The sequence below is a fragment of the Microcaecilia unicolor genome, chromosome 9, assembly GCF_901765095.1.
Source record: "Microcaecilia unicolor chromosome 9, aMicUni1.1, whole genome shotgun sequence".
NCBI classification, from domain to species: domain Eukaryota; kingdom Metazoa; phylum Chordata; class Amphibia; order Gymnophiona; family Siphonopidae; genus Microcaecilia; species Microcaecilia unicolor.
Genome location: NC_044039.1, coordinates 16,671,841 through 16,795,188, shown reverse-complemented (window position 1 = coordinate 16,795,188; position 123,348 = coordinate 16,671,841). Strand labels below are relative to the sequence as shown.

The 123,348-nt window shown below is 44.2% G+C and overlaps 1 protein-coding gene across 1 annotated transcript; it reads left to right on the top strand.

Moving 5' to 3' along the window:
- Positions 1 to 21,435: 21,435 nt before the first annotated feature.
- On the top strand, positions 21,436 to 87,124 carry SLC6A15 (solute carrier family 6 member 15). The gene is made up of 12 exons (XM_030214464.1): positions 21,436 to 21,546; positions 36,645 to 37,117; positions 46,099 to 46,256; positions 51,324 to 51,450; positions 58,920 to 59,101; positions 70,136 to 70,246; positions 74,302 to 74,543; positions 74,650 to 74,842; positions 76,617 to 76,809; positions 78,747 to 78,906; positions 81,689 to 81,851; positions 86,648 to 87,124. Exons 2-12 carry the CDS (start codon positions 36,829 to 36,831, stop codon positions 87,023 to 87,025), a joined length of 2,196 nt encoding a protein of 731 aa, XP_030070324.1. The 5' UTR covers positions 21,436 to 21,546; positions 36,645 to 36,828; the 3' UTR covers positions 87,026 to 87,124.
- Positions 87,125 to 123,348: the final 36,224 nt, after the last annotated feature.

Sequence of the window (123,348 nt, the reverse complement as noted above, 5' to 3'; positions counted from 1 at the left end):
TTCTTCCCAAAGGACAATATATTTATAAAGTATTTAAAGGGAACTAAATCAAGCATCACAAATGCAATGTTCAGTGGATGCATACGTTGTATTGGCTCATTGGCATAAAAATTGTGCTTTCCCTCTGTAGTAGCACCATCCATTATGCTATATCAAACTTTTCCACATTGATTTGCAAATGATGTGTCATTCCATGCATAAATATAATGCACATAAATTCTTAACAAACCTCAGTAAGAAAAATGTGTTGATAGCCTTTCCTGGGAGTTAAACAGAGTGGCCTAGTGGTTAGGGTGGTGGACTTTGGTCCTGGGGAACTGACTTCGATTCCCACTTCAGGCACAGGCAGCTCCTTGTGACTCTGGGCAAGTCACTTAACCCTCCATTGCCCCATGTAAGCCGCATTGAGTCTGCCATGAGTGGGAAAGCACGGGGTACAAATGTAACAAATAAATAAACTAAATGCACAGGGTTTCAAGAGAGCAGCACTGTTCAATCTGCTACTTTGATATTTTTCTGGATGGCAGTAAAATCTGCAATAAATTGCACACCCCTGAGGGGTATTCACAAAGAGAAATGAACAAAGAAAAGGCGTGGTTAAATGATTTGCAGTTAAGAGTCAATGTTAAAAAATTCAAGATCATGAATTTGGGGCAGGGGCAACCCAAGGCAGGGATGAAATGGTGCCCTGAGCACCCTGGCATCGTACACCCCCCCCCCCCCCGAGTCCAACATCTTTCCACACTCTGCCAACTTCCTCCCCCCCCCCCCCCCCCCCCCCCCCCCCCCGGCCAGGTCTGGCATCTCCCCTACTTCCTTATATTTATATTGATTTATCCCGCCTTTATCCAAGGCAGGTAACAACACAACATACATAATAGCAAAACAAAAACAGATTACTAATTGATACAATAACATCAATCCCACACAAATGCAACAACAAAGGACACCAGAGGGCATTATTGATCAACGAGATGGTCCAGCAGATAGTACTTCAACATCTGTTTAAATGATGCAGTTCCTTCCTTCCTCCCTCAACCCCCCCCCCCCCCCCGCCCAAGCCTACCTTTTCTTGTTATTTCCGAAAGACGGCAGTGTTAGTGACAGCGATCCCTATACGCTGCCATGCTGCTGGCACCAGCATTTCCTCTTTTCTATGGCCCACCTCTGAGGAGACAGAGAAAATGCCGGTGGTATGGGGATCTCTGCCGACAAGGACTTTTGAAAAGCAGAAAAAGAAGGGAGGCTGGGGAGGGGAGTTGAGGAAGGAAGGGGGGGGGGATGCAGCTCCATACACAGTGCTTCTGTTGGACATGCTTGCAAATAACCTTGCAATTCTGCACATCCCCCTAGATGTTTTACAAAAGGATCCATGTTCAGAGGTCTTTTTGTAAAATACAGGGGAAATTCAGCACATTTTAACCTAGATTTCTCATTTCCTCCTTCCACAGCCTAAAATGGGGCTTAAAATCTCTCAACGTATTTGTGAAAATATGTGTTTATTAGGACGTCATATGCCTCTTTGTCATATACCAGGCAAAGCAAAGCAGTTTACAAACCAAAGACAAAACAAGAAATATATATGTTACTAGTAAAAAAGCCCCGTTTCTGATGCAAATGAAACGGGGGCTAGCAATGTTTTCTTCTGTGTGCATGTGGGAGTGTGTGTGTCCCTGCCCTCTGGCCTCTCTCCCCTCCCCCCTCTGAGTCCTTCACTGTTACAGAGCCAGCGATTTGATTTCGTGCTCTGCTGTTTTCCTTCACTGACTGTGTTACAGAGAGGGCGGGGCAGACACTCATTGGGAAACCGGATATCTCGCCCCCTTCACACTTCCGGCTGGAGGCTTCATAGAACGTTGGTTTTGCCTTTTATATAGAGAGATAATATACATAGGAGAAGTGTGGACAACAAAAATCTCATCACAAAAATGAATTTAAAACAATTACAATTGCTAAAAATCATATGCATTTGAATGCATGTGATTCAATGATGTGTTTGCATTCCAGTGATGTTACTCATATCATCAGCAATAACAGTTTTTCAAAGTAACTGAGCTTAAAATTAAGCCACAAATTACTAAGGCTAAGGTAGCAGAAAAAGAGTGGCCAGCCAGGAATGAGAAGAATTATCAAAGAAGCTGACCAGAAAGCCTAGCGCGAGTATACTGATCCGTTTAGAAGGAATGGGATCTAATGAACAAGTGATAGTGTCCCTAATGGAGGAGATCCATTTCATGACTGAGAAAGCAGTGGCTAAGTTAAGAGAGGACCTAGTCTGTAAGTGCAGTTTAGACTGACTAGGATCAAAAATGGATAAATACCTAGAAATGTGTAGATCATTCCATTAACTTGTTACCCCTATTTAAAAAGATTCAAAATGTTATTAGGAGGAGTTGTTTTGCTACCTCCAGGACAGTTCCCCATGAATGTTTTGTGACTTGCAGATAGTCAACTGCTCAACAATGTTTGAAATGTCTTTACAGATTAGGAGAGAACATAGTCACTGATATTTTCTTGAGGCAATGTTTGGCCTGTTGTTGTGAGATTAGAATCAGTGGTATCCAGTAGGTGATCCCAGGTTAAAGACCAGGTTGGAGAATTTCAACAATTCCTATACCCTTGCTGTGTCTCCACACAACTTACCTCTCAACACACTCCTCAATCAGTGATCCCCAAAGGAGTGGCCTGTTGGTTAAGAGTGCTGGCCTTGACATCCAGAGGCGGCCAGTTCAAATCCCACTGCTGCTCCTTGTGATCTTGGGCAAGTCATTTAACCCTCCATTGCCTCAGGTACAAACTTAGATTGTGAGGAGGGACAGAAATTCCCAGTGTACCTGAATGTAACTCACCTTGAGCTACTACTGAAAAGGTGTGAGCAAAATACAAATAAATAAACACTCACCCTGGCACCAAAGCAGTGTATTGTGTACAGACCCCCTCAAATGTTTGTTTTTGTTCAGTGTTACATAGTTGCATACAGAAAACAGACTAGCTTACACCCCGCTACAGTTATGGGTACCCCTCACACACCTCCCTGCACTCAATCACATTTCACATCTCTGTGTACTTATAGCAACATTCCCTTAGGCTCACAGAAGGTCCCTCCCCAATGCATCCCTGAGGCAGCCCAAGGCAATCAGCCACATGAGGTGAGGACTGAGATGCCCCCCCCCCCCCCCGAGTCTGGCATCTCCGCCTTCCTTCTTCAACCTATTTCCATGACCTTACCTTTGTTTTCCCATAGATTGCCCTGCTGCCGGCACAAGCCTCTTCTCTCTACTGCGGCCTGCCTCTGAGGAAACAGGAAGTTACATCAGAGGCGGGCCGCAGTAGGGAGAAGAGGCCGATACTGGAAGCAGGGCAGCCTATGGGAATCGCTGCTGCTGCTACCTTTTATTAAACAAAGGTAGGCTCAGGGAAGGGGATTGAAGCCTCAGTTGGCCTAATGATAGGGCCACCACTGACACAAGCCACACTGCCAAACACTGCTGCCCTTTTCACTTATACATATCCTACATTCCTCTACACATTTACAGCGACACAGGGCATCAGTCTGCCTATCTGCAGTGGGAACGATGAATGTGAATAATTGACTATGATGTTTCATTAATTGCTCTTTGTGGAAAATTAAAACCAATACTCAGATATTTAATTTTAACTGCCATTCACACATTACAACCCATACAATCCCATAAAGCCATGAACTTTATTTGCACTTGACCCCTATTTACACTGAACAAGTTGAAACATGCAGAGAAAAATCCTTCATTATTGTATACACAATTCGTTGGCAGGCCACGGCTGATTTGTACATTCTTTCCAGCAGTGTTATAATAAAGCAAAATGTCCCTCTCTGTCTTTAAAATGTTTTATCAAAAGAGACTGGACAAATCAGATCCTTGTACTATGGTAATTGTTGCTTATAAAAATGCTGTGAGTGTGATGTAGTGGATTAATGACTTTTCATGAGTTGAAGTTGGTCACATGTTAGATGAAAGGCTAAACTGGGTGGTCTCAATTAGCTTTGTTCCTGAGTGTAAGTCTGGCAGTTAACCATGTCTTCTCGGGAAGGGGTTGCTGTAACAGCACCACTGATCTTCAGAGACCTGCTTTTACCTTGAAGGTTGATGGTTCTCCTTACACACAAGCAACATGCTATGAATGACTTATGGGGGCTACTATGGGTGTGATGGTAGGTGGATTGCTGGTGCTGTCTCTGCCCATCCTGGGGTGGGGTGGAGTAGGTTGGTGAGCTGGGGCCACGGGAAGCTGCTGTGAGATTTAAGCCTGGGCTTTATGGGTCCCAGCCTGCTGCTATGGCCATTGGGCTACCTCACTGTCCCCATTTACCTTGTACAAAGTTAAAACTAAGGCCCAGATGCACAAAACCTAATGAGCCCACAACTTGCATTTTAAACTGGTTCCAGCCAGTTTAAAACGCAAGTAGTTCACCCCGGGCATGCACTAAGGGCATTTTCCCTGCCACGGTAGCAGGCAACGAAAACAGAATGCAAATGATTGAAAAGCTATTATAATGAGCTGCAGTACCGTTGCAGCCCATTATAATCAGATGCACTACCGTTTTTCCGATTCCCTTACCGTAGGAACCCTAACGAGATGTCTGACCTCTTGTTAGGGCTCCTGTGAGGGAATCGGAAAGGAAAAGGGCCCCCAAAAAAGGTAAAAAAAAAAAAAAGCAGGGAGCGCATGTGAGGGGTGTCCTTTAAGGACGTACTCTCCCTGCACTTGTGAGAGACTATTTTTTCGCAGTTTTTTGCTCTGCCGGCGCTTGTTTTTTTTCCCCCTTCTATTTAGTCTTCGCCGCGCCACTTACCCCTCCACAGCGAAATTTTTCTATTTTCCTGGTTGCCGGAGAATCGGGACGTCCCTTTAGATTAGGCTCCTCTTCCTGGTCTCTTCAGCCAATCAGAGCATGTTTCGCTGACAACAGCCAGCTAAGCCCGCTTTGATTGGCTGAAGAGACCAGGAAGAGGAGCCTAATCTAAAGGGACGTCCCGATTCTCCGACTCAGGTACCGAAGGACTAGAGAATGCAAGTGAGCTACAACGAGTAGCTCATTTGCATTCCCTATCGTTGATGCATTCCCGTTCCCTACCGATTCGCTATGGAATTGGTAGGGAACGGGAATTACCAATGTCTTTAATGCATCTGGGCCTAAGACATTAAAAAGGTACAAGAACTCTTATCTGTCCTGTCAGACTTTTAGGAAGTCTTTAGGTGATAATACAGTTAATCAACTTTGATTTTATTGAGTCTAGCATTATGGAAAATATTTGTATGTATTACTTCATTGGACAAGTACTCTGGAGATATCCCCACTACTTAAAAAGGTGAAAATGTAGCCACAACACTATCAGAAAAATATAGCTGCAATATTAAAAATACACCTTGATTCTTAACAATGTTAAAAATTGTTTTAATCATTGCTTATGCATTAACTCTTGTATCACTAGGGGGAACTAGAGAGCCTTATTATAAAGTGAATGTGAAATGTATCTAGGGCATCCTTATTCTTAAAGGGAACCTACTTTTTAATATAGTTTGATACAGAAAGTGGGCTATGTGTTACCAGTAAAACATATATTTTACAAAGAGGGGCATAATTGAACGAAAACGTCTATCTCCATTGGCGTTTATCTCCGAGAACGGGTCCGTGAAGGGACAGACCGAACCGTATTTTCGAAAAAAATAGACGTCCATGTTTTATTCGACAATTTGTGAGCTGGGCGTTTTTGTTTTTCAGCGATAATGGAAAATGAAAGCGCCCAGCTCAAAAACGAATAAATCCAAGGCATTTGTTCGTGGGAGGGGCCAGGATTCGTAGTGCACTGGTCCCCCTCACATGCCAGGACACCAACCGGGCACCCTAGGGGGCACTTTTACAAAAACAAAAAAAAAGGTAAAAGAGCTCCCAGGTGCATAGCACCCTTCCCTTGTGTGTTGAGCCCCCCAAATCCCCCTCAAAACCCACTGCCCACAAGTCTACACCATTACTATAGCCCTAAGGGGTGAAGGGGGGGGCACCTACATGTGGGTACAGTGGGTTTGGGGGGGTTGGACGACTAAGCATTAAGCAGCACAATTGTAACAGGTAGGGGGGGATGGGCCTGGGTCCACCTGCCTGAAGTCCACTGCACCCCCTAACAACTGCTCCAGGGACCTGCATACTGCTGCCTGGGAGGAGGGTATGACATTTGAGGGTGAAAATAAAAAGTTGTAAAACATCATTTTTTTGTGGTGGGAGGGGGTTAGTGACCACTGGGGGAGTCAGGGGAGGTCATCCCCGATTCCCTCTGGGGTAATCTGGTCATTTAGGGCACTTTTTGGGGCCTTATTCGTGAAAAAACAGGGTCCAGGAAAAGTGCCCTAAATTCTAGCTACAAACGCATACTTTTTTCCATTATCGGCGAAAGGCGCCATCTCTCCTCGGCCGATAACCACGCCCCAGTTCCACCTTCGCCACGCCTCCGACACGCCCCCGTCAACTTTGTACGCTTCCGCGATGGAGTGCAGTTGAAAACGTTCAAAATCGGCTTTCCATTATACCGATTTATTCGTTTTTGTGAGATAAACGTCTATCTCCCGATTTGGGTCGAAATCTAGGCGTTTTTCTCTTTCAATTATAAGGTGGAAAGTCTCCCCCTCTGCCTCTACGCCTCTTCTGAGGCACACGTGATCCCAAAATGCTCATTTTAACCAAGTTTTTAGAAGAGTAATTAAAGGGCCAATTGTTCTGAGCACTCTGGTAATTTAGAATGATCTTTAAAATGTAAGAAAATTGGTTTCTTAACTGGTTGCTTTTATATAACTAATTTTTTTTTTTTTGAATGCAGCTCTTATTTGTAAGGGAAAGGGAGAGGAGATGAAATTGAACATTCTGTGGTCTTGTGGAGTGGAGGAGTAAGCCTAATGTGGATATCCTGAAAACTTGACTGGCTGGGGGGCCTCCAGGACCAGGTTCAGGAACCACTGCAATAAGCAATGAACCACATGGAAGTAGATTCAGAAGATCTAGCGCCTTCTGTCTCGCTGCACCCTACGCCTGGAATAAACTTCCTGAGCCCCTACGTGTTGCCCCATCCTTGGCCACCTTTAAATCTAGACTGAAAGCCCACCTCTTTAACCTCTCGGCTCCACCTACCCTCCTCTCTTCCTTCCCGTTCACATTAATTGATTTGATTTGCTTACTTTATTTATTTTTTGTCTATTAGATTGTAAGCTCTTTGAGCAGGGACTGTCTTTCTTCTATGTTTGTGCAGCGCTGCGTACGCCTTGTAGCGCTATAGAAATGGTAAATAGTAGTAGTAGTAGTAGTAATACTTGCGACCTGCATTGGCCACTGTTGGAAACAGGATGCTGGGCTTGATGGTCTGTCCCAGTATGGCAATACTTATGTACTTAGGATTCTGAATGGAATCTTGCTACTCTTTGGGGTTCTAAATGGAATGTTGCTACTCTTTGAGATTGTGCATGGAATCTTGTTAATGGGACTTGATATACTGCCTTTCTGTGGTTTTTGCAACTACATTCAAAGAGGTTTAGACAGTATGTACAGGTACTTATTTGTACCTGGGGCAATGGAGGGCAACTCCAGACTTTGCGCCTTCTGTCTCGCTGCACCCTACGCCTGGAATAAACTTCCTGAGCCCCTACGTCTTGCCCCATCCTTGGCCACCTTTAAACCTAGACTGAAAGCCCACCTCTTTAGCATTGCTTTTGACTCGTAACCACTTGTAACCACTCGCTTCCACCTACCCTCCTCTCTTCCTTCCCGTACACATTAATTGATTTGATTTGCTTACTTTTTTTTGTCTATTAGATTGTAAGCTCTTTGAGCAGGGACTGTCTTTCCTCTATGTTTGTGCAGCGCTGCGTACGCCTTGTAGCGCTATAGAAATGCTAAATAGTAGTAGTAGTAGTAAAACCATTTGGCTGGTTGGGTACAGCTCACTAGAAACACAGTACTCTTGCATTATGATACATGCAGGGTCAGGAATGCTGTTCCCTCTAAGCTGAGCAGGACCCTCCGACTGCACTGCTGCCAGTGGGGAGTGATGCTTCAATATTTTGTTTTCAATTGCTAGAGACAGGCACAATGCAAATGAAAACCTTAATAGTCAACATATTAGAATATTCATAAAATGTGGATATGACAAACATGATGCCAGCGTAATATAAATCATATACAAAATTAACCCTTTATTCTTTGCCATATGGATTTCTCGATATGTAATCCCACCATAAATAAAAACTGTTAATCAGAAGAACATACCTAGAGAAGTATAGCATGTGTATAATACAATAAAGCTCTAAGCAGAGGAATTTTCTCTTGACCTGTCTAATTTTGTTTTTATATTTTCTTAGTACTTCTCTCCATGCGCAGATGGTGGAATAATTTTTGTTTTTTTTCCAAATCCATTCATGTTTTCTGCATTGGGTTTTTAGTTCTTTCAGGTCCTCGTTTTTTGTTTTTATATGGTTTTGAATTTTGTAGGGGCTATTGTGTCTAGTAGAGTGGTACATCTGTTGTCCCATTCTGTTATGAAATATGTGGAATCTGTTGGTGGTGACCATTGGTTGTCGTATATGGAGGCCCAGAATTTGGTTGTGTTGACCTTTCTTTGTGATTTATGTAGGGTTTTTGTTGTGTTGGGCTGATTCTTTGTTCCTTCCAGTAGAAGGTCGTGTTCGGTTTGAAGTGATCAGACCAGGGAGTTTCTGTCCATTTCTGGTTCTGTATTTTGAAATCCTGGTTTGTCTCTGCACTATCAGGTTTAGTGAGTGGCCTTTGATATGTGTTGTGGATACTTCTGATGTTTGGAAGTCCCAGAGGTGTAGGAATTCTATGCAATCGTTGGTGCTTTCAGAATTCTGATTCTCCAAGGGTAGATTAATGTCTCCTATTATCCGGATGTTGGGTTAGTTAGGCTGGAGTTTGAGATGAAGCTCATGAAGTTTGTTTGGGGTGTTTTCCAGTTTCCTGGAGGTCTGTAGAATAGTATGCATGTTAGTTGGTTATGTAGGGTTTTGTTGCCTATTTTAATCGAGGCGATTTCTAGTTGTTGTGTGATGGTTTCTGCAATGGGTCCGACTGTGAAGAAGGATCTGTAGATCCTTTTTTCCATTTCTAGTCCAATGTAGTATTTTGTATCCTGGGGAACATAGGTCTAGTTTTATGGGGTCTTCTTTGTCGTGTATCCAGGTTTCGTTTAGGAAGACCTGTCTCGGGTCTTCTTCCAGTATCCAGTCTTTGATTGTTTTGATTTTGTTTACCACTGACCTGAAGTTAATATTTCCCACTGGTATTGGCAGATAGCTATCCTCTGTTATCGATACTTTGGGAATTTTCACCAATTGACGGTTGTTGGGATTTTGGGCTTGGTTGATTCCTTCGGTGTCGGTTTTTGTGGTTGGTTGGTTGGTTTTGGTATTTGTCTTGCTGCCTGCTTGTTTGGATGCATTTATTCATTTGTGAGTGTGGAGTCTGTCTTGTGGGAGTTCAGTGTTGATAATATGGTGATTTGTGGTGCGTAGTGTAGGGATTATGTTGTAGTCATCTAGCATAAGGGTTTCTGTGGTGGATAGTAGTGTTAGGGAGAGTATGTTTATTGAGGTCCTTGTGATATGCATTTTGTGTTTGTTAGTGTTGGGAGGGAGTTGGAAACAGTGCTTACCCTGTGGTAATCATAGAACATGAAATGGCACACGCAGGGCTACCACTGGGCTCCTGCAGTGGTTCCAGAATAGCGAGCAGTAAGCCCGCATTGGGCTTACCGATGCTTATTAAAAGGGCTCCTAGATACCATCAACCCTATACACCATCTCAAAGAATGTAAATATGGAAAATAGGTGTGAGGATGTCATAATGCCGTTATATCGCTCCATGGTGCGACCGCACCTTGAGTATTGTGTTCAATTCTGGTCGCCGCATCTCAAGAAAGATATAGCAGAATTGGAAAAGGTGCAGCGAAGGGCGACTAAAATGATAGAGGGGATGGGACGACTTCCCTATGAAGAAAGACTAAGGAGGCTAGGGCTTTTCAGCTTGGAGAAGAGATGGCTGAGGGGAGATATGATAGAGGTATATCAAATAATGAGTGGATTGGAACAGGTGGATGTGAAGCGTCTGTTCACGCTTTCCAAAAATACTAGGATTAGGGGGCATGCGATGAAACTTCAGTGTAGTAAATTTAAAACAAATCGGAGAAAAAGTTTCTTCACCCAACGCATAATTAAACTCTGGAATTCGTTACTGGAGAACGTGGTGAAGGGATTAGACAGTTTTCTAAAGGACAAGTCCATAAACCACTACTAAATGGACTTGGGAAAAATCCACAATTCCAGGAATAACATGTATAGAATGTTTGTACGTTTGGGAAGCTTGCCAGGTGCCCTTGGCCTGGATTGGCCGCTGTCGTGGACAGGATGCTGGGCTTGATGGACCCTTGGTCTTTTCCCAGTGTGGCATTACTTATGTACTTATGTAATATAGCTATTATAGTAAATTGTCTACAGTAGAATAATTCTTTCCAAATTAGTTTTTCTGTTTGTTCTATTCTCTAATACAAGATTGCTTGAAAATGCTAATTCCCCATGGCCTGTGTCCTCATGTTCTTCTGAGAAACCCACAAGTTTCATTGCCATAAAACCTAGAGTGACCACCTGTCAGTTACTTTATGGATTTGTTCCTGTTGTAGCCTTCTGTTGAACAATTAATTCCAAATGTTCTTTTACTTTATGGGTCCCTGCAGTAAGATAGAAGCTGAGCCCCAGCAGGCTTGGATTACTGCATACATTTAGAGCACTCTCGTTCGTAACTCCTGGGAGCTTCAAAAAAACGTATTAAAGACTGTTTTTCTACAATAAGTTTTGCTTTTGTCTCCTATTCTGCATTTGGAGCACCACATTTGTGCAGAAAATACCTACAAATGTCTGAGCCCATCAAGCCCACCATCCAATAGTGGCCAATCCAGGTTACAAGTACCTGGCAAGATCCCAAAACAGTACAATACATTTTATGCTGCTTATTCTAGAAATAAGCAATGGATTTTCCCAAGTTCATCTTAATAATGACTTATGGACTTTTCTTTTAGGAAGCTATCCAAACCTTATTTTTAAACACTGCTAAGCTAATTGCGTTTACTACATTTTCTGGCAACGCATTCCAGAGTTCAATTGCATGTTGAGTGAAGAAATATTTTCTCCAATTTGTTGTAAATTTACTACTTTGTAGCTTCATTATGTGCCCCCTAATCCTAGTATTTTTTGGAAAGAGTAAACAAGTGATTCATACCTACCCGTTCCTCTCCACTCATTATTTTATAAACCTCTATCACATCACCCCTCAGCCGTATTTTCTCCAAGCTGAAGAGCTCTAGCTGCTTTAGCCTTTCCTCATAGGGAAGTCGTCCCATCCTCTTTATCATTTTCGTTGCCCTTCTCTATACCTTTTCTAATTACACTTTATCTTTTTTGAGATGTGTTGAACAGAATTGCACACAGTATTAGAGGTGTGGTCGCACCATGGAGCGGTACAAAGGCATTATAAGGTCCTCATTTTTGTTTTCCATTCCTTTCCTAATAATACCTAACATTCTATTTGCTTTCTTAGCCGTCACCACACACTGAGCAGAGGGTTTCAACATATCATCAACGATGACACCTAGATCTCTTTCCTGGTCAGTGACTCCTAATGTAGAACCTTACATCACGTAACTATAGTTTGGGTTCCTCTTTCCCACATGTATCACTTTGCACTTGCTCACATTAAGCGTCATTTGCTATTTGGATACCCAGTCTCCCAGTCTCATAAGGTCCTCTTGTAACTGTTCAAAATCCTCTTGCAATTTAACAACTTTGAATAACTTTGTGTCATCAGCAAATTTAATTACCTCACTAGTTACTCCCATCTCTAGGTCATTTATAAATATGTTAAAAACAGCGGTCCCAGCACAGACCCCTGTGGAACCCCACTATCTACCCTTCTCCATTGAGAATACTGACCATTTAACCCTACTCTCTGTTTTCTATCTTTTGACCAGTTTTTAATCCACAATAGAGCACTACCTCCTATCCCATGACTCTCCAATTTCCTCAGGAGTCTTTCATGAGGTACTTTGTCAAATGCCTTTTGAAAATCCACATACACAATATTGACACAATATTGACTTTATCTACATGTTTGTTCATCCCTTCAAAGAAATATAGTAGATTGGTGAGGCAAATTTCCCTTCACTAAATCCATGTTGGCTTTGTTTCATTAATCAATGCTTTTGAATATGCTCTGTAATTTTGTTCTTTATGATAGTCTCTACCATTTTGCCTGGCACCGACATCAAGCTCTGTGCTACCTTTGGTTTCTAGGTCTCACCTCTCTGGTGGACTTCTATGTCCAGTGAGGGCAAACAACACCAACGGTGCACTTCAAGCCAAAATTTAACAAGTGGTTCAACCATACACAACCATAAGGAGTGAGGGGAAAGTCTCATAAAGCCACTTGGACTCAATATCTCTATAGTGTCCTTTGTGTGGCAGATATAATCATAGACAAAACCCCCATCCACCTCGTGTTATTTTTTGTTGCAATTTTTTAGAATTTTTCTGTTATATCATTTTATATAGATGGATCCAGACAATTTGCAGACTATTCAGATAAGTGACTTGTCTTGCCTGCCTTAACAAAATAACGTCTGTATAAAATTATATAACAGGGACTTTTCTGTCTCAATAGCAAACTATGGGCTTTTCCTCCAGGAATGATGTTACTTTTGCAGATAAGTGAACCTTTTTTATTTATTTAGATGTTGCTTACACCCTTTTCAGTAGTAGCTTAAGATGAATTACATTCAGGTACACTGAGTAGTTTTCTGTCGCTGGAGGGTTTACTACTATTAAACATTTCTATAGCGCTACTAGACTTACGCAGCGCTGTACAAATTAACATGAAAAGACAGTCCCTGCTCAACAGAGCTTACAATCTAAATTGGACAGACGAACAGACAGCTAGGGGTGGGGAAATTGCAGTGGTAGGGGTGATAAGTGAGGGTGTTGAGTAAGAGAGTCATGGTTAGGAGTCGAAAGCAGTAGCAAAGAGGGTGGGCTTTAAACCTAGACTTGAAGACAGCCAGAGACTAAGCCTGACGTACTGGCTCAGGGAGTCTATTCCAGGCATAGGGAGCAGCGAGATAGAAGGAACGGAGCCGGGAGTTAGCAGTGGGGGAGAAGGGGGGACGACAGGAGACATTTACCCAGCGAACGGAGTTCACGGGGAGGAGTGTAGGGAGAGATGTGAGCGGAAAGGTACTGAGGAACTGCGGTGATTTAACCAGAGCTGACATTGTGATGTCATAATGCCTCAATCCACCAATGCCTAAGAGCCAACCTCATCAGTGATGTCACAATGGCTTGACTGTCCTATACTTGGCTCATACTACTACTATTAAACATTTCTATAGCGCTACTAGACTTACGCAGCGCTGTACAAATTAATATGAAAAGACAGTCCCTGCTCAACAGAGCTTACAATCTAAATTGGACAGACGAACAGACAGCTAGGGGTGGGGAAATTGCAGTGGTAGGGGTGATAAGTGAGGTTTACAATCTAAGTTTGCACCTGAGGCAATGGACTTGCCCAAGGTCACAAAGAACAGCAGTGGGATTTGAACCAGCCACCTCTGGATGTCAAGACTGGTGCTCTAACTACTAGACCACTCCTCCACATGTATAAATGGTGGCAGAGCGACTAAGTGCTATTCTGCCACATGGGCAGCACGTGGGCGGAGCATAGCTGGTGCTGCCACTTACGCATGACACAGGTATTGTAAGTTACGTGCACCCTTGCTGCAGATGCCCCCAGTTATGTCAGGTCTATGGCTGGTGTAAATGCAGACACCTAGATTTTATACATCCCAGTACTGGGTTGTGCTAGTATTCTATAATGGAATCTGGCAGTCCAGATAGAATTATAGAAGAGACTCTCATTGCATAGCATTGGGGCACTTAAAAGAAGGCACCCACTTATATAATTTCCCCCTATTTGCATAGCGATTTAAAATATCCAGAGATTGGACTTATACATTCACTGACCACTGGTGAATGTATATGTCCATTTGAAAAATTGACCTCTAATACTTGTGCATCATTAACATATTTATATATGTAAAATAATCTACACTGAGAATGAAACTGATGAACTAATGCATGCATTGTTTTCCCGGGAAACCGTGCTATCTGCAATTCAATATTCTCCTCTCTGAAAAATTACCTGCAGGCTAAACTTAGAACAGGCACTGGTAAAGTGATACCATGGGCATCAATTATGCATGAGACTAGCAGGTTCTGGGATGCTTACCTCACGGAGCACATTAGCCGTTTGTGCTGATAAATGAGGAGGCTGTAGGTTCTGCTCACATCTCTTCAGGAAAGCAATGTATGCAATGGCAAAAGAAAATTAACAGAAAATATGGAGTGGCTGAATTTTGCTTCATAGGTCCCCTTGATGCAAGGGGTTTACCCAGTTCCACGTTAGAAGAAACCAGTTATGAAGAATCATGCCAATACAGTTGTATTGTAAAATAGTTTGTCAGAGATTCCTCTCATGAGTGCAAAATGAGAAGTTGACATTAGTAAACATAAATGTTTATCTCCACCGCCTCTCCCTGAATGGCAATTTCCTGCATCCACCACCTTTTCTGTGAAGAAATATTTTCTGGTGTTACTTCTCGGGCTTCCCCTTGGATATCAATTCAACTGGGCACATGGGACCTGTGCCCTAAATTGACTACAGAGTGCCTTGAATCTCAAACAGTGCCTGGAGAGCATAGCCTGAAGCCCCAGCAGGCCCTGCTGGTTGCATTCTTGGTGTGCATGGTGTGAAGCTTCCCTCTAGCTGTTGACCGAACTGTCTTCTGAGCAATCAGCTACAACTAGGATAAAGAAAGAGTATGAGGCTGAGTGACGGGTGAGACAGTACGAGGAGAGGATTGGCTAAGGAGAGAATATGAGGGTGGTATGTGAGTGAATGGGGTTGATAGCATGGGAGATGACTGAGGGACAATTCAAAGGGAGGTGAGAGTGTGGAGAAATAGCACAGGGTTGAGTGAGGAAGATGAATGGAGGAAGACAGCATGCAAGTGAGTGCAGGGGAAAGAGCAAGTCAAGGAATGAGGATGTGAAGGGAGAACACGTGAACGAGCATTGGAAAGGCAGAGCCATGCCAAGGGTTGTACAAGTGGCATAGCTGTACAAGGTGCAAATAGGGGGTACAGAAATTTGCTCCTCTCCCACCATTTCCTGTCATTGGCAGTGGTGAAGCAGGTGGGGAGGAGTGCACCAGTGGGCAATCAACCAACCAATCAATCAATCAATCAAATGAATAAATAAATGATCCTATGAATTAGATCCACCAGTCCCAAATATTGCAGAGTAATTAGCACATCTTAGCAACATGGTTACAAACAGAAACCGTAGTAGTATGAATTCTGAAAGAGGAAATACTCAACAGAGCCATACATTCTTTTGCTTGGTTGTGGCAAAGAGCTTTCTATAAAATATTGTGGATCATATTTTGAAAAGCACGAGAGAAACCCTTAAGAAAACATAAGTATTGCCATACTGGGAAAGACCAAAGGTCCATCAAGCCCAGCATCCTGTTTCCAACAGTGGCCAATCCAGGTCACAAATACCTGGCAAGATCCCAAAAAAGTACAAAACATTTTATACTGCTTATCCCAGAAATAGTGGATTTTCCCCAAGTCCATTTAATAATGGTCTATGGACTTTTCCTTTAGGAAGCCGTCCAAACTTTTTTAAAACTCCGCTAAGCTAGTACATAAGTACATAAGTAGTGCCATACTGGGAAAGACCAAAGGTCCATCTAGCCCAGCATCCTGTCACTGACAGTGGCCAATCCAGGTCAAGGGCACCTGGCACGCTCCCCAAACGTAAAAACATTCCAGACAAGTTATACCTAAAAATGCGGAATTTTTCCAAGTCCATTTAATAGCGGTCTATGGACTTGTCCTTTAGGAATCTATCTAACCCCTTTTTAAACTCCGTCAACCTAACCGCCCGTACCACGTTCTCCGGCAACGAATTCCAGAGTCTAATTACACGTTGGGTGAAGAAAAATTTTCTCCGATTCGTTTTAAATTTACCACACTGTAGCTTCAACTCATGCCCTCTAGTCCTAGTATTTTTGGATAGCGTGAACAGTCGCTTCACATCCACCCGATCCATTCCACTCATTATTTTATACACTTCTATCATATCTCCCCTCAGCCGTCTCTTATCCAAGCTGAAAAGCCCTAGCCTTCTCAGCCTCTCTTCGTAGGAAAGTCGTCCCATCCCCACTATCATTTTCGTCGCCCTTCGCTGTACCTTTTCCAATTCTACTATATCTTTTTTGAGATACGGAGACCAGTACTGAACACAATACTCCAGGTGCGGTCGCACCATGGAGCGATACAACGGCATTATAACATCCGCACATCTGGACTCCATACCCTTCCTAATAACACCCAACATTCTATTCGCTTTCCTAGCCGCAGCAGCACACTGAGCAGAAGGTTTCAGCGTATCATCGACGACGACACCCAGATCCCTTTCTTGATCCGTAACTCCTAACGCGGAACCTTGCAAGACGTAGCTATAATTCGGGTTCCTCTTACCCACATGCATCACTTTGCACTTGTCAACATTGAACTTCATCTGCCACTTGCACGCCCATTCTCCCAGTCTCGCAAAGTCCTCCTGTAATCGTTCACATTCCTCCTGTGACTTGACGACCCTGAATAATTTTGTGTCATCGGCGAATTTAATTACCTCACTAGTTATTCCCATCTCTAGGTCATTTATAAATACATTAAAAAGCAACGGACCCAGCATAGACCCCTGCGGGACCCCACTAACTACCCTCCTCCACTGAGAATACTGGCCACGCAATCCTACTCTCTGCTAACCGCCTTTACCACATTCTTTGGCAACAAATTCCAGAGTTTACATATTGAGTGATGAAACATTTTCTCTGATTTGTTTAAAATTTACTACTTTGTAGCTTCATTGCATGCCCCCTAGTCCTAGTATTTTTGGAAAGCGTAAACAGACACTTCACATCTACCTGTTCAACTCCACTCATTATTTTATAGACCTCTATCATATCTCCTCTCAGTTGCCTTTTCTCCAAGCTGAAGAGCCCTAGCCGCTTTAGCCTTTCCTCATAGGGAAGCCGTCCCATCCTGTTTATCATTTTTGTCGCCCTTCTCTGTACCTTTTCTAATTCCTCTATATCTTTTTTGAGATGCGGGAACCAGAATTGAACACAGTATTCAAGGTGCGGTCGAACCATGGAGCAATACAAAGGCATTAATAACACCTTCATTTTTAATTTTCCATTCCTTTCCTAATAATACCTAACATTCTATTTGCTTTCTTAGCCGCAGCATACTGAGCAGGTTTCAACGTATCATCAACAACGACACCTAGATCCCTTTCTTAGTCTGTGACTCCTAATGTGGAACCTTGCATGATGTAGCTATAATTCAGGTTCCTCTTTCCCACGTGCATCACTTTGCACTTGCTCACATTAAACGTCATCTGCCATTTAGACGCCCAGTCTCGTAAGGTCCTCTTGTAATTTTTCACAAGCCTCCTGCGATTTAACGACTTTGAATAACTTTGTGTCATCAGCAAATTTAATTACCTCACTAGTTACTCCCATCTCTAGGTCATTTATAAATATGTTAAAAAGAAGCGGTCCCAGCACAGACCCCTGGGGAACCCCACTAACTACCCTTCTCCATTGAGAATACTGACCATTTAACCCTACTCTCTGTTTTCTATCTTTTAACCAGTTTTTAATCCACAATAGAACACTACCTCCTATCCCATGACTCTCCAATTTCCTCTGGAGTCTTTCATGAGGTACTTTATCAAACGCCTTCTGAAAATCCAGATACACAATATCAACCGGCTCACCTTTATCCACATGTTTGTTCACCCCTTCAAAAAAATGTAGTAGATTGGTGAGGCAAGATTTCCCTTCACTAAACAGAGGTCTGTAGAATACTCCTCCCTGTAAAAGAAACACAAGAAGAGCAAGAAATAAGATTTCAACGGTCCAACAAACACTGTGGTTGTTTTAGATAAAATTCAGAATCAAAATGCTTAAAGAATCTAAACCCTACCATATGGCTTGTTGTTGAACGCTGAATGCTAGCCAAGAAGAAAGGGTGTGATGCCAAGAACAAGGAACATGTAATTTGGTACCCAAGTTGGTGTACAGTCAGTAAGCAAGAAAATATTTGAACGTTTCCATTTCATATACAATAAAAATAAACAAAATGGATTTTCAGCAACTTGAAGTCAGATTATTTTTTAAGTAGCACAAATTTCAGAGGCCTTAAGGCTGTTTTCTGTGTTTAGTTTTCAATTGTTTGTTCCCAGGATTTCTGGCGCCCACGTGCAGCCTATTAGTAGGTGCCCCTTACCCATCCAGCATCTCCCCTTTCTTTCTCCTCCCAACCCCTGCTCTCCCCCCATCTAGCACTAATTGGCAATAATTAGAATTTACGCACAACTTGTTAAGCGTATTCTGTAATGCACTTCACCTAAATTTTAAAATGCGCAAGCAAAAGGGACATCATTATGGGTGGAAAAATGGGCATTTTGTGGGCATTCCAAAATGTTTGCGTTCTGTTATAGATTATGGCCCTCGGTGCTTCAATCAAGTAGAGGAGTGGCCAGGTGGTTAGAGCATCGGTCTTGCAATCCAGGCAGGGGTGGCCGGTTCAAATCCCACTGCTGCTCCTTGTGATCTTGGGCAAGTCATTTAACCCTCCATTGCCTCAGGTACAAACTTAGATTGTGAGCCCTCCTGCGATAGAGAAACATCCAGAGTACCTGAATGTAACTCACCTTGAGCTACTACTGAAAATGGTGTGAGCAAAATCTAAATAAATCTATTTGCTGGGATTTATACCATGTTTTCATTGGTGTAAATGGAGGCATGTAGTTTTATGCACTGGGATATCAACTAAGCATATTCTATGCTTAATTCTAGGTGCTGCTTATAGAATATGCTTAGGCAGAAATGTTTTCAACATGTATTTTTTAAGTGCCATATATAGAATCTGGACTATAATAACTAGGTTTGGGCTGCCCTTTACCCCCAGTAAGGACCACATCAATGTCAGCTGGTAGAGAATTTAAAGGAACAGGAATTTTCCACTTTATCCCATGGTCCGGGATGTCCATTTAGCTGAACTGCATTATGTTGACTTTTAAGGGATGACAGAGATTTCATTTCCTTCCATTTATTTATTTCTAACTTGCCTATTCTACACAGTGTCACCGCTCAAGGAATCGTTACACTGGCTTCCTTGGGAAACTGAAAAATGCTCGATCATCATCTTATTTTCCTATAGTGAGAAAATGACCTTGGCTTTTTATTCGTCCAGCTTGTAAGCAGAGATTTGTTGACAATGCAGCACAACAGATAAGGTTTCTGGAAATTCTAATTACAAGGCTCGGTCATTTTCCATAGTCACTATGTTCATAATGATGCTCACATTTGAAAGATAAAATGCAAAGAATATCAACAGATGCTAAATCTAATTAGACTATGAGTCCTTTATTCAGGGGTGCTTGCTGGGCAAAGTGAATTGGTCACGTGCGGTTGACTTTGGACATTCGGGGTTAAATGTAGCTGAATATGGAGAGAAGACTGACAAGTCTACACTTCCCATTTTGGTTCTGGTAATTCTTGTCACAGCAATTTCATGTGGATAAAGTTGCCCAAACAAAGATTGTGTATTTCATCCCCTAGTCTCATCATGGCCTTGTTTGGGGAATAATGGGTGTGGTCTCTAGTAGTGGAGGGAAGGTGTTCAATGGCTGTTAAGGGAGGGGGATGGTAAGTGACTTGCCCAAAATCACAAGGAGCTGCAGTGGGAATTAAACCCAGTTCCCCAGGATCAAAGTCCGCTGCACTAACCACTAGGCTACTCCTCCGCTAGCAACATTCCATGTAGAATCTTCAAATAGTAGCAACATTCCAGAATCTCAAATAGTAGCAACAGCAACATTCCATGTAGAATCTCAAATAGGGAAATGGAAACAAGACTTGATATGCTGCCTATATACAGGGTAAGTGACTTGCTCAGAGTCAGAAGGAGCTACACTAGGAATTGAACCCAGTTCCCCAGGATCAAAGTCCGCTGCACTAACCACTAGGCTACTTCTCCACTCCAAATTGCTGGTACACATTTTTATTTCTGGTTTTATTTTCCCCGGTTTAATCACACATAAGTGTGTGCACTGTTTCTTTGGGGTGGAGGATGGCACTTGCAATTTGGGGTTCTGTTTTTCTATAGTAAGCATAGGCGCCAACTCTGTGGGTGCTCGAGCACCCCCAATATTTTCACTCGCCGGAAGTCGGAAGTTGCCAGCCCGACCTGCCCTGTGCCCGCCCTCTTCTCCCTCAACAGTCCTCCACCGGTCCGCCCTCGCCTTCCCGTGTGCCGCCCAGAATTTTAAAAGTCATCTTACCTCGGGGTCCCGGCGGCAGCAGTGAAAGGCGAGCAGGCTCGGCGCTTCAGCCTTCCCTTCTCTCTCAGCTGTGGTCCCGCCCATCATTTCCTGTTTCCGCAAGGGCGGGACCAGAGCTGAGAGAGAAGGGAAGGCTGAAGCGCCGAGCCTGCTCACCTTTCACTGCTGCCGCCAGGACCCCGAGGTAAAATGACTTTTAAAATTCTGGGCGGCACGCAGGAAGGCGAGGGCGGACCGGTGGAGGACTGTTGTGGGAGAAGAGGTCGGGCTGGGGTCGGACTGGAACTCGGAGGAGAGGGAGGAGGGGGGAATGCACCACCTGTAAAAAAAAAAAAAATTCAGCACCCCCCCAATCATTTTGAAAAGTTGGCTCATATGATAGTAAGTAGCCCTCAGCAGACACCTTCAGGTGCAATTTGAGGAGCAGCAGCCCGAGAGCCTTGTGACAGATCTCTGAAAGACTTTCTTTTTCATATATTTATCAGGACTTGCTGCTCCAGGACACAATTGCAGCAATGGGATGAGATCCAGTGACAAAGGATGAGGTAGGCAAAAATTAAAAGCTGATCTTGGCTTTGATTTTTAATTTAGTAGTAATAATAAAGAAAGAAAGAAGGAAGGAGACGAAGCTGGCAGCCTTAGATTTGGGGGTTCTAGCTGCAGTAAAAGGAGACCCTCGGAACCCTGATCTGCAGGCCCAAAGCTGACAGGGTAATTCTGCATCAGGGAGTGGAGTTAGAGGGGTGCGGCTGGAGAGGGGGGAGCTGCCAGCCCAGCCCCCGCCCAATCCTCCTCCTCCTTTCCCCACCCTCACTGCCTCCCTAAGCTGCAGCTGCAGAGGGAAACAGGACACATGTGCATAGCCTTCATCACACAGACCCACACGCTCTGTTCTTCATATGAATTCAAGGAAAAATACAATCACTGGATCTACTAATCCCCCTTCCCGATTCTTCACTTCCATGAATCAGGACTAGAGAGGTAAGCAGGAGTACTGGGGTTGTGATCATAGGGAACATGAAGGCTCTTCCATCCTGAGCTGGTGCTCTGCTTTAATTGCTAGACCGTTTTAGGAAAAACTGGAAGATGCCCACGTCTGGTGGATGCAGTTACTGGAATGCAGACCTTAGGTCGCGCTTTTTTTTGCCATGCCGGCTGATTATCTCTAGGAAAAACCTTAGAAGGTGGATGATGTGTGCTATAAGTATTGTTAGGCAAGCGGATAAATGTGTATTTATTTTCAGTGTGTGAGGGAGAGGGGTAGGGAATATTATGGCCAGTGGCGTTCAGTGTGCTAAAGGATTGGACACGCCTAAGCATTGCAGGCTAGAGCTTGGCTTAAAGCTGCCGTTAAATTTTGTACGGATGCAATGCCTACAACCGGGCTTTTGTCTCTCCCTCTCTCTCTTATTTTGTGTGCTCCGTGTCTCCTGGTTCATGTCGGCTTTTCGGTGTCATCATGTGTTTTCTACCACCCACGAGCTTCGAAAAGCCCAGATGCAGCGCGTCAGGGAAGGTGCGATGCAGCGTCTTTTCTTTGAACGGTCAAACGGATCGTGCGGATCTGTTCCAGGGGATGCGAGCAAGTGTCACATGTGCCGGAGGCGCATTTAATGTGATGCCCCCCCCCCCCCCCCTGCCATTTTGCTTAGGAGCTGCGCCCGTTGCTCCTTTCTTTATTGTCTGAAGCCCACACTGAGCTCTCTTTAATCACAGAATAGAAGACTGGCATTGGGCGGCGTGGGCAGCTGCCCAGGTTTAATCTGCCGATATATTTAGGCAGCCGTCTTATTTCCCAGCGCCTAAGCTGGAAGCTGCGCTTAATGATAATCGCTCTGTGGATCATGGAGGATGAATATGTGTGTGTATGTTGTGTTTTGGGGTTGATCGTTGTCTCCCCTCCCCCTCGTCTTTCTGTAAATCCTGCTGGAGTAACCAGCAGGTTACTGCGACCGGTGACGTCACTGTATTTGGGTAGATATGCAAATGAGAATGCTGAGCACCACCGCCCCCAAGCCTGCATCTCTTTTTCTGCTGCACTGAAGTGCAAGGAGAGCCACCCAGTCAGAGGTAGCCCCCACCCCCGAATGTAATCTTTAGCTCTGATCGGACTTGCAAAAAGAAATCCCTCCATCTGTCTCTTATTCTTGCCTTTGCTATTTTAAATTCCACAGGATGTGAAGAAGAAAGATGTGAACAGAGAGAGAGGGGGGGGGGGGGGGGGAATTTGACCTCTACAGGTTGTTTTACTGTTTGCAAAACCAAGGTCACACACAACGCCTGAATCGCACGTTTAGACGGAGTTTAATATTATGTGGTGATTTGGTGCATCAAATTATTAAACATTTCCTTGCATTCTTTGTATAGCCTGTCCCCTGATTCAGTGGGGCTGAGAGTGACCCCAGAGGCGAGTAAACAACTTTTGTAATGGGCATTTGTGGTTTATAACATAGGCAGCCGAGACCCCTCGGGCCTCCTGGTATTCATGATACTGAAATAATAACAGGACTCACAGCATTTCTTAATGTGGCACACCTTGGCCGCAGCTTTATTTTAAATACAAACATCATTACCCTGGGTATAAGCAAGCCAATCAAACCTTCCGGCTTACTAGCCAACCCAGTCCGCCGCCATTAGCAAGACTGACCAATCATATACAGAGCTTCCCGCCGCACAGCAAGGAGGCTCAACCGTAAGCTCAGCTGCCTAGCTTACTCCCTCAGGCTTGGGTACCCCGCCAAAGCTGCGACATAATACATACATATTCATATCCACATTAATTCGGGAGGGGGGGGGGGCTGGGTTCAGACTGGGTTCGGACGCCAGAAGAGGATGGCCGGTCTCCGCCCTGGGGTTATAAACCCCTTTTGCCCCCCACCCACCTCAGCAGGGTGCTGCGGTGCGGCGGGAAAATTCCCGCCGCCCCCAGCTCGCACCCCGCTGGCATCCTCGCGCATGCCCATCGGGGCACGGCGCCTTGCTTAATGTACAATCTCCTCAAAATCCTTCCCCAAGCACAGTGACCAGTTCCAGGTCCCCTGATGGTTGGCTATAAAACTGGAATATTGTCTCTGTGCAGGTACGCAAAGTTCGCTCCGACAGCTTGAAAGAGGGAGGCACATGTTATAATAAAAAAAATTCCCATGTATTTGATCTTCCCCATGTGCACAAACAGATAGAGTAACAGGGCTATGAAAAGAATGAGGCAGTCCAGAAAAGCCAAAGTAAAATAGTTAAAAAAGGTATCAAATGTGTATTTACAGTCCTCAGTCTCTTCTCTAGTCCCCTCCAGCTCATAGACCAGTGGCGTAGCCACAGGTGGGCCTGGGTGGGCCGGGGCCCATCCACTTAGGGCTCAGGCCCACCCAACAGCAGCACATATTTAGTGCTACCTAGTGGCGATCCCAAGCTCCACCAGCTGAAGACCCTTCCCCTGATGGTGCTGAAAACATTGCTTTCCACTTCAGCAGTCTAAGCTTCCTAAGCTGCTGATACTGGTCTCATTGCATTGTCGGGGGGGGGGGGGGGGGGGGGGGGGAGAAGAACACTCGGTACCCACCCACTTCTTGACTAGGCCCACCCAAAATCTGCTGTCTGGCTACGCCCCTGTCATAGACTCCTTGATTGGCTGCCAGGTTTTGAACCCTCTCTGCTCCTTTGTAAGTACTTTTTCCCCCTTAGGATCTCAGCAATCCCATTTACCTGCTTCTAACTGCTCATACATCTGAATCACGTTTACAGCATAGGGTCTATGTATCCTGGTCTCCGCTTTTTAGATCCTCTCTCTCCCTTTGCAGGCTGTACAGATTTTTGTTTGTTTTTTTAGTGCTTAGGAAAAAAAAATCCCTTCTCTGTTCTCTGGGTCTTAGCGTTCTTTTCTGCTTTTCACATGGTCTTCATGCTCAGCCTCTCTGGACCAGGCAAATAGGATGCACCCAGGGTTTGGGTCCCTCCTCTTATCACATAGACAGTCAGCAAGTGCTCAGTCTGCTTCTGGGTTCCAATCCTTTCTCCGATTCAGGCAGGGAAGTAAGGACTTGCATTTACTTGAAATAACATAGAAAATATTAATGATATTGCCTGTGTCTTTTCCTGTAGTTTTTCTTGAAAGGACAGGAAAAGAAAAAAAAAATGTGTGTGTGTGTCATTAATAATGCACACTTTTCCAAAACAGTGCACACTGTTTGCAAAAAGGGCACTCTGTTTCCTGAGAGTGCATGCATGTGTGAATCATTGTGCGCGTGCAAACAGTGCACGCATTTGTACGCTATCAGGAAAGAGTGCACCCTCTTTACAAATACTATGCAGTCTACAGGAAACGATATTGCTCCCCTACTGGACAAAAAGGTAACAGAACAAAACCAAAAATTCCCATCACACCAAGGAAATTGAAATTTGGGGATGCAAACCCCTATGAGGAACTCACTTCTTCTAGAGGTTAGGACAAAATCTCCCCGATGATCCTTCCCGTCTCCTCCTGTGGTTCAGCTGCTTTTCAGACATACAACTTCCTCTCTATTCTCTACTTAGGAGACAGGACTCATGTCAGGTCCCTCCCTTCACCTCACTTCTTCCCCTAAGCCTTTAGGGTAGAAGGCTAAGGCCCTGATGAGTCCCAGGGTTGGGGCCAGCTCAAGAAGGCCAAGGTCCTGATGAGTCCCAGGGTTGGGGCCAGCTCAAGAAGGCCAAGGTCCTGATGAGTCCCAGGGTTGGGGCCAGCTCAAGGGAGTGTGGCACTCTGAGCCAACATTTTCTTTAGCATCCCCCCCCCCCCAACACTGCACTGGCCCCACCTCCTCACAATCCAGTATCTCTCCCTCCATTCCTTCCCTCCACCCATGACTGGATATCTCTCTTTCCACTCCCTCCTCCCCATCACCCACAATCCAGTATCCCCTCTTCTTTCTCAACCCACCCCTCTACCTTCACTCTGTAGGGGGCGCTGGCAGCAGCAACGTCAATCCACACACCCTGTGTACAAACAGTGTGGAGCCTTCCCTCTTCTGTAATTTATTTATGGCATTTATATCCCACATTATTCCCACCCATGGACAGGCTCACTGTGGCGTACAATAGTCTATTAAACAACATTAATACAAAATACAGGAATTAGCGTCAGAGAAGGGAAAGAGGAACAACAGGAGGGAGAGAGGGGAAGGTGACAGTTTGTCGATGTGGCTGCCGTGGCTCAGAGGGATGTAACACCAGGAGGGCCCACGGCATATGCTCTACCGAAAAGGAAGGTCTTGAGCCGCTTCTTAAAGGTCGGGTGATCTGGGGTGAATTTGACCACTTGGGGCAAGTCCGTTCCAGGATTGAGTGCTAAGATAAGAAAAAGAGGAAGCACAGACAGTCTTATATTTGAGGCCACTGAGAGCTGGATAGTGGAGATTGAGATACGTGCGAGCTGACTTGCGGGAGTTCCTGGGCGGCAAGTTAATGAGAGTGTCCATGTAAGCAGGAGCAACTCCATAGATGATTTTGTGCACCAATGCGCAGATTTTGAAAATGATATGGTCCTTCACAGGAAGCCAATGCAACCTCTTACGTAATGGGCTTGAACTTTCAAATCTCGATTTTCCGAAGATGAGTCGAGCTGCTGCGTTCTGAGCAGTTTGCAATTTCTTTAGTAGCGTGGATGTGCATCCCCCATAGGTACTGTTGCAGTAATCGAGACGACTTATAACTAGCCCGACATAGGACGTTGTATTGGAGGGTGCGGGAAGAGTCAGAGGTAGGGTTCGTGGCTGGGCGCAGGCAGGGTATGTGGATCATTACTCCCACTGGCGCCTTTTAGAGTGTTAAGGTACATGTGTGGGAGGGGGGGGGGGGGGGGGGGAGTTGAGAGAGAAGAGGTGTTACTGAATTGTAGGTGTTAGAGAGGGAGTATTTTGGCAGCCTTGATCACTAGGCACCCTGATCCAGTGCTTACCTGGTTCAGAGGCTGAGCCGGTCCTGCCCAGGGAGAGAAACCCATCACACCGCACAATATATTCTTGCTTCTCTGGAACAGGAAGACCACTTCCTCCTTGCTACCAAATACCCTAGGAGAGGAAAACCTCAGCTCTTCCCCAAGACTGGGCTCTATTTTTATTTTCAAAGCACTTAGATGTACAAAGTTACGTGGAGGGGCATTTTTGAAATGACGCCTAAGTCCAACTTTGGATGTTTTGCAAAAAAACATCCAAAATCTAAATAGGAAAGAAGGTCATTTTGAAAAAGAAAAACACCTTTTTTTTTGTTTCAAAAATACTGTTTTGTGATTTGGATGGGGTTTTTTTTGGGTCCATTTTTGAAAACCCCCCAAAACATCCAACTGCAAAACGCACAAAATCAAGCCATTGGGATGTAGGAGGAGCCAGCATTTTTAGTACACTGGTCCCCCTGACCTCCCAGGACAGCAATAGGGCACCCTAGGGGGCATTGCAGTGGACTTCATAAACTGCTCCCAGGTACACATCTCACCATTGCTCCCTTACCTTGTCTGCTGAGCCCCCAAAAGCCACTACCCCCAACTGTGCACACTACCTTAGCCCTTACAGGTGAAGGGGGCACCTATATGTGGGTACAGTGGGGTTCTGGTGAGTTTTGGAGGGCTCACAGTTTCCTCCACAAGTGTATCAGGTAGGGGGAGGTAGGAGCCTGGGTCCACCTGTCTGCAGTGCACTAGACTACTCCAGGGACCTGCATGCTGTTCTAATGGACCTGAGTATAACATCTGAGGCTGGAACAGAGGCTGGCAAGTAATGTTTTTCATCACATTTTTAGGGGGTGGGAGGGGGTTGGTGACCACTGGGGGAATAAGGGGAGGTCACCCCTGATTCTCTCCAGTGGACATCTGGTTATTTAGGGCACCTTTTTGTGCCTTATTCGTTACAGGTCTAGTTCAAAACGTCTTATTTTACTCCTGGACGTTTTTGTTTTGTTCCATTATGGCTGAAAAACGTCTGTCTTAGGAACGTCCAAGTCCCGCCCTGAACACGCCCCTGAAATGCCCCCTTGAGATTTGGAAGGACTTCTGATGGAGTTCTTAGAAAAATGTCTAAAAATAGGTTTCAAAAATACTGATTTGGACATTTTTGTGAGAAAAGCATCCAAATGCTGCTTTATGCCACTTCCTATATAATAAAAAGCACCTCCAACATTCTGAAGCTGACTGCATGGCTGAGGCATTCCTGCTCTCTGTATCCATCTCCTGAATTGACATCACGTACTTCCGGGTTCGTCACAAGCAGAAGTGACCAACCACACAAGGCTTCTCGGCTTCAGAATGTTGGAGGTGCATTCTATTAAATAGGATTGGTCAGTTCCTTGAAGCACATCCAGAGCTCAGCGTCCTGCACAGTAACGCTCAGACACCAGAGAGAAGGGGGGGCTGAGGGGGGGGGGAGGTATCTCTGTCACACACACACTCTCTCTCTCTCTCTCACAGTCAATGTCTTTCTCTCTCTCTCACACACTCTATGTCTCACACTGTATCACATTCACTCTCTATGTGTCACACAGTCACTCACACACTCTCTTGGTCTCATACACTCAGTCTCATAGAGAGTCTATGTCTCACACACACTCTCTCTCTCGCACACACTGTATCTGTGTGAAACACACTCTTGCTCTCACACTGTGTCTCACATACACACTTGCACACACTCTCATTCTCACACACACACTCTCTCTCTCACACTGTGTCTCACATACGCACTTGCACACACTCTCATTCTCACACACACACACACACACACTCTCTCTCTCTCACAAACACACTCGCACCCAGACTCACTCTCTCTCTCTCACACACACACACACACACACACTCGCACATTCACTCTCTGTCTCTCACACACAGTCACTCTCACATACACTCTCTCAAACATACACACTCCGAGGAAAACCTTGCTAGCGCCTGTTTCATTTGTGTCAGAAACGGGCCTTTTTTTACTAGTTTTAGATGTTTTTCTCTTTCGAAAATGAGCCCGGTACTAACCCGTGGAACTTTGCAAGTCTGTGCTTTGAAAATGAGCCCCATCTGTCTTTGAGGATCCACTGCTATTGGGCTTCCTCCCCAAAACAGATCACCCCTTCATTAATTTGACTGACACTGTTTCGGAGCAGGGACCCAGAATATTTCTCCTGCCACTTCACAGGAAGCCACACTGTGAGGTCCTGGCTACATTTGTAATGAAAAAGAAAATGTTGAAATGATTTTTTTTTTCAATCTGTTGTCATGTACAATTTGTCACAAACAGAGGCAACATTATTATCCTGTGACTTTTCAAAGCGGTAGCATTACAGGGATGTTTACACTCAATTATTTGGTAGTCAGGGGGGAAAAAAACTAATTTCAGATGATTGTTTTGTTTTTCATGTTTGCTGCTGCTGCAGCAGTATTCTAATAATGAGTACAAATATTAAAGAAACAAGGAAACATTTTGCAAAAGGCAGAAGAAAACTTGCTTTAAGTTGATTTAAGGCTGTTTGAAGTATGGGAGCTGAAGCCCCTGTATCAGATTTGATAGAAACAACCGCCGTAAGTGGAGGCTGATTTAAATGGTCAGGAGAGGATCCTGGCTGTTTAGATCACCTGTCCGGGGTTAACTGGGCATATTCAGTGGCACTTGCTAAGGATGTGAAAAAGAATTGAAGTGGTGCAAAGAAAAGCTACGAGAATGGTATGGGGTTTGGGTTACAAGACGTATGAGGAGAGACTTGCTGACCTGAGCATGTATACCCTGGAGGAAAGGAGAAACAGGGGTGACATGATACAGACGTTCGAATATTTGAAAGGCATTAATCCGCAAACGAACCTTTTCCGGAGATGGGAAGGCGGTAGAACTAGAGGACATGAAATGAGGTTGAAGGGGGGCAGACTCAAAAAAAATGTGTCAAAGTATTTTTTCACGGAGAGAGCAGTGGATACTTGGAATGCCCTCCCACGGGAGGTGGTGGAGATGAAAACGGTAACGGAATTCAAAAATGCGTGGGATAAACATAAAGGAATCCTGTTCGGAAGGAAGGGATCCTCAGGAGCTTAGCGGAGATTGGGTGGCAGAGCCTGTGGTGGGAGGTGGGGCTAGTGGTTGGGAGGCGGGGCTAGTGCTGGGCAGACTTCTACGGTCTGTGCCCTGAAAATGGCAGATACAAATCAAGGTCGGGTATACACATAAAGTAGCACATATGAGTTTATCTTGTTGGACAGACTGGATGGACCGTACGGTCTTTCTCTGCCGTCATCTACTATGTTACACATTACTTAATTGGTTAATGCAGCTGAAAATGTCTGGTTCTTGCCCAACATAAAACTGGCTATTGTGGGGGCGTTCCCAGGGCCGAGTCAGCACTTAACTGGCCAGGGTAATCGCATAAATAGGACTGCATAAAAGTCAGTTCTATCTGTATTCGGTTCGCCATAGTCAGTTAAGTGCCACCCCCATAAACCAAAATTCAATGCCAGCAGGGCTGCTGGGAGGGGGGCAAGATTCCCTTGGCCCAGCCTCCAAGGAGGTCCTGGCATCTGCGATGAAAAGAGACTGCTATGCTGGCCACAGGTCCTGCCGCATCCTGCCAATGTGGAAACAGGAAATTACTTCACAGGAGGCGGGACATGGCAGGAAGAAGGACCTATATGTGGCAGAGCACTCTCTGTCATTCACCGCTGTGGGAGGAGGCAGCTGTGGCCTTGAATTCCAGAGCCCAAACATGGTCTGGCATTACATTTCTGGGGATAACGCCAATGGCAGTCAACAAAATGCTGACTGACCGCTTCCAGCTGAATGTCAGGTCCCTAGTGCCAGGGTTCTCAACCCAGTCCTTGGGACACGTCCAGCCAGTCAGGTTTTCACGATACCCACTATGATTATGCATGAGCTAGAGTTACATACAATGGAGGCATTGCATTCAAACATCTCATGCATATTCATTGTAGGTGTACTGAGCACGTGATTGGTTAGGAGTGTCCTGAGGAGAGCCCCTGGACTAGTGGTTAGATCAATGGCTTGAGAACCAGGAAAGTCTGGGTTGAAGGCCTGCTGATACTCTTTGTGATCTTGGGCAATTCATTTTCTGTTCTTTCAGGTACAGACTCAGTTGTCTCATTTACTGTCTTGAGTTAACCTGTGCTAATTTGAGTGAAGTGAATTTAGTAAATAGGCCTCATTTGTCATTGAGAATAACAGGTCTTTCATTATTTAATGTGTGTGTTAGGACATTAGTAAATCTAGCCCTTAGACTGTGAGCCCTCTGGGGACAGGGAAAGAGCTGCTGTACCTGAAATGTAATTTGTCCTGAGCTGGTAATGGAAAGCTTGTGAGCTAAATCCAAATAACAGTGATAATAAAATACAGAAAAGAATCAAAAGAAAGCATGAGGCAGATCGTCAGCAAAATAAAGTTAAGCATAGGCAAAGATAGAAAAAAAAAAGATATGAATCATTCAGGTGGAGCTCAAAGCTAGCATTATTTTTCTATGAATAAAGCAGCTCGCAAAGTTCAACGCAAGTTGCATCATCTGATTTGCATAATAATATGGTTCTTTGCATGCCACTATCATGATGCGTTATGATAAAGTAACACGCATTAAGGTAAATTAATGCAATAGTTTGCCATCCAGTACATGTTATTTGGCAACATATAGTAACATAGTAGATGACGGCAGAGAAAGACCTGCACGGTCCATCCAGTCTGCCCAACAAGATAAACTGACATGTGCTACTTTTTGTGCATACCTTACCTTGATTTGTACCTGTCCTTTTCAGGGCACAGACCGTATAGGTCTGCCCAGCACTATCCCCGCCTCCCAACCACCAGCCCCGCCTCCCACCACCGGTTCTGGCTCAGACCGTATAAGTCTGCCCAGCACTATCCCCGCCTCTGAACCACCAGTCCCACCTCCCACCACCGGCTCTGGCACAGACCGTATAAGTCTGCCCAGCACCATCCCCGCCTCCCGCCACCGGCTCTGCCACCCAATCTCGGCTAAGCTCCTTAGGATCCATTCCTTCTGAGCAGGATTCCTTTATGTTTATCCCACACATAAATTCCGTTACTGTTTTCGTTTCCACCACCACCCGCGGGAGGGCATCCACTACTCTCTCAGTGAAAAAATACTTCCTGACATTTTTCTTGAGTCTGCCCCCCTTCAATCTCATTTCATGTCCTCTCGTTCTACCGCCTTCGTATCTCCGGAAGAGGTTCGTTTGCAGATTAATACCTTTCAAATATTTGAACGTCTGTATCATATCACCCCTGTTTCTCCTTTCCTCCAGAGTATACATGTTCAGGTCAGCAAGTCTCTCCTCATACGTCTTGTAACACAAATCCCATACCATTCTCGTAGCTTTTCTTTGCACCGCTTCAATTCTTTTTATATTCTTAACAACATACGGCCTCCAAAACTGAACACAATACTCCAGGTGGGGCCTCACCAACGACTTATACAGGGGCATCAACACCTCCTTTCTTCTGCTGGTCACATCTCTCTCTATACAGCCTAACAACCTTCTAGCTACGGCCACCGCCTTGACACACTGTTTTGTCGCCTTCAAATCCTCAGATTTATCACCCCAAGATCCCTCTCCCCATCCGTACCTATCAGACTCTCCCCGCCTAGCACATACGTCTCCCGTGGATTTCTACTCCCTTTCATGCACTTTAGTAACTTTGAGGCATGTTTACTAGGATACAATGAGCAGGTTATTTACTAGAATGTATTTATCGCCTTTTTGAAGGAATTCATTCAATAACATGGGATTTAGCGTGTGCTAGTTGTAAGTGCTAGCCAGTATTAACACTTTGTGTACATTAAACCAGCCTGTATGGCAGCTATTCCCAACTCGGTCTTCTGGGCCCACGAGGTCTCATCGGGTTTTCAGGATATCCACAATGAATATTCATGATTAGATTTCCATGCAATTGAGACAGTGCATGCAAATCTATCTCATGCATATTCATTGTGCCTGTTGAATATACTATTACTACTATTTATCATTTCTAAAGCACTACTAGACGTACGCAGCACTGTACACTTCAACATGAAGAGACAGTCCCTGCTCGACAGAGCTTACAATCTAATTAGGACAGACAAACATGACAAACAAGAGATAAGGGAATATTAAAGTGAGGATGATAAAATAAGGGTTCTGAACAAGTGAATAAGGGTTAGGAGTTAAAAGCTGCATCAAAAAGGTGGGCTTTTAGCTTAGATTTGAAGACGGCCAGAGATGGAGCTTGACGTACCGGCTCAGGAAGTCTATTCCAGGTATATTATCTGAATTCAAGAGAGCTCGGGACAAGCACAAAGGATCTCTTAAGGCAGTGATAGGGAGAGTAGATGGCATGGATGGGCAGACTGGATAGGCCATATGGGCTTTATCTGCCTAAATATTTCTATGCTTCTATTACAGAAGTGTGAAGTTGACCAGAATCTGCTTGAAATCGGACAACTGCATGATAGTTCTTCTTGGAGCGTCAGTTTGGTGTTTACTGAGAAATTTTAGCTTGTAAGAAGTGGGGCCTTAATGGAGGATATTTGTAACATTTATGCTCTGAATTGGGACTGGGGGGGGGGGGGGGGGGGCAGGAGAATTAGAGCACTTCTGGACCACCAGAGACTTGAGGTTCCTCTGGAAGAGGGGTCCAGGAGGATCCCTTAAAAAAACATTTATGCCCCAAGTTGAAAAGGGGGGGAAGGAGGTTTATAGGACCTGCTGGGAGTCAGAGACCACTAGCAATGGACAAACTCTTAAAAGACAAAATGCACACATTGCCATGGCAAGAACTTGAGAAGTTCCCAGGCGTAGCAATGTGCAAAATAGTACTTGCAAGATTTAACTACAAATGCAGATGAACCTTGAGCTTATTAGTATTAGTAGGAAAAAGTACATGAGAACATTGAATTCCTTGGACCCTTCTAGGTGTTACACTTATTTTGGAAGTATCTGAAAATTCGCACTGACTTGTAATGCTTCAAACTGGCAGATATTCACACTAACAAATACATTTATGCCAGTAGTCCTTCTTTTTAGCTTTTAATCCCCCTGTGACTTTCGTCATGTGATCTAAGTGCCAGGGAGAGTTTTTTTCTTTTTTTACATTTGATATACTGCCTTTCTGTGGTACAGCCAAGTGGTTTACCGATTATATGTGTGACCCACTGAGCAAAAAGGTACGAAAAGTGGGGTGTGTGACTCATTTATACCACGAGATAGAGGGATATCAAGTGCATAATTAAATTTGCTGATGACACAAAGTTATTCAAAGTTCTTAAATCGCGACAGGATTGTGAAAAATTACAAGAGGACCTTACGAGACTGGGCGTCTAAATGGCAGATGACGTTTAATGTGAGCAAGTGCAAGGTGATGCATGTGGGGAAAAAGAACCCGAATTATAGCTACGTCATGCAAGGTTCCATGTTAGGAGTTACGGACCAAGAAAGGGATCTGGGTGTCGTCGTCGATAACACACTGAAACCTTCTGCTCAGTGTGCTGCTGCGGCTAGGAAAGCGAATAGAATGTTGGGTATTATTAGGAAAGGTATGGAAAACAGGTGTGAGGATTTTATAATGCCGTTGTATAGCTCCATGGTGCGACCGCACCTTGAGTATTGTGTTCAATTCTGGTCGCCGCATCTCAAGAAAGATATAGTAGAATTGGAAAAGGTGCAGCGAAGGGCAACTAAAATGATAGCGGGGATGGGACGACTTCCCTATGAAGAAAGATTAAGGAGGTTAGGGCTATTCAGCTTGGAGAAGAGACGGCTGAGGGGAGACATTATAGAGGTATATAAAATAATGAGTGGAGTGGAACAGGTGGATGTGAAGCGTCTGTTCACGCTTTCCAAAAATACTAGGACTAGGGGGCATGCGATGAAACTACAGTGTAGTAAATTTAAAACAAATCAGAGAAAATTTTTCTTCACCCAACGTATAATTAAACTCTGGAAATCGTTGCCGGAGAAAGTGGTGAAGGCGGTTAGCTTAGCAGAGTTTAAAAAGGGATTGGACGGTTTCCTAAAGTTCAAGTCCATAAACTGCTACTAAATGGACTTGGTTCCAGGAATAACATGTATAGAATGTTTGTACGTTTGGGAAGCTTACCAGGTGCCCTTGGCCTGGATTGGCCGCTGTCGTGGACAGGATGCTGGGCTCGATGGACCCTTGGTCTTTTCCCAGTATGGCATTACTTATGTAGAAATGTTTATTAATAAAAAAGCAATCAAACCCAGAAATCACATACCCCACTTTAGGTGCCTGCAGTTTTTAGGCTGCAGATCATGAAAATGTCAAAGTTGTGAATAAAATTGCATAGTCCCATTCTATTAATTCCGTGGAGAGGTATTTTCGATAATGCGTCTAAGTCGAACTTTGGATGTTTTGCGCTAAACGTCCCAAGTCCGAATAGCAAATATACCCATTTTCGAAAAAAGAAAAATGTCTATTTTTTTCAAAAATACTATTTCGAACAAGGTTTTGTGCTTTGTGCATTTATCTTTTTGGGACATTTTTGGAAAAAAAAAATCGCATGAGTTAAAAACGTAGAAAATCAAACCATTTGGATGTAGGAGGGGTTAGCAATTTTAGTAGACTGGTCCCCCAGACTACAGAATGACACGGGGTTGGGGACCCGCAGTAACTGTGCGGATGGGGATGGGGCAGAGCTTGTGGGGATGGGGCGGGGACAGATCCCACGGGAACGGGCGGGGACAGGGACAGAGCCCGCGGGGATGGGGACAGGGCCCACGAGGACAGGGACAAACTTTGTTCCTGTGTCATTTTCTACTTTGAAGCCTATTAATGAACTGCACTGTTATTTGTGTTTGAGTGATGCAAATATTTTGATTTTTTGGAAAAACAAGCAAACGTACTGGCCACAACTAGCAAAATTTGCATAAGGGATGCTGTACATTCCTGCTACCAGTACATCTTCTAAGAAGAAATCTTGATTGCAGAAAGGACTGTGGAAGACAGGAGAGCTAGCCTGAATCCTGAAATTATTGATTACGTCTTATTTATTCTGTGGAGAAGAGGGTGGGCAGTTGTGACATGGGAGCGGGAGGGTGAGGTAAGCATGGTGCAGCGGGGCGCCCCCCAGAGGATGGCGCCCTCCTGCCCTGCTTACCTCGCTTACCGTGTTGGCACGGCCCTGGTCACAGCACCTACCGTTAAGCCAGCTATATCATGCGATTTATCCAGTTAGGCATGGATATTCAGCGCCAGATTAGATAAGATTAGCAGTTAAATCAGACCACATAAATAGCAGTCCTATCTTTAACTGGTATAACGTAACTGGTCGGCCGCTGAATATCAGCATAACTGGTTAAGAGGCCCTATTACTAAGCCGTGGTAAAAAGTGGCCTGTGGCAGAGTAGGCGCGTGCATTAGGTGCGCGTTGGGCCAGTTTTTACCACATCTGCAAAAAAAGGGTTTCTTTTTAATGTGACGGGAAAGGGGCATGCGGTAAAACAGAAACCGGCACGCGTCTAAAACTTGCCTGAGCCCTTAACTCCATTGATCTACTGGTAAGGGCTCATGCGCTAGACGCGCGATGACCGGTGGGCGCATACCAACTGCTCGGGCTGGAACTCGAGTCGGAGGGAGGGGAGTCTGGAACTCGGAGGGAGGGAGGGTGGGGGGGGGGGAAGGAGGGGGAGAAATGCACCCCCAATCAAGTTGGCTCCTATGCATGCATGTAGAGCCTACCGTGGCTTAGTAAAAGGGCCCCTAAGATTTTAGCATTCCAGATTGCTATGGCCTAAAATAAATGTTATACGTGGTACTTGCTATATAGACGGCGATGGTTCCGGCTCCTTAAGAAGCATTCCGCGAAACAGGAGCTCGCTGTTGAACGTACCCATTGATATCCAAGCCAAACAGCAGCTAAGTACAAGTCTATCTGTGTGATAATAGATGCTATGTAATAACTGTTTGTTCTTCTGATTCCGTTAATGGTGATCACCGTTGCGGCATAATGTAAGCCACATTGAGCCTGCAAAGAGGTGGGAAAATGTGGGATCCAAATGCAGCAAATAAATAAATAGAAAAAAATGTTATTTAAATATCATTAAACCATTTTTAAACATTTTGCAGGTGAACCTGTTGCAATGACCATTTAAGGAACCAGATGACTTCAGCCATTCCACCCGAGCTATTTTTGTTTCACTGGAGTTCTATGGTGATAAATATTTCACAAATTACACAGAAAAATTGATTTAAGGAGAATCGTTCTATCTGGGACTGAAATTTACCAACATCCTCTTTTTAATTACTTCAAATGCCTAAGAACAGCAAGGCAGTAAAAAGAGAGCTGGATAATGATGTCATTGACTCCGTCAAAGACCTCCTTTCCAACGAGGACTCCGGTGACGAAGCATTTAAGAAGAGTGAACTGATTGTTGATGATCAGTCGGACAAGGATGGAGATATTGAAGAGGGCTCCGATATAGAGGATGAAAGACCAGCTTGGAACAGCAAACTGCAGTATATCCTGGCTCAGGTTGGATTTTCTGTTGGACTAGGGAACGTGTGGCGATTCCCATATATGTGCCAGAAAAATGGCGGAGGTAGGAAAAACGTGGGGTTTTTTTTGCTTATTTTTCTGAAAATGAATTGTTTTATTCACTCCAATTCTTTTCAACCTCTGGGGAGTACGTAGAAATGTTCACATTCTACTGAATAGCAACGGTCATGAAGAAAGCCTGGCAAAGTCCCTTGATTTCAGATGAGTTTATATAGGAGTGATGTCGACATATTTAAAAAAAAAATTGAGGGATTCTTTTACTAAAGTGCGCTGAAAAATGGCCTGCGGTAGTGTAGACGCCTGTTTTGGGTGCGCGCAGAATTGTTTTTTTTTTAGCGCACCTACAAAAAATGCCCTTTTTGTTTTTGCTGAAAATGGACGTGCGGCAAAATGAAAATTGCCTTGCGTCCGTTTTGGGTCTGAGACCTTACCGCAAACCATTGACCTAGCGGTAAGGTCTCACACGGTAATGGTCTACACACGTCAAATGCCACTTGACGCGTGTAGCTGCCGTGCACCAAAAAATAAAAAATATTTTTTCAGGCGCGATTAGCGGACACGCACGAAAATTGAAATTACCGCGAGGGCCACGCAGTAACCGGGCGGTAACTCCAATTTGGCATGCCCTGGACGCGCGTAGGCGCCTACGCGGCTAAGTAAAAGGGCCCCTTAATTGTCTTAAAAATAGAGATGATAACTTGAATGAACCCTCGTTATTTACATTTCGATGAAACCATTTTGTTTTAATAGTCTTCTGTTTTTAAATATTATTTAAAGTTCTCTATGGAAAAGTAACTTTTAAAGGTACAGTTATTCTCTCACAAAGGGATAGCATACTCACATTTAAAAAATTGTTTTGGGACACCTGTACACTTTGAATAGTCTAAGATCCCCCCCTACCCATTTACCCCTCCCTCCCTGTGTCCGGTAATGGGTTTTGTTATTGCTCTACTTGTTACCAATAAAAAGATTAAAAAAAAAAAGAATAGTCTATACAACTTTCTTATTCTTTATCTCGTTTCGTCTGTCTTCTTCCTTTCCTTCTCTGCATTTGTCTGGTGTTGATCTTTCCTTTCATGTTTTAAAAATGTTTTCTCCTTCCTCTCTGCTCTTAGAGGCTGATGTAATAAAGTACGTGAAACTTAGTACAGAGCTTAGCGTGGATTCGACACTCTATTTTCTGTTAAATTATGGTCACTTTGAGGGTCTTTTACTAAAGCTTAGCTCGAGCTATCTGCAGCAGGGCCCATTGTATTCCTATGGGCCCTGGCGGTGGGAGGTGGGGCTGGTGGTTGGGAGGAGGGGATAGTGCTGGCCAGCAGTGGCGTTCCTAGGGGTGCTGACACCCGGGGCGGATCGCCGATGCGCCCTGCCCCCCGGGTGCAGTGCCAGTGCCCCCCCCCCCCCCCCGGAACAGCGTGACCCCCCCCTTGCGAAATAACCCCCCCGGGTGCAGCGAGACCCCCCCCCCCCCCGGCGAAAGGACTCCCCGGGTGCACGCCGCTGGGGAGGGGGGTGCTGTGCGCCTGTCGGCTCTTCGTTTCCATGCTCCCTCTGCCCCGGAACAGGTTACTTCCTGTTCCGGGGCAGAGGGAGCATGAAAACAATGAGCTGACAGGCGCGCGGCACCCCCCCCCAGCGGCGTGCACCCGGGGCGGACCGCCCCCACCTTGGTACGCCACAACTGCTGGCCAGACTTATACGGTCTGTGCCCTGAAAAAGACAGGTACAAATCAAGGTAAGGTATACACATGAGTTTATCTTGTTGGGCAGACTGGATGGACCGTGCGGGTCTTTTTCTGCCGTCATCTACTATGTTACTATGTTACAGATAACTTGAGCTAAGCTTTACTAAAATACCCCCTTATGCAGTAGGGAGTTTAGCACAGAAGTGCACTGCTTATTTAAATCCAGTGGTTTTAACCGCTAAGCTACTCCACTCCATGTCTTACTGCTATCCCCTCTCTTCCTTCCTGTACTGAGTGAAACCACAGGGTTTCCTACCCTCAATTCTTCTCCCCAGGAGAAGCATTTACTCCGATGTTCTCTTCTGTTGCCTGCAAGACCAATGTCAATTGTACATGTCGAATCTCATAGATTTTATCATTACCAATACCACTGACTAACATAATGTTCATACCAAATACAAAATATATAACCATTCAGAACTCATTCATACACGGTTTAAAACGACAATCTTTATTACAAAATCATCATATTACAATTTTTAAATCAGCATGTTACCATTAGACCCATCCCCCATGGCTTTGAAGCATATACAGAATAGTTCACATATCGAAAAGTTTATCTTCATGTCGTCATTGACTCAATTCAGAAGAGGCTGCTATACGATCATTCGATAGTTCTAAATCATAAGTACATAAGTATTGCCACACTGGGAAAGACCAAAGGTCCATCGAGCCCAGCATCCTGTTTCCAACAGTGGCCAATCCAGGTCACAAATACCTGGCAAGATCCCAAAAATGTACAAAACATTTTATACTGCTTATCCCAGAAATAGTGGATTTTCCCCAAGTCCATTTAATAATGGTCTATGGACTTTTCCTTTAGGAAGCCGTCCAAACCTTTTTAAAACTCCGCTAATCTAACCGCCTTTACCACATTCTCTGGCAACGAATTCCAGAGTTTAATTACACGTTGAGTGAAGAAAGCGTTTCTCTGATTCGTTTTAAATTTACTACATTGTAGCTTCATCGCATGCCCCCTAGACCTAGTATTTTTGGAAAGCGTGAACAGACGCTTCACATCTACCTGTTCAACTCCACTCATTATTTTATAGACCTCTATCATATCTCCCCTCAGCCGCCTTTTCTCCAAGCTGAAGAGCCCTAGCCGCTTTAGCCTTTCCTAATAGGGAAGTCATTCCATCCCCTTTATCCTTTTCGTCGCCCTTCTCTGCACCTTTTCTAATTCCACTATATCTTTTTTGAGATGCGGTGACCAGAATTGAACACAATATTCAAGGTAGGGTCGCACCATGGAGCGATACAAAGGCATTATAACATCCTCATTTTTGTTTTCCATTCCTAATAATACCTAACATTCTATTTGCTTTCTTAGCCGCAGCAGCACACTGAGCAGAAGGTTTCAAAGTATAATCAACGACGACACCTAGATCCCTTTCTTGGTCCGTGACTCCTAACGTGGAACCTTGCATGACGTAGCTATAATTCGGGTTCCTCTTTCCAGCATGCATCACTTTGCCCTTGCTCACATTAAACATCATCTGCCATTTAGACGCCCAGTCTCCCAGTCTCCTTTATGTCTTCTGAATCTTCTAAGGTTCAGCAGACCCCGCACATAGAGATTGCCAAGCTCCTAAGAACAAAATCAATCTTGCATCCCAATAAACAATTGAGAAGAACCACACGCCGTCAGGGGATCATGGAGTATCAAACATCATCTTCATCCACTCAGCATTTAATGTCAAAGTTCTTCTGGTCCCACAAATCTTTTGGCCCCAAAACTGGCCGTGTTTCATTATAACTTCATCAGGAGACCGTATTCGTATTCAGCCTCTAGTCTCAATCAGGCATACTGCTTGGTGCTTAGCAACATCCGGTATCTCTATCTCACTTGAGTTTATCATGAGACTCGAGGGGAGGGGGTAGAAGGCAGGAAGTGGATTGGAACAGTAATGGTTCTTAGGGTAAAAAATGGCCTGATTTTGCTTGACCCACCGGGGCAGTCTCTTCCGAGTTCCAGATCTGTGAAGTGGTAGTGTATTTTGGGATCTTCAGTAGCAGAAAGCCTAAAATCTTGATTCCTCTCTCTCTTTTTTCCACAGGTCTCGCACTTAACCAAAGTTAGCTTTCTACAGTGCGTCTTTTCTAGCAAAAAAGGTGCTGGTACTCAAATGCTAGGCCACCTTTCAAGGGTGGGGTGATCACTGAGGGACCCACCCCACAATAGCCAGGCCCCCTGCAACCAGTCACAGAATCTATGACAAGGCAGAATTGGTGTGTAGAGCCTGAACTCTTTCATTAAAACCTGGGGTCCATGATTCATTTTTAGCAGACAATGGAAAAGGTGCCGGTACTCAGTACCCCCAAGTACCCCCTCAAAAAAAGCCCTGGCTTTCTAGTGTTCTGTCAACTTAGAGCAGTCCGACACCTGTTTGATACCCCCACTTTCCATACACTCATTCTTTCCTTTTTCACTTCCCGCAATATTATTTATGCAGGATTACCACATTCTGCATTACGGAAATTACAAACACTCCAGAATACAGCCATCAGGCTGCTATGCTGTTCTCATCGTAACACATTTCACCCTTGTTGCAAAAATATTATTGGCTTCCCGTTAAAAAATGGATAATCTATAAAGTTGCTTTGCTTACCTTTAAGGCTTTTCGAACTGATGTTCTGATGACCTTACCTGTTTGACCATTAACTACTGTCCTTCTAGGTCTCTTCAGTCTGTAAATGATCATTGTCTGGTTTTACCTAGCCCAAGATTAGCCTATCTGGAATCCACACCACGCTGTGCTTTTTTTTTCTTTCTCGCTCCACACACTTGGAATAATCTCCTCCTTTCTCTCCATAGCAACACTTCTTTTATGAATTTTAAGACTGAATTATCAATAGAAATGAAACAAAATAAAACATGGAAAAGAAAATAAGATGATACCTTTTTTATTGGACATAACTTAATACATTTCTTGATTAGCTTTCGAAGGTTGCCCTTCTTCCTCAGATCGGAAATAAGCAAATGTGCTAGCTGACAGTGTATATAAGTGAAAACATTCAAACATTACTATGACAGTCTGACAGGGTGGGAGGATGGGGGTGGGTCGGAGGTATGCATGGGGACATCAAAGCATATCATTGATATTCTAACAGGATGGGTGTGGATAGGTGAGGGGTGGGGTGATCAACAGAGAAATACAGCTTTATGGTTTATAATGGGCTAGGAACCCCAGATCCTTGTTAGCACATTTGCTTATTTCCGATCTGAGGAAGAAGGGCAACCTTCGAAAGCTAATCAAGAAATGTATTAAGTTATGTCCAATAAAAAAGGTATCATCTTATTTTCTTTTCCATGTTTTATTTTGTTTGATTTCTATAGATTCTACATGGAATGTTGCTATTCCACTAGCAACATTCCATGTAGAAGTCGGCCCTTGCAGATCACCAATGTGGCCGCGCAGGCTTCTGCTTCTGTGAGTCTGACGTCCTGCACGTCAGACTCACAGAAACAGAAGCCTGCGCAGCCTTCTACATGGAATGTTGCTAGTGGAATAGCAACATTCCATGTAGAATCTCCAATAGTAGCAACATTCCATGTAGAATCTCCAATAGTATCTATTTTACTGTCATAGTAATGCTTGAATGTTTTCACTTATATACACTGTCAGCTAGCACATTTGCTTATTTCCGATCTGACGAAGAAGGGCAACCTTCGAAAGCTAATCAAGAAATGTATTAAGTTATGTCCAATAAAAAAGGTATCATCTTATTTTCTTTTCCATGTTTTATTTTGTTTGATTCTATAGATTCTACATGGAATGTTGCTATTCCACTAGCAACATTCCATGTAGAAGTCGGCCCTTGTAGATCACCAATGTGGCCGCGCAGGCTTCTACATGGAATGTTGCTAGTGGAATAGCAACATTCCATGTAGAATCTCCAATAGTAGCAACATTCCATGTAGAATCTCCAATAGTATCTATTTTACTGTCATAGTAATGCTTGAATGTTTTCACTTATATACACTGTCAGCTAGCACATTTGCTTATTTCCGATCTGACGAAGAAGGGCAACCTTCGAAAGCTAATCAAGAAATGATTTAAGTTATATCCAATAAAAAAAGGTATCATCTTATTTTCTTTTCCATGTTTTATTTTGTTTGATTTCTATTTATAACCTTAAGAGTGGACTAACACGGCTACCACACCTCTCTACTTAAGACTGAATTAAAAACCTGGCTTTTTAAGCAGGCATTCGGAGAGTCTATCTGACTGTAAACATCAGCTAAAGAACCCTGACCATCCCTGCCTTCTTTACACTTTTGCTTAACTTATCTTCCCACCCTCACCTCTCATATCCTTGTCTTTCCCCTCCCGTCATTTATGGCTCTTGGTGTGACTGTTATGCTTTTTTTTATCTTTTAATGGAGTTCCTTTCTTATCTATTTTTTTTGTTTTAGCCTGTACACTGCTCTACTCTGCTAGCCAGTTAGGGCTCCTTTTACTAAGCGGCGGTAAGCCCAATGCGGCTTACTGCTCGCTATAATGAACGTACCACCAGACTATCAGAGCAGCCCGGCGGTACTTCGCACCCGTACCACGCCGTCATTTCTGATGCTACAAAATGTATTTTTTTTTTGTAGCGCCAGACTGTACCTGGCGGTAATCGGGCAGTGCCGCTCGCTGCACGGTTACCACCGGGTTAGCGCGGGAGCCCTTACCGCCACCTCAATGGGTGGCGGTAAGGGCTCCCCCCCCCCCCCCGAAATGGCCGTGCGGCAAGTGCTTTATTTGCCACCCATCCATTTCCTGCAGGAAATCGAGACCTTCCCTTTTACCAGCTGCGGCGAAAGGGGGTCTCGGCGCACGTGTACAACATACGCCGACGCCAGCGCTGGCCCCCTTCTGCCGCAGGTTGGTAAAAGGGGCCCTTAGAGTGGTATAGAAAGTTCTGGAAATAATATAGATAAATAGATATTTGCTTTCCCCAAGGTATACAAGGTTTGATACACTTTAATTGAATATAGGATAAGGATAGAAGAGTCCAGGGAGCTAGAATCCGTCAGCCCGGGCCGGAATTTTCTAATATATTTCTGGACTAAAGGTTTCTGCTGCCACTGAGGGCAAGACAAGTCTTTGCTACATTATGTCCAAATAAGTACTGCCTTTACCTGGAGAGAGAGCTGGAGGAAAGGCAGAAGGGAAAGGGAACGAAGCAAGCTGGAGACAAGTAGATGAAGAAGCTGGAGCGGGAGAAGGAAAGTGAAAAAGAGTCTAACGGGAAAGGAAAGGAAAAGAGGTAGAAAGATAGGGATGAAGGGGGCTGGAAGTAGGGGAGAACTAAGAAAATTTATATTCCGCTGTTAGCCTTCCTGTTTTACACAGATTACAGCAAAAAGAAGCCGGACGTTGTCCAGGAAGTTGCAAAGGAGAGAATTATAATCAGAAATCAAACATTATCACTAAATAATGCTGGCAACTTCCTGACCCTGGCCTCAGAAAGTCCCTCTCCAGACCAATATTCAACAGCATTGATGGATAAGAGCAGATGGATATTGGAAGCTGGCTCGCATAGTTCTCCTTCCCATTTAAATCATTTTGAATATTGACTGGTGTGTTTTTGATTTTATTTGCTGAATTGTTGTGTAGTGTGATGCTTTTGTTTATGTAATGGATGTTTTTGTTATCTTATGTGACGAGGGGCATAATCGAACGGGGACGACCATCTCAAAGGGCGCTCATCCGGCGAAGGGGCGGGGAAACCCGTATTATCGAAACAAGATGGGCACCCATCTTCTGTTCGATAATACAGTCGGAGACGCCCAAATCTCAGCATTTAGGTCGACCTAAATGTTGAGATGGTCGACCTTAGGGATGGTCGTCTCCGGTTTTCGGCCATAATGGAAACCGAGGACGCCCATCTCAAAAACGACCAAATCCAAGCCCTTTGGTCATGGGAGGAGCCAGAATTCGTAGTGCACTGGTCCCCCTGACATACCAGGACACCAACCGAGCACCCTAGGGGGCACTGCAGTGGACTTCAGAAATTGTTCCCAGGTGCATAGTTCCCTTACCTTGGGTGCAGAGCCCCACAAAACCCACTCCCCACAACTGTATACCACTACCATAGCCCTAAGGGGTGAAGGGGGGCACCTACATGTGGGTACAGTGGGTTTTGGTTGGGTTTTGGAGGGCTCACATTTACCACCACAAGTATAAAAGATGGGGGAGGATGGACCTGGGTCCGCCTGGCTGAAGTGCACTGCACCCACTAAAACTGCTCCAGGGATCTGCATACTGCTGCCATGGAGCTGGGTATGACATTTCAGCTGGCTTAGAGGCTGGCAAAAAAAACATTTTAAGTTGTTTTTTTAGGGTGGGAGGGGAGGCTCTGGTTGTCATCTGGTCAGTTTGGGCACCTTTTTGAGGATTGGTCACAAGAGAAAATGGGCCAAGTAAAGTCGGCCAAGTGCTCGTCAGGGACGCCCTTCTTTTTCCATTATTGGCCGAGGACGCCCATCTCCTAATCACGGCCCAGTCCCGCCTTCACTATGGTGCCGACCCCCCCCCCCCCCCCCCCCCCCCCCCCCCCCCCCCCGTGAACTTTGGTCGTCCCCGTGACGGGAAGCAGTTGAGGATGCCCAAAATCGGCTTTCAATTATGTCGATTTGGGTGACCCTGAGAGAAGGACGCCCATCGCCTGATTTGTGTCAGACGTTGGGTGCCCTTCTTTTTCGAAAATAAGCCATAACTCTCCTTAAATTTTGTTCTAAAGACATGTAATATAAGCCAAAAACTAAAAATAAATACAGTCTTGCACAGCTTTTCACGTTGAATTCTTGGTTTAAGATAAACAAAAAATGAAGCTGGGGCAAAAACTGTGTTGTTTCAGAATTGTGCAAACCAGCCGTCTTAGAGGCTTTTTGTGTTTTTGTCTTATATTTTATCCCTACCCTGTCTATCATGATAGGAGAAAAGTAACACAAGTTGCACTCCATTAAAACAGAACGGTATCCCATATTGTATTCTTTCAGTTTATTGCCTTTGGGATAAAGAGAGAGGCATCTTTAGAATGTGTATGCAATTAAAGATTAAATTATTCATCCTTACGGACCATTAAAGAGTTGTAAAATCCTAATCTCCCTTTTTTTATGAACCATTTGGCATTTTCCTTTAATTGGAGGATTTTGTGAAAGAGCTTAGCATATATTGTTTTATAAACACTAAAACATCTTTAAGTATCAAATATTAAACTGCTTACAGATTGGAGGCACCACAACATTGTGTAACGTTGGTTTTCTCTTGCTGTTTTCCAGGTGCATATCTGGTGCCATATTTGATCCTGCTGCTGGTAATAGGAATCCCACTCTTTTTCCTGGAGCTCTGTGTGGGTCAGAGAATCCGAAGAGGGAGTATTGGAGTATGGAATTTCATCAGTCCTAAGATGGGAGGGATTGGCTTTGCAAGTTGCATAGTAAGTTGATAACGAAGACGTCAACAAGGAAAGATGAGCTTGTTTCACGTAGCGTAGACTTAAAAATATGGACTAAAGATGTATTAGGGTAGTACTGTCTATTGATGTATGCATATTTCCATAAATCAGGACCAGAACATGAACATAAGAGTTGGCATACTGTGTCAGACCAAAGGTTCATCGAGCCTAATGTCCTGTTTCCAGCGGTGGCAAATTGGGTGACAAATACGTGTTAGGATCCCAGAAAGCGAAATTCCGTGCTACTTACCCTCAGAGATAAGCAGGGGCTTTCCACCATATGGACATTTCCTCCAGGAATTTTTTCTAAACCGTTTTTCTTAAATTCCAGCTATGCTAGTTGGTCTTATCACCTTCTCCGGCCAAGAGCTTCAGAGCTTAACGGTCTGTTGAATGAAAAAAACTCTGTTCTACATATCCATCCTCAGGATCTCTTTAACAGATAGAGTACATGTTAACAAAATCCTGCCAAGAGTGGAGAGGTCACACTGGCTGATAATATGGCAATCAATCTTTAGATAGATGGGAATATTGGTAAACAGCACCTGAAAGACCTTAAACTTAACTTGAAGCAATACTGACCGCCAGTGAAGGCTACTTAGTCTGGGTAATATAACACAATATCATGCAAAGGAATTCATTAATATATAATTCAATGAAAACAGACGTGAGATATTTTTATGGACCAGATTTTACAAAACATAAATCCCCTGATATTCAGCCGACGATGGTTAGTGTTCTTTTAAACGCTTACTGTCACTAGCTAAATTAGCCCCCAGTATTCATTGCAGGGCCGCATTCGGGCACTGGCACTGACTATTGGGGGTTAAATGCGGGTGGGCTGGGCATCGGAGCTTACACGGGTCTGGCTGATATTTAGCTGAATATCAGGCTGGGACCCATGTAATTATGTTTTTTTTTAAATGTGAGCCCCTCTGAGCTCTTTCCAGGTCCTCGCCTCCTCCCCCAAGCCCACAGACAGTAAGAAGGCCCAATTACCCCCAAGCCATTCAATAAGACCCCCCTGGGCCAACCTGTATCCCTGGTGGTTCAGCAGTGATCGTTGGGGGAGGAGCATAACCCCCTTGCTCCTGCCCCTTGTGGCACCCTTTGTAAATGGCTGCCGCGACCTCTTGCAAAAACTCACAAGACTTCGTGTAGTACCACGAGCTGCTGTGAGGAGTCACAGAAGCCAGTTTGGAAGGGTGCTACAAGGGGCGGGAGTGAGGAGGCTTTGCCCCTGTCCCAAGCTGGACCACCAGGGATACAAGTAGGCTTGGAGCAGAGCCTACCTGAATAGTTAGGGGACTGGGGGTGGGAGGACATCTGGAGGTGGCAGGGGGCATTAGGCCTTCTTGCTGTACACGGGCTAGAAGAGGGGGCTTGAGGGACTAGATTTTTTTTTTAATGTTATATAGGTAATGGCCCAAAATTCATTGCCACCAGCCACGTAGCTAAGCGGCCCTAAATTCTAGCAGCAGTATTAGCTGAAACGATAGTCTTAAGGGATTTTTGGTCTTTTATTGCTAATTAACATAAAAATTAATCAATATTATCTTATTGTGAAGTGAGGGGGTAAATCTATACAGAGCTGCCTAATTTTAGGCCTCAAGAAGACATTTAAATGGCAGCATGGACACTTACGCAGCGGGGCCGATATTAAGACCGCAGGAGGCAGGCTGACTAATTCCTGTGGTCAGTGGTGAGCCCAGATAATCAACAGCGGGCCATTTCTGATGACTGCCATTGAATATCCAGTTTATTTTTGGCTGCTATAAACTTAGCTGCCTAAAGTCAATATTCAGCTCTAGCCGGCTAAGTTCATAGGCCCTGCTATTTGGGTGATCCAGTTTGGCCGTCAAACTTAGCCAGTGATGCGCTGATTATTCACGGCTAGCCGGTTATATCGCATGATATAACTAGTTAGCCATTGTGCGATGAATATTGGCTGGCTGTTATAGATTTAATAACATGCACTTTGATGATGGACATGAGCATGAGTGGGATTTGGGCTGAGTATAGACAGAGTGCACAGGAATGCGTGAAAATGATAGGATTCTATCATATATGGATATATTTGCTAACATCTAGGCACACGTATGTGCTAGCTGTAGGGTTAGTGTGGTCACGTCTCAAGGGTCCTTTTACAAAGGCGCACTAGCATTTTCAGTGCACTCTAATGATTAACATGCGCTAAACGCTAGAATCGCCCATTGAAATATATGGGCATCTCTAACTGTTAGCGCCAGGGGCGTAGCCAGACTTCGGCGGGAGGGGGGTCCAGAGCCCGAGGTGAGGGGGCACATTTTAGCCCCCCCCCCCCCCGGCGCCGCCAACTCCTCCCGCTGCCGCCACCACCACCACTACCAACAACTTTGACCCCCCCCCCCCCCCCCCCCCGCCGATGACCCTCTGAATCCCCCTCCCACCGCCAACCCTCCCCCACCATCGCCTACCTTTGCTGGCGGGGGACCCCAACACCCGCCAGCCGAGGTCCTCTTCTTCCTTCGTTCTGTTTCTGAGTGTGACGTTCTGCACGTACAACTTTGGGGTCCTCCGCCAGCAAAGGTAGCAGACGGCGATGGCGGGAGGGGGGTCGAGAGGGTCATCAGCAGGAGGGTCCAGGCCCCCGTGGCCCCATGTAGCTACGCCCCTGGTTAGCGTGCGCTTATTTTTACAGCACACTAAAAACACAGAGCGCCTTTGTAAAAGGACCCCTGAATGCATGTGAGTTTTTGGCCATTTGTTCTGGTGTTCTTTAAAGTGGCCTAGTGGTTAGTGTGGTGGACTTTGGTCCTGGGGAACTGGGTTCAATTCCCACTTCAGGCACAGGCAGCTCCTTGTGACTCTGGGCAAGTCACTTAACCCTCCATTGCCCCATGTAAGCCGCATTGAGCCTGCCATGAGTGGGAAAGCGCAGAGTACAAATGTAACAAAAATAAAATAGATACTATTGGAGATTCTACATGGAATGTTGCTACTATTGGAGATTCTACATGGAATGTTGCTATACTATTGGAAATTCTACATGGAATGTTGCTACTATTGGAGAGTCTACGTGGAATGTTGCTATTCCACTAGCAACATTCCATGTAGAAGGCTGCGCAGGCTTCTGTTTCTGTGAGTCTGACGTCCTGCACGTACGTGCAGACTCGCAGAAGCCTGCGCGGCCACATTGGTGATCTGCAAGGGCCGACTTCTACATGGAATGTTGCTAGTGGTTAGGGTGGTGGACTTTGGTCCTGGGGAACTGGGTTCCATTCCCACTGCAGCTCTTTGTGACTCTGGACAAGTCACTTAACCCTCCATTGCCCCAGGTACAAATAAGTACCCGTATATAATATGTAAGCTGCATTGAACCTGCTATGAGTGGGAAAGCGCGGGGTACAAATGTGACAAAAGAAAAAGTAGGTGCCTACTTTTCTTTATAGAATAAGCTTAAACTAGTGCCTATAGGGCATTATTTTATAAAGTTTATGCTCCTAAAATTTATGCTTCTAAATTACGAGCACAATCTATTTTGGAGCATAGATTATGCACGTAATTTAGGAGCATAAATTTAGGAGCATAAACTTTATGGGAACTTTGTTATATATATAGAATTACCCTCTATCCCTTTTACCACAGTGGATATAAAGGTCAAAGAAATGGTGGTGCAGTAAGTTCGCACTTGCCATGCAGCCATTTCAGGGGGAGCATTTACTGTCACCCATTGAGGTGACGGTAAGGGCTGTCATGCTAACCTGGCAGTAACCGGGCAGTGCACAATGCTGCTTGATTACCACCGGGTAACCCCCTATAGAAATATATTTTTAAAAATTTCTCCTAGCGCTGGAAGTGGCACGCGCTGGGGAAGGAACTACCACTGGCACCCGAGTTGGGCCAGCAGTAGTTCTGGGTTGCCACGTGGCAACCCTTTAGTAAAAAAGCCCATAAGGTAGTATTCTGTAAAGGGTGCTTTGTGCCAGTGGCATAGCTACGTGGGGCCACGGGGGCCTGAGCCCCCTGTAGATTTGGCCCTGGACCCCTCTGCCGACAATCCTCTCGACCCCCCCTCCCGCCGACAACCGTCGGCAGAGGAGGGTTGGCGACGGCAAGGGGGGGGTCAAAGTTGGTGGTGGTGGTGGTGGCGGCGGGGGCCGGGGGGGGGGTCAGCAATGGCGGGGGGGGGGGGGGGCTAAAATGTGCCCCTCACCTCTGGCTCTGGACCCCCCTCCCGCCGAAGTCTGGCTACGCCCCTGCTTTGCGCAGAGTGCCCTTTACAGAATACTAGTTTAGCGCGGATCTTCCCGGCGCCTACCTTTGGGCGCTGTTTATTGAATTTCCCCATCTAAAAGACTCAGGGGCCCTTTTACTAAGCTGTGTAGGCGCCTATGTGCACTCAACACATGTCAATTTGTGATTACTGCCCGGCTACCGTGTAGCCCAGGAGGTAATTTCATTTTTGACGTGCGTCCCCTATGCACGCCAGAAAAGACTTTTTATTTTCTGGTATACGGTGCTACCAGGCGATAAAAGACATTGTACGCGGGTAGACCTTTACCGCCCGGTTAACGTGAGAAGACCTTACTGCTAAGTGGTAAGGTCTCAGAGCCCAAATGGACGTGCGCCAATTTTCATTTTGCCATACGTCTATTTTTGGTCAAAATTTTTAAAAAGGCATTTTTACAGGTGCACTGAAAAATGATTCTGTGTGCGTCCAAAACACGTGCCTACACTACCACAGGCCATTTATCAGTACACCTTAGTAAAATGACCCCTTAGTTTGGAGAAGTATTCTATTTATTTAGATTTTTGCTCACACCTTTTTCAGTAGTAGCTCAAGGTGAGTTACGTTCAGGTACACTGAATATTTCTCTGTCCCAGGAGGGCTCACAATCTAAATTTGTACCTGAGGCAATGGAGCGTTAAGTGACTTGCCCAAGATTACAAGGAGCAGCAGTGGGATGTGAACCGTCCACCTCTGGATTTCAAGACCGGTGCTCTAATCACTAGGCCACTCCTCCACTTTTTGAGAAGTATTCTACTTTCTTCTCTTTTCTCTTCTAGGTGTGCTTCTTTGTGGCTCTCTACTACAATGTCATCATTGGATGGAGTTTATTCTATTTCTCCCAGTCTTTCCAGCACCCTCTTCCATGGGATCAGTGTCCTCTGGCAAAAAATGCTTCTCATACCTGTAAGACATGTTTATTGAAATTTAACTTCTGGAAGGAAAAGATAAAACTAACATTTCTGATGAACGTCAAACTGAAAGACTGGTTTTAATCCCAACATTAATACATCCCAGTTGGAAATATACAACAGTACATATATTGCAAAAGATGTATATGTAATAAGGCAGCTTTAATCAACTGTTTTATATAAAGATGTTTATGTGATAAAGCAGCTTTAATCAAATATTTTTAATACCATAAACCGCTTTGATCAGGTTCTGCCTAGCGGTATATCATCAATGAATAAACATAAACGTCAACATAGAATCACCCCCATAATGTAATACTCTTTCATATTTACATATTTGTGGATGAAAGTAGAGAACGTGGATAATGTGAACATTAACCAGCTGGAGAGTAATCTTATAACAAGATTTAGATGTCAAAGTTCTCAAAAGGCAACTATTTTATTCCTACTTCATAAAGGCAAGATAGACACCTATAGTATTGGCCTTATTCTATAAAGGTTACGCTCCTAAATTTATGCTCCTAAATTAGGAGCATAATCTATTTTGAAGCTAGAGTATGCTCCTAATTTAGGAGCCTAACTTTAGGAGCATAACCGTTATAAAATAAGGCCCTATGTGTCTTTATAAAACAGGCTCCCAGAGCTAGACCCAGTAATGTGCCAGTCCCAATGGACAAATTTACACTTAATCCCTCGGATCTATATATGGTGATGAAATTTTGGCACGGATCCAAGAAGCATGCATAACTAAATTAGCTAACGAGCCATTAACTATGAAATAATTGGCCTTACCAATCAATTATTGAAGTTAATTGGCACTAGTTTGAATTTGCTCGTGTGTCTGCTTGCATGCTGTTCTATAACACCAGGCGCTTCAATCCCATAGCGTGTAACTCAAAAGGGGGCTTGGTCATGGGAGTAGCATGGGCAGGTCAGTAGCGTTCTAAATATTTGTGAGCCGTGTTACAGAATACTGCTTTTTAGGCAATGAGATGCCATGAGTTACTACTTATCATTTCTAAAGCGCTAATAGACGTACGCAGCGCTGTACACTTGAACATGAAGAGACAGTCCCTGCTCGACAGAGCTTACAATTTAATCAGGACAGACAAACAGGACAATTAAGGGATAAGGACAAAGAGAAGCAAGATTCCGGAATCCCAAAGAGTAGTAAGATTCCGTGCAGAATCCCAAACAGTAGCAAGATTCCGGAATCCCAAAAACTACTACTACTTATCATTTCTATAACGCAGCACTGTACACTTGAACATGAAGAGACAGTCCCTGTTCGACAGAGCTTACAATCTAATTAGGGCAGACAAACAGGACAAACAAGAGATAAGGGAATATTAAAGTGAGGATGATAAAATAAGGGTTCTGAACAAAGTGAATAAGGGTTAGGAGTTAAAAGCTGCATCAAAAAGGTGGGCTTTTAGCTTAGATTTAAAGACGGCCAGAGATGGAGCTTGACGTACCGGCTCAGGAAGTCTATTCCAAGCATATGGTGCAGCAAGATAAAATGAACGGAGTCTGGAGTTAGCAGTGGAAGAGAAGGGTGCAGATAAGAAGTTGGGTGCCAGTCTGTACATTAAGTTTCAGTTGGCTTAAATAGCGCTCAGTTTTAGGCGCAGGAATTGGCTCTAAGCACTATTCAGTGAAGCGCTCTCATCCCGTAGCACCCTTTCTAGTGCTTAGCGCCGATTTTTTTCCAGCGCTGATCTTTGAGTACCAGATATAGAATCTCCCCCAATCTCTCCCAAATTCTATACATCGCGTGTTAATTTCCGTGTGCAAATTGAAATGTATTCTATAACAACGTACTTAACTTAATTGGTTAACTAGCTAATCAGCACTGTTAATTGGACGTTATCAGCACTAAGTGACATTAATTAGGATTTACGCGCGCAGCTCGCTAAGTGTATTCTGCAATGTGGTGCACATAGGGGCCCTTTCACAAAGCTACGGGAGGCCTAACGCGTGGATAGCACAGGCCAAATCGCTACTACCACCTGGGTAGAGCGTGCACCTGGTGGTAATTCCGAGTTTTGGCATTGCCGAATCCAGCGGTAGAAAATATTTTTCTATTTTCTACCTTGGAGGCGTTCTCGGTGGTAATTTGGCAGCACAGCCGTGTTTGTTTATTTATTTGTAACATTTGTATCCCGCATTTTCCCACACATTAGCAGGCTCAATGTGGCTCAGTGGCGTAGCCAAGGGTGGGCCCAGGCCCACCCAGTAGCAGCACACCTATGATGTAGCTGGCAGGGATCCCCAAGCCCCACCAGCCCAAAACTCCCAACAACTGTCCCTCCTGCGTACCTTGTAAATAGCAGATCTTCGCCTGCATTGAGCAGTGACTGATACATACTGCTCACACCAACCCCACTGCCTTCCCTCTGATGTATCCCGCCTAGGTGGAAACAGGAAGTTGCATCAGAGAGAAAGCTGTGGGTCCAACATGAACAGTGTGTATTAGTTGCTTCCAGTGGCGTAGGAAGGGGGGGGGGGGCGGGAGGGGCGGTCCGCCCCGGGTGCACGCGCTCAGGGGGTGCCGGGCCCGCCGGTTCCTGCTCCCTCTGCCCCGGAACAGGTTACTTCCTGTTCCGGGGCAGAGAGAGCAGGGAACCAGCGGGGCCGACGCAGCTCCGAGTGACGTGCACTCGGGGCGGATCGGCCCTCCCGCAGGTAAGAATGCGGTCCGGGGGGGGGGTGCGCTGCAGAGAGGGGGGGGGGTCGTACCGTGCTGCACCCGGGGGGGGGGTGTGCGCAGCAGCGACCCGCCCCAGGTGTCATTAGCCCTCGCTACGGCACTGGTTGCTTCTCGCTGCTGGTGAAAATCTGCTATTTCAAAGGTATGTAGGGGGGGGGGGTGTTTGAGAGACCATATGGCATGCAGACGAGAGAGGGAGAGACCAAATCACCTGTGTGAAAAATGGAGTTCTTCTGCCCACCCATCTTGGACCCAGGCCCACCCAAAATTGGGTGTCTGGCTACACCCCTGATGTGGCTTACAAAATACCATAATGGTGGACGCCAAGTACAGTGGGTTATAAACAAATATAATTAGAAAGAAGGATCAGATAGGGTAGGGGTCAATGAGGGACAAGGAAATAAGAAATAAAATATACGGCATTTAAGTAGAATCAATAAAGTAGGCCCTGCAAAACAGATAGGTCTTTAAAGTTCACTGGAAGGTTTGATGGTCGTGTGTCGCTTTCACACTCATTGGTAATGCATTCCACCTGCGTTCCTATGTAAGAAAAATTCAGTGCACTGCATGGTTGACGCATGGGTAGCATGTGAGCCCTTACAACTAAGTCAGTGGCTGGCGGAAAGGGCTTAGGCCGTAAAGAGGCACACAGTAGTTTTAATTTTTACGCATGCCCATTTCCCAGCCCATTAAAAATGGTCTTTTTCCCCGCCGCGGTAAAAAGTGGCCCAGCGCATACCAAAAAGATGTGTGCACGCTACCGCAGGCAACTTTTCACCATGGCTTTGTGAAAGGATCCCTTAAATTCTAAGTTGCATAGTTGAAAAGAGGGGCATGGCCATGGGCAGGCTGTGGGTGTTTCTACGATCGCTTGGGGTCTTTTACTAAAGATTAGCTCGAGTTATCTGCAGCAGGGCCCATTTTATTCCTACGGGTCCTGCCGCAGATAACTCAAGCTAACCTTTAGTAAAATACCCCCTCTGTGCATTATTATAGAACACACCCACACCATGCCTAATTTAGGCGTTGGGATTTATGCCATGTAAAACATGGCCTAAATGGATGCGACCAAATTTGGTTGCGTGGAGGGGTGCTTGACTTGATTCTATATACTGTGTGGAAATTTAAGCCTATTCTATAAAATGCAGGCGTACTTTTTTACCGCATGGATTTTTCAGGCACCATTTATAGAATCTAGTCCTACGTGCATCCATCGCAACTCTTCTCCCACTCCATCCACGCGACACCAGAGGCATAGCCAGACCTTAGCGGAAGGGAGGGGGCCAGAGCCCGAGGTGGGGGGGCATTGTTTAGCCGCCGACCCCCCTGCTGCCGCAACCGCAAACCCAACCCCCCCTGTTGCCACCACTTTGGACCACAACTGCAAACCCAACCCCCCCTCCCCGCTGCTGCCCGCCCGCCCCGATGCCGCATCAGGTACCTTGTTTGCTGGCGGGGGTCCCCAATCCCCGCCAGTCGAAGAGTCTTCTTCAGCGCCGGTCGACTCCGACGCCTTCGTTGTGGGATCATCTGTTTCTGATGCCTTACGTCCTGCACGGGGCTACATGCACGGTGCAGGACGTAAGGCGTCAGAAATAGATGATCCCATAACGAAAGCGCCGGAGTCAACCGGCGCTGAAGAAAACTCTTTGGTTGGCGGGGTTTGGGGGACCCTCGCCAGCAAACAAGGTACCTGATGCGGCGGGGGGGGGGAGGGGTCAGACGTAGAGGGGGCCAGGGCGTAATCTGTGGGGGCCCGTGGCCCCACGTAGCTACGCCCCTGCACGATACTTCCAAGAATGTCTTCATGTGGAACACTTATACATATCAGTGACTTTAGCACAGGCACTTGTATGCATGTTTTCAACTGCATCATTTTGGAAATCGTTTTCTGCTTGTAAAACTTACTTTACACATGGAAAATGATTTACGAAATTGCCTCCATAATGTGTCTACAGTCGGTAGATGATAATTTCTGAAAATTGAGTGAACATAATGGAGAGAAAGGCTTATTCCGAGACTGCTGTTCTTGTTGATGAGTTTCATATTTGTGCTAATGCTAATTTTCCTGTGATTGCCAGTCTGTGTCTGGAAATTACGTAGACGCTCTCAGACATTCCTGATGTACAGTTCCAGGAGATTAAACGTGCTAAAAAACTGAAACATCTCATGTGTTACTATTGATATTGCCGCACTGCTGCAGTAACCTCTAAGTGTGTGCAGGTCAGACATTTTCATTTTGTTTAGTTTCCCCTGATGTTTATGGGATTTTTCATTATGTTAATTTTTTGTGTTTTTGTTTTGGGGCAATGTCATCTCAAAACCCCCAAATTGCAGAATTTTTCCTTTCAATGTGGGTTAAAACGACAAATGCACATACTTACAGTACATCTTGTGAGCAATAAATATTACCAAAAGCAGAAAAAAAACCCGTCAAAAGCTTCCAATAAACAGGACAAAGAGCATAGAGCACTCACATAATGACCTGAGACAGGCTGTGTTTCGGTACAAAGCGTCTGCCTCAAGGGTCGTATATCTTCAAAAGTTCTTAAATTAAGGTTGTCCGCCAAAGGTACTATGCCATGCTTGTTGTCCATCATACTGTTGGGATTTATTTCATGTGTACTCAAGGACAAGGATTCCTTTTTGTGCCTTTGGCGGGCAATCTTAATTTAAGAATTTTTGAAGATATACAACCACCGAGCCAGGTGCTTTACGCCAAAACACAGCCCGTGTTGGGTCATTGTGGGGCCCTTTTACTAAGCCGCGTAGGCGCCTACACGCACCCAATGTGCACCAAGTTGTGGTAATTTCAGTTTTGGCGCACATCCGCTACGTGCGTCTGCAAAATATTTTTTATTTTCTGACGCGCAACAGCTATACGCGTCAAGTGGCATTTAACATACGAAGACCATTACTGCCCGGTTACCTCATGAGACCTTACCGCTAGGTCAATGGCTTGCGTTAAGTTCTCAGACCCAAAATGCACGCGCAGCAAATTTCATTTTGCCGCACGTCCATTTTCGGCAAAAATTTTAAAAAGGCATTTTTTGTAGGTGTGCTAAAAAATAATTCTGCACGCACCAAAGACACGCGCCTACACTACCGCAGGCCATTTTTCAGCACACCTTAGTAAAAGGACCCCTGCATGAGTAATATATGCTGTGCAAATAAAGATATTTGTCCCGTTTATTGGAGGCTCTTGGCATTTTTTTGTGCTTTTGGACGTGTTCTGTGCTCTGGACCCTCTGTGTTGCTTTCAGTAAATATTACCAGCACTGTTGAGCTCTGAAGAATTGGTTTATATTACAACCCTGGAGCAGTGTTGCCAGGTGGGAAATTTTTTTCCCACCCAATCCAGCACAAAAACCGCCCAAAACCCGCCCAAACTCAAACCCCGCCCCTGACACCCCCACCACCGCATCATCACCCCCGCCCCCGCCGTCATCAACCCCACCCCCGCCGTCACCGGCCACGCCTCCCCCGTCATCGGCCCCGCCTCCCCCGTCATCGGCCCCGCCTCCCACGTCACTAACCCCGCCCAAAAACGTCACTAACCCCGCCCCCCGCGGCCAAAAAAGCCGCACAAAAAACCGCCCTGAAGCCCAAAAAACAGCCCAAAAAACCGCAACCCACCGCGGGCAAAAATTTCCCGCGGCGGGTTGCGGAAAACCACCCAATTGGGCGGTAAAACCGCCCACCTGGCAACACTGCCCTGGAGCAAAAAAGGCAGTGTTAATGGTCAAAGAGTTATACTGTATACAAATCGACAAGAGAAAATGCATGTACAAACTCCGTTTTTAGCTGCTAATTTGCATACAGGAACAGTTATGAAGAACACAGCTAAGCAACTGAAAAATACAAGAAACAAATAATGCTCAGGAAAGTGAGTAGCCATTTTTCTTAGATGAAAAAAATAACTCAAGAATGTACTGAAAAAAAATGTAAATTGATATCCATGTAGTAAATAACCTAGCATATAGTAACATAGTAGATGACGGCAGAAAAACACCTGCATGGTCCATTCAGTCTGCCCAAGACAAACTCATATGTGTATACCTTACCTTGAATTGAATTTGTACCTGTCCTTTTCAGGGCACAGACCATATAAGTCTGCCCAGCAGTATTTCCCACCTCCCAACCACCAGTCCTGCCTCCCATCACCGGCTCTGGTACAGACTGTATAAGTCTGCCCTCCCCTATCCTCGCCTCCCAACCACCACCCCCCTCTCCCATCACCGGCTCTGGTACAGACCGTATAAGTCTGCCCTCCCCTATCCTCACCTCCCAACCACCACCCCCTCTCCCATCACCGGCTCTGGTACAGACCGTATAAGTCTGCCCTCCCCTATCCTCGCCTCCCAACCACCACCCCCTCTCCCATCACCGGCTCTGGTACAGACCGTATAAGTCTGCCCTCCCCTATCCTCGCCTCCCAACCACCACCCCCTCTCCCATCACCGGCTCTGGTACAGACCGTATAAGTCTGCCCTCCCCTATCCTTGCTTCCCAACCACCACCCCCTCTTCCCCCACCTAATTACAAGAAAGTCCTGAACTGACTATAATTTGCCCCATAATTCTAGCCCAACCCTTTTTCTAGAACTTCAGCAGGTGTCTTAAAATTTGGTTTTCTGGTGACACTGCATTGGTCTCCAGTGAAAGAGCTTAGACATGGGCCAGTTCCTATGCCCAATTATTCACACTGTCACACAAGGCGCACTGTCCATCTTTCATTTCTTAATTTTGTTTCAGTTGTGGAGCCTGAATGTGAGAAGAGTTCAGCCACTACTTATTACTGGTACAGGGAAGCACTGGATATCTCCAGCTCCATCTCAGACAGCGGAGGTCTCAACTGGAAAATGACTGTTTGTTTACTCGCTGCCTGGATTATTGTCTGTCTGGCTATGATTAAAGGCATTCAGTCTTCAGGAAAGGTAAATATTACTGTATTGTATTTTATGTACTAAACTGCAAAATTCTATAATATTATTGTTATTATTAACATTTGTATATCACTACCAGATGCACGCAGCGCTGAACACCTGACACAGAGAGACAGTCCCTGCTCAATAGAGCTTACAATCTAAAAATACAGACAGACAAGACAATTAAGGGCGAGGAAAGTACTGGGTGAGAAGGAACAAGGATAGTGAGACTACAGTTGTGCATGCAAATCTAGGCATATTCTGATTTGCACATCAACTCAATTGGTTAACAAGCTAATCAGCACTGATAATTGGATGTTAACAAGCAGTTATCGGCACTAATTGGCACTAATTAGAATTAATCGCACTACTCACTAAGGAGTCCTTTTACTAAGCCATGTAGGTGCCTACGCGCGTCCAACATGTGCCAATTTGGAGCTACCATCTGGCTACCGTGTGGCCCGGGTAGTAATTCCATTTTTACGCGCATCTGATACTCGCGTCGGAAAATATTTTTTTATTTTCCAGCATGTGGCGCTAATCAGGAGGTAATCAGCATCATACGCGTGCTGATGATTACCGCTAAGTCAGTGGGGGGCGGTAAGGTCAGACCCAAAATGTACACGCGCCAATTTTTATTTTGCCGTATGTCCATTTTCCGATAAAAAGGCATTTTTTACAGGCACGCTGAAAAATGGATCTGCGCACATCCAAAACACATACCTACACTAGCGCAGGCCATGTTTGGCGTGCCTTGGAGGCATATTTTCAAAGCACTTTGGGAGGCTAAGTTCCATAGGTTTCTATGGAACTTTGGGAGGCTAAGTGCTTTGAAAATAAGCCTCTTAGTAGAAGAAACCCTAAATATATTCTATAAAATAGTCTATGTAAATTTTACCACATGGATCTCAAAAGTGGGTGTGGCCATGGGAGGAGCATGAGAAAGTTGTGTGTGTTCCTAAAATTTACACACAGAGGGGCATTTTCGAACGGGGACGCCCATCTCTGAAGATGTCCCCGCGAAGGGGCGGGGCATCCAGTATTATCGAAACAAGATGGGCGTCCATCTTTCGTTTCAATAATACGGTCGGGGATGCCCAAATCACAACATTTAGGTCGACCTAAGAGATGGTCGACCTAAATGTTGAGATGGTCGACCTTAGAGATGGACGACCTCGGTTTTCGCCGATAATGGAAACCGAGGACGCCCATCTCAAAAACGACCAAATCCAAGCTCTTTGGTCGTGGCAGGAGCCAGCATTCGTAGTGCACTGGTCCCCCTCACATGTCAGGATACCAACAGGGCACCCTAGGGGGCACTGCAGTGGACTTCAGAAATTGCTCCCAGGTGCATAGCTTCCTTACCTTTGGTGCTGAGGCCCCCAAACTCCCCCCCCCAAACCCCACTCCCCACAACTGTACACCACTACCATAGCCCTAAGGGATGAAGGGGGGGCACTTTTTGAGGCTTGGTCGTGAAAAAAATTGGCCAAATGCTCGTCAGGGACGCCCTTCTTTTTCCTATTATCGGCCGAGGACGCCCATCTCTTAACCATGCCCCTGTCCTGCCTTCGGTACACTTCCGAGGCACCCCCATGAACTTTGGTCGTCCCCACGACGGAAAGCAGTTGAGGATGCCCAAAATCGGCTTTCGATTATGCCGATTTGGGCGACCCTGAGAAAAGGACGCCCATCTCCCGATTTGTATCAGAAGATGGGCGTCCTCTTTCGATTATGCCACTGACAGTGTTATAGAATAACCCGTTCTGCACCTAAAGTTAGGTGTGGGCATTTAAAGCAGCTTTTCATTAGTGTAAATGGCTGTGTCTAAATTTTAGTCACATGGACAGTGCTACACGTATTCTATAAACCGCACCTAACTTTAGGCACGGTTTATAGAATAGATGTAGGCGCATTTTCCATTCGTGCTGATTTTTTTCAGTATGGCTCTATATGTGTTTGCAGTGATATATATTTCGTTCTGTTCTTGTGGACCCCATCCTATTAAAAGCATGTCATAAAACCGGCACTTGCAGATTCAAAATCACGACTCTTCTGTAAATTCACTGGAGGATGTTCTTTTCCTAAACTTTATAAAAGTGATTCTTTATGAGCAGAAGGAATTTCTAATTGAGGAATCCTTTTACTAACCTGCGCTGAAAAATGGACTGTACTGGTGTAGGCGCGTGTTTTTGGCGCTCGCAGATCCATTTTTCAGTGTGCTTGTAAAAAAAGTCCTTTTATTTTTGCTGAAAATGGACGTGCGGCAAAATTAAAAATGGGCGCGCATCCATTTTGGGTCTGAGACCTTACCACCACCCATTAACTTAGCGGTAAGGTCTCATGCATTAACCGGGCAGAAATCACCTATGCGCAAATAATGACGATTACCGCCCGGTTTCCGCCACACGCCGGAAAAGAAAAGTTATTTTCCGGTGCGCTTAGCGGACGTGCATAAAAAATTAAATTACCACCCAGGCCACGTGATAACTGGGTGGTAACTCCGAATTCACATGCGTAGGCGCCCACGCGGGCCCCTGAAAGACGAGAGCATTGTTCCCTCTAAGCTAAGCAGGAGTCCTCTGCCTACCGTCCTGCCAGTGGGGGGTGCTGTTTCACTGTCACATATTCAATAGTGAGGGAGAGGCAAGCTCTGCAGGACCAGGAAAACTGAATGTCTGTAGCTATTGAAGACACAATTTTGAAGCACCAACCCCCCCCCCCCCCCCCCCTCATTGGCGGCAATGCAGTTGGAGGACTCCTGCTAAGCTTAGAGGGACAGCGGTTGATCGTAATACAACCGTATTAAGGGTGTTTTAGACCATACTTTGCCTTGTGAATTTTCCATAAGCAGAAGGATTTGCAGCTCAGTGTCATGCTGATGGCATACATCAGCAAGGAAACCAACAGGTGAATTTAAAACACAGGGGTAAAGCTTTGAAGGCTTCCAGAACAGAAGTGCCAAACCCTTACGAGAAAAACTACATTGGCTCCCAATCAAAGAATGCATTGCGTTCAAAATCTGCACCCTGGTTCATAAAATTATTCACGGCGAGGCCCCAGTCTACATGGCAGACCTCACAGACTTACCATCCAGGAACACAAAAAGGTCAACACGCACGTACCTAAACCTTCACTACCCTAGCTGCAAATGACTAAAATATAAATGAACATATGCATCCAGCTTCTCCTATATAAGCACGCAACTATGGAATGCACTTCTAAACTTCATAAAAACAATGCATGACCTAACAAACTTCCGGAAATCTACTACTACTACTACTATTTAGCATTTCTATAGCGCTACAAGGCGTACGCAGCGCTGCACAAACATAGAAGAAAGACAGTCCCTGCTCAAAGAGCTTACAATCTAATAGACAAAAAATAAATAAAGTAAGCAAATCAAATCAATTAATGTGAACGGGAAGGAAGAGAGGAGGGTAGGTGAAGGTGAGTGGTTACAAGTGGTTATGAGTCAAAAGCAATGTTAAAGAGGTGGGCTTTCAGTCTAGATTTAAAGGTGGCCAAGGATGGGGCAAGACGTAGGGGCTCAGGAAGTTTATTCCAGGCGTAGGGTGCATTGAGACAGAAGGCGCGAAGTCTGGAGTTGGCAGTAGTGGAGAAGGGAACAGATTAAAGACCACCCTTTTCAAAAAGGCATACCATAATGATCCAGCCTAAACGCCTGAATCCTGCTACACAATGAAACTCATACCAGAACTGGACAAATGAACTGGACAAAACTTAATTCTTTCTCCTTGACTACTTAATTAAATTCTAACGCGTGTAGCTGAAAAAGGGGCGTGGCCATGGGAGGAGTGTGGGCGTGTCGGGGACACTACTCAAATTTACGCACAGTGTTATAGAATTTGTGGGACCACACCTACATTTAGGCGCGGGTTTTCAGTGGCGTAAATGGCCGCACCTAAATGTAGGCACGTTCCCTGTCCTAGGCGCTATTCTATACATAATTCCTAACTTTAGGTGTACTATCTAGAATAGCGCGCTAGGTACGTTAATTGGATGCTTCTAGATTTTACATAATCTGGCCTAAATAGTGTTCATGGATTTGAAAATACAGTCTATTTGGGCAATTTTCTGATCCCATTCAAAATATGCAGACAAGGTGGAGACTAGGATTGTGTCTGCATTAATGAAAGCATAGGACAAGCATAGAGGAAGGGACTGTAGCTATCAGTAAATGCTATGAAAGGGCAGGCTACCTGGACCACAGGGGCATAGCCAGACTTCGTAGGGAGGGGGGTCCAGAGCCCGAGGTGAGGGGGCACATTTTAGCCCCCCCCCTGCCATTGCTGACCCCCCCTGCCGGCAACCCTCTCGACCCCCCCTCCCGCCAACCCTCCCCCGCCGCCACCGTCGCCTACCTTTGCCCCCCCTGGTGCCGCCGATCCCCCCGGTGCCATTGCCGACACCCCCCCCGCCACCATTGCCAACACCTCCCGCCGCTCCCGCCGCCGCTGCCAGAACCACCAACAACAACTTTGACCCCCCCCCCCCCCCCCGCCGCCGACCCTCTCGACCCCCCCCCCCGTTCGCCCGCCATCGCCTACCTTTGCTGGCGGGGGACCCCAACCCCCGCCAGCTGAAGTCTTCTTCCTTCGTTTTGTTTCTGAGTCTCACAGAAACAGAACGAAGCCTTGCGATCTGAGGGCTTCGTTCTGTTTCTGTGAGTCTGACGTCCTGCATGTCAGACTCAGAAACAAAACGAAGGAAGAAGACTTCGGCTGGTGGGGGTTGGGGTCCCCCGCCAGCAAAGGTAGGCGACGGCGGGTTGACGGCGGGAGGGGGGGTTGAGAGGGTCATTGGCAGGGGGGTCCAGGCCCCCTTGTCCCTATAGTAGCTACGCCACTGGGGCCACATGGTCTTTATCTGTTATCATTTTCTAAGGGGTCTTTTACTGCACTAAGAAATGGGTTTAGCAGGGTGGGGCAAGATGGCAACAGGAAGCACGCAACATAGTGTAGTGAGCTCCACATCTCAGTGACTGAGTATGAGGAAGCTTAAGGGAGCTGTCACTCTTACCCATCAAAGAACATTCAGACACCGTCAACCCAGCAGTCAATTGTGAGATTTGCGGTTCCTGTGACTTCAGAAGTTGAAACTGAAACCGATGGGCACTGGTAGTGGAATGCCGGCCCCCAGCATTTCTGAGACCTCGATAAGTCTGGAGGTAGTCAAGACTTCCTCCAGGCCTGGCATAGATGCAGCCTCGGCATATTTACAGCACAAGTTGGATGTGTGGAAGCTGCTGCTGCCCTGGGCAGTGGAGATGGGACCTTTTGCTGTAATACACACTGGAACCCTTGTGGATTCTCAAGCTGAAGGAGATGATTTGGCTTCCATGTGGGTGAGTCATCTTTGGTGAAGGCAGGGCCTGCAAAAATATATATCTGGGATAATAGAGCAAACCAGGCTGATACGGGGATGAATTAAGAAGGAAAACTTTATGGGAATCCTTTGGTGATTTGGAATATTCACTGATTGTTAAAGTGGACAAGTTTATGAAGGTATCGGCTTCTGGTCATGCTCTGGCTTAATGGAATGAGGAGGCTTTGAATGTTTATGGTGGGAGATTTAATGTAATTGAAAAAGTGTTGAAAATATGAAGGAATGTCAGATTTTATTAATAAAGGATAAGAATTTAGTGCATCAGAATTTGGAAGTGATTGGGAACTATAATAGATGCTTGAATTTAAGATCTATTAATTTTCCAAGAACCCCTCTGACGTCTGCCGTGGCTGTGGTTCAAAAATACATTTGAGAGTGTCATCAAGTCAGCCAAGAAATATTACCAACTATGTTGATGTAAAGTTTTCTGGTGATTTAGGACATGACCAAGGGTGGAATGCTAGAACTGTAGACTTGATGGACTTTCTGGGAGCAGCATTGGAGGAAGAGAGCAAGTCTGCGGGGACCAGAGGAGAGGAGCAGGGCTGCTTGGGGGCAGTGCTGGTGTGCAGAGGAAACTGACAGTAACGCTTCCATCTGCCTGCCCCAAACCCAGAAGTGATTCACACATATACGCATTTGTGTGCAATGCCAGGTCATGGCAGTTAGAGAGAGGAGGCTGGTTTGGAGCTGTGTAGGCTCCAGGGCAGTGGTAGATGAGAAAGGCAAAGTGGGGAGAGCCCAGGAAGGCTTTCTGGATGACTGCAAGACCTCATTTGAAGAGCCCCGAACCCAGAAGTACACACGAGCACATGCACATGACCAGACCAGTGGCATAGCTATGGGGGGTCACAGGGGCCTGGGCCCCCGGCTTGTCTGGCAGGGAGTTTCAACCCCCGCCAGCTAAAGCGTTTGTCCCGTGCTGGTCTCACATCGCCTGGCGCCCTGTCCTGCTTCACCACCAGGGGCTTTACATTATAGAATTATAGCTCAGTAAGAGGATGGAGGGAGTAGGCGTATGACAGAGATGCATCCATCCTATTACTGAGATGTCCATGGCATATTCAGGCAACCTCATGACTCTGTTCTAGGGCTAATGGTTTATGATTTATTCTTTTTAATATACTGCCTCTCTTGTAGGCATAACATGATCAGTGTACAGTCAAAGAGAAATAATTAGAAATGAAAGCCATTATAAGATAGGAAGGAAAGCCACCAGCTTTCATAATTTAAGGTCCAAATTCTATCATCCACAAAGGCAGACAACAAACACTAATAAACATCCAGTCAAACCTTCAGCCCTGGTAAGCTCACTGTTCTGATTTAACCAGGATGGCACTCAAAAATTCATCTCAGCTCTGTTGAATTAGTCCAATGAAAAAGTATCACCTACAGCGTCTTTAATGGCTGTTATTTCTACATATTGAAGCGGACCGCCAAGGCACTTACAATACTTCCTTTTTTAAAGAAATATCTAAAACATTTTTTTTAAATTAAAGAGACAGCTGATGGAAATGCTTAATAATGGCTGCATTGAGGAAACAAAATTAGTTGATTGAAGGGTTGGGTCTGTTAATTCTGATGCCGTCTTTCTGAGTGTTGCAGAAAGCACAGTTGGAAATAATTATGGCCATATTATTCGGTTTCTCCGTTACTGCAAAGGACTCACTTTCCAGACAAATCAAAAGATTAGTTTTTCCAAAGAGATTAGAATTCCTCAGCTTTGATTCTTACTGTGAGCATTTAGTTTCTGTATACACCATTTAATCAGTACACATTTTTTCATTATTTCACAGGCAAATTCATAAGGTAAGGATGCTTACATTATTAAGATGGTACAAAGCACATTACTAAAATTCCACAATAAATAATTAAATAAATAAATCTACTATAATAAAACTCACCCTCAACGTTCTGAAGACAACGTTCTGAAGTCACTCAGTCACTCCCTGAAGGGTTCATGGATTCATGGTGGTGAAGCCACAACACTGACCATGTCTCTCTGCCCCGCCCTCGCATGACGGACCAATCAGAAAAAACACCCTCAACATTCTGAAACACAAAGGACCATCACAACACCGTTCCCAGGCAACACTAGGCAACGTAAGACGGATCAATCAGAGGAAACTACGTGACAATAAGGGAGGAGCATTCCCCAGCAGAATGGCTCATTATCTGTGCAGCACGGAGAGCACAGAACCACCGCTGGAACGAGAGAAGAATATTCCTGCTGTGGGTATGTGGAAAAATAGACTGGGGGGAGGGGGAGAAATTTTTAAATGCCTAATGCCAGTACTGAAGAGTGCCAGAAGGCCTATAGCACAGACTATATTTAGGATCGCTTGACATGGAGTCAGAGGAGCTGGAAAACAACGTGCCCGTCACCATCTGAGATGTGGGTGAACAGGACAAGCTGCGGCCCAGCTGGAAGGATTACCCGCGACCCAGCCAGCAGCAAACAGCAACCAAGGACAGCACAGCACATCCCCCAACCCCCAAGCAAAAAAACAAAACAAAAAAAGACACACATCAACAACCTGCACACACACCGCACCCTCACACACTCACACACACACACACACAAAATAACTCTGTGACACATACACACACACACACACACACACACACACACACAAAAAAAGCCACATGCTAGCGCCCGTTTCATTGGTTTCGGAAACGGGCCTTTTTTACTAGTATCTATATAAATCTAAATATATATATATAGCTTTTCACCTGGTATTATCTTCCAGAGGAGGAGTAGCCTAGTGGTTAGTGCAGCAGACTTTGATCCTATTGTAGCTCCTTGTGACTCTGGGCAAGTCACTTAACCCTCCATTGCCCCTGGTACAAAATAAGTACCTGAATATACATAAACCACTTTGAATGTAGTTGCAAAATACCACAGAAAGGCAGTATATCAAGTCCCATTTCCCTTTACCTCTTTCTTTGCTCTTCCAGCTAGCTCAGAACTTGCCCCAGCTAGGACCACAACAACAAACCTTCACTAATAGCTATCTAGAGTTTTCTTTATTTCTATAATTTCCTCCCTCCTCTTCAGTCTAAGCATCACCATATTATCATAGTAACATAGGACCCCTTTTACAAAATGGTGGTAAGCCCAATGCGGGCTTACCGCTCGCTAGATAGGCTACTGAGGTAGCCCAGCTCTACTTCCCACCCCCAGCGCACCATCATATCCAGCGCTACAAAAATATATGTAATTGTGTAGCGGCGGTAATCGGGCAGTGCCACGCGCTGCCCAGTTATTGCCGGGTGAGCATGGGAGCCCTTACTGCCACTTCAATGGGTTCAATGCGTTTAGCGCATGCTTATTTTTAGCGCACACTAAAAAGGCTAGCACACCTTTGCAAAAGGACCCCTGAATGTGAAGAAGCCCATTCAATTCCCATGGGCTTCTTGCTATTCAGCACACGCTAATCAGTAGCGCCGCTTTGTAAAGGGAGCCCCAAATGTTTCATGCCCAACATGTTTTGGCATGTCACCTGCTTCAGGGGCTTCCTAACAGTTTAGGGCCCCTTTTTCAAAGCGGCAGTAAGCCCAATGTGGGCTTACCGCTCGCTAAAAAGGAAGTATCGCCAGGCTACCACAGTGGCCTGGAAGTAGTTCCCACCTCCAGTGCACCATTCGGAGGTAATCGGGCAGTGCCCCCTGAAATGGCCACACCGCAAGTGCTTCACTTGCTGCACAGCCATTTCCTGAAAAAAAAAAAAAGAAAGACCTGCCTTTTACCCGATGCAGTAAAAGGGGGCCTCGGCGAACGTCAAAACCACACGCTGACACCAGCTCAGGCACCCTTTTGTTGCAGCTTGGTAAAAGGGGCCCTTAGTACAATAAAAGATCACTAGAAGATCAGCACGCACATTCCTAAATCTCCACTACCCTAACTGCAAATGTCTAAAATATAAATTAACATATGCATCCAGCTTCTCCTACATAAGCACACGACTATGGAATGCATTACTACTCTCCGTGAGAAATATCCGCGACCTAACGAAATTCCGGAAATCACTGAAGACCAGCCTGTTCAAAAATGCATACCACAATGATACATCCTAACTACTAGACAAAAAAACTCAAGCCTGAACCAGATTAAACCTAACACCCTATACTCGAATACCAAAGACTACTTTACCACGAATGAACTTTAACGCAATTACCACTCTATATTTAACTCCAAATATGAACTCTTTATATCTGACTGTTTAACCTAAAATGTCTTTTATTCCGACTATGAACTCCTTACATTTGATTGCTTAACCTAGAATGTCAATCATAATCTCTAATGTAATACCGCTTGTATCTCTCACTCCGGAAATGGCGATCGCCATGACGGAACAATGTAAGCCACATTGAGCCTGCAAATAGGTGGGAAAATGTGGGATACAAATGCAATAAATAAATAATGACTCAGGGCAGTGTGTCAGCTAATAATAAAATGGAAATAGCCCTAAAAAAAAGAAATTAAATTAGACATAAACACAACAACAGTAAAACTAAGATAATCTGAAAGAAAAGATAATCAGATATACTTTACTACCCAGTTCAATTATACAAGGTTTGTCTGTCCACTGGAAATCACAATGACAAAAATAAAATAAACAAAAAGGTAAAAACACATACATAAAAAAATCCATAAGGGAAAAATATGTATCTAAAAATAGATAAAAGAAAATTTCTTAAACTGAGAATTTTAATTTTTTAATTTTTGCTTTTATTTTTCTGTTTGACCTCTTTCAGCTGTCAATCACCTTCCACTCCAGTTGCAATAGAGAAAATAAGTTTTAGGTCTCTGGCAAAAGTATCTCGATCAGTGATCACCACTGCATAAACTGCCCTCAGCTTATATCTATTAAATAGCATAATGTTTCATACAACATTTAAGATTTAAAAAAAAGAAAGGAAATCTCCACTCCTTAGGTAGTTAAAAAAAAAAAACTAGATTCAGGGCTCCTTTTACAAAGGCGCGATGAAAAATGGCTTGCGGTAGTGTAGGCGCGGGTTTTGGGCATGCAACGATCCATTTTTTAGCGCGCCTGTGAAAAAAGCCTTTAAACCTTTTTGCCGAAAATGGACGTATGGCAAAATGAAAATTGCCGCGCATCCATTTTGGGTCTGAGACCTTACCGCCAGCCGTTGACCTAGCGGTAAAGATTCATGCGGTAACTGGGCGGTAATGACCTATGCACACCAATTGCTACTTGGCGTGCATCCGTTATGCGCATCCGAAAATAAAAAATATTTTTCAGACGCGCATATCGGGCGCGTGCCAAAAATGAAATTACTGCAAGAGGCATGCGGTAGTCGGGCAGTAACTCCATTTTGGCGCACGTTGGGCGCGCATAGACGCTTACGCGGCTAAGTAAAAGGACCCTTCAATCTGTCTAAATTTTTCAAAAAGAAACATAATAAGAGGCTGCCACATAATTTTTTTTTAAGTTTCCTGCATTGGCTCAATCATAATTTATTTTACAACATGAATTTGTGACATTTTTTTTATGTACAGAACTTGAATGCAGAATTGATTATACAAACAAGGATTCAGAATAATTTATGGTAAACACATTTTAAAAAAAATGTAGTCCAACTTTGGTCTCGTTTCCTGTTCTATTGCAGATCATGTATTTTAGTTCTCTCTTCCCGTATGTGGTACTTATCTGCTTTCTTGTTAGAGGACTTCTGTTAAACGGGGCCGTGGATGGGATTCGTCACATGTTCACCCCTAAGGTATGTGCTTGGTTCTTTTTGAAACCAGAATGATGAGGTACAAGTAATGACTGATGCAACTGTCCGTCGTAGAGTTAGATTATTTGGTTAAGCTCGAGCAGGTTTGTTTTACCAAAATTATTATGAAATTTTGGAAAAAGTGAGACCACTTTGGATGTAAACTAAAACAGAGGGGCACTTTTTACGAAGCCACAGTAAAAAGTGGCCTGTGGTAGTATGGGTGCATTTTTTTTGGGTGCGCTAGACCACTTTTTTTTTTTACCGTGGCTGGGAAAAAGGCCAGTTTTTAATGGGCTGAGACATGGGCAAGCGCAAAAATTAAAATTGGCGTGCACTTGTTTACGGCCGGCAGCCATTGACTTAGCGGTGAGGGCTCACACGCTACCTGCACGGTAACCACGCAGCATGTGCCAACGTGGCTGCATTCTGATTACCGATGGGAACAACCCCTCTCCCCCCCCCCCCCCCCCCCGCAGTAGAAAATAGAAAAATATTTTCTTTTCTTTTTTTTTTCCCCAGAAATTTTATTGAAGTTTTCAGGTAACAAACAAAAGAGGAAGAACAATAAAATATAACAGTGATTTAAAAACAAAATAGATTAGAGAAGTGGTTCATTAATGCTGAGATCAGTGACGTAGGAAGGGCGGGGCGGTCCGCCCTGGGTGCACGCTGCTGGAGGGTGCAGAGAGCAGCCGTGCTCCTGTCGGCTCCGCTGGTTCCCTGCTCCCTCTGCCCCAGAACAGGTTACTTCCTGTTCCGGGGCAGAGGGAGCAGGGAGCCAGTGGAGCCGACAGGCGCGCGGCTGCTCTCTGCACACTCCAGCAGCCAAGAATGCGCCGGGGGGGGGGGGGCTTGATGAGCCGGGGAGGGGGGTGTCATTGTGCCGGGGGGGGGGGGGGTCGTGCTGCACCCTGGGGGGGGGACGCTGCTGCACCCGGGGGGGGAGGGGATGCGCAGTGGCGATCCGCCCCGGGTGGCAGCCGACCTAGGATCGCCACTGGCTGAGATTAATTGAAGGTGCTTTCGTAATGAGTGAATATAGTCGGATAGTGGAGACCATATCAATGTCTTTTTGCTGAGAGATCCAATGAGGACTTGCAGAGGCTGTTTCCGTTTTGTGATATAACAAAACTGACTGCCACCGGAAGTGTTCATTAAGCACTGAGGCATTTTTCCAATTCGCTAAGATCATATTTTCTACAGTGGGATTCGGTGTACACCAGACTTGGAATTACCACCGGGCACGTGCGCTACCCCGGCCGGTGGTGCCGATTTGACACACGCTATCTGCGCATTAGCCCTTCCTCGGCTTAGTAAAAGGGCCCCTGACTGACTTGTGGTGCTTTTCATAAACTACAGGCAGGAGTGCTGTGCATTTACCCGCACGTATGGCAGGGGTAGAGCCATTTTACCAAAATATGCATTGAAAACACAGCATTTTATATGTGTAAATTCCAGCATTTGTATGTGTAAGCTGGTATTCCACAATCTATTTATTGATTGATTATTGATTAGGATTTATTTACCGCCTGCTTGAAGAAATTCACTCAAGGCGGTGTACAGTAAGAATAAATCAAACATAAGCAATAGACAATTACAGCAGTAAAAATATTCAAATAACAATACAAAGTATGGTATAGTATAGTACTTACAATGTCAACACAATAAGTAATAGAACATTTTCATAGACAACGTGGAGGGGCATAATTGAAAGGGGCGCCCACGTTTTCCTGAGGACGTCCTCGCAGGATGTCCTGGCGAAGGGGCGGGGAAACCTGTATTATCGAAACAAGATGGGCGGCCATCTTTCGTTTCAATAATACGGTCGGGGACGCCCAAATCGTGAAATTTAGGTCGACCTTAGATATGGTTGTCCCCGATTTTCGGCCATAATGGAAAGCAAGGATGCCCATCTCAGAAATGACCAAATCCAAGCCCTTTGGTCGTGGGAGAAGCCAGCATTTCTAGTGCACTGGTCCCCCTCACATGACAGGACACCAACCTAAGTGCCAGCACTATTTTTATTAAGGTGCGCTGAAAAATGGCCTGCGCTGGTGTAGATGGGTGTATTGGACGCGCTCAGGTCCATTTTTCAGCATGCCTGCAAAAAAGGCCTTTTTTTTGTCAAACATGGATGTGTGGAAAAATTAAAAGCAGTGCGCTTCCATTTTGGGCCTGAGACCTTACCACCACCCATTGACTTAGCGGTAAGGTCTCACACGTTAACCGGTCAGTAATCGTCAACGCGCATACACTGCCGATTACCGGTAGAAAATAGAAATGATTTTTCTGCCATGCGTTTTGGACGCACATAGAAATTAGAATTACCGCCCGGGGCACGCGGCAGCCGGGCGGTAGTTCTAATTTGAAATGAATTGTACGCACATAGGCGCCTTCGCGTCTTAGTAAAAAGGACCCTAAGGGTCCCTTTTACTAAAGCTTAGCATGCTCTAAATGCTAAGAAACCCATTTCATACCAAAGAGCTTCTTAGCATTTTGCACGTGCTAAGCTTTAGTAAAAAGGCCACTAAGTTTGGACCAGAGGCAATAGAGGGTTAAGGGCCGTGGCAAAAGGCGGCCTGCGCTGGCGTGGGTTTTTGACGTGCACCGAGGCCCCCTTTTACCGCAGCAGGTAAAAGGTAGGTCTTGCTTTTCTACAGGAAATGGCCGAGCGGCAAGTGGAGCACTTGCCGCGTGGCCGTTTCGGGAGGGGGCCCTTACCCGTGTTGGGCTTATTGCCGCTTTGTAAAAGGGGTCCCAAGTGACTTGCTGCTAAACAGAAGGAGGGAGCCACAGCAGTTGTGCGCTTGCTATTTCGCAAGCCTACACATATACCCGCAGGTCATTAGTAACAGAGGCCTCAATCTTTATTTTCAGATAGGAAAAGGAAATAAGCACCAGGGAATAAGGGGAACTCCGCTAACCCTACCTGTTAAGGGTTGACCCAGACTAGCACATTTTGCAAACCTATATGTGCAAAGGTCAGCTGTAAATCTCGACATTGATATATGGGGACATACATGTGCATTTCCTTTCTGAAATGGAGAACGCATGTGTAGATTTTAGTTCTGCTCAAGCCATGCCTAGACCCAGCCCAAATCATGCCCCCTTGCAACATATATATAGTGCAGGAATACATGTATAAATGCTGGCTTTCTAAAAATGAGTTTTGCATGTGCATGCAGTATGCATGTCTGAATCAGGGGCAGACTGAGGGTGGTCTGGGCCCCCTCCCTGGCTACTGCCCAACACACCCCCCTGCCGCCGCAGCTGCCGTCTCCGCTGCCCTGGTCCTGTCTGAAGGGTCCTGGTAGTCTGGTGGCCTCTGCGCAGGGGAATGTTCTTTCCTGCCTGCTGCGCTGCCACTATCGCCCGCCTGCCAGCGCCACTGTGTTTTCAAAATGGCAGCCGAGACTTCCCGGGCAGTTTCATGGGTCTCGACTGTCTCGCAAGACTTCTGCAGGGAGTCTCGGCTGCCATTTTTAAAATACATTGGTGCCAGGCAGGGGGAATAGCGGCAGCCCAGCGGGACGGGCAGGAAAGAAGATATCCACCCCCCACCCCCGCTGAGGCCACTAGTTCACCAGCAGTGCGCCGGGCATCCAGGCAGAGCCTCTGGGCCCTCGGGCCCTGCCTGGTTGCCCCAATGGTCAGTCCGCCCCTGGTCTGAATGCAGGTATTCAAATATGTAAATTACGAATAGGGCTTCTAAAACAAGAGTGATACTGCTATAGAATTTCTTCCGTAAAATAGAAGAAATAACCTTGAAGATGGGAGTCTTGAAATAGTCTACAGTGGAAGGTAGTAGAGACCATTATTGGGACAGATGTAGAAGGCAATAATGAGGAAAAGGTTCAAGGCAAGCAGGAAAAAGACACGGGGGAGAGTGAAGTTGGTTGGAAAGGAAAAACTTAAATGTGCGTCCACCATAATTGGATGGATCTCAACTGAGAAGACTGGGTGATCTTTACCTGCTTTCATTTACAATATTGCTATGTTGATATCGATTTACAGCTATTTGTGCTCCACAATGTGTTGTTTTTAACCGTTAACAGCTGGAAATAATGCTGGAGCCCAAAGTATGGAGAGAAGCTGCTACTCAGGTGTTCTTTGCCCTTGGTCTTGGCTTTGGAGGAGTCATTGCTTTTTCCAGCTACAACAAACGAGACAACAACTGCCATTTCGATGCTGTCCTGGTGTCCTTCATCAATTTCTTCACCTCCATACTTGCAACATTGGTGGTTTTTGCTGTTTTGGGCTTCAAGGCAAATGTTATAAATCAGAACTGCATTATCCAGTATGAATCATTTCTTTCCTTCTTTCATTTTAACATTTATATTCCAGCAGAAATTCCCTACGAAAGAATCTAAAACTGTGCGTTTGGATTATTATTTTTTTTGCAGAAATTCCGCAAAGATCGTACATCTTTTAAAAGCTGGCAATCTCAGTCATGATATGATTCCTCATCATGTCAATTTTTCAGCCATTACAGCCAAGGACTATCATCTGGTTTATGATATCATTAAGAAAGTGGAAGAAGAAGATTTTCCCGCTCTTGGTCTTGCACCTTGCCAAACTGAAGATGAACTCAACAAGGTTAAGCTGGTGTTTGCTGGCTTTAATTTAGTGTGATGTTTACGTTAAGGTTGAGGTTAGAATGCTATGATTTTGCTCTTTTGGCTCAGTTATTAGTTTTATCACATTTAGACTACTGTGACGCCTTATATTTAGTCCTAGATTGCTTAAGAAATTACAATTTGTGCGAAATACTGCCATTACATTGATTTTTCATCTCAAAAAATTTGATAATGTTTCATCATATAGGCATAAAGCTAATAATGAGATTTGTGCTAATTATTAATTTAGAAGACCTCAGTCCAACGGAGTTGTGGGACACTAGCCACCACTCTCCTATCACCACCGGTCTTCCAAAAAGTTTCCTTTTTGTTATGTTTTTGTTGTATTTTTTTATTTATACTTTTGTTAATTTTTCATTTTTGTTGAACATTTCCAAACTTTTTATCACTAAATAACTATTCTTTATCTATAGATAAACTAATAGCACACTTAGCTTAACTATATTTTTTTCCAAGGGGAATTTGATGTCCGACATGACATCATGTTTCGCTACTCGACTGTTTCAAGGATATTTCTCCATATCGGCAGTGTATGATTCTTGTTCCGATAAAAGCATAGCTTTATTCATAGCTTTATGCAAATTATTTGAGTCTGGTGAACGTTTGTTTTGACATATATGATGGCTCATCATTTAGGCAGGCTTCCAGTGCAACAAAGAATCTGGTTTAAGGCAGCTTGTATGTTTTTCAAGCAATTTACATGGCAACATTAGCTTTAATAACTGACTTGCTATGTGTTCCACTGAATAGATATACTGAAAAATTCAGCTCCAGCTGAATGATGGATAATGGTGGCCACTACCAACATTATCCAGATAACGGCAATATTTAGCTACTCTGCTGTCCCATGTTCTCCAGATAGTCATCCAGGTGCAACACTGAATAATGTCACTATCAGTATATGTTTAAACGATGCTATCAACGTTTAAGCTTAATGATTACTCTGTGCATTTATTTGCTTTCCTGGATTACTGACTGTCAGTGACTCATTCATTTAGACAAGCACTGTCTCTTGGCACAGTTTGGGTTGTAACTTGAGGTTTGGTTTGCATGCAGTTCCAAAATGTTCTGGTTCATTTACATATTGTACATACCATGCAAGCTGGACCTACATCTATTAATGAGGACTTGAGTTTGGATTTTAGATTTAATAAAAGATCCCTAAGAAAATTGAAAGGTCTTGAGTTTCCTATGAAAGGATAAGTAGTGAGGTTCGGTTCTAATATCCGCAGGCAAAGAATTTCAACGAGATATAACAGCAACAGAAAAATAGAATCAATAATTCTCAGAAATCTAACTGCTTTAGACCTGAAGGACACACAGTAAGATTAATAGTTTGTACAATTATGATGAATATCTATTTAGTGGAATACATAGCAAGTCAGTTATTAAAGCTAATGTTGCCATGTAAATTGCTATACAGATAGCATTGGCATTGACCGCCCCTCAGCAGGGGCCACTATTGTGATGCTGATGCTGAATATTCAGGGGGGGTTTTCAGCCACAACCGTGGCTGAATGCCAACCCACACGAGTACGTAGCATTAACAAAAATAGAAAGATACTATTTCAAACATGTGAAAACATGTATTCCCAGAATCCTCTTGTAATACCGTTTTCTTATTTTTAAACAGTTTCCTTTCTCCTTGGTATTAATCTGCGACAATTTGCATTAAACCCTAAAAATTTTGAATTGTTCATAAGCTGTTGTTTTCACTCTCTTTTAATTGGCAGTCAGTGCAAGGAACTGGTTTGGCTTTTATTGCCTTTACAGAAGCGATGACGCACTTTCCAGCTTCGCCCTTCTGGTCTGTAATGTTCTTCCTTATGCTGGTAAACTTGGGGCTTGGCAGTATGTTTGGGACCATTGAAGGAATCATCACGCCTGTCGTTGACACTTTCAAAGTTCGTAAAGAATTGCTGACAAGTGAGTAAAAGCTCTGTTATTTTCTATGCTCTATAAGTAACCAGAAGTTCTCTCAGAAATGCTACACAGAGAACCTAGGAAACGAGACTACACTAGCATCACTGGCTATTTAGTTTAATACAGAGCCCTGTGGTAGCGGTGTCAAGATTATTCTTATCGCGTGGCTATGTGGGGGAGAGCACTTGCAGTAAGGGCTCCTGCAGTACAGCAATGCTAGAAATTACGTAATTATTTTCCGTAGTGCCAGAAATTGCATGCGCTCGAGGCAGAAATACCACCGATGGCTGCGTTGAGCCAGCGGTAGTTCCGGGTTGCCACGTAGCAACCCTTTAGTAAAATGGTCCCTAAATAAATAAGTATATAAGTATTGCCATACTAGGACAGACTGAAGGTCCATCAAACCCAGCATCCTGTTTCCAACAGTGGCCAATTCAGGTCACAAGTACCTGGCAAGATCCCAAAAATGTACAATACATTTTATGCTGCTTATCCTAGAAATAAGCACTGCGTTTTCCCCAAGTCCATTTTAATAATGCTGTATGGACTTTTCCTTTAGGAAACCATCCAAACCGTTTTAAACCCCGCTAAGCTAACTGCTTTTACTACATTCTCTGGCAAAGCTTGGAGAAAATATGTGATTGGTGCTGTTAAGTGTGGGCTAAAATTTAATAGTGTGAAAACAGAGGTGTTGCAGGTAGGTCCAAGTATGGATCCTGAGCTCAAGGTGTTGTTGAATATCGAAAGGGTGGGTTTCACCCTTAGGGGGTCTTTTACTATTCTATTTTATTCTATGTATGTATTAATTGCCAAGAAAGCACCTATTCAGAGCCTATTCTATTGAGAAAAGTAAATGGCTACTGTCCATTCTATCCATTCTATTCTATTCACTTCTACTCTTGAAAAGTTTCCAAAGTGGTTTACTATTAACTTCAGGTATTATAGCTATTTCTGAACAAAGCAGCAAGCAGGTCAGAGGAGTAACCTAGTGGTTAGTATTGTCAGGGCCAGTGCTAGGGTTTTTCGCACTCCCCTGCAAACTATAAATCGGCACACCCCCATGCAGCAGCTCCCATTTTTATCTTCTCTCCCTTCTTCCCGATCAGCATCCCCCTTTTCTATTCCCTCATATGAGGAAAGGCTAAAGAGGTCAGGGCTCTTTAGCCCTTGGAAAAGAGATGGATGAGGGGAGATTTGATTCAGGTCTACAAAATCCTGAGTGGTGTAGAACGAGTAGAAGTAAATCGATTTTTTTACTCGTTCCAAAAGTACAAAGACTAGGGGACACTCAAGGAATTTTCATGGAAATACTTTTAAAACAAATAGGAGGAAATATTTTTTCACTCAACGAACAGTTAAGCTCTGGAACTCTTTGCTGGAGGATGTGGTAACAGCGGTTAGCGTATCTGGGTTTAAAAAGGTTCGGACAGATTCCTGGAAGAAAGGTTCATAGTCTGCTATTGTCAGGTTTCTCGGGGGAAATGTGAGCCCTTGGGCCGCTGTCACGGAGGTGGCAGCAGTGGGCAAAACCACCCAACAGGAGACAGGCAACCCTAAGACGGGCGGAAGTAGACAGGACTGGAGTGGCTGGGCTGGAGCTGAAGAGGAAAGCAACAAGGAATCCAGGAACAACGTCCTACAGCAGGGTTCAGGAGGAAAATTGTTAAAATCTATTTGGAAATAAATTAAAAGTTAAAATAATTCTTTCCAAGCAAGGTTTTTATGACCAGTGATGAACACCACGCCCCCAGTTAAAGCCGCTGAAAACTGAAAGTAAGCGGTCGGGCGTTTTGAGGTCTTTTCCTTGCTTTTTAGAAATATTTTGTTAAAATCAAACATTATATTTCCATATAAATTTTATTGGATTCCTCTTTATATGTTCGAGGAATTAAGACACAATTTTTGCATTGATTGCTGTTTCTCGATCTTTTTTTTTACAGTTGGATGCTGTCTTCTTGCATTCTGTATTGGTTTGATTTTTGTACAACGTTCCGGAAACTACTTTGTCACAATGTTTGATGACTACTCTGCAACGCTCCCTCTGCTTATTGTGGTGATTCTAGAGAATATTACGGTTGCTTGGATCTACGGTTTGGACAAGTAAGCAATAATGAAGATATTGACCTTTGAAGCATGAATTGGTAGGGGAGAATCACCTTCAGTCAGACATGAGAGAAAAGCAGGCCCAGAAATTGTATTTCCGCAGTTGGTACACTTAGATTTCATCTGCGCTCACTCCAAGATAAGCTAGTAAATTTGAGCTGACTCTAAATACATACATACACATGCATATATATTTTATTTTATTATTTATTTATGTAAAAAATTCTATTCCGCCTACAGTGGAGGAGTGGCCTAGTGGTTAGGGTGGTGGACTTTGGTCCTGAGGAACTGAGTTCGATTCCTGGCACAGGCAGCTCCTTGTGACTCTGGGCAAGTCACTTAACCCTCCATTGCCCCATGTAAGCCTGCAGGGTAAGCGCAGGGTACAAATGTAACAAAAATAAAATAGATACTATTGGAGATTCTACATGGAATGTTGCTACTATTGGAGATTCTACATGGAATGTTGCTATTCCACTAGCAACATTCCATGTAGAAGGCTGCACAGGCTTCTGTTTCTGTGAGTCTGACGTCCTGCACGTACGTGCAGGACGTCAGACTCACAGAAGCAGAAGCCTGCGCGGCCACATTGGTGATCTGCAAGGGCTGACTTCTACATGGAATGTTGCTAGTGGAATAGCAACATTCCATGTAGAATCTCAAATAGTAGCAACAGTGGAGGAGTGGCCTAGTGGTTAGGGTGGTGGACTACTTTGGTCCAGAGGAACTGAGTTCGATTCCCACTTCAGGCAGCTCCTTGTGACTCTGGGCAAGTCACTTAACCCTCCATTGCCCCATTGCCCCATGTAAGCTGCATTGAGCCTGCCATGAGTGGGAAAGCGCGGGGTACAAATGTAACAAAAATAAAATAGATACTATTGGAGATTCTACATGGAATGTTGCTACTATTGGAGATTCTACATGGAATGTTGCTATTCCACTAGCAACATTCCATGTAGAAGGCTGTGCAGGCTTCTGTTTCTTTGAGTCTGACGTCCTGCACGTATGTGCAGGACGTCAGACTCACAGAAGCAGAAGCCTGCACGGCCACATTGGTGATCTGCAAGGACCGATTTCTAGTGGAATAGCAACATTCCATGTAGAATCTCAAATAGTAGCAACAGTGGAGGAGTGGCCTAGTGGTTAGGGTGGTGGACTTTGGTCCTGAGGAACTGAGTTCGATTCCTGGCACAGGCAGCTCCTTGTGACTCTGGGCAAGTCACTTAACCCTCCATCGCCTGCCGCATTGAGCCTGCCATGAGTGGGAAAGCGCGGGGTACAAATGTAAATAAATAAAATAATAATAAATAACTAGATGGATCTCAAAGCAAAATACACAATAAAAATTGATAAAAACAAGCACATTATCAGAACAAAGCAATATATTACTCAAAGTAAAAACACAAGCATCAGCTCCATGCATGTTCAAACAAGAGTGCCTTCAGTAATCCTATGTAATAAATCTCACCCTCAACGTTCTGAAGACACTGACATCAGTGTCACTTCCTTCCTTCGGGTTCGAAGGGTTCATGGTGGTGAAGCCACCGAAATCACTGTCTCTGGGCCCCGCCCTCGCGTCAAACGTGATGACGTCGAGGGTGGAGCAATGGCGTCACAGATCGAGGGCGGAGCAATGGCGTCTGTGGCTTCACAACAACGAAGGGGTGGGTAGGGAGGCGAAGGGGTGGGTAGGGAGGGGGGTTGGGGAGGAAAACCTTGCTCCAGAAACGGGCCTTTTTCACTAGTCTCAAAATAAAAATAACCTCTCAACCAGGGGCGTAGCCAGACTTCGACGGGAGGGGGGGGTCCAGAGCCCGAGGTGAGGGGGCACATTTTAGCCCCCTCAGCGCCACTGACCCCCCCCCCCCGTGCCGCAACCCTCTTGACCCGCCCCCTTCCCGCTGCCAACCCTCTCCTGCAGTGTACCTTTGCTGGCGGGGGACCCCAACCCCCGCCAGCTGAGGTCCTCTTCTCGGCCACACGGCATTGCTGACCCCCCCAGCACCGCTGCCACAACCCTCTCAACCCCCTCACTTCCCGCCGCCAACCCTCTCCCACCACGTACCTTTGCTGGCGGGGCACTCCAGCCCCCGCCAGCCGAGGTCCTCTTCTCGGCCGTGCAGTATTGCTGACCCCTGCTGCCGCAACCCTCTCGACCCCCCCCCCTTCCCGCCGCCAACCCACTCCCGCTGCATACCTTTGCTGGCGGGGGAACCCAACCTCCGCCAGCCAGTTCTCTTCTCGGTCGCGCGGTGTTGCCGAATGATCTGATCAAGTTTGAATCTGTTTCTGTGCAGGACGTCAGACGCACGCACAGAAACTTGATCAGATCATTTAGCAAGCAACGCTGCTAGGCCGAGGAGAGAACTTTGGCTGGCGGGGGTTGGGGTCCCCCGCCAGCAAAGGTACGCGGCGGGGGAGGGTTGGCGGCGGGAAGGGGGGGTCGAGAGGTTCGCGGCAGGGGGATCCAGGGCCAAATCTAGGGGGGCCCAGGCCCCCGTGGCTCCATAGTAGCTACGCCCCTGTCCTCAACTACTAAAACATGCCCAGCCTCAACTGATGTGGGGAATGGGGAGCGTGACATGGAGATCGATCCTGGGAGCCTCCCCAGGGCAGTGCCAGAAGAACACTGGGCAACCAGGCTGGGCCCCTAGCTTTGTTACATTATTCAGTCTCTGTAATATGTTTGTTGCATGAAGGATAAATGACATTTTTCTGCAGTGCGGCAGTAGGAATCTGTAACTGAAACATGTTCCTTATTCTCTCTCTCTCTTTTCAGATTTATGGAGGAATTAAAGGATATGCTTGGTTTTACACCTTACAGATACTATTTCTATATGTGGAAGTACATTTCTCCTTTAGTTTTGCTGTTGCTTCTCATTTCAAGCATTATCCAAATGGGAATCAGTCCACCGGTTTACAGTGTATGGATTGAGGAAAGGGTGAGACATTTATTTATTTATTTATTTGCTGCATTTGTATCCCACATTTTCCCACCTATTTGCAGGCTCAATGTGGCTTACATTGCTCCGTCATGGCGATCGCCATTCCAGAGTGAGAGATACAAGTGGTATTACATTAAAGGTCATGAGTGACATGGTAGATTAAGCCATCAAGTATAAAGAGATCATATTCGGAATACGAGATAAAGTGGTATTACGTTAAAGTTCAAATGATGGATCGTTGCGGTATGCCTTGTTGAACAGGCAGGTCTTCAGTGATTTCCGAAAGTTGGATAGGTCGCGCATTTTTTTCACGCCAAGTGGTAGTGCATTCCATAGCTGCGTGCTTATGTTGGAAAAGCTAGATTCATGTGTTAATTTGTATTTTAGTCCTTTGCAGCTGGGGTAGTGGAGATTCAGGAATGCGCGTGCTGATCTTTTAGTGTTCCTGGGTGGTAAGTCACCTCTCCCCTCTCCAGTCAGTTCAAAACTCTGCTGCCCGTCTCATCTTCCGCCAGGGTCGCTTTACTCATACTACCCCTCTCCTCAAGACCCTTCACTGGCTCCCTATCCGTTTTCGCATCCTGTTCAAACTTCTTCTACTAACCTATAAATGTACTCACTCTGCTGCTCCCCAGTATCTCTCCACACTCGTCCTTCCCTACACCCCTTCCCGTGCACTCCGCTCCATGGATAAATCCTTCTTATCTGTTCCCTTCTCCACTACTGCCAACTCCAGACTTTGCACCTTCTGTCTCGCTGCACCCTACGCCTGGAATAAACTTCCTGAGCCCCTACGTCTTGCCCCATCCTTGGCCACCTTTAAATCTAGACTGAAAACCCACCTCTTTAACATTGCTTTTGACTCGTAACCACTTGTAACCACTCGCCTCCACCTACCCTCCTCTCTTCCTTCCCGTTCACATTAATTGATTTGATTTGCTTACTTTATTTATTTTTTGTCTATTAGATTGTAAGCTCTTTGAGCAGGGACTGTCTTTCTTCTATGTTTGTGCAGCGCTGCGTATGCCTTGTAGCGCTATAGAAATGCTAAATAGTAGTAGTAGTAGTAGTAAGTCTATGAGGTCTAACATGTAGACCGGGGCCTCTCCACAAATGATTTTATGAACCAGGGTGCAGACTTTGAACGTTAATACGTTCTTTAAGTGGGAGCCAGTGTAGTTTTTCTCTTAGGGGTTTGGCATTTTTGTATTTTGTTTTACCAAATATGAGTCTGGCTGCAGTGTTTTGGGCTGTTTGGAGTTTCTTGATGATTTATTGAAGAAAGTTGCATCCTCAGATAAGGAGTGCGGTAGCCGTGTTAGTCCACTCTTAAGGTTATCAATAGAAATCAAACCAAATAAAACCTGGAAAAGAAAATAAGATGATACCTTTTTTATTGGACATAACTTAATACATTTCTCGATTAGCTTTCGAAGGTTGCCCTTCTTCCTCAGATCGGAAATAAGCAAATGTGCTGGCTGACAGTGTATATAAGTGAAAACATTCAAGCATTACTATGACAGTAAAATAGATACTATTGGAGATTCTACATGGAATGTTGCTACTATTGGAGATTCTACATGGAATGTTGCTATTCCACTAGCAACATTCCATGTAGAAGCCTGCGCGGCCACATTGGTGATCTGCAAGGGCCGACTTCTACATGGAATGTTGCTAGTGGAATAGCAACATTCCATGTAGAATCTATAGAAATCAAACCAAATAAAACATGGAAAAGAAAATAAGATGATACCTTTTTTATTGGACATAACTTAATACCTTTCTTGATTAGCTTTCGAAGGTTGCCCTTCTTCGTCAGATCGGAAATAAGCAAATGTGCTAGCTGACAGTGTATATAAGTGAAAACATTCAAGCATTACTATGACAGTAAAATAGATACTATTGGAGATTCTACATGGAATGTTGCTACTATTGGAGATTCTACATGGAATGTTGCTATTCCACTAGCAACATTCCATGTAGAAGGCTGCGCAGGCTTCTGCTTCTGTGAGTCTAACGTCCTGCACGTACGTGCAGGACGTCAGACTCACAGAAGCCTGCGCGGCCACATTGGTGATCTACAAGGGCCGACTTCTACATGGAATGTTGCTAGTGGAATAGCAACATTCCATGTAGAATCTATAGAAATCAAACAAAATAAAACATGGAAAAGAAAATAAGATGATACCTTTTTTATTGGACATAACTTAATACCTTTCTTGATTAGCTTTCGAAGGTTGCCCTTCTTCGTCAGATCGGAAATAAGCAAATGTGCTAGCTGACAGTGTATATAAGTGAAAACATTCAAGCATTACTATGACAGTAAAATAGATACTATTGGAGATTCTACATGGAATGTTGCTACTATTGGAGATTCTACATGGAATGTTGCTATTCCACTAGCAACATTCCATGTAGAAGGCTGCGCAGCCACATTGGTGATCTACAAGGGCCGACTTCTACATGGAATGTTGCTAGTGGAATAGCAACATTCCATGTAGAATCTATAGAAATCAAACAAAATAAAACATGGAAAAGAAAATAAGATGATACCTTTTTTATTGGACATAACTTAATACCTTTCTTGATTAGCTTTCGAAGGTTGCCCTTCTTCGTCAGATCGGAAATAAGCAAATGTGCTAGCTGACAGTGTATATAAGTGAAAACATTCAAGCATTACTATGACAGTAAAATAGATACTATTGGAGATTCTACATGGAATGTTGCTACTATTGGAGATTCTACATGGAATGTTGCTATTCCACTAGCAACATTCCATGTAGAAGGCTGCGCAGGCTTCTGCTTCTGTGAGTCTGACGTCCTGCACGTACGTGCAGGACGTCAGACTCACAGAAGCAGAAGCCTGCGCGGCCACATTGGTGATCTGCAAGGGCCGACTTCTACATGGAATGTTGCTAGTGGAATAGCAACATTCCATGTAGAATCTATAGAAATCAAACCAAATAAAACATGGAAAAGAAAATAAGATGATACCTTTTTTATTGGACATAACTTGATACATTTCTTGATTAGCTTTCGAAGGTTGCCCTTCTTCCTCAGATCGGAAATAAGCAAATGTGCTGGCTGACAGTGTATATAAGTGAAAACATTCAAGCATTACTATGACAGTAAAATAGATACTATTGGAGATTCTACATGGAATGTTGCTACTGTTGGAGATTCTACATGGAATGTTGCTATTCCACTAGCAACATTCCATGTAGAAGGCTGCGCAGGCTTCTGCTTCTGTGAGTCTGACGTCCTGCACGTAGGTGCAGGACGTCAGACTCACAGAAGCCTGCGCGGCCACATTGGTGATCTACAAGGGCCGACTTCTACATGGAATGTTGCTAGTGGAATAGCAACATTCCATGTAGAATCTATAGAAATCAAACAAAATAAAACATGGAAAAGAAAATAAGATGATACCTTTTTTATTGGACATAACTTAATACCTTTCTTGATTAGCTTTCGAAGGTTGCCCTTCTTCGTCAGATCGGAAATAAGCAAATGTGCTAGCTGACAGTGTATATAAGTGAAAACATTCAAGCATTACTATGACAGTAAAATAGATACTATTGGAGATTCTACATGGAATGTTGCTATTCCACTAGCAACATTCCATGTAGAAGGCTGCGCAGGCTTCTGCTTCTGTGAGTCTGACGTCCTGCACGTACGTGCAGGACGTCAGACTCACAGAAGCAGAAGCCTGCGCGGCCACATTGGTGATCTGCAAGGGCCGACTTCTACATGGAATGTTGCTAGTGGAATAGCAACATTCCATGTAGAATCTATAGAAATCAAACCAAATAAAACATGGAAAAGAAAATAAGATGATACCTTTTTTATTGGACATAACTTGATACATTTCTTGATTAGCTTTCGAAGGTTGCCCTTCTTCCTCAGATCGGAAATAAGCAAATGTGCTGGCTGACAGTGTATATAAGTGAAAACATTCAAGCATTACTATGACAGTAAAATAGATACTATTTTAAGATTCTACATGGAATGTTGCTACTATTGGACATTCTACATGGAATGTTGCTATTCCACTAGCAACATTCCATGTAGAAGGCTGCGCAGGCTTCTGTTTCTGTGAGTCTGACGTCCTGCACGTACGTGCAGGACGTCAGACTCACAGAAGCAGAAGCCTGCGCGGCCACATTGGTGATCCGCAAGGGCCGACTTCTACATGGAATGTTGCTAGTGGAATAGCAACATTCCATGTAGAATCTATAGAAATCAAACAAAATAAAACATGGAAAAGAAAATAAGATGATACCTTTTTTATTGGACATAGCTTTCGAAGGTTGCCCTTCTTCGTCAGATCGGAAATAAGCACATTTCCCACCACAGATCCTTCTTCCTGCCGCATCCCGCCTCCTGTGTAAAGTACTTCCTGTTTGGATGCGGCAGAAAGAAGGAACTGTTCAGCAGAGCGGAGCTAGCAGGAGAGAAGACAAGCAATAAGCAGGCCTGGGGGGGGGGGGGGGGGGGTGTTTGCCCCGGGCCCGGCTTTGTCTCTCGGCATCCCCGAGTATAGCTATTCTTATATTCTAATGTACTGCAGGTTAGTCACTTCCATGGTAAACCAAGGTGTTGTAAAAGCCAGACTTTTACTACACCTTAATAACAATCCCCTTTAGTTTGAGAGCCAGGTTACTATACATTGCTTGATTACCTGGAAACAAAGAATTGTTTGTGGCCCTCAAGGTCTAAGTTGGTTCACCTCTTGACTACAGGTGTTTCTAAGCTACCCATGAAATTGACAGTGCTTTTCTTGCATTCCACAGGCAACAGAAGAGTTCCAGAGCTATCCTGTGTGGGGAATTATTGTCTGTATAGCTTTAATCATCCTAGCAATACTGCCTGTCCCCATCGTCCTTGTGGTTCGCGTCTGTAACCTTATGGAAGATAGCTCTGGAAGTTTGGCATCCGTGTCCTACAAGAGAGGACGTATCATCAAGGAAACCTCCAATCTCGAGGGAGACGATGCTAGTCTGATTCACGGGAAGATTTCCAGCGAGCTGCCTTCTCCTAATCTTGGACCCAGCATTTACAGAAAGCATACTGAATCCCCAACACTGAGAGTGGATACTGCTCCCAATGGCCGCTATGGCATCGGATATCTCATGGCAGATATGCCGGACATGCCTGAATCGGACTTATAGCTACAAAGCGAAACTAACTTCCAATGTTCACAGTACTGCATACTGACTATGGCAATGGCAGCGATTAACAACGTTGTCTGAAGTAAGATCACAGTTATTCCCGAGCCAGAGACTCATAATAACAATAAAAATAACAATAGAATTCTTTATTAGAAAGTGCCGGCAAAAGCACTTTGAACAATACAATTTAATGGCATGCCCTTTTCTCTGGTTTTCTTTCAGTCTCATTATCAAATAAGTTATTGCTTTCCAACTCTAGTTGGGCTCATTTACACATTGAGAGAGAGAGTTAAGGTCCAGGTTGTAGGGAGAACGGTGGCTCTATCGAGGAACAGAGCAGTGGCATTCCTAGGGCGGCTAACACCTGGGGCGGATCGCCGATGAACCCCCCCCCCCCCCCGGTGCATCTTTACCTGCTGGGTGGGGGGGGTGCCGCGCGCCTGTTGGCTTCGCTCGTTCCATGCTCTCTCTGCCCCCCCCCCCCCAGGAACGCCACTGGAACAGAGCTTTATGGATTCCGACTGGCCGTCAGAATCCCATTTGCACAATAACTCCAGCTTTAGATATATAAAGAGAATTGCAGTAATCTAGTGAAGCTAGAATTGAAAGTTGCACAATAATTCTAAAGTGATCCCTCAAAAAATAGGAACATGAAAGGCGAAGCTGCTTCATCTTAAAACAGGCCTTCCTAACCAAGGTATTCATCTGAGGTTCCATAGTCAAAGAGGAATTCAACAGTATCCCCAAAACATATCCTATATTATAAAAAGCACCTCCAACGTTCTGAAGCTGACTCCGTGGCAGTGAAAGGTTGAAGGGTTCGTGCTGCCTCTAACGCTGTATCCATCTCCTGAACTGACGTCACGTACTTCCGGGTTCGTCACGAACAGCACTGTCCAACCGCAGGATAGCAGCACGAGGCACAACCTCAACGTCTATAGCCTTCCCTTCGAGTTCGTTCCCTCAGAGTCCTGCCCTCGCGGAAAGAGGAAATGACGTCAGCAGGCGGGACTCAGAGGGAACGAAGTCGAAGGGAAGGCTACAGACGGGCAGGGCTTTCAAAGACGCGGCCGCTTTGATGGAGGTAAACAGGGGAACAATGAGAATTGATGGGTGGCTGGAGGGGGGGGCAGGAGAGCGAGGTCGAAGGGAAGGCTACAGGCGGGCAGGGCTTTCAAAGACGCGGCTGCTTCGACGGAGGTAAACAGGGGAACAAGGAGAATCGATGGGTGGCTGGAGGGGGGGCAGGAGAGCGAGGAGAGTCGATGGGTGGCTGGAGGGGGAGCAGGGGAGAGAGGACAATCGCTGGGTGCCTGGAGGGGGGGGGCAAGGGAGACAGGAGAATCGCTGGGTGGCTGGAGGGGGGCCGGGGAGAGAGGAGAATCACTGGGTGGCTGGAGGGGGGGCAGGGGAGAGAAGAGCATCGCTGGGTGGCTGGAGGGGGGGCAGGGGAGAGAGGAGAATCACTGGGTGGCTGGAGGAGCAGGGGACAGAGGAGACACACTCTCACCCAGCGGTCTCACTCTCTTTGTCACACACACACTCGCACATTCACTCTCTCTCTCTCTCTCACACACACTCTCTCAAACATACACACTCCGAGAAAAACCTTGCTAGCGTCTGTTTCATTTGTGTCAGAAACGGGCCTGTTTTACTAGTATATATATAAAACAATGCAAGACTTGAAGATTGCCATGGTCTCATGTTGAAATGTTCCATTATAAATTCCTCCTGGTTTCATGTTAGGAGTCTACATAAATATGTCAGCCAAATTTATTCAAGCGTCTTTAGTGCATTCTACACCTGTATTGGAAGACCCTTGAGAAATCAAGCCCTCTCAGGCATCCTAATTAAGCAGAATTTCCTTTTGGTGCCTGATTCATTAAGGCTTTCTCCCATTCTGTGTCTATAGCAGTAGCGTTGTCAGCGGTGAATTTCTGGCTGTATTTCATCCCCACCCTCCACCACTAGCATTAAAAATAACTTGGCTTGTGCAGATCCCCAAGCCCTGCCAGCTGAAGATATTCTCCACCCCCCCCCCCCCCCCCCCCAGGGAATGCGAACACAGGGGAAGTCAGTGGTGCATTTCCACCCGCTTACACCTGCACCCCCTACTCATGTTCAGTTCATATATATGGGGATACAGCGTTGGCAGATGGAAGTGCACCTCTGACTTCCCTCATGTTGACAAGACCCAGAGCTTCTGGCAAAGGATGTCACCAGCTGATGGGACTTGGAGATGCCCACCATCTTCATTGAAGATGTATGCCATTGCTGGGTAGGCCTAAGCCCAAAGTGGGTAGGTGCCTGCATCCCAGGCCCACCCATGGCTTCACCACTGGGGGGAAGTGCATAGGGAATCTGGTCCTTACAGGGATACTCTTTCATTAGGAAGCGATATAGAAATAATAATGTTTGTTGTTTCATTTTGTGTCATTTTCAAAATGAAACAAAAGGAAACCCTCTTATTTTATTTTCCATTTTAGTATATGTTAAATACATTTAATGTGCACTAAAATGATAAAAATGAAATGAAACAGAAGAGGGTGGGGTGAAATCCTTGCACACCAATGGGATTGGTCCAAGAATTTTTTGAGCTCAATACAAACTTTCACTCTTGGTAGTCAGCACCCAAGAAAAAGATCTAGGTGTCATTGTAGACAATATGCTGAAATCTTCTGCCCAGTGTGAGTGGCCAAAAAAGCAAACAGGATGCTAGGAATTATTAGAAATGGCTGGTAAATAAGACCAAGAATATTATAATGCCTCTATATCGCTCCATGGCGTGACCTCACCTTGAGTATTGAATTCAATTCTGGTCGCCGCATCTTAAAAAAGAGATATAGCAGAATTAGAAAAGGTTTGAAAAAGAATGACCAAAATGATAAAGAGGATGAAACTCCTGTCATATGAGGAAAGGCTAAAGAGGTTATGGCTCTTCAGCTTGGAAAAGAGACAGATGAGGGGAGATATGACTGAGGTCTACAAAATTCTGAGTGGTGTAGAACGAGTAGAAATGAATCAATATTTTACTCCTTCAGAAAGTACAAAGACTAGGGGACACTCAATGAAGATACATGGAAATACTTTTAAAACAAATAGGAGGAAATATTTTTCACCCAACAAATAGTTAAGCTCTGGAACTCTTTGCAGGAGGATGTAGTAACAGCAGTTAGTGTACCTGGGTTTAAAAAAAGGAGGAAAAGTCCATAGTCTGCCATTCAGATGGACATGAGGAAGCCACTGGGATTGACAGCATAGAATGTTGCTACTCTTTGAGATTCTACATGGAAGGTTGCTACTCTTTGGGTTTCTGCCAGGTACCTGTGACCTGGATTGGCCACTGTTGGAAACAGGATATTGGGCTAGATGGACCATTGGTCTGACACAGTATGGCTATTCTTATGTTATGTTCTTAGTCCCTTTGACAACATTTAAGAGGAACATGCCTAACAGCTGTGCTTATTTTGTAAAACAAGATACAAGCCCCAGTGTTACGAGCTCTTTGTCCGAAGCAGCTCAACTGAACTTCAGGCCACATTTGTACATTTTGTGAATAAGGCTGTACTTTCGTTAGTACTGAAAACGACTTAGGAGTTTAGCTGAGATAGAGAAATTCTTGCAAAATATTTTCTTATGTACTAGCTGTATAGAGAATATGAGAAACCACGGATGGCACAACTGAATAGAAATAGAAATCCAAGCTCACTCTGGATTGTGAAAACCACGGCTATGTATTTTGTGGAACAAAAGGGTCCTTTTGCTAAACTGTGGTAAAAAGTGACCATCTTAGCACGCCCTTGTGCAGGTTTTTCCTGCATGATATGAAAAAAAGGAAAGCGCAGCTCTGCAGTATAATAGATTTGCGTACACCACAGCTGTAAAATGGCCTTTTTATATTTTTGTATTAATAGCCATGCGCTAATGTTTCCACTTACTGCCAGAACCACTTAGCGGCTGAACGCAACAATCCCACGGAGAATACAGCACAAAACCAAAAATAACGGGAAACGAAAGAAGGTTCAGCAACGAGACTTAAAAAATGTACAAAAAAGTACTTTATTTCATTTAACCTATAAAACAATTCCTTTATTTCTACTATATGAAACACTCTTCTTTGATTGCTGTTGCATAAAAAGACTCGACGCGGCACCGTGTTTCGGCTTAGAGTGCTGCCTCGGGAGTCTTGCAATCGTTTGTCAAATGAATGGAACAAAACAGCCACATTATATTGTCAGAAGGTCTTTAAAAAGACCGTGATCAGAAAATGAGTTGCTTTCCAGCAAATCTCTTGGAAGACTCCCACGGAAAAAGAGAGCGCACCTCTGCGCAAAACCTATGTGAAGCGGTTTGCATACACTGCAGAGGTTCGCTCTCCTTTTTTCCGTGGGACTCTTCCGAGAGATTTGCCGGAAAGTTAACTCATTTTCTGATCACGGTCTTTTTAAAGACCGTAGCCGTTTTGTTCCATTAGTTTGACAAACTATTGCAGGCCACTGTAAGCTGAAACACGGTGCAGTGTCGAGTCTTTTTATGTGGAGGCAGAGAAGCAGCGTGATGAACAGGACTCTTCCAAAAATCAAGGCAATGAAATTAGGAAGTAGTGTCTTTATTCAGAACTAAAAATGGACTCGACGCGGCACTGTGTTTCGGCAAAGGTGCCTGCCTCAGGAGTCTGTATGTTGTGTTGGAAGACAGTGAAAATATTTAAATAAAAACTGAACAGGATCGAGTCCTTAAAAAGACCAACGATACCGGTAAAAAATATTATAAGCACCATCGGCAACAGAGCAGAAACTTCAGCGTTTTCGCTCAGCATCTTTGGATAACTCTATTCTCCGAGAGTTTCTGCTCTGTTGCTGTTAGTTTTTGGAAGAGTCCTGTTGATCATGTTCGTTCTCTGCCTCCACACTGTCCTTTTCATAGTGGATCTCGTTTCCCCACCTTGGTGGGTGGTCTGGGTCTTATTATGCAACAGCAATTAAAGAAGAGTGTTTCATATAGTAGAAATAAAGGAATTGTTTTATAGGTTAAATGAATTTATTTATTTGTTGCATTTGTTTCCCACATTTTCCCACCTATTTGCAGGCTCAATGTGGCTTACAGTGATCTGCCCTGGTTATTACCATGGCTGAATAGAGATACAATTAATAATAACATAAGAATATGAATAACATAGTGGAATAAAACATTAGGCATAACAAGATCGATAATGAAATAGCAATTGAAACAGTAATGTATTAAAAGTTCAGGTGATGGGTCATTATGATGTGTTCTATTGAAGAGATAGGTCTTCAGTGATTTCCGAAAATTGATATGGTCGCTTATTTTTTCACATCAAGTGGTAATGCATTCCAAAGCTGCGTTCCCATGTAAGAAAAACTGGATGAATGTATCAATTTATAGTTTAGTCATTTGCAGCTAGGGAAGTGAAGATTTAGGAATGTGCGTGAAGATCTTTTAATATTCCTGGGTGGTAGGTCAATTAGATCTGACATGTAGACCGGGGCATCTTCATAGATAATTTTATGAATCAGGCTGCAAACCTTGAACGCAATACGTTCCTTGAGTGGAAGCCAGTGTAATATTTCTGTTAAGGGTGTGGCAAAGTACTCCTGTACATTTTTCAAGTCTTGTTGTCTGCTGAGCCGCCGTCTGTTTCCTGCTATTTTGGGTTCTATGTCCATTTACTGCCACCCATTTTGTAGGCGGTAAGGACTCAATGTCCTATTCCTATGCTAACCAGTTAGTGGACGGTAATGTAACTGCGTTAGCTGATTAGTGCAGAAACATCCATTTTCTACCCCAAATACGTCCCTCTGAGAAAAATGAAAAATATTTTGTGGCGTGCAGCTTGCGTTTCCATATTTGGCATTTACTGTACACCATTTTAAGCTGCATTAGGCACTCATTAGTACCCAACACAGTTTAGTTAAAAAGCCCCAAAGTCAACAATTGGGATTTCAGGATGAAAATGCAGATGTGGTATTTTTTTCTATGCTGTGTTACCTAAGACTCTCTTTGATCTATATTGTAATTACAGTTATATGGTTACACGCAGAATATTTATATAAAACGTTTGCACTGTAAATATGTGCATTTTTAGTACGCACTGGTTTCAAAACGTGAAACGAGGTGGCATTTCCAAAACTAGACTTTTTTTCTGCTTCTGTTTTAGGCAATAAGAATATTTCTTTTTTTAAATAAATGGTTAAGACCTATATGGCTTTAATCTGAATGTATAAATAAAAAAGTGAATATGTATTTTACTCGATGTGCCCTGATTTCCTTCACTTTACAAAAGAATGCTACATTACTGCAGAGAGGTTACGGCATGGTTCAAAAGAGTGTACAATTACAACTAGATTTACTAACATGCGCTACTGCATTGGCACGCACTGACACCACCAGCCTTTAGGGGTATATGTTTATTAAGGCACGTTAGCGTTTTTAATGTGTCTTTAAAGTTAAGGCGCATTAAACGCTAACATACCAATATATTCCTTTAGGCGCATTAGTGTTTAACGCACGTCAACCATTAATGTACGTTAAAAATACTAAAGTACTACTACTTGACATTACTAAAGCGCTACTAGGGTTACGCAGCGCTGTACAATTTCAACATATAGCGCACCTTAGTAAACATACCCCTTAGTATTTTACTGCAATGGAACCTATTTTCTTCTTTTTTTTTTTTTTTTTCAAATGTGTATCTTTATTGAAGGTTTTTCAAACATAATGCAACCATTGACACTGCAAATAATACTTCCTCCTATCATGATCCTTCAAGAAGTGGATTTATGGTCCAAGCTAGATGGGCACCAAGTGTTCTCCCCCCCCCCCCCCCCCCCCCCCCCACCACCACCACCAAAAAATATCTCAGCTGGTGGGAAAACACTTCTTTCCACCTTGGCAGTCCACAGCAAGCATGTGCTGAAAAATGAGCATGCTCAGGTGCCAGTATCATGGAGAGTAGTGTTTTCGTTACCATCAGGGGGAAGTCTTCAGCTGGCCGAGCTTGGGATCCCCACCAGCTACTGCTAAACGTGTGCTACTGTTGGGTGGGCCCGAGCCCTAAATTGGTGGGCCCTGGCCCACCCAGGCCCACCTGTGGCTACGCCACTGCCTCACTGTGTGGTCCAAACACTCCTTCCATTTAGACAGTATGGAAGCTTTGACTTGTTATCATACTTGGTGCAGCCATAGTGCTCCATTTCACCAGACTTTTTTCTCGCCCGCTAAGAGTAGGGGGCAGCAATCCCAGGAGACACACTTACTACTACTACTAGTAATTATTTCTATAGCAGTACTAGACCTATGCAGTGTCTCATAATCTCAAGTGTTGTTTTATTTTATTTTTGCACCTGAGGCAATGGAAGGTTAAGTGACTTGCCCAAGGTCACAAAAATCTGCAGTAGGAATTGAACTCGGGTTGCCAGGATGAAAGCCTATTACACTGACCATTAGGCTACTCCTCCACTCCATACTCTTGGTACAAGTCCCAGGGTTTGCCCTATTAATTTGTGGATCTCTAACACTCCCCACCTCCAAACTCCTTCCAGAGGTTCTCCACCTTCCCGCAGCTCTACCACACATGCCAGAAGGCTTTCTGTCCACATTGCCTCCAGCACTGATTGGAGGCCTCTGGTTTAGCAAATCTGTCCTTCTAGGTATTAGCACTAGATTTACTAAAAACTGCTACCACACATGCCCATTAAAGTCTAGTTAGTTTTATTTGTTTATTAGATTTTGCTCACATCTTTTTCAGTAGTAGCTCAAGGTGAGTTACATTCAGGTACTTTGGATATTTCTCTGTCCCAGGAGGGTTCACAATCTAAGTTTTATACCTGAGGCAATAGAGGGTTAAGTGACTTGCCCAAGATCACAAGGAGGAGCAGTGGGATTTGAAACGGCCACCTCTGGATTGCAAGACCGGTGCTCTAACCACTAGGCCACTCCTCCACTTGTTATTCTTTAGGGTTCTACGTGGAAGGTTGCTACTGTTTGAGATTCTGTATGGAATCTTGCAACTCTTTAGGATTCCAGAATCTTATTTATTTAGATTTTGCTCACACCTTTTTCAGTAGGAGCTCAAGGTGAGTTACATTCAGGTACTCTGGATATTTCTCTGTCCCAGGAGGGCTCACAGTCTAAGTTTGTACCTGAGGCAATGGAGTGGTAAGTGACTTGCCCAAGATCAGAAGGAGCAGGATTTGAACTGGGCACCTCTGGATGTCAAGGCTGGTGCACTAAGGAGACTTCATTTACTAATTCTACAATACATGCATGAACAGAGCTAGGGGTGTGCAAATTCTCACTGCCACCTTCTCTGATTTTTTATTTCTTGTTCAAATTCAAGTTGCATATTACATTACAAGGGGGCTTATAGACCATCACCTCTCCAATTAGGATTCGAGTTGGAATACAAAAGAGTAAAAAAAACCTGATACAATCATTAGAAATTACAAATAACAATCGAAAACATTTAAAAACGTTTATTACATTGATGTAAATAGATAAGTCCTCAAATCCTTACAGAAAATTAAGAAATGCTGCAAAAGTCGAAGACCAACGGTAAGGCGATTCCAAAGCTTAACTGCAAGATAACGAAATGAGTGAGACAAAAATAGCTTTAAATCTAATTTGTGTAACAGAAGAAAAAGCTAAAATTAGCGAATTACAAGTCCGAAGCCAATGAATGCATTATTCCTAAAAGTGTCAATTATACCTGGTTTAGGAATGGGAAAAGTATATCAAGTCTTACATTGGAAATGCATAATCTTTATATTTTATTTGGTGACGGAAAGGAAAATGCCAAGTATACTTGCTTTGGATGTAATACAGCTTTGTTCTCACTAGATGGTGCCAGTGTGTTGGAAGACTGCTGTAAATGGACTAAATACATTTTTAAAAGACAGACAATTGACTGAAAATAAAGTTCTTAGGGAACTTTCTAGGAAAAGAATTGCCTCCTTTAATTTTCACCAAAAAGATTGTTTTTGTATATAGTCAGATGAAAAGGAGATAAATACAAATTTCAGGGGTCGTTTTACTAAGGTGCACTGAAAATGGCTTGCGGTAATGTAGGCGCGGGTTTTGGGCACGCACCAATCCATTTTTCAGTGCGCCTGTGAAAAAGGCCTCTTTTTTTGCCGAAAATGGACGCGCGTCAAAATCAAAATTGCCACGCATCCATTTTGGGTCTGAGAACTTATCGCCAGCCATTGACCTAGCGGTAAACAATCTGGGCGGTAATGACTTACTCGCGTCAAATGCCACTCGGCGCATGTCAATTACATGAGTCTGAAAATAAAAAAATGTTTTTCAGACGCGCTTATCAGACACTTGCCAAAAATGAAATTACTGCAAGAGCCAGGCGGTAGTCGTGCGGTAACTCCATTTTGGCGTACGTAGGGCATGCATAGACGCTTATGCGGCTTAGTAAAAAGGCCCCTCAGTTGGGTATGAAAAGTAATATTTAATATATATTTTTATACCAACATAGGATCAGTTTTCAACAGAGGCAGCAAGCATATGAAATGATGCAATTTCCTTCATGCATGCCCGTTTCTTTCCGGATCGGGAAGGGAAGGGCTTTTTCCATTCAGTTAGTGGGACCAGTGCACTACGAATGCTGGCTCCTCCCACGACCAAATGGCTTGGATTTGGTTGTTTTTGAGATGGGCGTCCTCGGTTTCCATTATCGCCAAAAACCGGGGACGACCCATCTCTAAGGTCGACCTAAATTTCATGATTTGGGCGTCCCCGACTGTATTATCGAAACGAAAGATGGACGTCCATCTTGTTTCGATAATACAGGTTGCTCCGCCCCTTTACGGGGCCGTCCTTAGAGATGGGCGCCCCCGTTCGATTATCCCCCTCTCTGTCACCTACAAATCTTAATGCAATATAACTCTATTTCTCATTCCGGAAATGGTGATCGCCATTACGGAACAATGTAAGCCACACTGTTAACATATATAATCAGGACTGCTATATGGAAATAATCCAAAATTGTATTGTTTATTCTGTGTTGTCATTAGTACTCACCATTGTTTACTGCATCATATAAGATGAAATTTTTCATTGAAAGTCCTTAGATCAATTGCGCAAGCAATTGTGCTGTTGCATATTGATTATTATAACATTATTTACCTAGGTTGTAAGAATGTAGTGTTAAAAAAAGCTTCAAACTTTATTAAATACCACTGCGCGATTAATATTTAGGATTTCTAGATTTAACAGTTTCCCTATTATTGGTACAGTTGCCTTGGTTGCCAATGCAAGCGTGAGTTGTTTTTAAAGCTTTGTTACATTGCTTTTCAAATTGTTCACGGTGAAGTACCGGAGTATATGGTAAGTCTGACACGATTATCGCACAGAAATATTACGCCTGGATCTAGATGCTTTCTACTTTTACAATATCTAGATCCAAAACAGGTGATTTATAAACAGGTTTTCTCTCGCACATTTGCTCATTTGGCAACAAACCACTGGAATGAATTACTTATTGATCTAAGAAGGCAATCTCCAGGCTCCGCCCTTTCTGCCTAGCCTCACCCTATGCCTAGAATAAACTCCCTGAGCCCATACGCCAAGCCCCCTCTCTGCCCATCTTCAAATCCCTACTCAAAGCCCACCTCTTCAATGTCGCCTTTGGCACTTAACCATTGTACCTCTATTCAGGAAATCTAGACTGCCCCAACTTGACATTTTGTCCATTAGACTGTAACCTCCTTTGAGCAGGGACTGTCCTCCTTGTTAAATTGTACAGCGCTGCGTAACCCTAGTTGCGCTCTAGAAATGTTAAGTAGTAGTAATCTGATTACATGGTTTTTTCGAAAACTGTTGAAAACCGTCTTGTTTAAGAAATTTTTTAATGTGACTCTGCTATTTTTCTTGACGGTTAGTTGACCATCATGTTTAATATTCTTGGAGTTGGTCTTCATTCAGTGCTGCTTTTGATAATTTCCCCTATGTTCTTACCAGACTATCTGTGGACAGAGAAATTTTACACTAAACTTAAAAAAGGACTTAAGATCCTGCATGTCATTCGGCATACATAAGGACTTTGGAGGGGGGGTCCTTTTACTAAGGTGCACTGAAATATGGCCTGCGGTAGTATTTTGGGCGCGTGCAGAATCATTTTTCAGCGCACCTGCAAAAAAAAATGCCTTTTTTAAACTTTTTGCCGAAAAAGGACGTGCGGCAAAATGAAAATTTCCACACGTTCATTTTGTGTCTAAGACCTTATCACCAGCCATTGACCTAGTGGTAGAGTCTCACGCGGTAACTGGGCGGTAATGACCTACGTGCGTCAAATGCCACTTGGTACGCGCCTAATACGCACGTTCAAAAATAATTTTTTGGACATGCGTATCGGACGTGCGCCAAAAACGAAATTACTGCAGGAGCCACGTATAGCCGGGTGGTAACTCCATTTTCATGCACGTTGGGTGTGAGTAGATGCTTACGTGGCTTAGTAAAAGGGCCCCTGGATTTCTTGGGCACGGTTGAATGAACATCTGCCTTCTAAGTCTTTCCCATCACTTTATTTTATACTGTTTTCTATCCACTTGTTCTTAGTCTTTTTCTTCATTGTCCTATTTTGTTTGAACTATGTAATATTGTTGTCTATTATTGGATGGTATTATATTGGTTTGTTAACTGCTGTGTTGTACTTGATATGAAAGGTGGCCTAGTGGTTAGGGTGGTGGACTTTGGTCCTGAGGAACTGAGTTCAATTCCCACTTCAGGCACAGGCAGCTCCTTGTGACTCTGGGCAAATCACTTAACCCTCCATTGCCCCATGTAAGCCGCATTGAGCCTGCCATGAGTGGGAAAGCGCAGGGTACAAATGTAACAAAAATAAAATAGATACTATTGGAGATTCTAGATGGAATGTTGCTACTATTGGAGATTCTACATGGAATGTTGCTATTCTATGAGCAACATTCCATGTAGAAGGCTGCGCAGGCTTCTGGTTCTGTGAGTCTGATGTCCTGCACGTACGTGCAGGACATCAGACTCACAGAAGCAGAAGCCTGCGCGGCCACATTGGTGATCTGCAAGGGCCGACTTCTACATGGAATGTTGCTAGTGGAATAGCAACATTCCATGTAGAATCTCAAATAGTAGCAACAGTGGAGGAGTGGCCTAGTGGTTAGGGTGGTGGACTTTGGTCCTGAGGAACTGAGTTTGATTCCCACTTCAGGCACAGGCAGCTCCTTGTGACTCTGGGCAAGTCAAATGTAACAAAAATAAAATATTGCAAGATTGTGAATTAAGTAAACAAGGGAAGGAGGTCTTTTTCTTTTTGCCTGACAGTTCAGAGGCAGAAGGAGGAGAGTGAGGGAGGGTTAATCTCCCTGTTTGCTAGTGAGGGGAGATATGATAGAGGTCTATAAGACAGTGAGTGGAATGGAACGGGTCGATGTGGAACGTCTGTTTACGCTTTCGAAAAATACTAGGACAAGGGGGGCGTGCAATGAAGCTGCAGTGTGGTAAATTTAAAACGAATCGGAGGAAATATTTCTTCATTCAACACGTAGTTAAACTCAGGAATTCGCTGTCGGAAAAGGTGGTTAAGGCGGTTAACTTAGCGGACTTCAAAAAAAGGGTTGGACGGCTTCCTGGAGGAAAAAGCCATAGAATGTTATTGAATGGACGAGGGAATAATACAGTATTTCTAGGATGGGCGGGACAAATTGCTTGTTCTTTTGGCCGCTGTCGGTGACAGGGTGCTGGGCTCGATGGACCCTTGGTCTGTCCCAGCATGGCAATGCTTATGTACTAGTGTGGCAGGCAAACAAGCCTGGGCCCGTAATAACTACAGCCACACCGAGGGTTAAAAGTAAAACAAAGCAGTTTATTGATGTTCAGCAAAAGGGGTAACCTATTTCTTTTACAGGTGAAGAGAAATAAACATGCCAAAAGTCAGTGTTTCTTCTCAAGAGTAGCCTGCAGGGCCATAGCATGAACTAGTCTGTCTCTCAAAAAGTCAATATAAACGGCTTGTCTCTGCCCCTGACACACACCCTCAAAAAATAAACACACAAAAAATAATTACCATGCAGTTAGCACATGCCAAAAACTAAAGCAGAATGATTTGACGCATCCTACATCAGGCTATTTTTGCTGCATTAAGCGCATCTGAGCCTTTAACACAACTTTAGTAAAAGGACCCCTTAAATTGGTCATTTTTCTGCATTGACAGAACATGTTTTGGGGGGTTTTGCAAGCTCTTTAATTACGCAGGTAGAAACATTGGGTACAGTTATCGAATTTGGGATTTCAGGCTTCACAGTGGTTTTGTGTAATGGACAATGAAGAACTCTCAAGGACTTCTACAGTCTGTGCTTTTGAAGATCCTTGGAAGAACGTTAATTTAAACCAATCTGACAGCACTCCTCTGTTAGCACAAATTAATTGGCATTAAGCTCCTGCTGAAGTTACAGCGGGTGCTTTTGCTGGTGCAGTTAATTAAATCAGTTCAAACAGTAGCAACCATTAGTCAACAGGGTGACATGTTCCTGGCACTGTCTCCTCTCTTTTATTCCTGACCTAGGCTGTACTTTGATCCCTGAAGGGAATGATATGGTAGTATGGGAATTTGATGGGGCTATGTGGAGGGGGATTTTAATACTGGCGTAGCCTGCAGCCATTTTAATGCTACAATCCAGGCTGATTCCAGGCTGATTTTTCATGCCATATCCATACCAAGAATAGCAGGAGATAAATTGCAATTGAAACAGCCTATTCGTACCATTCTGTTTCGGTATGAATTTTCACAGTTGTGGGTGTGGTTTAGAAATGAAAAGCTTAGAGTTCTTATCTTTATTTTATTTATTTATTTATTTAATTGCATTTATATCCCACATTTTCCCACCTATTTGCGGGCTCAGTGTGGCTTACAATACATTGTAAATAATAAATAATGAAAATACAGTTACGATTATGGTTACATTGTGAATAGTTAAGGAAGACAGAGTTGTATCGGTCACCTTTGGGGCGTAGAAACTATAGGATATGACGTTGGGGAATTACTACGGTGATCGAATAATAGCGAGAGTGATGGGTAGACAGTTTTTATCTGTGGGTAGATTGTTGAGTGGGAGAGAGTACGGGGAAGTGGAGTACGTGAGGTAATGTCTTGAGGCATTATTATGATGTATATGGGATCTATATGTTTTGATCCTTGCGGTATGTTTTTTTCAAAGAGATAGGTCTTCAAAAAAGAGATATCTTCAAAACCCAGGTCCCTATATGACGTAAGAGAATAATCCCTTGGCTCACTGAGAAACATATTTTCAACCAGGGAGGTGGATGCAGCATTTCAAGTACTTACGGCAATCTAACTTGGAAATAAATGTTTCTGCAAGTCTGGGACAGGAGCATTGTTTGATTCTGTGGCCGATCTGTTGGGACAAGGTGGGGATGCAAGACATGACACTCTAAATAAGGCGGAGAAAAGGTCACAGGAAGTTTAAGGTCCTACATATCAAAAATAGTGACCCTGGTAATACAGCTGTGTAACTCAAGGAGGAACTGTCAGGGTGGGAGACCAAGAAGATAGAAGGAAAGGGAAAGGGACTTGATCTACTGGCTTTCTGTGTTTTTTGCAACTAAATTCAAAGTGGTTTACATAGTATATACAGGTATTTATTTGTACCTGGGGCAAGGGAGGGTTACGTGACTTACCCAGAGTCACAATGAGCAGTAATGGGAATTAAATCCAGTTCTCCAGGATCAAAGTCCACTGCATTAACCACTAGGCTACTCCTCCACTAGCAACTTACCATGTAGAATCTCAACTGGGGAAAGGGAAATGGGACTTGATCTACTGGCTTTCTGTGGTTTTTTGCAACTACATTCAAAGTCGTTTACATAGTACATACAGGTACTTATTTGTACCTGGGGCAATGGAGGGTTAAGTGACTTGTCCAGAGTCACAAAGAGCTGCAGTGGGAATGGAACCCAGTTCCCCAGGATTAAAGTCCACTGCAGTAACCAGTGGGCTAAACTAAAGGAAACTGTAATAAAATCTAGGAATCTTAAAGAAAGGAAAGGAAATAAATTCAACAGAAAAAAAGCAATCAATATGATTCTCCAAATAAGTGGATGAAAAAAATCAAGGCAAAATGGTGATCAAAAAGTACAAGTGATCTAAAAAAAAAAAAAAAAAACGAGCACAGAGAAAATTTGCTGAAGTTGAAAGAGGAGAAAAGAAAATTGCTGAACAGGTAAAACCAAGATGACAAGATGCTTTACAGGTATGTCAAAGGAAGGAAGAACACAAGAACCGGAAGACTAAAATGTAATGGGGAACAATGGGGAACAATGTGCAGAAAATAATTTAAAAATTAGGATGAGGACAAGATCGGTGTAGAGTCAGTTGGCTAAACTCAAGGCAAGGATTTGAACCATGTTGCTCAATTAGGCAGGGGTAGGGGGGGGGGGGTTCTTGATTGAGGGAGACCTTGAACAGGGGATGTTGATCTAGGGGGAACTTGATTGTGGGTGTCTTGATCAGAGGGTGTTGATCGGGTTGGGGAGTTGATCAGGAATGTTGATTTGAGGGGTCTCGATTGGAGAAGTGTTGATTGAGGGGGGCCCTTGATCAAGGAGGAGTGTTGACCAGGGCAGTATTGATCACCTCTTTAAGATGCAGCCTGGGAACATCAAGCCACACTTTGCTTTTTGCTAAGGGTCATTCTTCCAGCTAAAATGCGACTTTCGGTGTTCATTGCAAGCTGCATTTTAGAATTTACATAAGTACATAAGTAATGCCATACTGGGAAAAGACCAAGGGTCCATCGAGCCCAGCATCCTGTCCACGACAGCGGCCAATCCAGGCCAAGGGCACCTGGCAAGCTTCCCAAACGTACAAACATTCTATACATGTTATTCCTGGAATGTTGGAGTTTTCCAAGTCCGTTTAGTAGCGGTTTATGGACTTGTCCTTTAGGAAACCGTCCAACCCCTTTTTAAACTCTGCTAAGCTAACCGCCTTCACCACTTTCTCCGGCAACGAATTCCAGAGTTTAATTACACGTTGGATGAAGAAAAAGTTTCTCCGATTTGTTTTAAATTTACTATACTGTAGTTTCATCGCATGCCCCCTAGTCCTAGTATTTTTGGAAAGCGTGAACAGACGCTTCACATCCACCTGTTCCACTCCACTCATTATTTTATATACCTCTATCATGTCTCCCCTCAGCCGTCTCTTCTCCAAGCTGTATAGCCTTAGCCTCCTTAGTCTTTCTTCATAGGGAAGTCGTCCCATCCCCGCTATCATTTTAGTCGCCCTTCGCTGCACCTTTTCCAATTCTACTATATCTTTCTTGAGATGCGGCGACCAGAATTGAACACAATACTCAAGGTGCGGTCGCACCATGGAGCGATACAACGGCATTATAACATCCTCACACCTGTTTTCCATACCTTTCCTGATAATACCCAACATTCTATTCGCTTTCTTAGCCGCAGCAGCACACTAAGCAGAAGGTTTCAGTGTGTTATCGACGACGACACCCAGATCCCTTTCTTGGTCCGTAACTCCTAACGTGGAACCTTGCATGACGTAGCTATAATTCGGGTTCTTTTTTCCCATATGCATCACCTTGCACTTGCTCACATTAAACATCATCTGCCATTTAGCCGCCCAGTCTCCCAGTCTCGTAAGGTCCTCTTGTAATTTTTCACAAGCCTCCTGCGATTTAACGACTTTGAATAACTTTGTGTCATCAGCAAATTTAATTACCTCGCTAGTTACTCCCATCTCTAAATCATTTATAAATATATTAAAAAGCAGCGGTCCTAGCACGGACCCCTGAGGAACCCCACATGCCTTGTACCTCATTACTATGCATCCCCCATAACCCAACCCCCACCCCCCCCAGGATTATAGCACCAAAACTTGTGTTAGAGCCCTTTAAGAGCATTAAAGGTCAAATAACACACAATATGGCCTTAATGCAGCTTGATAACTAACCCCTTAAATCCCAAGCAGTTAGATGAAGCTAATTGAAAATGAAGCAGTCTAGAAAAGTAACCTTCAAATGAAAGTTACTATTCAATTAATCATAGGAATTTAAGAATTTTTGTAGGTGTTCTTGTATGTGGAATGCCTGCAAACTCTCTTTACCAACATGCCATCCAATCTGTCATGAATGGATTTCTATAATAGTTTTAATAACGACCTTTTCATCTTCATGCAAGTGAGTCCGGTATTTCCCCACAGGATGCAGAAATCCCATGTCTCATTTATCCTAATATGTGAATGGCTTCACATATGCACACAGATTTAGCTTATTCATCATTTTTCAGGAATTCTCACAATTTCATTCTTTCTTACATCCTGCTGTCCTGTGCTTTCTGTGCTATTGTTTCCATGATTTGTTTTGCTAAAAACTTAATTCAGATTAAAAACAAATTAAAAAACAGACAAAAAAAAAACTAATCAACTTACCTATTACCAAAAGAATGTAGCGGGAGATACTTAGCTAATAGAAACAGATTAACTTACGAAGAGCAGCGTTTTCAGAATTTTTAGAGGCGCTGTTAATAAGATTGAAACAATTTGTTCTATGTAATAATGCCTAGGGAAATGAGACTTGCAATCAGGCATATGTTGTGTTGTTTTAGATAAGAAGGTAGAAATATTTCAGCTAGAGATACTGAGTTAAAGCAAAGAGAATGATTGAGTACAAGTTAAGCTTTCAACAACAATAATTTCAATGTAACTAAAGGGTTATGGGATTTGATATACCACCAGAAGCAAAGCCAGGTTAAAAGGCATAGTAGTAACATAGTAGATGATGGCAGAAAAAGGCCTGCATGGTCCATCCAGTCTGCCCAACAAGATAACTCATATGTGCTACTTTTTGTGTATACCTTAACTTGATTTTTGTATCTGCCATTTTCAGGGCACAGACCATAGAAGTCTGCCCAGCACTAGCCCCGCCTCCCAACCACCAGCCCCGCCTCCCACCACTGGCTCTGCCACCCAATCTCTGTTAAGCTTCTGAGGATCCATTCCTTCTGAACAGGATTCCTTTATGTTTATCCCACACATGTTTGAATTCCGTTACCATTTTCATCTCCACCACCTCCTGCGGGAGGGCATTCGAAGCATCCACCACTCTCTCCATGAAAAAATACTTCCTGACATTTTTCTGGAGTCTGCCCCCCTTCAATCTCATTTCATGTCCTCTCGTTCTACCGCCTTCCCAGCTCCGGAAAAGGTTCGTTTGCGGATTCATACCTTTCAGATATTTGAACATCTGTATCATATCACCCCTGTTTCTCCTTTCCTCCAGGGTATACATGTTCAGGTCCGCAAGTCTCTCCTCATACGTCTTTTAACGCAAATCCCATACCATTCTTGTAGCTTTTCTTTGCATCGCTTCAAAAAGCTACGAGAATGGTATGGGATTTGCGTTATAAGACATATGAGGAGCAAGGTACGGGAGGGGGAGCGAAAGCGGCGCAAGAGTAGACTTCCGCTGGCACCGGCGTGCATTTTAAATGCAACACGTTGAGTACTGTCCTTCTATGTTTAAATTGTACAGCGCTCCGTAACCCTAGTAGCACTTTAGAAATGTTAGTTAGTAGTAGTAGTAAAAAATAGGCGCTGGTGCCGGTGGATGTCCGTTTGGGGGAGCGGCCGCTCCCCTGGTGCCCTCCCCCCTAGCTACGCCACTGTATACCACCACCTTTCTGTGGTACAGTCAAAGTGGTATACATTTATTATATACATGTACTTTCTCTGTCCATAGAAGATTCATAGGGCCCTGTTTACTAAGGTGTGTTAGTGTTTTTTAGCGCGCCTACACTTACCTTGCACTTTAACCATCTAGGTGCCTATAGGGATATTGTAGGCACGTACATGGTTAACACGCGTTAAAAATGTTAACGCGTCTATAACGCTGCTTAGTTAACAGGGCCCATTGTCTATATTGCACCTGAAGCAATGGAGGGTTAAACCAAATGACTTGCCCAGGGTCACCCTTAATCCTATTATTCCTCTGTGTGGGGCAGACAACTTCCAGGGCTCTGTCCTCCTTGGCTTGAGCTTCCCTCTTTCACACAGCCCAAAAGTAAAACACCAAACTCCCTTCAGGATCCACAGCTGTTAAGTCAGAGACCTCTCACACAAACCTCTCAGCAGTCCCAAAATATAGCTTACAGTTCACTTTAGAGTTCCCCTAGAGAAGAAAAAGGCTTTCAGACCTTTTCTTTATCAACACAGTTCAAGTCTCTTTAAGCCTAGTCCATAACAAAAGAAAATCAAGCAAGAAAAAAGAAAAAATCACCTGCTCTCTGAATACCTTCTCTCTCAGAGAACTGCAGGCTGGGCAGTTCACCTCCCTCTTCACAGCTACTTCACTCTGTGTCCGCTCACTGCTGCCCCTTTTTACTTGCAAACTTTGGTCATTTGTATCCTCATAGTCCATGGGTACTTGCTCCTCCAAACTGTTCTGCACTGCAGGGGAGTCAAGTCCTTCTTCTATGCCTTCCATCCAAACAGGTGCTTCTCCACCCTTCTCTCCTAATTCCTCACTCCCATCAGCTGGCCTGTACCTTTCCTCTCCTTCTTCCCAGGTGAGTGGAATCCTATATTGATTTCTTAGCCGTGGAAACGGAGTTTTAGCATTGTCACTCCCTCTACTGGCCACTGACCGGTATAACTTATTTTCCCCCAGTGCCTTCCTTTCCTTCCTAGAGAAAGATTCCATGTCGGGGTTTCTAGGTTGCCTTTCCTTCCCTCCCCCCTGGCCTTGTGGGTGGGATAGTTCTATACCCCCTGGATCTGCAGCGTGCCTAAGTTGCCCTTCCTCACTACAGTCACAAAGAGCCATAGTGGGAACTGGGCCCAGTCCTTCAGGGTCACAGCCCACTACACTAGCTAATGGGCTACCCTCCACTACAGTTCCATGGGGACAATTTTATAAAGTATTTAATTTGCGCATGTAATGCATTTAAAAGAGCTTTTGTAAAATTGTACCAATGGTTACATTAATAATAGATATCCGAAAACAATCCTCACACTCAAATATAACATAAGAGGAAAAACACAAGGAGGAAAATCCTCAGCTGACCCAGGCCAGACTTAATTCTAAATACTACTTATGGGCCAATCTATTATAGAAAACAGCAAACATTCATTATATCGAAAAATACCTTGGTCAAAATAGCTCCTTGTCTTTTTCCTCTTATGTTATATTTCAGTATGAGGATTGGTTTTGGATATCTTTGGTGTGTACTCCACTAACTTCCCATTATAAGTGATTAGTGTGATACAGTAATAATAGTACACACAGAAGGCAATTTTAGAAAGGATGTCCAACTCAGAATGTGGACATCCCAGTCAGGACGTCATATATGGACATCCGTCTCATGTGTATTTTAGAACCTGATACAACCTGTTCTAAAATACATGTGAGATGGACTAATTTCATAAGAACATAAGCATTGCCATACTGGGAAAGACAGAAGATCTATCGAGCCCAGTATCCTGTTTCCAACAGTGGCCAACACAGGTCACAAGTAGCTGACAAGATCCGAAAACAGTAGAATACATTTTACGGTGCTTATCCTAGAAATAAGCAGTGGATTTTCCCCAAGGCCATGTTAATAATGGCTTATGGACTTTTCTTTTAGGAAGTTAGCCAAACCTTTTTTAAACCCCGCTAAGCTAATTGCTTTTACTATATTCTCTGGCAATGGATTCCAGAGTTTAATTACACATTGAGTGAAGATTTCTCATGTACTGTATGCGTGTAGGCCCTTTTGTGCCTTTGTAAAAGGGCCCCTTAATTTGGGACCAAGTAAACGTCTTGCCAAAAACTGGCTCCCGGTTTAGTTAGCATCACTGTCCAGTTGAATGGATCCTATTGCTGTGCTACATGCATTGTTCGAAGGTTAGGCAAAAACACTCTGCATCAATTTTTAACTCACTGCTCATTCTGTTATCTTAAACAGATGGATATATAAGTACATAAGTACATAAGTAATGCCACACTGGGAAAAGACCAAGGGTCCATCGAGCCCAGCATCCTGTCCACGACAGCGGCCAATCCAGGCCAAGGGCACCTGGCAAGCTTCCCAAACGTACAAACATTCCACACATGTTATTCCTGGAATCTTGGATCTTTCCAAGTCCGTTTAGTAGCGGTTTATGGACTTGTCCTTTAGGAAACCGTCCAACCCCTTTTTAAACTCTGCTAAGCTAACCGCCTTCACCACTTTCTCCGGCAACGAATTCCAGAGTTTAATTACACGTTGGGTGAAGAAAACTTTTCTCCGATTTGTTTTAAATTTACTACACTGTAGTTTCATCGCATGCCCCCTAGTCCTAGTATTTTTGGAAAGCGTGAACAGAAGCTTCACATCCACCTGTTCCACTCCACTCATTATTTTATATACCTCTATCATGTCTCCCCTCAGCCGTCTCTTCTCCAAGCTGTATAGCCTTAGCCTCCTTAGTCTTTCTTCATAGGGAAGTCGTCCCATCCCCGCTATCATTTTAGTCGCCCTTCGCTGCACCTTTTCCAATTCTACTATATCTTTCTTGAGATGCGGCGACCAGAATTGTTTTTAATATTATTCCATTTTTGCTGCTGTTCCTATGGCCATGCTGTATTTGAAACCTTGACCTCAAATAACCTGCTGCTATTTCACATTTTCTAGAAAATGACGTTTAAATGAAAAAGCACGGTTTTTTTGTTGTATAATTACAATATCGCTTTACCGCTTTGGAAGTGGTTCTTTTTAGTCATGTTTGATATTCCTCGTATCAAACACAAATGAACCAAAGGCCGTGTTCTATTTTCCTTATGTTTTCAATCATAGCTTTCGTTCATTTGAAAAATGTGTAAAGCCTCAAAATAATGGTTTTTGCAATGGTGTTTTTTTGGCCAAAGAACCAAACCAATCAACTTGACTTTCTTTACTATGACTCAGCAGAATTTTCAGATTATTTTTCTCTGTCTCAGGTAGGCACCAATAGTTTCAAATAATAACGAATTGATCCTAAAATGATTTTGACCTATTAGAATCAAGATTCAACACATTTCTCTGGTTAACTTCTTTGAGTTAATCAGACAAATCTTCACTTTTAAGTTTCCCATTCCAGGAACTCGATGTACAAGATAACCGACGAAAAGGATGATGGTTATCTATTAACTGGGTGGTGAAACTACTCAGCGTTATCTGGTTAAAAACAGCCAGTTAAAGAGGGAATTTATCAACATGACCTACCATTAAGATGTGCTATTTTATCACAGGTACCATTTCTCTGATCATATCCAGCAGACCGCCAAGACCTGTCGTTTCTTTCTTTACAACATCCGTAAAATCCGCCCCTTTCTTTCCGAGCACTCTATCAAAACCCTCATCCACACCCTTGTCACCTCTCGTTTAGACTACTGCAATCTGCTTCTTGCTGGCCTCCCACTTAGTCACCTCTCCCCCCTCCAGTCGGTTCAAAACTCTGCTGCCCGTCTCGTCTTCCGCCAGGGTCGCTTTACTCATACTACCCCTCTCCTCAAGACCCTTCACTGGCTCCCTATCCGTTTTCGCATCCTGTTCAAACTTCTTCTACTAACCTATAAATGTACTCACTCTGCTGCTCCCCAGTATCTCTCCACACTCGTCCTTCCCTACACCCCTTCCCGTGCACTCCGCTCCATGGATAAATCCTTCTTATCTGTTCCCTTCTCCACTACTGCCAACTCCAGACTTTGCGCCTTCTGTCTCGCTGCACCTTACGCCTGGAATAAACTTCCTGAGCCCCTACGTCTTGCCCCATCCTTGGCCACCTTTAAATCTAGACTGAAAGCCCACCTCTTTAACATTGCTTTTGACTCGTAACCACTTGTAACCACTCGCCTCCACCTACCCTCCTCTCTTCCTTCCCGTTCACATTAATTGATTTGATTTGCTTACTTTATTTATTTTTTGTCTATTAGATTGTAAGCTCTTTGAGCAGAGACTGTCTTTCTTCTATGTTTGTGCAGCGCTGCGTATGCCTTGTAGCGCTATAGAAATGCTAAATAGTAGTAGTAGTAGTAGTAGTAATTACTAATAACTGGGACTAACTTCTTAACGGTAGCCCATATTGATATCTTCCCCTCTAAATCTGGTTGAAAAAACTGATGTATTAAAGTTAACTGGATAACTTTTAATCAGGAATTTTCAGATCCATAAACATAACTGATTAAGGGCCCTGTATACTAAGCCATGCTATACAGTAGGTGAGCTAACGTTTTTAGCATGCCTGTAGGAACATATGGGTGTCTCTAGCATTTAGCATGCGCTAAAATTGCTAGCACACCTTGGTAAACAGGGCCCTATGAATATTTTACTAAAAATGACCAAATTAATTATCCCCCAAAATAAGAATGGAGTCTTCAACTGGAAAATTCAAGGTCTGTTTAAAACTTGGGGTCCTGGTTACTAAGCTGTGCTGTAGGAGCGCTAATTTTTAGCATGCACTAAAAATTAGCACGCGCTAATGCTAAAAACAACCATAGGAATATATGGGTGTCTTTAACGATAGTAACATAGTAAATGACGGCAGATAAAGACCTGTACGGTCCATCCAGTCTGCTCAACAAAATGAATTCATTTTACATGGTATGTGATACTTTATACCCGAGTTTGATTTGTCCTTGCCATTCTCAGGACACAGACCATAGAAGTCTGCCCAGCACTGTTCTTGTACTAAAAGTTCTGAAGCTAACGTCGAAGCCCCTTAAAATTTACACTCCAGCCCATCCATATCTCTTCAGTCACGATCAGAGCGTAGACCGTAGAAGTGTGCCCAGCACTGTTCTTGCACTAAAAGTTCTGAAGATTCTGTAATCCTAAAGAGTTACAAGATTCTGGAATCCCAATTAGTAGCAACATTCCATGTAGAACCCCAAAGAGTAACATAGTTAATGATGGCAGATAAAGACCTGAACGGTCCATCCAGTCTGCCCAACAAGATAAACTCATTTTACATGCTATGTGATACTTTATGTATACCTGAGTTTAATTTGTCCCTGCCATTCTCAGGGCACAGACCGTAGAAGTCTGCCCAGCTCCCATTTTGTTTCCCAATTACCGGCGTCACCACCCAATCTCCACTAAGATTCCACAGAACCATTCCTTCTAAACAGGATTCCTTTGTGTTATCCCACGCATGTTTGAATTCCATTACCGTTTTCATCTCCACCACCTCCCACGGGAGGGCATTCCACATATCCATCACCCTCTCCGTGAAAAAATACTTCCTCACATTAGTCCTGAGTCTGCCCCCCTTCAACCTCAATTCATGTCCTCTAGTTCTATCACCTTCCCATCTCCGAAAAAGGTTCATTTGCGGATTAATACCTTTCAAATATTTGAACTTCTATATCGTGTCACCCCTGTTTCTCCTTTCCTCCAAGGTATACATGTTCAGGTCAAGCACTTTAGTATTAGTGCACGCTAAAAAGTTAGCGCGCTTATAGTGTTGCTTAGTAAACAGGGCCATTGGTTGTTTAAAAGTGCCTCTTAAATTTCTAGGTTAGAAAAGGCGGGGGTAGTGTAGAAAATTGATTATCACTTGCCTTCAGTGAAAAACAGGTCAAGAGGCTTACAGTTGCCAACTAGGCCTCTAAAAGCAAAAACTATGACTGACCCAGAATTTCACAGAAATGCTACAACACAGAATTCTGACAGCTTGTAGGGCAAGTGAAACTTGGCAAGGGTGCAAAGGATAGCAGAACTGATGTAGAAATGACAGCTGGACAGGGCCATGACGAGAACCTGCGGTCAGAGATATTTTGCAAAAGATAGATTTACAGTTAACCAGGTGCAGGACAACAGAACTTTGAAAAGGGCTGACCGAAACTTGAGGGACAGGAATATGATGGTGGTCGAAACTAATAAATTGCAAAATAGATTTACTAATTGTGAGCTGAAACTGCCAGTAATGTGCAAGATAAGAACAAAGGGGTATAAAACACTGACAGCTGAGAACAGTCTTGTGGAGATTTCAGTAACTGTGACACCTATTTGATTCACTGACTGACCTCCCTATGAAACTTTGATTGCGCTTACAAATGATCTTGTAATAACTGCCTTGGTGAGTATTAATAAAATTTGAGAGCTGATTTCTCATACCCGCAGTTTCCTTCTGATTATTGTCTTCTGTATTGCACCACTCTGGGGAGAGAAGAAAATAGAAATTATACAGTAGACAAAAGGAGGGACTCGAAACAGGGTCGCTTCTCGTCTATCCTTTCCACTCCACTCATTATTTTATAGACCTCTATCATATCTCCCCTCAACCATTTTTTCTCCAAGCTGAAGAGCCCTAGGGACATGGCACCTGCACGGTAGCCCCACTGCAGCTTAGTAAAAGGGTCCCTATGTGCTCCTAGTGATAGGCAGTGTAAACACGCTAGCTGGTTAAGGCTTCCACACTCATTCTGTGCCCATGACACACTCCCTCTAACAAAATATTTTTAAAAATAGCTAACGTACGCTTAGTGCATGCTAACAGGCAAAACACTGCAAAACAATGTATCGTATTTTGCAATAACATTTTTTTTTGCCCTAGGTGAACATTAGGGCTTAACATGCTTTAGTCAAAGGGCTCCAGAATAATTTTATGAGGTATTTTTATGCACATATGAGTGAAAATTCCTTTAGAAAATAACCCTCTTCAAAAATGAACCCCTGAATGAATTGCAGAGAAGGCAGGCCATGGCCTTTTTTCCTACAAGCAAGAGAAGCATTTCTAACAAAACATAATGGAAGAAATTTATTACAAATTTCCTTTGAGAACTGCGGGTTGTCACTTCCATTTCCAGTTTAGCCTTTTGCACTTCTGCATCCCAGTTTCTGCGCTACCTTTCGTAGATCCAAGACTTACTTTTATCTTGGCTTAATGAAATATTCATTCCTCCTCTCTCTACGTTTCAGGTCCAACACGATGGAAGTGGATTCATCTTGACCACTTATTATTCATTCAGGCTCCACTTCTTTTCCTTTACCCGAGATACCAAAGCAATGAATCATTCAGTAAATGTCACGCATAGATTGCAGCCATAATTCTTCAGGGATTTGCTGGTTCTCCTTTGCATTATCTTGATCTTCTGATTGACAGTATCGCTTTCATGGTGACTAAGTTAATTTCCTGCTATTTTTTCAGATTGATTGGAACTTAGCAACGTCCACCAACTGATACATTGAAAGTAGGGAGCAAATGAAGACAGACACTGTAGTGCTTCCAATTTCAGCTACTAAAACTTTAGCAATTTGCAGAATTAGCGTATCGACTTCGCAGTAGTCTAACGCATTGACACAAACCATGAACTCTAGAATGAAATATAAATAAAAAATTATAGGTTAACTGGTAATGGTCCCATTTACTAAAGTGCTTGATACATAAATTAGCATGCACTTTTACTGTACAAGTTTGATCACTGCTATAATGGTAACACGATGGTGCACGCTAATTCACGTGTTAACTGCATGCTGTGTTAGGAGTGGTAACTGGCGGGTTAGGGGTTGAGAACAGGGTGAACTGAACATTACTGTCAGCCCGAGTTTATATTTATGTTCATCGTGAATATTTGATATCCTGCCTTATCTGACACACAAGCCAAGGCGGTTCAATTAGATAAAATTAAGGAATTGAGAAAAGCACGCCAGTTTCAAGAGGCAGCAGAGGGTGGTAACATATGAGGTACTTACGATGCATTATCGCTTGTGCAGTTAGTGCTGGTGCAAGTGAAACCTCGAGCGAGGGTGGGGAGTGGGCCGGTGGAATAACGCAGCCGGACAACAGGAGTGCACACAAAATCCCTAGGCCTATTACTTCACAAGGCCCGAGTCATAGCGTGGGTGAACGTGTGTGGTTCCGAAACACAGTTATTAAACAGGCCTCTAGCAGCAGGCCTCACACAGTTTGTGACTGCCGAGGTTGCCTCACCCCAAACACAGGCTTTAGTTCTTGCCTTCTCTCAGCGGTAGAAGTCTGGCTTCAGTTCAGTATTAGAAAATGGCTTATCTCAATCAGGTCACAGCGGCTATATGTTTTCAATAAGGGCACAGGCTTGGGCTTCAGTTCCTGCCTCCCTGGGCCTACTTAACTTCTGCCTGGCCCTATCTTTTGAACTTCCTGGTAATAACTCCGCCCCTCCCGGCTTACTTCCTCCTGGGGTGGGTCTTCACTATTAAGGTGGTCCGGGCTAATTAAAAAGGGACTTTTCTTAAGGGCGAGGGGCAGTGTCCTATAAACCCTGTCACAGTGCAGTTATCGATTGTTCCAGAGGAGGCATTAGCCCCTGGATTCTAAATATGGTAACTAGGATTCCACATGCAAATCAGCACAGGTAGCCGAATATTTGTGCAAGGAACTTAATTAGGTAATGAGCCAATCAGCGCCGATAATTGGATATTAATAAGTAATTATTGGTGCAAATTGGCATTAATTAGGATTTACGTGCATAGCTCGCTAACCGTATACTATAAAGCAATAGTGCGTAAATTGGTCCATGCAGATCTCAAAAAGGGGCATGGCCATGGGAGAAGCATGGGCGCGTCGTGGGTATTCCTAAAATGTATGTGCAGTGTTATAAAATATGCCCGATCTGTGCCTAAATTAGCGATGTGCTTTTACACCAGGTTTCAGTTGGCGAAAATGGCCGCAACTAAATTTAGTGGCAGGAACGGGTGCTACTTGTATTCTTTAAACTGCACCTAATGTTAGGCGAAAATTATAGAACAGTGCTGTGTGTTTTTTTTTTCTGTCTAAATAACACTCTGAAGCTTGTAGAAAATCACTTCTTTCCCGAACAAATCAAAAATATAAGATATCTACCATTGACGATGTAGTATGATCTTGTTTGTCCTGTTTGTCTGTCCTAATTAGATTGTAAGCTCTGTCGAGCAGGGACTGTCTCTTCATGTTCGAGTATACAGCGCTGCGTATGTCTAGTAGTAGTCTTTGGGATTCTGGAATCTTCCTAATTGTTGGGATTCTGCACAGAATCTTGCTACTCTGGGATTCCGGAATCTTGCTACTCTTTATCCTTATCCTTTATTTGTCCTGTTTGTCTGCCCTAATTAGATTGTAAGCTCTGTCGAGCAGGGACTGTCTCTTCATGTTCGAGTATACAGCGCTGCGTATGTCTAGTAGTAGTAGTAGTCTTTGGGATTCTGGAATCTTCCTAATTGTTGGGATTCTGCACAGAATCTTGCTACTCTGGGATTCCGGAATCTTGCTACTCTTTATCCTTATCCTTTATTTGTCCTGTTTGTCTGCCCTAATTAGATTGTAAGCTCTGTCGAGCAGGGACTGTCTCTTCATGTTCAAGTGTACAGCGCTGCGTATATCTAGTAGTAGTCTTTGGGATTCTGGAATCTTCCTAATTGTTGGGATTCTGCACAGAATCTTGCTACTCTTTGGATTCCGGAATCTTGCTACTCTTTGGGATTCTAGAATCTTGCTACTCTTTGTCCTTATCCCTTGTTTGTCCTGTTTGTCTGTCCTAATTAGGTTGTAAGCTCTGTCGAGCAGGGACTGTCTCTTCATGTTCAAGTGTACAGCGTTGCGTACATTCAGTAGCACTATAGAAATGATAAGTAGTAGTAGTAAAAGCCTCAAATAAACGTTGGGACACTCCGTTGTTAATATGTTAATCAACTTTAGGGAGACCCACACATTCATCACCGGCTGAAAAACCTCCTATTTTTACTATCATAAACACTTCAAAGCAGCTGTTAAATTTAAATATGAAAAGAGACAATGAATGGAAGTATATCCAGCACCGAAAATCCCAGTTTGTGAACACCGCGGACCCTGATGCAGGAGTCGAAACCTTGGCCAAAGTTGGGCCATGGTTAGAGATTCAGCCGGTGATGAATGTGTGGGCCTCCCTAAAGTTGATTAACATATTAACAACGGAGTGTCTCAACGTTTATTTGAGGCTTTTCCTCCATAGAAGATCACACTACATCGTCAATGGTAGATACCTTATATTTTGGGGGGGTTTTCTGTGCCATATATATAGAATCTAGTCCTAAATGCATCCTTGCTAATTGCAGTCTTAATGCTCAGGAAAGAATATTTCAGGGCCGTAACGGCAGAAGAAATGTGGCTCCATTTCCAAAAATTACAATACAGCCTTTGTACGTACGGCACTTGGGGGCCTTTTTTATTAATGTGCTCTGGAATCTGAGCTTAATGCATGCACAAAGCGCAGATTTAATGCAGAACTTTAGGGGGGGGGGGGATTTTTAAGATATCTTTTATTGCAGGTCGTGTGCTAGTGCTGTCGTTAATGCTTGTACCTGCACAGAGTTTATACAGGAGCACATACCACATCCTTTTTGAAGGAATTCACTCAAGGCGGTGTACAGTAAGAATAGACCAAACGTTAGCAATAGACAATTACAGCAGTAATAATATTCAAAAAACAATACAAAGTACGGCATGGTATACTAGTTGCAATGTCAACGCAATACGTAATAGAACATTATTTATTTGTTGCACTTGTATCCCACATTTTCCCACCTATTTGCAGGCTCAATGTGACTTACTGTGATATCCCCCTTCTCACTCAGGGTGACCTGGTACTCAATATGCAGATCATATGCAAATTAGTGTGCTACCCCTTCTCACTCAGGCTGACCTGGTTCCCACTCAGCAAATTAAGCAGGTCTCACCAACTGCATATTTCTCAGGCAACTCTTTATTCCAGCCCCTGGGCCCACTTCTTCTAGCTTAACACTTTATGCTTTCATAGATCTTCACACTGAGCCTCCCCACACAGATACATGGGCTCAGTACTATGCCCATACTTTGGGGACTCTCAACCCCAGGCTTTGCAGCCTGTTTCTCTCAGTACTTTGGACACACAGTTCCCTCTTTGAACCCACAGTTCTGGACACACAGTCTTTTCTTCTTCGGACACACAGTCCCTCCACTGAACACACAGTTCCTATAAGTACTGAGGACACACAGTCAAACACTAATGCTTTAGGGACATCTTACCCCAGGATTTTCAGCCTGCTGATCTCCTTTGGACACCCCGTCCACCCCAAGTCCATAAGGTTAGCCAGTATCTTTCAGGGGCTCTCTCTTCTTCTGCTGCTAGCTCACTCCCTTTCCTTTCACAACTCAGGTGGGGTATAAAGTGGTTAATTAGCTACACAGGACCCAGCCCATAACCGCCTGCACCTGTGGACCTCCCAGGGCTCTCCCCGGTCCTAGCAACCGCCATCTTCTTCTAGCACCCTCTAGTGGCCTACACCGTATAGGACACCCTCTTACTTATCACACTTACATAATGCCATAGTGACAGTTGCCACTTCTGGATCTGAGAAATACAAAGTGGTATAACATGTACAAGATAGGATATCTTACAAAGTAGTGTTGCATTAATGTTCATGGATGATAGAATAAATTATCGTTGATATTGAAGAGTAAAGCAATGTTGTAACATATAGAAGGGTAAGAAAGTAGGAAGAGTTAGAAAGTAAGGTGATTGATTTGAAGAAAGTTGGACATGAGGTCAGAGAGATGGTTAAATATTATCTCAGCTAGGGTAGGAGTGGATAAACATGTCCTGCTGCAGTATGTGCAGGCCGAGCCAATCCTTGTGTGTGTGTGAGTGAGACTAACAAGTTAGTTACTTCTTCCATTAAAGGCTTGGTTGAAGAGCCAAGCTTTCACCTGCTTCCTGAAGTACAGATAGTCTTGTGTTAAGCGGAGCCTTTCAGGCAATGCATTCCAGAGTGTGGGGGGCTACTCCGGAAAAGGCTCGCTTGCGGGTATCACATGGTGTAATGTCTTTTGGAGAGAGTGTGGTTAGTGAAAGTCCTTTACAAGCACTAAGGGCCCCTTTACCAAGCTGCGGCAAAAGGGGGCCGGCACTGGCCTCGGCATATGTTTTACATGCGCGCTGAGGCCCCCTTTTACCGCAGCGGGTAAAAGGGAAGTCTCAACTTCCTGTAGGAAATGGCCGTGTGGCAAGTAAAGCACTTGCCGCGTGGCCATTTCTGGAAGGAGCTCTTACCGCAGTGGCATAGCCATGGGTGGGCCTGGGTGGGCCAGGGCCCACCCACTTTGGACTCGGGCCCACCCAAAATTGTGACACTCTTGCTGCGGCTGGTGGGGATCCTCAAACCTTGCCAGCTGAAGATTTTGTCTCCTTGAGCAGCCAGCGCTCTTCCAAATGTCAGCCAGCAGCACTTGCCTTGAGCCGACACTGAGATCAGCCCTTCTGCACATGCTCAGTTTTCACACATGCAAAAGCACTGAGCACGCACAGCCTGGACAGCAGTATCGGTGTGAGGCAAGTGCTGCCGGCTGCCATTTGGAAGAGTGCTGGCCGCTTGAGGAGAAGGAGGAGGAAATCTTCCGCTGGCAGGGTTTGGGGATCCCCCACCAGCTCAAGTATTTAATATTTGGGGTTTGTGGGCAGGAAGGAGTGGAGAGAGCAGCCAACCGGAGGGGGGCCAGGGAGGATGAATTCCATGCCCACCCACCTTGTGCTCAGGCTCACCCAAAATTAGCCATCTGGCTACGCCCCTGCCTCACCGCCACAGCAGTCCGGCGGTATTTCTTGTATAGCGAGCGGTAAGCCCGCACTGGGCTTACCGGTCACAGTTAGTTTGTAATGCATTTGTACATATTTTTTGAATGCAGGTATGATGTTTGACTACCTCTTTGATTGAATTACTTATTGATGAGTTTGTATCTGTTCTTAAGGATGACCTCAGCTTTTTTCCTTTTTTTTTTATTTTTTTTATTTTATTTTTTTTAATTTTATTTATTTATTCATTTCAATTAAATATCAAGCAAAGCTTGTACAGAAAAGAAAGTTATTACAATATATGTACATAGGAAAACAAATTTAAGGCGAAAAGAAAAATTTGTAATATCTTACTCAAGTTCACAATTGCGAATTCAAGATTACCAAGTGGATACTATTATGCGAAATATTACAGGAAATAATAAACCTGATCAGACTAGTACTAACAAGGGTTTACATTATTAAGGATATATTAATCAAAAGATTAACATTGATGTTTTATTGATCTACCGCTTCAGATCTCCTAGAAACTAAAAATTCAGTAAGATGCAATGGCTCGTAAAATACATATTTCATAGATTGGTACCGAACTATGCATTTACAAGGATAGCGAAGGAAAAAGGTAACTCCCAACTGAAGTACCCCTGGTTTTACTTAGTAGGAACTGTTTTCTTTTTTTTTTTTTTTTTTTTAACGTGGTATGTATTACATTTTTTTGTTTCTTAGATTTTTGGATGCTTGGCTAGTTTTCTATTCATTTCAGAAATAAATGCGTATAAAACGAAATTAACAGGAGTACAATTTTTTTAACGTTCATTAACGCAGAGGTTTTATGTGCATGAAGTTAATGTCATGCGCATTCTTTACCCACAAAGGATTTCCCAGAATGAAACTGGAAACCAAACACACATTCCTATTTCTCAGCCACAAACAAAAGAGAGAGATAAAGAGTGAGATACATGCGGCGTATTCCAAAGAAGATGGATGACCGAGAGCCACAGAAATGAGGACCGGGTCTTTTCTTTCATTGCCTCAGAATGGATAGTGCAGAAATATTATAAGGGGACCTCGTGCTTTTTGCAGATAACGCTGAAATCTGCATCGATATTGCATACTTTTAAAAATGCCTTTCATAATATATCATATACTTTATGATATAGCGGCTATGGAAAGCTAACGTGAAACGTTTTTGGTTATTGAGGTCAAAAGTCAGCTACTTGAATGTAGTCTGAAAATATATGATTGTTCTGGACTTAATTATTGCTTACGTTCACCATAGGGGCCTCTTTTTATAATCCTTCTCATCTGGAGTCTATTACGAAAAGAGTATGAAGATCCTCCAACAGGCTTACATTTTTCTCTCCTCATTCCTTCTCTTCTAACAGTGTGAGCCAACCGATCTCCTCCTCCAGTTCTGATCTTTGGCTAACCACTAGACACCACCACAAATAAGTCAACTGTTCTGGTCGGCCCCATGAAAGCAATAAGAAAAAAAAAACAAAGAGAGACAGAAAATTCACTGGGGTCTATGTTATCAGCAACAAGAAAAGTAGAAAACAAGAAAAAAAAAATAACTGTGAAACCATAGAAGCATACCGACCGATAGTCAGTCAGCGGTGGACAGTGGTTTTTTTTTGTCCGCAGCCTGCAGTTAAACTGGAAATTCATTGCTGGGCCCTGTGTGAGTTTTAACACTGAATTTGCAGGGTTTTTTTTAAAAAAGCTGGCTAGTGCATACCTGGTTAAATCAACATTCAGACTTAACCACTCATTGACTAGCGCATAAAGATAGGACAGCTATTTATGCGATTCTATTTATTTACTTAGTTATTTTGGGGTCCTTTTATGAAGCTACGGCAAAAGGGGGGCCTGCGTTGGCATCGGCGCATGTTTTTGATGCTCACCGAGGCCCCTTTTACTGCAGCGGGAAAAAGGCAGGCTTCCATTTTCTTAAAGAAATGGCAGTGCGGTCATTTTGGGGGGAAGCACTTACCGCCATCCGTTGAGTTGTGTGCATAAATTATAACTATTGTCAATTAGTGCTCATTATTGCTTGTTAAGAGCTGTTCTCAATGCTGATCAGGGCCGCCGAGAGACTAAGCCGGGCCCGGGGCAAGGCCGCCACTCCCGCCTCCCCTGCTCTCAGGCTGCCAGCGCTGCAGTCCAAAGTCTCCACCCGCTTACCCAGCCCCATTGACAGCCCCCTCTGTCTGCCACCGGGCCCCCTGCATTCAAATCGGCAGCGCCTCACCTCCGTATGAAAGCGGCAGATCGCCTACCTTCGGGCCTTCCCTCACTGTGTCCCGCCCTCGTCTGAAGTAACCTCCGGTTTCCGCGAGGGCGGGACACAGGGAGGGCCCGAAGGTAGGCGATCTGGCGCTTTCATACGGAGGTGGCTACTTACTGCCTGAGCCCTGTCTACCACCTACTTACTTGGCAGTAAAGGGCTCAGGCGCTACTTGCGTGGTGATCAGGCAGTGCGCGGCAATGTGGCCGAGCTGCCAATTACCACAGGGAACCCCCGTTATGGTAGAAAATAGAAACTTACTTTCTATCATGGGAAACAGCGTGCGTCAAGTTCACAATTACTGCCTGGCACCCGCGCTACCCTGGCGGTAGTGCCGGTTTGGTGCATGCTACATGCACTTTAGCCCTACCACTGCTTAGTAAAAGGGCCCCTTAATGCAGCTGATAGTCTGCATGTTTTTCCACAACAACACACACACTTTTAGCTGCATTGAGACAAGGTGGAAAATTTTCAGATCTATGTGCATTATTTTTAACTAGTAAAAAAGGCCCGTTTCTCAAACAAATGAAACAGGCGCTAGCAAGGTTATCATGTAATGGCGATTATGTTTTTAAGGGAACCGTTAGGAGAGAGAGTGTGTGCGAGAGAGAGAGAGAGAGAGAGAAAGAGAGAGTGAGTGTGTGTGTGTGCGCGTGCGCCTCATACAGTAGCTGACAGCAGGAATGGACCATGCTGACACCATCAAAGCTTTGCTCTCATATCTCTATTATCGGAACAGCTCTGTTAACCCTGTTATCTTCCCCTCTCCTCCTCTTTGCTTCTTCAACTTCAGAAACCGAAACCTACTTCCCCTCCCCTTTCCTTTAACCCTGGAGGCCAGCTGATGTCAGCCTCTTAAAGATGTTACGAACCCAGGTAGCCAGATGGAGTGCAAATTATTATATAGGATGAACGAAGTACCTGCAGAAAAAGCAGGCACTAAGGGACCCTTTTACTAAGCCACGTAGGTGCCTTCGCACGCCCAATGTGCATAAATTTGGAAATACCACCCTGCTACTGCACGGGCTGGGTGGTAATTTCATTTTTATACATGCCCACTATGCGTGCCGGAAGATTTCTGGCCTGCGGCGCTAACCGGTTGGTAATCCGCATTGTACGCACGCTGACAATTACCGCACGGTCAATGCATGAGACCTTACCGCTAAGTCAATGGGTGGCGTTAAGGTCTCAGACCCAAAATGGATGTGTGCCAATTTTCATTTTGCCGCACCTCCATTTTCAGCCCCCCCCCCCCAAAAAAGAGCCGTTTTTGCAGGTGCGCTGAAAAATGAATCTGCGCTTGTCCAATACATATACGTCTACACCAGCGCAGGCCGCTTTTCGGCGCACCTTAGTAAAAGGACCCCTTATATTCACAGGTAATATAAACTCACAGTAAGTTTTTTTTTTTCTTTTAAAGTACGCATGCATTTCCACCTTGAAAACTGGTGCAACGTCCCTGGGGAAAAAAAAACTACCCACGGACTATACCAATGGAAGCAAAATGAGTCGAAGCATGCAAATTAACATGCATATTAATGCCAGCGTTAACATAAAATCGTAATTATACCACTGTTTTGATTTAGGACTAGAGACCTGGAAAATTAGATCACTCATAAATCTTCATCAACAAATGTCTCCCTAATCAGGCAATTATGGAAAGAAAATCTTTGAAATTATTAAAGCCACGATGAGTAAAGTTCTGCATCAGAAGTTACATCCTCACTCTGTGCAGATGTTAGCATGCTAGACTTGGGTAATTCTTTTAAAAAAAATTGGAGTCCAAGGGAATTGGACTTAATTGAGATCAGGCTATTTTACTGTCACAATAGAATTTCGAAAGAAATTCCAGGAACTCACGAGGTCCTCAAGAGGCTTCAGTCTTTCTTTGTTTTTTTTTTATTAAAGTAGAAATAAGTTGAGGAATTAAAAAAAAAAATCAGGATAGCGGAAAAAAAACCAAAGGGGTCCTTTTACTCCTTTTCACGGAGAGAGTAGTGGATGCTTGGAATGCCCTCCCGCGGGAGGTGGTGGAAATGAAAATGGTAACAGAATTCAAACACGCGTGGGATAAACATAAAGGAATCCTGTTCAGAAGGAATGGATCCTAAGGCGCTTAGCCGAGATTGGGTGGCAGAGCCAGCCGGTGGTGGGAGGCGAGGATAGTGCTGGGCAGACTTATACGGTCTGTGCCAGAGCCAGTGGTGGGAGGCGGGGCTGGTGGTTGGGAGGCGGGGATAGTGCTGGGCAGACTTATATGGTCTGTGCCCTGAAGAGGACAGGTACAAATCAAAGTAGGGTATACACAAAAAGTAGCACATATGAGTTTATCTTGTTGGGCAGACTGGATGGACCATGCAGGTCTTTCTCTGCCGTCATTTACTATGTTACTTTGTTACTAAGCTGTGGTAAAAAGGTGGCCTTAGCATGGGTTTTTTCTCACACTCTTAAGTCCA

Coding starts and splice junctions, on each gene's coding strand:
- SLC6A15 (XM_030214464.1), top strand. CDS start 36,829: ATGCCTAAGAACAGCAAGGCAGTAAAAAGAGAGCTGGATAATGATGTC. Junction 46,257..51,323: donor TTGGCTTTGCAAGTTGCATA/GTAAGTTGATAA, acceptor TTTCTCTTCTAG/GTGTGCTTCTTTGTGGCTCT. Junction 51,451..58,919: donor AAAAAATGCTTCTCATACCT/GTAAGACATGTT, acceptor ATTTTGTTTCAG/TTGTGGAGCCTGAATGTGAG.